The sequence below is a fragment of the Fringilla coelebs genome, assembly GCF_963513975.1.
Source record: "Fringilla coelebs genome assembly, chromosome: 6".
Lineage (NCBI taxonomy): Eukaryota > Metazoa > Chordata > Aves > Passeriformes > Fringillidae > Fringilla > Fringilla coelebs.
Window position 1 is genome coordinate 26,787,787 of NC_140034.1, and position 136,535 is coordinate 26,924,321.

The window sequence follows — 136,535 nt, forward strand, 5'->3', positions numbered from 1 at the left end:
GAACTGCATATTCTGAATTACCTGTCAAATAAGCCAGAAACAGGCTTTAAATTAAAACACATAAATAGCAAAATCACAATTTACTGAATGCTGGTACACATCAGCAATGTGTAGCAACGCATCAAGGGAAACCTTAATTCTCATTCAAGATTTTGTAATCCACCTCAAGAACCTATGCCCCAGATTTTGCATGGAGTGCCTTAATTAAACAGCTATATATACCTGGGTTTCTATTCCACTGTTGACTTTGTCAGAAGGAAAGGGTAGGGCATATGTCTTGATGCCAACTCTATCCTGTTTCCCTAAATGGAAAGGGATATTAATAAGGATCTTATTGAGTTTATTGTATTGAATCCATCAACTGAAAGTTGTATTGCAAACATGAAAGTTATACACAGTCTTCCTTGCCTAAACTCATTAAACATCTATTTCTACCTAAATTGTTAGGTAGGAAATATTTTCCATCCTGTCACCAAGGTCATCTGAGCCTCTGTTCCCACAGAAAGAGAGACTAAGAGTGGGAGCTGCTGCTCTGGTGCAAAACTGCACCTCATGTGAAGTACAAAAAGTGGTAATGCTCCCAGAGCTGCACAACCCAAAGACACTAGTCAGAGCCATACATCAGTTTCAGTCTGGAGCCCCTCATTTGTACCAAATCATTATGTAGAGAAGTTACACCATGAGCACATTCACACTTGTTACTACAGCCTGAAGGGGATCTGGGTCACTGTTTTCCTATCTGCATCTCAGTCTCAAGAGAGGCATGAGATTAAAGGCTGAAGCTCGGTCTCCTAAGTGGATCTGCCTTGCTTCATTTTTTAGAAGATTAATAAATTAGTAACTAGGAGCACATTTTTCTTCTTTCCCAATTAAATGAATGCATCTAGTGCTAATATCCAATAATCAGTCTATTCAGAAATAGCTTCACAAATTATTTTTTAAAAATGCCAAGAACACAAAGACAGTAGTAACTCTACAACTGGAAAAACCACCTATATTCTACATCCATATGGTAGAATAAAATCTTTCCATCCAGCATAAACCTTATTTAGTCAAAAGGTATTGTGTCAGAAAGCAGGGCAATATCCTCATTCCCAACACACTGAAAGATTCCAGCAAGGATTTGAGTAAAGGAACATTTCTGTCAGCCACTAGTGAGCTGAGCTCCTCAGGTGGGGAAACAAACTCCAGGTGTTTTGGTCTAGCTCTGGACCAAATGCTATGTTATTAGAATACTCCAGGGCAAAAAATAGTGTGATGTTAGTGTACTTGTTTTTCTTCAGTCTCATGCTTTCAGCCACCCAAGAAGTATATTGTTAACACAATAAGAAAATGCCCTAGAAGGTCTTCAGCTTATTAAAATAACATTTATATGAAAAGAAATTGGCTTGAGATTTTTCTCCTTGTGTTCTAAAATACAAGCTATATGCAATACAAAGCTCACTCACTTCTAATAACAAAACTTCAGCTTTCCCAGATCAAGTTGTAAATCTTGCCTCCAAATTTTCTGTCTACTCCATCTTTTAGTATAAAAGGCAGCACCAGAAGTCACTGTCTTGGTTTTTGCCTCTGTTACATCCATATCTGTTGAGTCACTGTATACTTCATTGTGTGTTCCTTTCCACATTTTCTGAACTGATTTCTCACGTTTCTTCTCTGCTTAGACAGGTCTTAATCGCAGCTGAGACTTGATCATTTGATGTCTTGAAAACCACAAAATCCTTCTCTCTGAACCCCAAAGATCAGTTTTGTCCTTCTCCATTCAGGGCATCGACAATAAATTCATTTTTCTGGCTCATTTTATAGTAAACTTTAAATCCCTAAGCATTAAATGAAACATAATTAATTCTATTTTTACTTCAAACACTCTGGAAAACTCTGCATAGTTTCATCTTCCTGTTCCTACAGAACTGACTACTTTTTGCTCTGCCAGTAACTTTCCACCTATCCATTCAACTTGCCATAGACTGGCTGCAGGTTCTTGCATAGGAAGTGTTTGGTGACCCACAGGAAATGTTCTGGCTGGGCTGTCTCACAGGAAATGTTCTGGGTTTTACCAGGATTTTCTTCAAAGTGGTGAAGCTGCCAGGAGTTTGAGAAGAAAAGGCTGAAGCTGTGCCGGGGAACAAGGGCTGAACAGGACAACACAAATCAACTTATTACAAAGCTCAGCCACAGAGCAAATTTATCCATCCTCTCAGATGGCCAGTCAGCCAATGGATATGTATTTAAAACAAATTGAGGGACTGAAGTCTAAATGAAACAGGCTTGAAATCTGAAAACCTGGGTGCAGAGCGACTACTACCACTTGGGCAGTCCCCTTTCCCAGGGCCAGGTGTGCTGGCAGTGCTCAGCAGCAACACTTGATCCTACCACAGCACTGTGGCCCTGACAGAACAAAAACACCAAGAGGCAAAATTGTCTCCATGACCCATTAAATGCAAAGGTCCCCCCAGACACAAGAAATGCCAGGGAAATGTCCAGCCATCCAGGTGTTTTTCGAAAGTCAAACTAAATCCAGATTAGTTGATCCTTCTGCATGAGCCTAAATTAGTTTTCTGATTCAAAAGGAGAGTGTGTTTTCAAAACAATTCTCCCAATCATGCACATTTATTGTACTTGCATTCAACCACTGAGCAGTCTCCCAGGACACGGACAGAATTCCTTTCTCATTACTCTAAACCAGAAGATGAACTCCATGAGTGCACCCAGTGCACTCCACTGCTAAGAGGTATTTAATCCTGGGAACTAGACATGGTTTAGTCAGCAGTGACCCCTGCAATGTTTCCAGTGCAGACCTCATGTCTCCAGAGCCTGCTGTTTTGTTCCAAAGCTCTTCTCTCACTCAGTAGGCAGGGCTTGTTTGGGGCAGCAAGGTTTTGTCACCAGGCTGAGCCTCTGGGGTCCCTGCCATGCACCTTCCCTGCAGGAACAGCTGGCTATGAACCAGGATTGCAGTGCAGTCTCTGCTGCATGAGAGCAACTGCAGAGCCTCAAAATCTGACTTCTCCCTGAAGACAGTGCAGCTGCATTCACACTACACAGCATCTGGCCTAAGTCCTTGTAGAACTCTACATCATTGCCTCTTCCCCTCACACTCCTACAGCAAAACCACATCTTTTCCCCTCCCTCTCCTCTTCCAGGCTCTCTTTATGCCACAGCCATCTCACCACATCTGTTCTTTGCCTTCATCCTCCCCTAACAAATTACCTGTATCACTCAACTCCATGTGCTTGGTCTTCAGAATCTCACAAGGTCACAATTCACATATGTTGGTAGAACTTGCCAGAGGTTGCTGGTCACAGCCTCTGGCAGCTGCATCCTCACTCGAGTGCTTGTGCCTTGGCATATCGGGGTGAGGCTGCCTCGTGCCTCCATGGTCCCTACAGCCCCCCAGACAGGCCCTTGCCTGCCAGGAACAGGCATCTGTGCTTTGGGTGATAGACAGAAAAGAGTTCTTACTATTGCAAGGCTGGATTCCACAGTTTTCCATCAAAGAGTCATAAAATGCAGCTGCCGTGATTCAGTGGTTCACTTTCCACCGAAAAAATAAAGATAAATATTAGTCCTGCCTTCCTAGTCCCTTAACTTTCAGCAGTGCAGTTCCACACCTTCCCTCACACTAATGAAACTTGTCAGATAATTTCATCAGCCCATTTAACTCACTAGTTCAGCAGAAAATGATCCAATTTTTGCTAGGTTTGTATCCTGCCAAATTAGTAAAATTCATTGACTGACTGAGGCTGAACAGTTGAGTCTGTGGCACTCCCACCTTTAGGAAAAATATGCTGATAGATGGTTCCGCCTCTCCCTCCAAACTGCATATTTCTCTGGCATATTTTCTCTGGGCTTGGTGAGGCAGGGTTCATACCTCAGCCAGTGCCTGATGCAGGATCAGGGCTGGCGATGACATTTTCTTCAGTGCAGTTACATAACACTTGGATGTATTGGACCTTTTGTGTGCTTGTCCCCCCATCACCTGAAGGGCTTCTACCTCCTATTCACCAAATATCATCAGAGCATATATTTCCCTGTCCTCTGGGTCCTTCTTTTCATACTGTGCTTATATAAGATTTGCCTTTTTCATGGGCTTTGTGAAACACTTGTCTACCCTCACTATGAAAAATTGTTCTTCACAAACAGAGATACATTTGTTCACCTCAGAGACACCATCTCATTTTCCATGCAAGGTAGGTCAGCTTTATTTAGCATGTTGTTCCTCCATCCTGCTTTATTCTCATTCAGTGGACAGCCACAGGCTAGCATTCATTGTGTGAATTCAAGGGGCAGAATGATTAAATTTAATTGTGAAGCTTTCTATAAACTTCTTCCTGGGTACCTGAAAGCTTCACAAAACCAAACTCCTTCAGGCTCACAAAATCTCTGTAATGGAAGAGGTTTTAATCCTGTTTTCAGGAAGATAAACAAAGGTACACAAAGAGTGAAAATAAAAGTATGACAAATATTGTGTTTCTGACCTTAGGTTTGACTTTTCAAGATCACATGTTTTCCTAGAGCATGTTTTTATCTGAAGCCCAGCTGCTGTTGATTTCAGTTTCGTCTGTGAGCAGTTGGCAAGCCAGTTCCTGGGGTTTCAAGTCAGGATCAAGAAAACAAATACCAACATGGCAAAAATTTAGCCTAAGTAAACTGGTGAGCATTCTACAGAAGCTTTGCAGTAGAAGCAGAAACACAGGCAAGGACCCTCCTGAACTTGATGACCTAATTTATGAGGTTTTTTTAAACTTTTCTGTACTTGCTGCGTGCTTGCAACTTCTGCTGCAGAGGAATGATGGGTACTGCAGAAATCTTCTCCTGTCCTTTTTTGCTTTCACTTATTTATCACAGATCCTTCCCATGCAGGCATTGGGATGGGAGGAAATAGCAGATGAACAATAGAATTACAGACCATATCAGAAAGCATTCACACAAAAGGACTGGTTAAAGGTTAATTTTAGTGGTTTCTATCTTAGCCAAGACAAGCAGCCAGATTCCTTACAGGGACCTATAAAACAGGGTTTTTTGAACAATACATGTAATTTTTTGTGTTTTATCCTACATGAGGTAAATCTAGATCCATATCTCTAATTTACCCAAAAATTAAAGGTCCCTAATAAAATGTTATGTACAATATAGTTTTGATGCAGGTACATGCATAGGAGCTACAAACCAAGGCCAAAGAGCAGACCCAGCAGACACAGTCTGGCCATCAAGCAAAGCTAAATTTTGATGCTGTGAAATAGGCAGAGGACTGATTTACAGTATAAGCGGCTTTTCTTTAGTAGTCTTTGGATTATCAATATATAATAAATCAGAATACATTTTCATATGAAGAATATTAGGTGATAATATATAGAACTACTGGCTGCCAGCAAGGGAAACAATTCATCATTTTTATAGTGTGTGGTTAGTTAATACATAACTGGCTATCTCAATTCCTTGAAAGTCATAAATCTATGCAGATTTTGTGCTTCTCCTTAAAATTTTCAGTTCTGAATGTGCATTTACCACACAATTATAAGCTTCTGATGAAAAACAAAATTTGGGTCTTACATGACTCCTGGAAATTTTCATTAAATAAATTGGTTTACTTTCTGGTTTCAGTTGCTTCATTCTCTGCACAAATTAATCATCTAGTTAGTAAGAATGTACACTTCATTATATCCAGATATAAAATAATAGAAATCAATTATATATGTGGTTTTTTTAGTAGGAATACTTGAAATTCAAACAAAACCAAAAATAAAAAAGATGGCCCAGCTTCAAATTCTCTGCATCAGCCTCTTCATGATAAAGATCTGAAACATAAAAGTGACATTAATGTTCTAAAAAAAAAGTGACATTTTACATGTAGACTGTTCCTCCAAAGGCCAGAATTCACTTTAACAAAGAAAAACAAATGCTTTCAAACAGCCAGCAAAATTATCACATGCTTTAAACCCTATGGAGTGCTTTTGCCTTATGACTTTAGGGCACATCCCTGCTTCCTGTCCATAGACATAGCTACATATTTAATCCACTTAGTCATCATTTAATGACTCAGTTACTGCCACCTTTTGGCATCTGACCTTGGTAGCTTTAGACTGATACTAAAGCTATTTTTTGTTGGCTGTCACTTTGCCTGCACAGCTCTCTCCATTCCTCTGCTTTCTCACAAGTGTTAATTATTTGGTTCACTTTCAGTTTCTTCCTAACAAAACACTACCACACCAATCTCTTGTTATTTCTATCTCCAAACTAGTTTAAGGCACAAAACTTCCTCGTCCTTAAAAAGCCCCCAGAACAGATAGCTCACTAGCATTCATTTGTTTGGCAAAGCTTCTCGTAAGCTCTGAAGAACTTTTTCACAATTTCATAGAAACATCTTTTAGGACTCCATTATTCTTTTTCTATGCACTGTGCAGGTTTTAAGGCAGAGGTGTCAAGGTACCAGCAGCTCTTCAAGCTGATCAGTACTAGAAGTGAAGTTGAAAAAAGACACATTTTCATTAGGCAAACTTCACAATCTGGAAAATTAGTCTTTCCTTATAAAAATAAGAAAAGAATTTTAAAGATACACACGAGCTAAAAAAAAAAGCTTTCAAAAAAAACCCCTGAGCTGAAAGAGAAGAAAATGGAGCTGGTACTTAAGAGGAGAGAAGGATGCTGTGTAGAAGCAATACAGTGATTCTCTCCAATAAGAAAGAGAAAAGTGGATAAATATGATATATGGGACAAGAGGATATAGTTAGTGGCATGCAGTAAAAACACAGCATGAAATTAATATAACTTCAGAGTAGCACATGACACCTATTTCAAAAAGTCACGATCAAGAGTTTTTCTGTAACTTATAAAAACTCTGTCCTTACAGGAGAAACAATCCACCATAACTGAATCAATTTCAGGAAGGTCCTATATAGACAGCTTCTTTAAAAGAAGCTGGATGAGGAATCTAAGACCTAAATATTGCAGGCAGGCCTAGAGACTGGCTACTTAAAAACATCACTTTGTAGGTGCAGTAAAAGCACATCATCAGTCAAAAATACTATCCATGTGGATTTCCAAAAGGTACTCAACAAAGTGGATCACCATAGGCTCTCAAGAATAATAAACAGCCAGGAAACAAAAAGGAATTTTTAGATTAAATATGTGAAGGAGAGGGTAGAAGAAAAGGGTTTGTAGAGTAGAGGGACATCACCAGGGGATTTCTGACAGTAGGTGAGGTGGGGTGTTGTGCTGGTAATTCAAATTCCGTCTGGTAGGGACAAGGGCCGCCTCTAAAAAGGCACACAAAGAAGTTACACAAGTGGCAGTGCATTAAAATGGCAGCTAAATTTCAGTAGACAAAGTACCACTGTGAAAGAACATACATAGGGAAAATTATCCTAATTTGCAAATATAGTGGTAGGTGCTAAGGTGTTCATTGTGAGTCAGGAATGAGATCTTGTGGACTTCGTAAATTATTCAATGCAAACCTGAGCTCAGTGCTGTAGAAATAAAAGAAATAATCAAAAAATTAAAATAAAAATTTAAAATAAATTAAATTAAATTAAATTAAATTAAATTAAATTAAATTAAATTAAATATAAAAACACCAACCAAACCAAATTAAATACTTTACTTCTTTCTGAGAGAATAGCACCAGCAAGTGCTCACCCTAGTCTAATAAGGATATTGAAGCCAAAGTCAATGTCTCCTCTACTGGATGGGAGCCCACAATCCATCTGTCTCTCCTCCTTGGCATGGAAATTCTGGTCACTTTTCTCCTTTGCTCCACAAGCAGGAAGAACACATGTGATTCATAATTTGGTTCTACTTGAAAGTGCACAAATACTCTAGCAGCCACCCTGTTTTACCTGCTGAGGAAATAGCTTTGTTGGCAGTGCACTGAAGATCCTTTGCTGGCTCCCAGCAGCTAGAAATGACTGTCACATTCTTCAGTAAAATTAAACCTTGAATGTGTTTTATGATGTCTGTTCAGAAACTCTCCTTATTAGAGAGGTTATTTTAAAATATATGTCAATCATATTAGTGCAGTTGGGAATAAAAGAATAATTTGTTTCAATGTCTGTCACCTATCTTTTCCTAAATACTAATTGCTTACTGGTATTATTAAAATTACAAGAATATTTGACTTCTCAGATATTTGGTGAAATTTTCAGAAGTCTACGTTTCACAAGGTGCTCTTTGAAATCTCTACTCAAATCAGTAGCGGAACTACCAAAATGTTTGCCTCTTCAACTCTTGTAACTTTTGTATCCTGAAGATGTATACAGACACAGAAAAGATGGCAAAGGGAACAAAGATTATGTGTTTCCCTACCTGAAGGCAGTTGTTTGGTGCCCTAAGATTTGAATGTGTTCATTAATATTGCCAAGAGCTAATTTCAGCATCCATAAAGCAGCATAATTTAATGAGCAATCCTCGAATAAGCTAAACTTTCCCATAAAATTTGGTTGCTCTGGAACACAGAGGGTTATGTACTTATTGTAAAGTGCATGAGAGAAAAATTATTGTAAAATGGAAAGAGAAATCCATAGGTCCCATCTCCTAGGGCAATTCATGGCAACACTAAGCTTTCGATCTTTCAAAGATGTATTTTTAAGATATATTTTTGTAAGATACAAAAATAACAGAACACTATCTAGAGGCCATTTCAGAAATGCTGAAAGAGAAGAGAGAGTTATTCCAGGAATCCTCCTGTAAATGTTATGTCAGAATTTTGAAAGAGATATCCCAGAAGTAGCTTTGGGTACACTGCTGATGCTATTTCCCAGCTAATTAAGGATATATGCTCTCTCCCAGCGAGATGAGTGACATGGTATGTTTCACCAGGTCTTGCCAGGAAAATGAAAATTCATGCCCATTTCAATACATCATCTTCTCTTCCTGGAAGTATGCTTAGTCACCATGCAAATTTGCACAAAAGCAGCAGATAAGCACACTGAGTCTGCAGAAGGTTCTGGTGTAGTGTGGGTTTCCACTCCATCTATTTTTTCCATAGCTGCTCATCTCTGAAAGTAGCACCACTAATATTCCTCTCTGGCTTTTTGCCCTCCTTTGTCTTCTTTTATAAAGAGACCAAATTGTAAATTTAAAAAATTTTAAAAAAAAGAAAGAAAGAAAAGAAAATCCATAAGAGCAGGTGTGCTTGAGTAATCATACTGCAAGGCAAGAACAGACATGCATATTACTGTGAAAGATGAGAGCTGAATTCTTCCTTTACACTGGGTAATAGCCCTCCAAGATTTTGCAGCCCATGGCTGCAGAGGATGGATCAATCATAGAAATGATAGTTGCAAAGAACTTCTCGAGGGGTTTGGTCCAACTCATGGCTAGGATAATGTTGGGCTGTTGCCAGCACCAGATCAGGTCAGTCAGAGTTTTCCTGCCAAGTCTTGAAACCATCCAAGGATGAAGCTCTCCCAGACTCTGCATAACCTGCTCCAGTGCTACTCCACCCTCCCAGTGAAGAAGCTGGTTTGTTTGGGGTTTGTTTTGTCTACATGGGAGTAGAAAGAACAGAAATGACACAACACAATAAAAGAAAAACCCACACTACATATGCTGCATATCCTGATGGTGGTGTCATAGTCTGTCTCTGACTTGATGGGAATGAGGAAACAGCAGTGAGGAATAGATGGAGCAGTGTGGTAGCTAATAGTGGGAGAAAGGAGTGGAACTTCCTTTCTGTCCTTCTTGCTGCAAAGCTGCCCCTGTGAAAACAAAACAGAATCTTCTCCTTTTGTTACACAGTTATATAGCCCCCTGTTACTCTTGAAAGCAGCCTGCCTCAAAAAGATAGGGTTAAAACAGTAGATGACATAGAAAGCATCCCAGTTTTGGACCCTCTGAGCTCAAATGGGTGATGCAGAGTTTTGACTAAAATGCCTCAAGAAACTGAACTCAGATTTAGGCTACAGTGGTTTAGCAGTTGTGGTTTAGGGTGAAATCAAGAGTTGTCACGGGCTGAGGACCAGAAGGAGGTGGGGTTTACCAGCATAAATCTTTTGAAGTATTTGAATGCAATGGGGAAACATGTATGTCTAAATGCCCTGTTATTTCAAATATTTGTTCACTGCTTTTGTTTTCTTTTCTAGGTTTGAAACCAGTGTGACAATCAAGTCACTCTAGGTGCTGCTGCCTGAGCCTTGGCCGCAGGAATGTCAGCCTGATTCACGCTGCCTCCAGCCCTCTGAGCGTTTCCCGCTTCAGAGAGACCAAGCAGCCACCTTCTGACAGTTTCAATGGGAGGTGTCAGCCTGTTTCCAGGGCTTTCAAAAGAAATTCCATCATTTCATGAATCATATCATTGTGTGGGACCTCTGAGATGATAAGATTCTGAACATCATCTCTCAACACCATTTGGCTCAAAGACAGGGAAGCATATGTGCATTCTTTTCTGCACAGATTTTGCAGGGGAAGTAAGGAAAATCCTGGTGGCTGTAAGACTTTTCTTAGCTTCATTTGCAAAAGGGTTGATGCTACTAGCAGGGGATAATATGGAGCTGGCTGGCCACAGATTGCACATCTCAGCACAGCTTAGCTCTGCTTTCAGCTTCCGCACAGAAGAGTGAAAGAGAGTCACCATGGGGTGTGAAACCTACTAGAGCTTACTAAGGGCAAGAGATTGAAAGAGTTGCAATAAATCCATCTCAGTTCAATTGTATTTTCTTCCTTGTGTTGAATTTTTTTTTTAATTTTTTTGAATTTTTTCCACTTGTTAGCAAATGGCATGAACCTGTGGGACTGCCTGAGTGAAGATTTTAGCCTGCACAGGATGGCTCACCTATAGCTTACCATGACACCCCAGGACATGACATTGAGATGAAATTGATCTGCAACAAAAAACTCAAGTTGTCAAACCCTACACTGCAGGCTGACTTGACTTTTTAGAATCCTAAATGGTGCTGAACATTCTTTATACCTGAGCTTTTATTTTGGAATAGAAGTTAAAACTTGTCAGAGATCCTGCCAAAATTGTGACCCGTAGTTCAGCTACCACTTTATCTGACTCACCAGAATAGCATTTCTGAGTTGCACTATGAAACAGCTTTTATATATGTAAGTGCATATGATATAAACATACATATACATATACATATATATACACACACTATATGTGAATGTATTTGTCTCAAAAGGTTTTATTCAGTAACCACTACTTCATTTAATTCAGTCACTGCCCTCTAGGCTCAATCACACTCTGGTATTTGACCTCTTCACATATGGGGAAAACAATAAATCCCAAGCTCACAGTATGTTCGCTCAAGGAAGAATTTCTTGCCCTCTGAAATAAAAAATAAAAGAGCAAAGGTGATTGAGGAGCAATTTTTTTACCTTGTCTAGATTGTTCTGCATAAGGTGTGTATTAAAATTCTCAGAGTTTCCAGATCATATGTCATAAGAGAGCAATAAATTACTTTAGTTGGCTCGAGTGTGGATTTCAAATAAATGGAATCCTTTATTTGTAGGTTTACATTTGAAGTAGAATTTATTTTTCACATTAAAAGACCACGTGTTCTAATTAATTCTTTAAATTAAAAGATAGCAATGTAAAAACTTTTTAGCAGGAGGAGTAAACAGAAAATAATTTAATAACTCACCTTTTGTGAATTTGATAAGTATTTTTTAAGAATTCAGCTGGCCTCTGCACAGTACTGAATTAAGACTCAACTTTGTTGACTCAGAAGATGCCTAGAGCACATTTTCTTCAGTGATAACCTGTATTTATTAACACAGACAAAACAAAATTTCTCTTCTGGTGACACAGACACTGAGGAAAAGGTTGCTACCTCTGTTGAGGCAGTTTCCTTCTTTGTAAAATTATCTTTGCTTGAGGCACTTGGGCAGGGACTGCTCAGAATTTTCACTATAGATCCAAGGAGGTAAAAAAAGGTCATTTTTTTTCTTTCTTAAGCACAGATAACTACCTCAGTATCATTGTCTACACAGTACTAACCTGAGCCTCAGCATTTGGATTTATGCTTCAAAGGAAGAAGCACTCCAGGAGCTGATAGAAGTTCCTACAGGTCAGACAGCCATAACACAAAGCCAGTCCCTCTGGGGAAGGGAATTCCCTTCTTCTCCAGGTTTTACATCTGCTTCCCTCATACATACAGCCCCCCACAAATCTCTTTGCAATCAAGCTTTCAAGGGCTCGGCTAACATAGAGAGAGCATCCGGGTTCTTACCTCGGAAGTGATCCTCCACAGCACAATGGAATAATTATGATTAATTAACAGACACAGTAACTGGGGCCCTGTCATGTTGGGATACTCATTCTCAGCAACAAAAGAAGTCTGGGTGATTTCTGCTGACTGAGAGCCAAGACTGCTAGCACTACCCTGAGAGCTACTTAGAGCACAACAAATCTGCCTCCCCTCTTCTATAAGATGCAGGATGAGGTGACACAGAGAGATCCTACCCCTGCCTATATTCTGCTTTGGCCTACGTTGAGTCAAAGGTACAGTAAGGTACAGCTTGGCAACCAACTATATATCTGTTCTCTGATATGCTTATGTTCACAACCTGTATTTAAATACTTTGATAAAATTCAAGAAAAAGCTAGGGGCTGTGTTCTTTGCTACATCTGGCAGTGAAAAGTAAGAGGAAAGCCAAGTGAACTGAGAAAAGAACTGCCAAACTGAAAATGTGCTGCCTAAAGGCATTCCACAAAATGTTGGTCACTTGCTACAGATCCTGGAGGAAATTACAGTAGATTTCTGCTATCCAGAGCAAGGATGAGTCAGGACTTTGGCATAGTGGAACTGGGAAAGATACCTTTGTAGGGACTGGAATTATACAGCTAGTCAAAACCAAGATATAGATATTTCTACCACCAACATCTATACTGTATCATTTGTTCTTACCAGGGGAAAAAGAATTTTTAAAAAAGATAAACTAATGCATGAGCTCTTTCTCTGCAGAGCTGTAGAAGCAAGGAAGGTAAGCCAGTAAAATATAAATTTCTATTGTCCTCTATGAAAAATGCAATGAATTTGCATTTTCCTCCTGTTGAAAAATATAATTAAATAATAATGAAAATAGAAATAATAACAAAAATAATTTAGAAACTGTAATAATTGGTAATCATAAAAACATATAAATGCCATTAAGTTGATCATTTTTTTGTTTTGATCCATAGAAGTATTCATATGGAAGACTATGAATGCTTACAGAATTTAATTGGAAGAAATCTCAGTTTATTCAGGAGTTTTGATGCACACTGTCTTCATGATCTTGGGAGGCTTCAGAGGCATATGTATTCTTGAGCAGATCATGAATCCTACTCTGGCCAATAGCCCCTTCTTTTCCCATAAGTTAAAGTATTCACAATTATCTCTCTGCAGCACCAATCACCCATTCCACACGATGCAGAACAGCGAGTGATGTGCTCATGGCACTTTTGTCTTTGTGTATCTCTACTGCCCCACCCTTTGTCTTGATCAGACCAGAATATGTCTGGGTGATCAGACCAGAATATGTCTGGGTGATCAGATCAGAATATGTCTTCCCCAGAACCATCATAGAAGGGCTTTGGTTGGAAGGGGTCTCAAGGATGATCTTGTTCCATCCCCCCAGCACACACCACCTGCCAGACCAGGCTGATCAGGGGTGTAGAGGACCTAGCACAAAAGGAACCCTAATTTGGTTGGCATATATCATTCTAATAGTAGCTGGTAAAAATCTTCTGTTTGAACAGTTCACCTCTGTAAAATACTCTAAAATCAGAGGGGCTTTTTATCTAGTTTAAAGCATTCACATAATCATTGACCGTGCAAAATGGAAGTGGAGTGAACAAAATTAATAGCTTATATTTCTTTGAAGTCCTAAAACATGGAAGATGCAAAGCTGGATTTTCTGTCCTTTACACAGCAGAGAAGGCAGAGAAGAAGGAAATTTGACAGTCAATCAAGAAGTTGCCCTTTGTGACTGACTGTGAAATGCCAGGAATCTTTAAAGAAGGTTTTACTTCCTGGTTCATTGATGCAATGCACAGACCTGCAACAGTTTGAACTTTCTACTCCCAATCTGTAGTGCAGAGATTTTTTATATATGCAATAGAGGGTTAAATATAGTCACTTAACAAATTCTGACACGTCTGGGTGAAACTAATCGTGCTTCCAGGTAAGATTCATCTTTTAATAACTTGGCTACCCTTGACAAAAAGTTCTGCATTTGGCAACAGCATAATTTCAGTGTCTATATCCAGGCTGGATGCTGGGGGCTCAGCCAGGAATTAGAAGATGGAAATGATTAACGTCTGGAGCTCACTTACATTCACCATAGCCGCTGAACAGAGGCTGGTGCATCTCTTAGGCTAATTACATGGGCTATGACTGAATTAAAGAATAGCCCTGGCAACCCTTGTGAAATAAGCTATGAAGTTGCAGTGAACCTATATTGCTCAAAATGGGTGAGCTGGGGAGGCCAGAAGGAGTGGTGTTGTGAAGGTATGGGTAGGAAACACAGAAAACTAAGCACAGAAAACATGTGGCAATGGTTTAGTATAGCTTCAAGCAGTCTAGGTTTTAACAGTCTGGGGTGATCTCAGCACTTTTTTTTTAAATTAATTTAAAACATTTTCGGAGAAAGCGATGATTTCTGTTCTGCTACAGTGGCTCCTAGACCCATTTATGAAAAATGTGGATTTTAAAATTCATGTCTTCTTTTCTATTTCACCTCAACAGTTTAGTGATTCTTCCCCACAAGGTGGCAGAAAGACCACACAGTTGACCAATAATGGTTAGAACCAACCTCTGCCTTGTCACAGAATTACCACCTTAAAAGTCCTACCACCCAAGCAAAATAAATCCTTAAAGAATTAATTCTGTGTTAAATGAAACAGTGCAACCTATCCATCTGATATAACGAGGGTTTAAGGAAGAAGATCACAAAGAGGAGAGATTTAACTGCTTAGTCATCATGACCTTCTCAAACATTATTATGCAAATGGAGGCTTTTGCACAAGTGCCAGCTAGCGATACCTCGGCCATCTGAATGGAAATGGATATGAAAGCAATTTGGATAAGAAAGAGAATCAGATTTTCATACAAACGAACCCAGCCTGGAGGGCAATAACCTCCTGTTGGATGAGTTTTCAAGAAATAAAGATTTATCAGAAGAAACTCGAGATCAGGCTTTAAGACATAACTTTCCAGGTGGTTAGTGAGGGCACCTGGCATGTGGAGAACGGCCCAGGCTCAGACCGCGCAGGGCTGTGCATCTGCCGTGGAATGGGGCAGCAATGGGCTCTGAGCACAGGGCTCTCCAGGAGGGTCACCAGGAGAGGTGGGGGCAGGCTGGGCAAAGGCTGGTCAGGAGATCCTTCCAGCAGGATCCAGGGAGGGGCAGGAGGATGAAGGATGTGGGATGATGGGAGCGGGCTCTGCAGCCTGGGGCGGTCCATGAGCCGCGGAGCCCTGGTGTGCCCAGCGGGGATGGACAGCCCAGAGCTGAGCCTGGAGCCCTGCTGGCTGCCTGGCCAGGGCCCTGCCGTGTGCCACAGGCCCCCTCCTCACAAAAAGGGCATGAGGGACTGCTCCAAACCACTGATTGCATCTGTGCTCCTCTCCTGGATTTGCCTAAGGTGGCTGATCACAGTGAGGCACAGAGGAAGCAGCTCTTGCCCAACGCTGAATTTTTCAACCTCTCTCCTTACAGTATCTCCCTTGGTATCCACCTGACATCATTTCTTTTTTTTTACAGCAGACAAAAAGATATGCTACATGCATATTAGAAGCCTTCTCTACCTCTGTACCAGATCCTCCAGTTTTTCCAACACTTCCAATCAATAAATTGCAATTTCCCTCTTGAGGATCAGCGTTAGGAATAATCCCCACAAGCTCTGGAAAGGGCTCCAGCCCTGGCATACCATATGAGTAACTAGCCTTTTAAGAGGCTTAAAAACCAACAATTTAGGAAATATCTTTCAGTAGAATTGACTGTTGTAGTTATTTCAGAATAAAATAAGAAGGAAAAGATAACCTGAAGTCAGGGCAAAAGCCAGTTAAAGTGAACAGAAGCATTAAACCAAGAATACAGCAGCAATGGCAGTAAACAGTCATGTGCCCAAAAGGCTGGCCATGACCATGTCTCAACAACAAACATCCTCTTCAACTTGTAAAAATGTTCATGTTTTAGTAGGAAAAAAAAAATTCAAAGTCTGTTCAAGCCAGAAAATCAAATTAAGAAAGCATTTAAAAATCAGCTTAAAGTGATTAGAATTTTTGTGAAGTGTAGAAAAAGGGATTTTTAAATCATTTTTGCTTGTCAGGAAGAAAGCACATCATTTGACTGAGAACGTTGCCCACACACAAACAGAACAGCGACAGGAAGGCAGGCTGTGCTGTGTGACAGCTTCCATGCCCACCCCAGTGCCACACAGACTGCACCCTAGCAGGGTCACCCCTCCCTCCTGCTCCAGGCCTACAGGTCAGCAAAAAAGGTTTGTACGAATTTAATTTGCCATTTTTGTGCTTTTCCTTCCCTCCTACAACGAGGCGGGCCAGACCAAAGTTAGGAAAATTAATTCACTGAAATACATTAACATGTTTGGGGTGCCACAGGCAAACTTTGTTGTACCTTTTACTGAATTTTGGGTTTTCAGTTTAAAGCAGCCATATTCTCCAAGGTAATTTAGTGGAGTTTAAGAATAGCTTCTGTTTATACCAGTGGGACTGTGCCTCCACAGAGACATTGCCCTAAATCGAAATGAAGCCGGTGCATGTAACAAGATTCTCCTCACAAAGAAAAAAACACATTTCTAGTGCTTCTATTTCATGTATGAGAAAGATCATGACTGAAGCTGGAAAAAAGATTCTCTTACAGCTGAAATTCAGGAGACAGGGATCTGTCACCACGAGGGTTCACAGATCCCCACGTAGCCTCGGGTGAGCTGCATCCCTACTCTCACCTGAGAAGTAATGGAGATGTGTGTCACATTTTCTTCAACTGGGCCTCTGATCTTCTTGAATTGTCTTCTTTTTAGGACAGGAACAGATGCTGATGTTTTGTTTTTATTTAATAGAAGACTGATAAGGTAAACATCAATAGAATGCCTGGCACTACATTAAAACTCTTGCATTAAACTGCTTATGGCACCACAGAGAAGAGACAATGGCAGCTCCTTCACTGGTGTTGCCTGAGGGGGCTTCTTGTCTTGCCTTGATCTCTGGGAAAGTTTGTATCTGAGCCACAAAGGAAGTGTATCAGAGTAGGCCAAATGTACTTTTCCCATGAAGATGTAATCTTCAGCATACGCTGGATTGGTATTTTCAGGTCAAGCCAAGCGGGGTCGGTTCTGGTCTCCCCGGACCATACTGCAAATTCTCCCTTAGATAAGCATCCCCATGCTCGACCAGGTGCATGATTATTCTGCCTGGCAGCCTTTAGGCTTTCCCACTGCCAGAACATGGGACATGCAGAAATTAAGGGAATGAAGCAGCTCACTGTCTCTTCTGTCTTTTTCCTGAGATCCTGCAGTCTTCCTAAGCTGGCTGGTTTCAGTGCTGAGTACCTGAGTTACTCATTAAGAACAGTCTGCTCCTCACCCAGAAGAATGAGCCAGAGGAAACCCCACAAAAGGTTCCCAGTTTTCAACCAGGGCGGGGTTGGCCATATAGAGAAAAATCTACTTTGCAAAGCTGTTTGTTGTAGTCAATGGGTATGGGGTATGACCAAATTGCTTAGGTAACATAAAGATAAGTTACTGGAGCACCACACACGAGGAAGGCACTATGTTGCCAAGTTAAAACACCACGGGTCTCATACAGCCATAGCTGCTTTGCCCACTCTCTGCAAAACTGAGAGTGGGCAAAAGGTTTCATGCACTTTGTATCTCTAACCTAGCAGCAATGATTTAGCATCACACCTAGATAAATAGTGTGAAGTCCTAAAAACAATGTAGTCAAAAACCTCTCTAGCAGCTGTTTGTTTTCATGGCATGTTCACAGATGATTTATCCCAGGTTAACCTGTTTAATTAACTAAATGTGGCATAAACAGCACAGTTATGTCTTTCTTATTCCAGGAAGCCTTATCTGAAGTGCAACCAGGTTTGCAATTCTTTAAAAGAAAGTCAGAACCGTGTCACAAAATGTAACAAATTTGATTGATCTTCTAAAAATATGAAAGCATTTATAACACCGCATATTCATTTGCTGCGAATATTAAATGAAAAAGGAAGAATTTAGCACAACCAAGAATTTAGCAGATTCTATAAAAATCACACAAGAAGAAAATTTGCTCAATGTCAAGTCCTTAGTCAGTTAAGCTCTAATTGCACTGTAGTTTAAGATGGAAATGACTTACAGAGCTCATCAAATTTATGTGACTGCAAGGGCTGTCAGAGAAGATGTATCAGATAGTAAGCCGAGGATATATTTGTTCTTAGTAAAAAGGCCAAGCAAAAATCTATCTTCTTCCTACATCCATCAGCTGAGGCGAGAACACATAACTGGTTTAGAAGATAAGCCAATAACTAATTCAGTCATGTGGAAAGAGCTGCCATGAAATCCCTCCCACCACCCACAACATTTTTCCACCCACATTGTTTGTGCTGCTGCACAATCCCCACCTAAACTTTTAGAAACTGAAATTCATCTCTTGGCAATCCTAATGCTTTGTTATTTCAAGCCACGATTCTTTGCTTTGTTGGTGGCATGATATGGTAATGACAATGAAATCTCTACAAGCCTAATTCAAGACCTTGGGATGTCCACAGCAGCAGTCACTTGAAAGGGAATCTATCCTTATTAGGGGAGAGAGGATTTTCAATCAATAGCTGTCAGCCGTACATTTTCTTAAACATGCTGTCAATGGGATTTCTCTCCTTCCTTATATCAGCCAAAAGCTTTTCATACTCACAAATGTGAGAGCCATTTAGTCACTCCATGCATCTGTTTGGATTTTAGTTTCTTCGGCGAGAATGCCAACAAGAAGGCCAGCCTTGACTGTGATTTCTGTGTTTTATCTGTATACACATCCAGCAGAAACTGTATTGAGACCATAAACTCATTTCCCATTCTGTAGGTCACTGAGCAGCTGCTGGTAATGATTTTTGCTCACTAATGACCTAGGTTATATTTGAATCAGTGCCCTAGAGGTGAAAAACTCTGTATTCCATTACTGATTCCCTGAGTCATAAAATCCCTTGATAATTTTTTCCTAGCTGGCTTTTGCAGTATTGTTATTTATTATCTTATAAAAATTCCGTGTTCATCAAGTGTCAGGAAAATGCAAAATAAAAAAGCTGTACGTATAATAGATGAAGTATTTGCATTAAATGACCCTCAAAATGGGGCAATACAATGGAATCAACACCATATAACAGTCAAATGGGTTGGAAGTAAGAGGCTTGTGACCCACTGAAAGGAAATACTCTGTCAGGAGAATAGAATTGTATAACCAAATATATGAGTAATACTTTATTTCTGGCATAGTGAAAAAAGCTGTAGTAAATGAATTATAGCCTTGGCTTTTAACTCCATTCTTAGGTAATACTCCAACATATATCACTTGCATATTTAAGTTAACATGGCCACTTCCTTGTGGGTCCCTTCCAACTCAGCACACCCTGTGATTCTGTAATGTCTTCTAGTAAGATATTATACACATCATTTGCCACATTATGACCTCCCATGTGTTGCATACACAAGTCTCCTGATGCCAGCGTAGGATTAATGAAGAGAAACACCCAAGCTCCTAGGAGAAAAAAAAATTACTGTGAATCTTAAAAACCACAGATTTGTGTAGGAAATGTAGCAAGCTGTTAAAGAGACAGAGATAAGTGCTTTAGTATCTCGGTGTACCAGTGCTCCTTACATATTAGACTCTTCCTACCTGCCGTGCTTAGTTTCAAAATTCACCCCTACCACAGGGAAAAAAAAAAAAGGTCTGTTTGCTTTTTCATGGCTGCACCACATGGCTTTCACTTTCATCAACACACAGCAAAAGTGTCACAGGGGAATCATTCCCTTGGCTGCCTTAGCGCTGCTGATCTTTGACCTCGAAGGGAAATGGATTCCAGGCACGCTTCTGCCTGACAAGTGAACCATGTAAAATCTTGATGAGGTGTGTGTTTTGTTTTGTTTTGTTTGATTAACAAGCCCTAAAAATCGAGGGAAAGCTTTGTCTAACCAAAAAAAAAAAAAAAAAAAAAAAAAAAAAAAAAAAAGCCCACTTTATTTATCCGCGCTTTTCTTTCGTAAAGGTACTGACCTAGAACAGTAAACGCTGCCGTCTGCGTAGGTATCAGAGTACATCAGAGCACATTGGTACATCAGAGGGGCATTTCAGACAGACACAAAGGGCACCAGCTAAGCTAGGCGTGCAGACCTTGGGCAGAGGGGGAAGCTTAGAGCCATGACGTCATAAATCTCAGCAACTCTGCAATGCACCGAGCACGCACACGCAGCATAATGATTCTGCTCCCTGGAGGAAAAAGCTTAGGAGCAGGAGGAAAGAAAAGATTATTTTTAGCTAAGGGAACCCTTTGTCTCACAGCATTAAAAATCCTTGAGTTGGCTTCTCACAATAGCAGCCTTGTGCTGCGCTCTAGTTTTAACTCGTGGAGTGCTACAAAATGTAACAATTACAGGGAAATGTGCCGCCTTCTAAGCTTCCTATTGGCTTTTACTTTATGCCCTTTTGTCTCTGATTAAAATTTTGCATATATAAAGGCTTCAGATTTTAGCCAGGAAATTCAAAGCTCTTGTTCTTATTTATTACCAAGTTACATTTTTCCATAAGTAAAACAGACCTAAGTAATAGGAGCAAAAAGCAACTTTCATTAGAGTGGTGAGTTTTAAGTGTAATACCTAAAGTTAAACTGAAGGTGCATTCCCATTTGAACATTTTATCTTGTGAGACACAGATGTCCCTTTTCCTCTAATGCCAAAGAAATTTGATTCTACATCCATTAATAATCCCAGATGTCAGCCACAGACAACATTTTCATCAATCATTGCATTAAAGCACTGACCAAAAGATACACCTATAAAAGAAGAAAACACACTTTTCACTACCTTAATGTCTTTAATGTGTTTTCAAGACTTTAAGCCATTTTGCTGAAGGCTACTTTTAGTAACATGAAGAGACAACTGCATATACATCTCAGCTGCAAAAAATTCGATTTTTTTTTTTTTCCAACAAAGAAAAAAGAAATCTTACAACCTCTTTTAGCTGCATCTTAGATACTCCCAAGTACCATGCTACGTGTTGTGGTACACCTGGCTATTTGTTAGAGCTACCTTTGACCTGGCCTCCAGTCTATGTGGAATTGCTGTGACTGCCTGCTTTGCTCCATGGGGCAGGGGTGGCCTGGCATAGCTCTGTTAAATGGTGTAACAGGGGTATGTCTATATCACACTAATCAAACCTGAGGTGAGCTACCCACACGGCCTCTGAAAACATTAATTCAAGTACCAGCAACAAGACAGACAGTGCAGTATTAGTCTGACTAATAAGCAGGGATAATTAGTCTGTATAGAAGCTTGTACTAATGAATTTCAATGAAAATGGGCTAAATCTAATTACCCAACATTTTTTCTGGTTAAGAGCACATAGACAAAGTGTTACTATGAATTTTCTGGTCTGCAGTAACTGTCCACTCATTTAACCTTTCAGTGTAACTCACACCATGCTCATTCCACAGCCATACCCCTCGAGAACAGGCCTCCTGACTGCTGGTTTGAAAAGTTGTGCTGAAGAGAGAAGAAGGAAAAGGTAAAACTACCACAGGTGATCCTTTACATTGGAACACCTGGAAAATAGAAAAAAACCCACATGCCAATACCATCACATCACAACTGTTCTCCACTACTGACTTCTGCTTAGGGCAACCTTTTGAAAATATTGGTATGGGGTAATGGAGACAGCAATCATTTTAGCTCTGGCAGGGAAAGAGGAGAGAAGTATTGCCCATCTTTCCTTTATCAGAAATCCCACACTTTGCCATCCCACACCATTGGGCAACTCCTGGAAATCCCATGTCTTCAGTGAATGAGAAACACAGGTCATGACAGATTCATCATTTACCTGCCACACAAAAATTACAGCACTGCAGGACTTGACTCTTCGACAGCAGCGAGTCTGCTCCATGAAATCCAGCCTCTGTCCCCATTTCTACAGGTATTGTTGTTCCAGATAAACAAATCAAACTGTTCACAGCTGGTGATGTTTTTTTAAGACTATTAGAACTTGGCTCATTGCTTCAAATGCAGAAGAAATTGAAATAAGGCATAACCATTCAAAGACTTACCTTTCAGAAAATTGCTTCAGAACATGCAAAGCTGCCATTTTTATATGGAAGTTTGTCCACTGGAATTTCAGGAAACAAGAAGATCCTTCTACACAGTATGCCTATCCTCTCCATCACTAAGCAACCTGTATATAAGGATTCCTAACCTTATTAATAATTGCTAGTTATCACAGTAATTAGGAGTTTGAAGTGTTATAAATAGTTGCCAAATGTGTCCTAATTTCCTAGCACGTACAGTAGATAAGGCATAGTGCTTACTGATATCTGATGCTATAGAAGTGCTAATTTTACTGGCATCTACAGACACCATAAGCAAATAAATACATTACAGAAAAAAATGTCCTAACTCCAATGTTACAGTCTCACCCTTCACGGGAAAAGCATATGAAATCTGTTAATAACTTGAACTTTAGCTGTGTCTTAATAAGACACAGACTTAATTCTTTTAGTAAGCGAGGCAGCAAATTCAAATGTTTCTAAAAATAGATATTACAATCCATTGTGACCAAACACTCTTCTGGCATCCAGTTCAAAAAACAGTACTAATGAAGCATGATAATCCTTGATGGTACAGGATGTTTAAGCATCTAATTAATATTAGCAGGCAAAGACTAATCTACAGTTGTAAAGAAAGTCATAATAAGGTGGTCTGAGAGGGACGAATCAAGCAACACTAGCTTGAAAACAAATCCTACCTTGATTGTCAAAATTTGGGCATTAATTAATAAGTGCATTTAGACAGGTTGTAGACTGGAATTAGTTACTAGGGGGGAAGTACTATTAATCAACATTTTTCCAAAACCAAAAATTTCTTAATTGCTCAGTTATGTCAAAATTTTAGAGTTTCTAACAAGGAAACTGCAATGATGAATAATATGGATTAATAGAAGGCTCAAGGATTAATGAATCTAGGACTTTTTTAAATATAAATATTTGTATAATTCATGGGGGGTGAGGGGTGGAATTTGCATTAAAACACTTATTTTGAAGAGTCTTTGGCCCTTAGATTGGCACAGCTGATGGGAAGACCTGAGATCCTTGGGAAAGGATCTTTAGCTATGAAGAGTCATCTACTCAGATAGATGGCACATTCAGTGAAAGGACCATGTTTAACTGTACTAAATAAATAAGTGTTGTCAGGGTAAAAAAAGAATCATATTAACAAAAAGATCCTGAGAATTTAAAATAAATGGATGCATTATTGAGAATCACAAAACAGGTTACCCTATGTAAAGCAGAAACAGAGTAGTGAATGAAGTTGAGCCATTTTAATGTTCTCCAGAAGAGTATGAATAGATAAATGTGTTGATAGCATTCTTTATTAATGGCATGCTAAGGTAAAAAAGAGAGAGGAAAGAGAGACTGCAGTGTGGGTCCAGAGGTGAATAGATAGTACTGAAATTCATTCATAGAAATAATCACCAGTCATTGCCTCATAATTGACAAATACTATTTTAAAGCCCTGTGGTAACACTGCTAAAGACCTGTTTATTTCTGAGTGAGACTGTGGGTTTTATAGACTTTATAACCAAATAATCACTTTCTTTTAATAGGACCAAAGACAAGAGGAACTGATCTTGTATTGAAGAAATTTCATTTTATTCAATACCCTAAATGTAAGTATAGAAATGCACACCTACATTTTTATATATAAGTACATAATTCAATAAATACTAACGCTTGACATTTTCTGTTTCTGTAGGACCCACATGGGACATACTTAGCTGAACCTATTGGACAAGCAATTTTATGGACTTTAAAATAAAGGTGACACTTGGAATTTCTTTGCATCAGATAAGCATGTTTCCCATATATTGTATATGAGTCAAGGAAAGAAAAATCCTTAATGGGATTAACATACCAGACCCAGCTACATAAACAGCAACAATTGCTAGGCTGAAAGAGAGGCCTGGGAAAAATGAAAGCCAAGTTGTCAGTCTCCCATGTCTTGTCTGTACAGCTCAGAGAGCAAAATTGATGGGATCCTGGCCAGTACTTAATCTGAAGGCAAACATGAATTTGCATGGACCTTCACACTGAGGTGTTTTTTTGGAAAGTGCATCCCAGCAAGATTTTTCAAGGGCTGCATTTTCCTTCTGTGTCCTGCTCTACTTCTGCTTTAGGTCCTGAATTCAGTTTGTTTTTTAGCCACCCTACTACACTGTCTTTCTGTATATGTGTTCATTATAAGGCTTACACTTCTATCACACAATAAGATATAGGGTTTTTTTCCTGAACTTCTGTCAGTTCATTAAACGACATTTGTAATTCATTAAACATTATTACAAGCTACACTAGGAACTCTTTCCGTTGTCTGATACAACTGTGTTTCTCTTTAGATTTTTCTCTTTAAAAAGAAAAAAGGAGACTTTTTCTCATCTTTTCCTGATTTTCTCTTTCAGACAGCTGAAGGCTGTCTAGCACACGTGTGCTATGGACAGTCTGCTTTAAAGGACCTGGGAAGCTGGAGTTCTGATCAAAGAGGACATAATTTCTTTGTCTGATATGAATAATCCCGTGTTTAAATTTTGAGAACTCTGGTCATGAACATCCAATTCAGCACTGGGTCTAGGAAAGCAGACAAATAAACAAGGACTAGTTAAATCCAATTTACTGAAATGATCTCTTGGTATTTGGCAGGAAAAATGAAGGGTGTCCACCTGGAACCCAGTATGGATTTGCAATTATTGGAGTTGATTCTCAGATGACTTCCAGTGCATGACAAATGATGACTTCCCCAATTGCTATGGGGAAGAAGGAAAATCTTCTCATGCAAGTGAAATTGCACTTTTTATGGATTTCTAAGGATTTCACAAACAATCTCCAAGGCCAATGACAAACAGGTAAGGAGAGTGAATAATCTCTGTGATACCAGATGTTAAATGACTTTCACCATTAAAAACCCCTGTTATCCCTTCCCTTATGACAAACCATTTCCTCTCTGACTTTTCATTATCCTAACCACATAAATGCTAAAGCGACCAGCTGGAATTAATGAGCACTTTAATTGACCATGTAAAATTACTACAAGTTTTTAAACATAAACTAATGCTGTATTCTGTATTGAAAAGATATTCAGCTATTGCATCTCTTTGAACAAATTTAGTAGAGAAGAAAAAAGATAAGAAAAAAACTGAGAAAATGGTGCCTGAAAATGAAGTGAAATTTAGGGAAAGAGCACTATACCTCTGAAAACCATACAAAGGGGATAACAGAATCATACACATACAGAAAAGAATACTGGTTTTTTACCAGGGGTGAGTAGTAGCATTCCCTCAACTTCTGCTTCTTTTTCAGTTGTTAGTGCTCTGAAGTAATATTTGTACTCACAGCTGCTAGATAAGTAGTACTGATATTTCAGGTGTCTGCTGAGAGCTTGTGATATAACAAGTTGTAAAACACACTATGGGAACACAGGAAATATTAATCCCCATGTTTCAGGATAACCACTTCCAGGGCTCAAGAAGGTCAAGATGACATTTCCTGCACAGTATATAATTGCTCCCCAATTAGTACAAAGATTTTTGCCTAAAAAGCCCTTGTAAAGCCAGAATAGACAAAGCAGTGATAAGATACTCTGTTGCAATAAAAATATTTTAGTTTTTCATTTTGAAAATTAGAACCATCAGACTTCTAAGAAATTTGGTTTTAGTTTTCTTTTTAAATTACGTGAAAAGGATTTTTTTTAAAGTATTTTTACTATAACTGATTGGTTTGGGTAAGAATCTGAAGCAGTCTTTTCTGGTAAAGTAAAAATTAACCCAAATATTTAAAATATTTTCAGAAAAAAAGGTTAAGGCAGGCAAATATTGTTGCTGACTCAGTAAGTAAGTTGAAAAAAATGTCATCTGGGAAAAAATATTTTTACTAGAAAAGAAAACCGGAACGAGAGTGTTGGAGATAATTCTGAAAGAACACAAATTTACAAAATGTTGCAAATTTTCACCAAGGAAAAGATGAAATTAAATCCTCATAGCTGACCAAAATAAAAAACCCCAAGTAAACCATGGTGTCAAAAAGATGTAAAAAAACCCGAAAGATGCAAAAAATATGTAAAGCTCTTCATCATTATTATTATTATTATGGAGGAGGAGATAAAAAAGAAGTAAATGAGCACCTGCATATTCAAGAGAGAAGAACAGGATATTTCAGTTTGTTTTCTATTTCCTTGAAATATTAGGTGTCTTTCATTTAAACACCACAAACCTCAGTGTAGCAGTAACTGTCTCACAAGGTGAGGCTCAGAGGCTCCATCCATTAGCATTGCTTAACTTGGGAAACTCAGCTGCAACATCCTGTGCTGAAATGCAGAGCTCTCATCTGCATTCTGATCTAATGAACAGACACAGTATGGAGGGTGCTCAGAATAAAAATTCAGAGGAGGGTGAGACTGTCTTAAAGCTGTGTTTTCCAGAGAGCTGGTGACAAAAGGCTGGCAAATCATGGAAGGTAAGAGAGCTTTCAAGAAGAAAGGTTCTTTTATGGATCGATCACAGCAGTTTCTTCTGGCAAACATTAAGGCTCATGTGCTTTGTTCGTGTATTTTTCAGTGTTAAACTTTCTCAGATATTTCAATAGCAGCATCACATGCGGTTGAATTCGATCACCACAAATCAGATTTGTGATCAGGAAAGGCAGTCACCCATATGAGCTGCTCATTCTGCCAGTACCATCTTTTTCAGTACCATGGCAGCAGATGCTGTGAGCTACATTCCCCCATTACTCTCCCCAAGCAACTTTTCTACAAAAAGTCTTGTTGACTTCAATGCATAAGTGAATTTTATTCTCACTGGCAGGAGATCTGATTGCAGTCTTAATCATAGGCTTTTCCCTAGCTTCTATCCCCTTTCATTACCCATCAACCAATGATCTTTTTCTGAGAGCACTTACTATTGTTGGGAATAGTAGTCAATACTTACATTTGGAAGAGGTGCTTGTGAGCACCTGTGCTGGTCTGCAGAACAGATACTGTCAGAGAGGAAGGAAAGAAATGTGGTGAAAAATGAGCAGTTTCTCTAACAGTTGTCTCCTTTTGGAAAAAAATCTCTTCACAGCCTTGTTCCAGCTGTGCAACCTATCTTGCAAATAAAGCATCAATTGGATGTTAGATTGATTGTTTTGAGCTAATTAAATTTTTTCCAGGAAAGAGAGAAATGTCAGAGCATTTAGCCTGCTGCATGTTTTTCTAAAATATGGTGCCAAGTGCATGTGTGTGTATATATATGTAAAAAAAAAAAGGAGGATTCAACATGCTCCTGTGTTCCTCTACAACTCGCTTAATTCATTTTCCCGTATTGAATATTTTTAACGTGAGATTCTAAGATTCATGACTTTGCATTTCAATTGTAAATGGATGAAAAGATGCGTTAACAAAAAACACAAGAGTACCCCTAGAATTTGTCATAATGAAAGTTTTATAGCTGAAGAAAAAGGTAGGGGACAAATGAGGTCAATTCCCTTCCGAACGAAATGCTCCCACATCACCCCACACACTAGCAGCAAAGCAGATAACCTATATGCAAAGCTACAGCTCAGTTACATGAAGGTTTCTGTCTCCTCTTGCTATAAAAGGCAAATGGAAGAAAAATTGTAGTTAGATGGCAAGTGAGTTTTGAGAGTGAAGAAATAACTCGCAAGCAAACTCTTCTTTTTCTTTAAAATATTAGAAACATTTTTTAAAACATCAGAACCCATTTTTTCCTCTAAATTTTAGTCGTCTGCTGAAGCATTTGCCTACTACAAGTCAAAAACACAGCAGTAAGTAGGCTCTGGCTCAGGATTCAACCTCTGACAAAGAAAATTGTACATAAAATGTACAGACTGATTTAAACAACCCACTCAGGAACCTAAGCCTGACTGCAGGCCATAATTTTGCAAACAAAAACCTTTTTCATGGGCAGGGATTACTCTTCCTAGAACAGGTGGGGTGAAAGCTATATTTTCCCTCTTAGTTTTTTGAGCTCACTCCTGTTCCCATCCATAGTCCAAAAAAATGGATCCACGGAGTGCCAAGGGCTTTACCCAGTGGGATGAGTCCATGGGTGGCTGCTCTGCACCAAAGGGTTTTGGCTGTGTGAGCCTTCCAAGACTGCCGTCTTTGTGAGCGGCTTGCTCTTCTACACCCTCTCCAGCCACACAGCTCAGGGCAAGGGGAGAGAGAAAAGCAAAACTCCAGGAAGGAGCCTGAGAGAAGCTGCAATTAAAATAGGCCTGGCCAAATGCCAGCCCTGAATGCCTCTAGATACAATGGGTCCTAAACCTAAATTAGGCCAACTGCCAGGCTTGGGGATGCATGCACAACCATAATCTCCCAAGAGCAGACAGACAGCAAAGTTCAATTAAGTGTTCTCAGTTCACCAGTCAGTCAGAGAAATCCTTAGGCATGGCAACACTTGCCAAACGTTTTTCGTGTACAACATGAATAAAAAAAAAAATTAAAAATTTATTCAATTCCTATCACTTCGGATAAAAAGAGGGAGAAAATTTGAGATCTAGGAAGAGAAATACTAAAATGCACATATGGGCAGAGCTAGGAAATAAGATTTTAAAGCTATTTTTTGACAAGGCCACATGCCTACACATGAATGACACTGATTTACCTTTCATTAACATGCACAATGCAAAAATGTTGGTGAAGAGGGAACAAATTAAATAAGAAAGCCACATGGCAATATAGTTTGGCTACAATTTATGTTTGTTGCATTCTCAGCTTGTACAAGACAGACTTGCAATAATCCCCTCTTTGACACTAGCACCGTGATCCAAGTTATTCTCTTCATTAGGCTCAGTTATTGGCCATCTGTCTGCGCAAAAAAACATAGTCTGAATATCGTTTCTTCCTCACAATGTGGAAACAATAATGAAATGCATTACAGGAAAAGCAAGCTGGAATTAGGATACTTCCCAGTTCAAATGAGAGAGAGCTGGAACCCCTACTAAGGCTACTGGACTCCAAGTCCTGCCACTGCCATATCCCAGGAGCCAACTGCAGGGACTGCCAGTGAGGAAAAAGCATTAAATCAGTGCCAGCACTACTTTGGGTCCAACGAGAAGAGAGTTTTAGTTATTAATAATGCCGCTGTAAAGAAAACAAACCCTGCAAACACGCATGCTTTGAAAACCCAGAGCAGCCCAGGGAAAGCAGCCCTGAGAGTGAGCTCAGTGCTCACAGCCTTCTGCAGCACTGGGCTCTGCTCTCCTTCACATTAAACACAGCCAAGAGGCTGCCTCCAGTTTTGAGTATCGGGATCTAGCATCTTCCATCCATCCATCCATCCATCCATCCATCCATCCATCCATCCATCCATCCATCCATCCATCCATCCATCCATCCATCCATCCATCCATCCTCTCCTCCTTTCCACAGCACAGAACAAAGCAGGGATGGGTTGAGAGAGATGGTTGTGGCTTACCTGGAGCCTGCTGTCTGGGAAGTGCCCTGCAAAGGGTGCCTGGCTGCAGCCAGGGGCACGCAGAGGCAGGGCTGCTGGGGCAGGGGACAGTCAGGGACAGTCCTGCTGGGTACCTTGAGGTGGCTCTGCAGCCCAGGAAGGGAGAAGGAGCGCAGCAGGTCAGCGAGGCAGCAGCTCTGTTGGTCTGGGCCAAAAGGACAAACCAAGGAGCTGAGAGCAGACACACACCCAGCCTGCTCGCTGCTCAGCCATGGACCAGCAGGGCTGCACAGGCTGGTCAGCAGCAAGGACACAGGACAGAGTGTGAGCCTTCTCACCAGGAGATACAGGATACTGTGGGCAGAAATCTAGGGAACATCTGGATAAATTTCATTCCCCTGCAAATTCTGAAGACAGGGATATAATACTTGGAACGCAGCTCCCGGTAGTTAAACTGAAAAGTCTGGCCTAACTAGCCAAGATTTGCAGCAATGAAATTAGGTATGCCCTGTTACTTACCTTCATCAGTCTGAATCACCAAGTGTATTTTTGCCTTTCTTTGGTATGCATGTTTATGCAGATATCCTATAAATAAACCTGAGGATATTGAACCTCACCATCTAATAGATGAAAAATTAATTCTTATGCAACAGCTGAAAAAATAATTTTATCTTACTGATCACCAACACTTTTAGGAAATCAGAGACACCAAAAGAAAGAAGTATGCAATGATTTCTGTGTAGCTTTTCTCCCAAAGATATAACCACAATAACTATTGTTCAGTTGGGTTTTTTTCTATGATTGACAGAAGTGAAGAAAGTCCCCCAGAGGAGTATATAAATAATTTAAATAGCACATACAGTGGCTGCCAGTACCCAGCCAAATTCACCTTGGCTGTAATTCTGCTTGGTGCTCACATTCCATCTCCAAAGCAGATAAACCAAATGTGTAATAGAGAATTAAGAAAGATTAAAAAATACCAGTAACCCTCTCTAGTACCAGTTATAATCTATCTTGATATAGATTTAAAATCTAAGCTGCATTTTCAGAAAGGTAATAAGGAAATTATGTATTGAACTGCTCTGGGATCTTGGGATGGAAAACACTACATATATTCTAAATCTTTGCTAACTACCACAAGTTGCATACCATTGCTTTGAACACAATCAATCCAAAGCTAGTGTAAAAGGTTCTCTAGGAGTGTTTTAAATCAGGGCATCAAGCCAGAGAATATTAAAGTATATAAGCTGCCTTCCTGTCCCTAGAGGTTTTAATACAAGGAAGGCTTGAACTCCTGTTAGCCTTGTTACATGAATTATGATGTAGTAACTCTTCATCTGAGCACAACCAGTCCATTGTAAACCTAAGGAAAAGGGATACTACCCTCCAGTCAAAACTAAGCATTGTTTGCTCTGATTTTTTTTTCTTGCAAACAAAAATTAAGTTAAAATATTCACTTCAACACTACAAAAAATTTTAAGACCTTAGTTTGTGTGATGTTTGCAAGACCACATGAAAATGGCTTGTTTTGTTTGGTTTTTATCTCATTAGGGAGTGAATGTGTTCTTTTTCTTGAAAATATTCTAGAGAATGAAATGTGCGCACAAATTAATTTGGAAGTTGAAATAAATTTCATTACTTTAAGGAAAATCTGTGATCTCTATTTTTGTATTTCAACATCTTACCAGCTACAATTTGTAATAAACCCATGCTGAGGGAGAGGAGAATATATACAGTTTTGCCTAGCAAAGTTAAAGCACATAGGACAAGCATCATTAAACACTTCAAAATCTTTGTCAGAGGTAAAAATGTTCTCTCTGAGAGGAAAACCAAAAGAGAAAATGAAAAATTACCCTTATTTAAATTCCTAATATGGGATTTTACCTTTTATGTCTGTTAGAGCTCCTTCCTAATCCACAGCTATAGAGACATTTGAAACAGCAGCTCTCAAGAACTAAATGTTTTGTGGTTTCTTCTACATACAGAATCATTGACTTAACAACCAAATTGCTTGTGATATTAAGAAATAATTGCATGATTTCTTAGCACTATCTTAGGTGTCAAGAAACCTTCTTTCCCCACATAAAAACACTGCAGCTCATCCTGCACTGCTGTGGGTTTAGGAAGTCAGACATGTAAGCATCATTACTGAACTGGAATTAACTGCACTACACCAATTACCATGGCAGTCCACAACCACGTTATCTGTGGAAGGAGCTGCCCTTCAGAAAGTTCCAAAGCACACATCTGCCTCTGAACCAGCCACTGCTAATGGTGATGTTTGCCAAGGCTCCTTGGGGAGAGCAGTGTTCCTCCCACTCTGGTACATCCACACCACTCCATTGCCATCACCCTGCTGATCCTGCACTGAGATCCTACCTAGGTCTCAATTGTTGCGTTGCTATTCGTGTCATGGGCACTGCCTCAGGAGGTGTTCTGTCTGCTCTATCCATGCTCAAGCTCTTCGAGTGTGTTCTGGGTGGTTAAAATTCAAAAAAGGATCACAAGTGACATTCACTTTCTAAGAGTGTGGGGACACGAAGCATGGGCCTGGTACGTGCAGATGGCAAAAGCTTATGTTTTTAACCATAAAAAAAGTTATGTACAAAACACTATAAAAAGTTAAATCTAGCATGGATAAAAATCACCAGGGATGTCAGTGTGGATTTTAACCCAGCAAACTCCTCAGAATTGGCTCCTTTTGAAAACCTTATAAAACAAATATTAGATGAAACAGAAGCGATTTTACAGAATTCATAGAACTTGCTTTACAAGAATAAAGAACATGTACTATTTATCTGCATGTGTAAGTAATTAAAATTCAAAGCATTAACATGAATAGTAAGAATAACAAAGGCTTTAATGAATCCCTGTGGAACAGAGGCCAAGCTAGTTTGTTTGGCTAAAATCTTTCATAAATATAACTGCAGTGGAATTGTGCACACAAGAACAATAAAGCAGAGTAACTGCCTGAAAAAGAAAACCAAGTAAAGGTGAACAAAGGAAAAAAGCATGAATAAATGTAACTCCAGTGTAGCAAATATAAATGAGAATTAGAGACAACTCTATCAGGATGTAGTGAGGAAGACAGCTAAACAAGCATTGCTGTCTCTCAGCCACTGCCTTTATCTCCCACTTCATGCTTGTTTCACATCACAAAATCAAGACAAAAGCAACAAAATTTTATTGAAAATAAATAAAAGTGACTTTTGAAAAAATAACAGATGCATACCACAGCATCATACTGAAACATACACAAAGACAAACCACTTTCACCAGACGATGACTGAACAGTCAAAAGTGGACTCTGCAGCCCACTTCTGATTCTGTAAATGGACCTGAGTTGGCTTGTTAGACAAGAATGTGCATCAAGGCATGCTGTCCTCCCCAAGAGGAACATCTTTTAACAACCTCATAAGTCTTTTGAGTTTTCCAAATATGCTCCAAGGACACCAAAGAAGCCAGTCACTCCAATCCTTGTTTTAACTGAAGGATTTGATTAACCATCCAGAACACATTACCTTGGGACACATGACAAGGTTACATCTCACTAACTCCATTGCTTGGATTTTCAAACTGTTTGTGAACAACTCCCAGAGGGCTGTATTACAGTACAGCTTTAAAGCACACAGAAATGAGAGAGAGTTCTCTGTAAAATGTTACATTTTAATATAAAATGTAGCCCCTGAATCATAACCAACTTGGACTTGGACAGAATAGGTCAGAAAACCTGGAGAAGATAAAGTGAAAGTCGTTCCAGTGTACACCTTCCCTGCTTAATTTCAGAGGCTTTAGAATATCCTTTATTAATCTGGCTGGATCCACAGCTGGCTTTCCCAGCATTTAGCTTTCAGCACTTGGAGTCTAGTACAACATGTAGCTTTTAACTGGGACTTAGACTTCTCTTATGATGTGATGAAAGGCACGATAAGTAAAAAGCAGACATACAAAAATGCTGCAGCACATGTCACAGCTGAGGAAACCACAGAGACTACGCAGAGTATCATCACACAATCTCAGAAAGTTTCAACCCATACACAAGAACACGTTACTACTTCAAAAGGCTTCAGGCATCTGCCCACAGATTATCATATCACTTCAGAAGTCTGCAGGCATCCACCCTTCTTGTTCTTCAGCCCAGCCTTTCATACCCTGCTGTTGATGCATGGCACCTGTGTGCCTCTGTTCCCTTTGGGGTTGGTCAGTGCCCCTGGGCACTCCCTGGCTCATTGCTGTCAGTGCTGCTCACCTGCTGCTCACAGCTGTGCCCACTGGGGATCAGGCTGGCCCAGCCCCACTCCCAATCACCACAAACTGTGTGCCTACACAAAAAAAAAAAAACAGTTCTGGAAGCAAAAAAAGGAGCAAACTGCGGGGGGGTTCTGTCTGTGTGCAAATCACGGTCTTGAGCCTGCTTCTGAAATTCAGTGTCTCCAACAGCCACTGCTCATAAAACAAAACCCGGAGACCAAGTGGTGTTTCTTTAGTTTCATCCTATCATTAAATGTCATTTGGGACATGGAAGAGTTGCATCTAAATCCATTCTCCACTTGACACATTTTGAATTTTTTTTCCTATGCAGGCTGCTTTAATTGCTTTTTAAAAACTGAGTTTGAATCTTTGCCACAATTAACATTTATGTACATAACATTCAGTAAAGTATGAACAGAAACGAAAAAAAAAGTGGTATAAGTGTTATTTTTACTTATTGGGAGTCAAAATATTAAACAAAATGTCCTAAACGTGTATGTGTAGACATGAAGTCACAGTAACAATGTCTGCACCAACAAAACCCAATAATATTAATTTCAGTTATCTCTAGTGAAATGCACTGATGCAACACTGAAGTCTTCTAAATGGCAATAATGTGCTTAGACACATCAGTTTATGATTCTCTCTATGAACAGGATTTTTGCAATATTTACTTTTGTCAGCATCAGCTTGTCTGTGAGCACTTGAATTGCAGCAGGTTTCTACAGTATAAGAGTCTGAAGAATAATATAAAATGGCTTCCTGATTCAAGAGCTTAGCCTCTAGCACACACAGCCTTTATTCTGGCTATAATACAATTCACATCTGGTTAAAAGAGATGTAATGCATAGAGAGAGTCTGTCTGTCATGCAGGCCTAATGCATTAAGTCTTTATTTTTCCTGTTTGCTGAACTCTAAGGTTCAGTGGAATATGAATAGAGGTCTCACAGACCTTTTCTTTTTTAGCTGAGAGGTCAAACCGACTTCATGAAATACAGAAATAAACCCCCACCCCTTTTTTTTAAACTAATCCACAGTAAGGATTATTATTCTTATGCATTCTGTCAAACAAGGATAGTTTTTACAGTAAGGTCATTACTTAACAGAGAAATTGGAGTGATTTGCCTCAGTTGCTTTCCTGACAAAATAAAGTAACAGTAGCAACAGCAAGATGACATTTGTTTTCACAAAGATAATTATGTAAAGTGTCAGTAGTGAGTATCTCACAGTGGCAGAGAAAGAGAAAAGCTGCTTTCTTAAGAGAACAGACTTGGAAAACTACACGCATAATAAGGACATCTCAAAGTAACAGCCAACACAAAACCAATATAAATGCCATGAGCTCTGTTTTACATCCTAACCACTACACGTTTATTTTCAGACCATGAACAGGCTCTAACAAAAACTTTTTTAAACTACAAGGAAGAGTAATTAATTTAGAAACGTGAAAATACTTATTTATCTGTGCATATTGGTCAAATTCTTAGTAGAGAACAGTAAAGTTCTCATGAACTGAGGGAAGAGATTGAGGAAGGTTTCGATATTGGCAGAAAAAAGATTTTTAGCCAGGAAAACTGCAAGCAAACCCATCTGTGAGAAAAGAACACCAAAATACAGTGATAAAATATGAGTTCAGTGCAGGCATGTGATCACAGGCAAACTGGGACAAAGCAAAGAAAGGAGCAGAGGTGTTGGAACTCTGCAGGGGTCACTTCTCCCGGGCACGCTCAGGCTTTGCTCACAGGGCTGGCAGCGTGCCAGCTCCCAGATGTTAACCTGGAGATCTGAGCCATGACATAAAACCTCTGAGGGAAAGCATCCTGACCTCCTCCCTACACAACACAAGAACTCGGGGCTGTGTACCTCCTGGCCTTCAGCTATAATGAACTTGTCTGCTGTCTTAATGCACAGCTCTCTGCTGGGCCATTGATTCAAACAGGTCCTGTCCCCTGGCAAATATTTTGGGGCTGGAGGCTGCAGCCAATACAAACCATCATCATAACAGAGTGACAGCCAAGTGGCAGAGAAAGAAGGAATTCCTGTGGTGTTGCTCAACACCTTCTGTGAGCACAAGGTCTGCAAGGGTTCTGCTTGATTTGCTGTCTGAGTTGCTGATCAGCATGGCTGAGCAGAATCTCTTAGGAGAGAAAGGAAGAAGCCCTTCAGACTGAAAACATGAGCATCACTCCTACATTTAATTCAGCCTGAGAATACCTGAAACAGTGAATGCTTTCAATGATGAACATCAAGCTGTGCAAATTGAGTTGTGTATGACTGAGAGAAGAAACTTGAAAACTGGCCACAGTATTTTAATCAAATAGGAAAATAAGTAGGTTTTTTTAGAATGGTTCAAGCAGGTCTGATTTTTCAAAATTATTAATTTTAAAAGAAGCAACTTACACAGATCAAACAAGTTGGTATTCATTTTTAAATAAACTAAAACTTAACACTTCATTACTGAAAGCTTGCGTAGAGAAATATTTCACAAATCCTATTGTGTTCCTGAAAGCATTATGGTATTTCACGGAGAACAGACACATTTTGGAATTTGTTTTTGATCTGCCCAGTTCTATGCTTTTTTTGCCTGCTTCATTGTTAAAAGAAACTCCTTCACTGAGCTCTGAAGTTCAGCTGAAGGCAATTTACTTGTGATCCATTCACCAGGTCCATGGCCGGAGACCACATGGCACCTTATCCTGCCTTCATGGGGAGCACACCAACTCATGCCAACCATAAAATCTCACTGCTAGGCCCAAGCAGTGGGCTGCTGCTCAGAATAAAACCTCTTGTGGGCTAAATGAGCAATACTAAACTGAGCTAGCAAGCCTTCAGATCCCTCTGACCACTGAAATGATGATGGAAGCTTATCTAAACCACATTCACAGCCAAGCCTTTCCTAGCAAAAAGAATTCTCATGTCCCTGGTAAAGATAAGGTATTTTTGTGCCTATTCAAAGCAGCACAATGAAAAACACACTTGAGTTCACCAGGGATCTTCTACTCCAAATTTCCATAACCAAACTTCTCCTTCTACACCATCTTCCATAACACGAGCAGTCCCCAGTAGAGCCTCTCAGTTCCCAGACACACATTAAAGCTGTTCCAGTTGTGGGACATGATTTGGGCACGGCGGTCTGGAGACACCAGAGGCAGCACAGCGCAGATGGTCAGGCTTCCAGGGGGGTTTGCCAGCCCTGGTTCCTCGGGCTCTCCCCACCGTTTGTCTTCTGTCTGGAGGCCACAGGGGCAGCACTATATTTGGGAGGTGTTCCTTCTGTTCCCAGTGGTTAATGCCCTTCTGTGGGTAAAGCACCCTCACTCTGAAATGCTTTTTGCTCTTGGTAGTGCTGTGATTTTTGTGATTTTAGTTAATTGTTATTTCTGCTCCTTCATTGGCAGAAGGGGCACAGGGAGAAAGGGAGCAGTTTTAGTGGGGCTGAATTTTCCAGCTGGCTTTTAAACCATCACAATGTACTAGTGCTTTCTGAATGGCTTTGGAATCAATTGTTCCTATGGTTATCCCACACTTTTGATAATAAAACCTTTGCATTGAAACCACAAATTATTGCAGAACAATATACAGTAAATGTACTGTATATTGTTCAGATCTGGTGTGCATAGCTGAGTATAAATATATCATGAAGAACATTAGAGAAATGCATTTCCTAATAGGTTATTTTTCCTAAAGCAATCCTTTCATGTTATTACCTTTTACAGGTGTACAGTAAGTTGTTTGTCATTTAACAAACTGCTGCTTCAAGACTTTGGAATGCACTACCAGCACTGAAGGGAGTGATATTGATATCACATTCCAAAACCAGCAAAACTTGATTAATGCCCTCTATTGCAATGAGGAATCATACTGCAGTGCTAGAGATTTACTTTCCTATGAATGTAAAGAAAGTGAGAAGAATGAGAGGGATGTGTGTTTAAAAGGCCAGATCACGGACCTTCAGACAGTGGTATTTATTCCACAAATTTAAGTTTGTGGATTTGGGGGTGGGGGAACTGTTGCTTTTATCTAGCCCTGGAACTGATGAAGGGAGCCATAAACTTAATAGTCAATAAACCTTATGGAAACATAACATTGAGTCTTAAATTAACATGTACTAAATGAGATATGTATTACAGGATTCAGTGCTAAATATATTTGCATTGTTTGTAAAACACTGCATGTATCTTTGCAGACAAAGCTAAGAACACTGCAAGAAACTTTTTCAATTTTAGAACCAGGAGTTATAAAATGTTGATTAGGTACTCTGATAAATGGGAGGCATTTAAACATTTTGGATATATTGAAGTCATTCAGCTGTGAAGACATCCAACTTACGTCACCCTACTATATTTCTCTCCTGAATGTTAGAAACATCCAATAAAGAACAAACATTAATTCTTGAATCCTCATTGAACAAAGCCATTTCTAAGCAAGGCAGCCATGATAATGACATTTGCATTAAGTATACACTCCTTAGAAGGCACATCTATTCTCATCACTCAATTCAGTAACCATTTTTTAAGGGTGCCTTTGCTCTCACCCTGTGTCTTTTGTGTTTTTTCTATCATCCTTAATGACAGAATTAGATCACAGAGCTGTCGCATGATTTACTAGCTAGCATTGCAGGAGCAATTAATAAGAAAGTCACCTGCCTCTCCACTTCTTCAAAAGGCAGAAAGCCTCATCCCACATCTCCCTGTCACTCACGTGCCTACTGAGTGAGGAGGTGCCTGTAACACTGTAGTTCACACCATTTGAGCTTCTTGAGTGGACAGAAACACCCACAAAACTATGCAATAGGGGAACAAACCAGCCTCTCAGAATGAATGGTACTATTTTAAGATGACACACTGGTAATACAATCAGGGCACATAATACATAAGCCACGGGGTTAATCAGCCTTGTGGTTTACAAGACACAGAAGGTATTAAACAGGTGTCATTTGTACTCATAGAGTGGTCAGGACTGCGCCCAGTTTGGACCACCAATATACTTAAAGAAAGGCAAAAAAAATACATTTTTAAACAAAACTACAAAAAAAGCTTAAGAGATTGTGTTACTTGGACAAAGTTAAGGGAGTCACAAAAAGCAGTGAGAGACAAATGGGCCATAAAAGTCTTCTGGCATGTAAAGATCACCATAAAGGTGACAGTAATAAATATCCACCATGTCCACTTGCAATAGAACTACAAGAATTCCGTATATCTTGCAGTAAAGAAGATTTAGCTTGGCTACCTGCAGAATCTTTCTTCCCATAAGGCTACTGAATCACTAAAATAAGACACAGAGAAAACCGTGGAATCTATTTCACAGGTTTAGAAGAAAAACATGGGTGAATTTCCAAACATAAGAATGATTACAACCTACATTTGTATATTCAATGACAACACTTATTTTATGAAATCTCTGGTGTATCAATTGTTTCATTTCAACACTAGTATTAATTTAAAAATCTAATGAGTGTATTGTATTAATACTGATTAATAGTGATTAATGAGCATGATGTATTGATTAAACAAGACAACTTAAATATATAGAAATAGTCAAAAAAATCCACTTGCATAGTGTAGAGCTAGACCTGTTACATTAACGCAAGCAACCATTCCTCCATACAGCTTATTTTTTGCTCTTTATTATTCTTTGCTCTTTGCTACTTGTTTCAGTTGGAGAAGTAGGGAGGGACAGAGAATTTTTAGCAGTAAGCTTGCTAAAAATGCCATTTGCAGTTCTTCCAATAAACCAAAGGGTGAGATCAGATCCCTAGATTTGAGAAGACCACCATACTCGTGTCAATGCATTTTTACACACATCTTTATAACAACTATTTTTTAGAGTCAAAAGGGAAATTCAACTATTTCCTCAGTAAGTGCACATGAAGATGTCATGAACATATGTGAACTTCTTTCTGCAATTTACACAATTCATTATCTCCTACATCAATTAAAATCAGAAGGATGAGGGAAAGTTTGCAGTTGAGGAATGGAAATGTGTTCCTTTAAGCCTCTTGAGGAAAAGGGCAAAGACTCACATTGCCAATGTGAAACAAGAGGATAGTTTACTAAATTTTATTTTTAAAATCAGAGGGAGAGAACTTTTCCTCTACAATATTTAAGGAGAACAGCCATTTACTAAAGGTTTCAAGGACCCAAATGCCAATCTTTGAGACTGTGCCCTGCCTAGAAACAAAATCCTCAGCTACCCTGAGAGCGCCTGTAGGAACAATGCAGCTGGATCTCTTCCACAGACAGAGAACAAGATCAAATTCCCAATGCAGAAACTCCCAGATTTTTCTGAAATTCGTTCACCTTTATTTTCTTCTCTGTTTCCTAAATACCAAGTATGCTGATAAAGCATGGATGCTGTTCAGGAAACAGAGAGACTAAAAATGCATGCACTTACAGCAAATTTGAGTTTCCAAGACAAGCTGGAAAACTCAACATATTGTGCTATACATAGCTGAATCTGAGACATTTGGGGACACAGTTCCTAGATTAATGAGCAAACAGCAGTGTCAGGGAGCCCTTTTCATAACCCTCGGTGCACACATGCACTTATGTGAGACTTCCACTGATCACGTCGGAGCCGTCTGCCGAGGACTTCACAAATAAACAAAAACTTTCATTCCTTCTTCACTAACTGAACCCACACCAAAGCAGAAGTGCAACATTGCCATCCCCACTTCGCCTCTACTTCCCCTTTCAGGTGAAGACCATCATTTTAAGAATAGCACATGACTTGCTCTACCTTTACCAGATTAACCAAAGACTTTTCTGACAACACTCACTAAACCTTTTAATCTGAACTAATACTGCCATTGTGTTAGTATGGTTTTGGGCATGTGTAGGCATAATCTCTTTTTAAAAAAGGAACTGGGTACAGTCAGAAATGAAAATATAATGAATGCAGGAATACAGGTCTGCTAAATATTTTTGAGAGACAGGTTAGAGAATACACATCTGGCATTTATATTCAGCCAGATTATGTCCTAAAACTATAAAACAGACTATGATAGTCATTCTTGCAGTCAAATTTTCAGTAAGGAAAAAATAAAGACATGTTTTCATCTGCTCTACTTAAACTTCTCTCTCTGAAAGTTACAGAATCTGTACTCTCTCTGAAAGTTCACAGAATGGTTCTCTTTCCTTTGTACATGGGTGCTCCAGATACTGCAGTTGCACGATTGCCAGCTGCAGTTGAAAGCAAACTTCTGCCAATCCAGGCAAAAAAAGGTCACCCTAGTTGTTCTTTAACAATAAAGAATGTCAGCTGTCTCATTTTGATATTCTCAGGAAGAAATCTGGATTTTTTTCACTCACCATTAGAATAATGAATAATCCAGGGCCTCCTGTATGCAGCTACTTCAACACAGAAACTGCTACATGTAACTATAGTTTTAAAACGGCATTAATAACCCTGCAAACAAAACACACTTAAAGCATTAAAAAAGAATCAAGTTGCTAGTAAGAAAATTATGAGGTCACTAGAAAAACTAATCACAGATGATTGCCTTAAATTTGAATACTTCACTGGTATTTCCAGAGGTTACTTTAGCTAATTCTAATCCTTTCTTTTAATAGTAAAATCCAACACCTCTCATAAAAAAAATAGGAAAAAGTTGTTTTCAATTCAATTTTTTTTTTCAAAAAAAGGAAAAGCAGCCAAGAAAAAAAACAGAAACTGCTGAGATTGTGGTTTTGGCCAACAATCTGTATTCCTGAGAATTCTGTCAAGGTGGTAAACTCCCTTAACCTACATGAAACCTTTTAAAGCTCTTGGGTTTTACATTGAAAGGGAAAAGGCTGATGCAAACTGACTGCCTTCAGCATCTCCTCATCAAGCACACAGCTAGATGTTACCTAAGAGCACTGCAGCGCTGGGAATGGAATGTGTCAGGACATGTCCTCATGTTATAAACACAGACAGAAGCCACTGAAAACCCTAGAACGGAAAGAACACCCACCATAAACATTTCCTTCCGGCCAGTTTAAAACTCAGCTCTTCAAATCCCCACTCTGTCTTGGTTTCCTTCTGATGAGCTAAGCTATTTGCTCGTCCTATTTGCTCATATTTAGCACACTTCCTAGCAGTCCTTCACTTCAGCTGGACATGCAACATGTCTGCAAGAAGGCAATTGCTTACTTTTTTTTTTGCTAGACAAGTCTGAATATAGAGATATTTATCATCCATATGAATTCAGGAATGTACTTTTTATTATTATTCACTGCAAGAATAGCTGTAGGTTTCCTTAAAGAGTACATCAGAAGGAAGAAGACTTAGAAGTTTTAAGCTACTCTTTTCTATACATTTCAGAAGAAATTCTGCCATCCTAGGGCTCTGGGCACGTGTCCCATAAATTAATGCACAAAAACAAATAACTGCCTGTAGATATTCACTTTGGCACACTCATCCCCACCAACTTTAAGGAAAAGAACAAGGTTTGTATCAAGTCCAGAAGTTAACAAACAAATTCTTACAGTACAAAGGAAGAGAGCCAAGATCTAAAGCCAAGTACTCCCAAATGATAAAGCCCTGCAGCCTGCAGGAGAGCCCTTTCTTCATACTGACAGAACTCTAGCTGAACAGCTCTGCTATTTTGGGGACAAGAAGGAGGTGTATAGGAGAGAAAGAAAATAAAGAAAAATGTAGGGTGGGAAAGGACAGCATTTCAGGTAATCAGACTCAATACATTTACAGATCAGTACCTAAAAGCCACATTTATTACAGAAAATGTTTTAAGTAAAATAATGGATATGGGGCAGCAGTCAAAATCCAAAGGGAGGTAAGAGATCCTTCCCTTCACGAAAAGCACATAGGCTTGGAGAAAAACAGAAGCATCCAGTTCCTCCCAATACTCTGTATACAGATATACATCTACGACAGGACATAGATGTCTGCATTTCCTTTTAGTCTGTTTGATGACAAATTTTTTTGCTTATTTCCCAACAGGGTCAGAGCTCAGCTTTGACAATCACATTGCATGCACACCAGCTTACTCCCCTCCTGAATAACAGAAAACAAAAACAAAACAAAGCAAACAAAAAAAAAAAAATAAATTAAAAAAAAAAAAAAAAAAAAAAAAAAAAAAAAAAAAACCCCAAAAAACAAAGCATTAAGTTTCCTTCAAAGAGGAACTATAGCCATGACTGAGAATTTGATCTACAATTCACTTACTCTGCCACAGACAGTCTTCCAAATGATTCCAGCAGGATTCACATCTTCAATGCCTTCACTGAATGACCTGGACGTTTACCTCATGGTGTCACTATCATGCTACAAAAACACACCTCTGACAGATACAGTTCAGTCCTCTGATTTTTCTTAGAAACATCTTTCTTTGAATAGAAGAAAGAAATCAAAATAATACTTGATAGTACCGTGCACAATCCCAAGGAGAATAGAGCTTGATTTCTACTTCCTCAAAAGTATTTCAGGTCAGAGAATCATTGTATCTCTCTAAAGAACACTTTGACCTGCAGATCCTGGTGATAATACCACTCAAAACTATTTTAAAGTAAAAACTGACAAAACTGTCAGGGCAGCATGCTTCAGGAGCAGGGATGCTGATGAACAATTTCAGGCTTGCATGTGTTCCCACTGCTTTGCTGTACCAAGTTCAGTTGAAGGCCACATGCTAATCCATGGCTCTGTGGGGTCAAAACTCCACACTGGACATAGAGAACTTTGTGCCCCAAACTCTGTAAGACTAACACTCATCCTAGAGGATAGAGTATATAGGAAAGTTTTCCATCACCTCCTCCCTTTTACTCAATCAGTAGAAGGCTTAAAAGCACCCTACACACAAACTTCTAGCACACAAAGGAAGCACAGCTGAGATGAGCATCTTCACCTCATTAATGTACTGAGAGCTCATATTTATCCTTCACCATTTTTAAATGGTCTCCTTGCTGGTCTTTCCAGCACTCTTTTATAAAAAGCAGGTTAGGATATGGAAAGGGATCACCCTGACATACCTGCTAGCAATCAGAAATCTCCAGACAGTGCATCCCCAAAACTGCAGCACATACAAAAAAGTACAGACAAAAGGAGACAAAAAGAGCATTGTCAGATTTTTATAAACCTTAGGTGGGACCTGGTCTGTTTTATAGGAGACAAGTAGTATGATCACGTTATTAATTTTATGTTTTGAGTTTAAGTCAAAAAGAAGAGTAAAGAAAGTAGTTTTCTGTGAAAAGAAACTTTCCAACTCATAACAGTGACATAAAGGACAAAAATCAGGCTTATTGTGACCATATAATAGTCACAAAGATAATAGAATTACAAAATTAAACTCGTGTTAGAGCTAGACAAGTCACCAATACAATACCAAAATTAAATAAACTGTTGACATTCATTTTTCAAAACTCTACATCTGAGTTGAAACCAATACTTACCTGTAGCAGGCTGACCACCTTTACTGTTAAAACCCCTGCATCAACATCCACTTCTTTACTAAGTCATAAAACATGCATATATACATACATATTTCAATAACCAACCATAGACATTTCATTCCCCATATTTATTTTATTTACTACACTCTAAGTTTAGTAATTTCATCTAAATATTTTCAGCTGTTCCAAGTTGTTTTGGGTTTTTTTTGAGATTTCTTGATCTCTTCCTCATTCCCAACTTGCACAGGATCCATGGTGACCAAAGGCTGTTACTGCAAAAACTCAAGTCACACTGTCAAGTACTGAGAGTGGAGCCTTCAAGGAGAGACCATAACACCTGCACTTGGATAGTGCAACCTGGGTTTTTTCTACATGCTTCATTAATTGATTGCACTCAGTGTCAGTTAATTCAAAACTTATTACTCCATGTTTTCTACTTTAGTAAAACACTGCAAAAGCAATTCAGGAGCTCCTGACAATTCTCACCAGTGGAAAAGCTGAGAACTCCAGGAATTGATGAGAACAGCCACTTTGCCCTCCCTTCACTTCTTGAGTTGTGAAGCAGAAAGATCTGCAAGAACAGATAGATTGTGGTACCATAATTTTGGGGAAAATATAACCAACAGCTACACTGCAGAAATTGGTCAGTCACATAAGCAGCCAGAGGTACTCTGCAAGTCATCACATCTAACCCTGAAGCACTGACATGCAGCTGTTAGCTAGACTCACTACAGCATTTCCTTTCCACCCTTTCTCAAACTCAAACAGCACAACAGTCTTTTGTTATCACACTGTGAAACTGAAAAAACCCCACAGCTGCTGCACTGCAGGCATTCAGTGAAACAATTTCAATGAAAAAATTTCATTTTCTATTTTCTAAATCACACCAAACAAAAATCAGTAATGGTCAAGTTATTACTAATCAAGTAAACTAAACTCTGTTCTGCAATATAAAAGTACTAAGTTGTCTGCTGGACATCAACGACACTTAGTTCAGCAACAAAATGTCAGCTCTAAACACACATGCATTCTATTCTATAAGGAAGATAAGAAACATATGGGAAACAGCCATAAGATGCACTTAGGAAAGAAATCATCAATAAGGAAAGGCAGGAAGTGTTCAGTTCACTAATGATGACAGATTAACTTCATCCCTTTCTGATTCCATGGAAACCATGAATTAGTTGAAGGACTGAATCTGACACAAGTGACCACTGATGTTACATTTTGGTTCTCTGGGACAGCTACTCATCAGAAACTGGAGTATTTCAGTCAGATTCAGTAGAGCTGTTTTTTGATAAAGCAATCGAAATAACTGAGATTTACACATTGAGGAAATTACATGTAAGATGAATCCCATTTGAGATTAAAGTGCTCCAGTATGTGAATGTGTTACTATATATATGTATATGTATGTATCGGTATATAATAAAACCTGAACCGTGTTCAGATTTGAAGACATCAGGAAGGTTTTGCAGTTATTTCTGTACCAGCCATATGACTCGAGATGTTCTGAAAAAACTAAGTAAGCACAGACACTGCAAACATGAGAAGTAAAAGCAGTGCTACTATCAAAGCTGTGCTCATCCCATATTGTTAGCAGAATTATGACCAATAATGTACCACTCTGATGACTTAAAGCTGACCTTAAAAGCCCACAGTTTTTACCTCAGGTTTAAAAATCCCACAGGAAAATTAAATTTAAGAGACCCAATAGAGACAGCCTCCCACCCAGAAAAACTTAAACACACACTGCACTCTTACTTTAGCAAGATTTTGTGCTAAATTTCATTTCTGTGCTGTGAAAGATAGGGTGCTTTTGCCTTTAAAAATTTAGTAGGCAACTAAACTGAACATTATACACAGTAAGCATCTTAGTATTTTATTTGTTGCATCTTTTATACAGAATAAGCTTCACTGATACTTAATTCACTGCAGTATTCTCCTGATGTAGCAATAAATGATTACATTATAAACAAAGAACAAAATTTTTACTTGAAATTTTTTTTAAATGTGTGCAATTTTTGCAGTTGACAAACAGCATCACAATTACTGAAATAAAATGAAAGAAGCACAAAAACTATGGCCTGTTTTTTTAATCTCCAATTGATAGTTTTTTTATGCTTATAATAAATATGAGAAGCTAAACTCCAGCAACTAAACATACCTATAAATTCCTAGCAACCAGGATTCAAATAAAAGAGAAAACATATAACAACAACAAAGATTCTTTTCACTTAAGTTGACATCTGCGATCTATTTACACTATATGAGATCAAATTCCACAAGATCGTGAAGGGTAAGGATTTTTGAAACAATCTGTTAAGCATTACTTAAAATGGCACTTTTGTAACTCAGGTCAGGGATTTTAGAATTGGTAAAACAGTGAAAGACAATACACTGCAGTATGTCTATACCATTGCAACATTAAAAAAAAGGAACTACTCCATAAAGTGTCACTGAGATGGCTCAATCAAAGTAATATACATTTGTATCTTTATCAAGATAGATATTATGGTAAAAATGTTCACATTAAAAAATATAGTTATTATTATTTGGATTTTCATTAAAACTAGAAGGGTCTACATGAGCCAAAGTATGAGGAATTTGGATATAATAACATGCTTCCTCATTTTATAGCACTAATAAAAATAATAATAGAGAAAGCTCTATTAAAAATCTTTAATAACCACAGTTTAATTTCCTAGTATGTTTTTAAAACTTTACTATGTGGGTGTATGTGCATGCATGTCTGCATAAACACACAAGCAGATAAAAAAACTCCAAGTGTATATATTACACATACACACATGTCCACAGTCCTGCATACAACAGTTCCATAATGCAAACAATATGCAGGGACACATCCATGTGACAAGCAGGTGCCACATGCCATGCTTTCTTATTCCTCTGTGTTTATCCAGTAAATATAATAACCCTTTCATATTTGGCTGAATGGAAGTGTTATGATTCTTAAACATAATGGTGATTTAGCCATTTAGCCACAACATTATACATAAAGAAATGGTACTGCAAATACCACTGATCAAAAGTTCAACATGAAAGTTCATAACGAAATGGAATGTAAATTATTCTAAAAATTAGTATCCAAAGATTAGTTAAATATTATGGCAAAAAACTTGGAATTTATAGAAAGTTTAAAATGCAATTCACATTACAAAGACTGGAGATACTTTATAGATGAAATTTTTAAATATGGATATGACTGGCATTTATTCTTAAGCTTACTTCTATTAGAAATAGACTTGTTTCCTGTACAGGTGATGCTCTGTCTATGCCATATACAGTAGAAAAATAAATTCTTTAGCAACCTAGAAATAGTTTATAAAACTCTTGAAGTTTCATCTTCTTTGCTAAACATGCCAAGATTAGCCTGAAAACTATAAATAAAAGCTATATAGACAACAGGTAAAGTAGAACAAGTTAGGAATACTACAATTTACAGGACAGACTTTATTGTACTATTAGTTCCTGTGTGCTTTGCAGTAGGAATAGGGTTGACTTTTCTTTTTTGTTTATGTTTTCTTAAAAAAGATAATTACTTGCAAGAATATAACACGATATCAAGATAATTTATAATATACATGTACTTCAAACAGCAGCCAGGTTCATGGTATTTTAGTAATCTAGAATGATAATCCAAGTCATTAGAAGTACAATACCTAGGACATAAGTGGGAAAGGCAATTTTTATTTTGGGAAAATGGAGCAAATCAATCTCTTAATAAAAGCCTTAATTCTCAAAATCATCTATTTACTATAATACATACAAGACGATCTTAAATCTTGTTATAAGTGAAGATTACAACAGTGACCATCATAAAGCTTTTTTTTAAACTACACAAAACATTCTAGCAGCTGAATGAGCCAAAACTTTCTTCTTGCAGACCTAAAACGGTACATTTTGAGCATGAAAGAAAAAAGCTGCTATGAAAAGTCTCACAGGTAGTGTTTATCTATGGTCTCCCCTTTGCTACAATTTGTAACCTTCTAATTTTTTTACCACTATCAAAATATTTAACCAAAAGATTTGTTTAAATTAAGCAGCATTCTTTTACAGCAAAATTTGTACCAATATAAAAGTAAAATAAATGAAAAAAAGATAATTTAAAAATACGGTGAAAAAAAAAAAAGTCATTTGAAATTTTAGTACAACATACCACAGGAAAAAAATATGAATACAATTTTATGTGATTTTATATATACACACTCCAAAGAGGTTAATTGTCAGTACCCAAAGTATTTATTGCCATGTATTAGCAATGCATTTTTGTATATCTTTAGAGGGTCACATAAAAATAGATTTAAAGAATAGATTAATTGAAGTCCTAGATTAAAACATTGTTTGGTTTAGAGAATTTTACTACAACAAAAGTCATGTTTATGTATGAAAAGTTATATAACCTTATATGAAAATGTCATGAACTATTTTCTAAACACTACATGTATTCCCAAGTGGGAAAAATTAAAATATCTAAAATATATTAGATTAAGTTTACAAGACCATCAATGATCTTTTAAACATGCAGCTGTTTACAGAATTAACAGTTTTACAAAATGTTTAGTTCGGTAATGGAACATAAAGAAATAAGTAGGCAACATCAAAATTTTTGTACAATATTTGAAACTCACTTTTACAACAAGCATGTCCTTGGTATTGTGCTGTAAGAAATAATAAGCAAGTTCACCCACCCTTAAACTGTCCACAGGTTTACTTATATGTAAAGATGGATGGTGAGGGATTGTAAAATTCTCAACAGTGCATTTTGCATTCTTCCATAAACCACCCTAAGCATAAAGTCACATAAGTAGCCAGGAGATTACAAAATAAACTATAGCTGGGCTTTAGTTGTTTACACAGAATGCTTGAATGTGAAGAAAATTGCCAAAAATAGCATGTTAAATAACAAAAACCAGCCATAAAGCAGGCTGTAAGCACTGAATGTTTCATAAATGTAATTTTTTTAAATCATTTAATTTCTATAGAAAAATTTTTATTCACAATATATTGTGACAAACCGTCACAGGAATGATATAGTGATTGCAATAAGGTATATCATGCAGCAGCAGCTTTGTACTTTATAGCTATTTTTGCCTTTAAAAATTAAACCTCTCCAGTCATGCTTATCACATAGTTTTTATCTGCAGCGTGTACAAATGAGGAACACAGTACGGGATATAACAAAAAGATGTCCAATCAGCTGGATGGGAATTATTTTTCATAAATATGAAGTACATTACTGTATCCTGAAACATGCATGTCTATAGCTTGTCTCTACTGTCCAGCGCCAGGCTGCCTGCAATCATCATCTCTATATAATGCCCAGAGGGTCTGCTGGTAACTGCGACTGTATCAGCTGAGGCTGCAGCGGGGGTGGCAGCTGCAGGGGTACCATGGGTTCCACCATCTGCACTGGGTTGGAAGGTGGTGGCTGACAAGCCACTGGGTTGGGTGCTTCTACAATCTCCCCATTGTAAAAGAAAAACTGACATTGTTGAATGAAGGTCTCTATAACTGATTGGTGGATTTTGGTGGTAGAAAGAAACTCTCTGTTTTCAAAATCAGGTCTCATCAAAGTAGGCCAGAAACAAATCGATAAGTTATCAGCAGTCATATAGTTGGTCTTATATTGCTGACTAACCCTGAAATGAGAATGATACACACAGAGTGAATTAAAACCAGTATGCAATCAACTAGAAATAGTCTTGAATATTTTATGCGATTATGCAGAGGAAAATTTAGAAACCATGTCATTTCCAGATTTGGACAGTTAACTAATATAAATCTGATTAAGCTTTTAATCAAGAGAGAAATTCAACATTCCACTAGCATTTTGAACAGATAATAATAAACAAACTAAAACAGGCTCTTCGCTTATTATCTAAATTCACTATTGCAATACTATTACCAAATAAAAACAAAAAACCTCCAAAGGACAACAAACCATCCTGTCATCATCTACAAGTAAATACGTACTCAGAAAAACAAAATGCTTTCCACAGCAATAGCCTAGAAAGGGCCAGGGTATTTTGTTTTCTAAAATATTCTGCATTCTAAACTCACATCACAATTTTATCTAGCAGTACTTACTGAGAGATACATCAAAAATTATGTGTTAATACATCTGGCAAACACATAAGATAAGCATTCAGCTGGGAACATGCATTTCATATATTACAGTAGATATCATGAAGGTAGCAGAGCTACAACTGTCATGTAGAAATAGGCATAAAATAAAACTTCAGAAATTTGTCAGTTAGAATTTTGATGATTAACAAGAGCAGCCCACAAGAATTTCTGACAGCTGGCTGTAGTCCATAGCTGAAGAGCTGTGAAAGTCATAGTAAACACTAGAATTAACACTATAAGAAAATATTTCCACTCATTTACAATGCATGTATAATGGTACAGATAAAGTATAAAAAATAGTGTGAAGGTATACAAATACTGCCTCTCAATCTGTTTTGAGTAAGTTTGGTCCAAAGGACATTTGGATACTATTTCTGAGTGGCAGTAAAATTCATAATCTCTTTGCTAAAAAAAATTACATTTTAAATTCATTTACAGATCAAAGAATAAATGTAAGCTTCATTTTGCTAAGCATTATTATTAACATGCTGTATCATCACAATCATCAGAGTAAATAAAGGAAGTAATGGGAACATATGACTAGATGTGAGAAAAAAAATAAAGGCATTGCACCTTTTCCCCAATAACGGTCACAACAAGATTAAACAAAAATGAACAATCAACTGCATCCCCTCCTGTGCTTCAACTTTACCTTTTTACTTTCTAAGAGTAAACAAAACTCTACCAAACCTGTATGTTGGTCTCCTACCAAACTTTCTCTAACTACTTTAGAATGTTCTTGTAAGCGCTCAGCATGTGCTCATTTACCTTCTATGTCCACTCAAAATTAAACAGGACGTGTGTCTCTTGATTCTGCCCACTTCCTCCACTGCCAAGTCTCAGGAACTTCAGACTGTAAACCTACTCTGATCAGACTTTAAAAGCTGTACACGTGTTTTCCCAGACTTCAGAAGCATATTATGCCATATAAATCCTTATGTATGAAGGGTTTTGTTACCAAAGAACGTGTATAAAACACAATTAGTAACAAAAAGCCCAATGTCAATACAACACTATCTTGTTTTAAAAGCTCACTTCTGCTTAGTTAACTAACCACAATTACCTGAAAAATTCATCTCACTGTTGCCATTTATTAAATTCTGATTATTACTGGTCTCATACTATGTGGATAATACTTGTATTTTTTGTTTCAACAACCAGGTCTTGTGCTTGTGGACAAACCAAAATAATATAAATCACCAATCATTACTAACTATACAACAATAGCACATATTTTACTGTAATTATGTTGGATGTAAAAACAAAGCATCTAAAACATTAGCTTGTGATGAGAGCTCTTTCATAGTGTAGAAGACTGCTTTACCTCATCAAATGAACAATTCATTTGGCAAACAACATTTCCATTTTAATTATATACCAGCAGTATTTTACCACAAATTAGTCCCTTAAAAATAAATACAGACTATCAAGAATTTAGCTACAAGTTGCCTTTAAAATTCTGTACACAGCTGTATCCACCTCCTCTATATATGCAATTGCTTACATCCAAGCAGATTTCTTGCTGAATGGAATGGAACTACCTGACACTGCAAATGAGACAAAAAACGACAGCCTTTCTTTAAGAAAAGATTATTTTGTTACCAGCAACCAGCAATGTAAATCACGCATCATTAATAGAGAGGACCAGACCAGAAAGTTCAATGTACATTACTTATGTTCTCCAGTAAATTCCATTATTAATATGTTTCATTTGTTTGTAGATATTAGAACCTACTCAGGAATTTTTAAAATTATGTTTAGTTCTTTTACTTGCAGCAGTCCAGGTACTTGATATTGTACATTAAGCTATGTGTGCTATGCCAATAGGTGACCAGTTCTGACAGTTCCAAGACTGCCACTCTTCCACAAAAATTTCTATCAGGTTGATTAAGAATTAACTTTTTAGGTAAGTAATAACTGTGTCAAGTCTGAGATGTTTAGCTTTACTTTAGATACTTGCAAGCACATCTTGAAGTTCTCTAATATGGGCATTTGTTCATTGATATGGTTTTATCTATTTTAGATAAAACCTATTTTTATCTATTAAATTTGTATTGGACAAGACTACAATGGAAAATTTGATCCATCTCCCTGACAAGGAAAATGGAAAACTTTATAAAGCAAGCTGAACATGTGACAGAGAGAAGTGTAAAAGTAGGCACCTAAATTCCAAAATCTTACACGTCCTCTGAAAAACGCAAATAGAGAGTACCTACATTCTCCCTGTTGACAAACTAGGAAACTTAAAGGTTCTTATTTCTATCCCTGTGCTACAAGCTCTGTTACAAATACCTGCAGAAATACAAAGACACAACAGTAGTCTAGAACAATTAAATGTCATGAAAAGCTTATATATGTGTTTATACACCAAATTGTCTGGCTGAAAAGTAACACTGCACAGAGAGACAAGAAGTCCTGATGGACAACAAAGTGAGCAGGAGTCAGCCAGGTGACCCTATGGCAAGGGCAGCCAACAGCACCCTAGGAGTGCTGCCAGCAGTTCTAGGGAGCTGATCTTTCCCCTCTACTCAGCACTCCAAAGGCCACATCTGGAGTCTGGGATCCAGCTCTGGACTCTCCAGCACAACAGACATATGAACACACTGGAGTGAGCCCAATGAAGGGACATTAGGAAGAAGATTATTAAGGGATCAAAGATCCTTCAGAAGAGGAAAAGCTGAGAATGTTTAGCCTGGAAAAGCTCAGGGTAAGTCTTATCACTGGTTGTAAAGAAGATGAATTGAGACTCTTCTGAGTGGTGCTTAGTGACAGGAAAAAAGGCAACAGGCACTAACAACCACAGGAAATTCTCATAGCATAAGAAAACACTTTTTATTGTTTGGATGACTGAGCACTGAAACAGGCTGTTCTGAGAGACTGGAGACTCGCTTCTTGGAGATACTGAAAACCTAACTGGACACTATCTTGGGCAATCTGTTGCAATTGACTCCGTCAAAGCAAGGGGGTTGAACAAAACAATCTCCAAAGATCCCTTATAACTTCAATAATACAGTTTATCTCATTCTGTGGATTTCAGAGAATAATTTCATTTTAGCTGAATAAGAAGCATGAGTAAGCTGCTCTTTTTCATGACAATATTGTACAAGTAAAGTATGATGTGATACTATTTTAGTAAATATGAAAGTAACTCTGAAATACAAAAACATTAAATTTTGTGCAAGACGCAAAATTTAAGAAGGAAGTGTAACCAATTTACTGTTACTTACAGCTTTGTTCTACACTTAACTATTCAGCACAGGGTTTGGGCTCTATATTTTAGATTTTGATTGAAGCTGGCCCTGTTTTGGCAGGAGGGGGAAAGGGGCAGAGGGGGAAGAGGGTGTTTAGGCCAAATGACTCAAATTCCTTAAAACCTAGATTAGGTTATAATTTTAATAGCTATTGCTTCCTGGGGGGGGGAGGATCTGTAACAGTTATAATTAGGTGCATAGTTATTATTAGGTGAAGTTACTCTTTCAAGCTTTTATTACGTACAGCATTCTTATAACTTTATAGTAGCAATGATGTCAGATAAATATATGCCAAAAATATGTGACAAAAAAAACCAATAAGGCTTTATTAATCAACTGTAAGTCCTGTAACTTCCATTTCAATTCTAGTAGAATAGATAATTCATTGTTAAAAACACAATCTTTATTGCAACTTTTATAACTTGAAAAAAATTGAAAAATACTAAACCTGTTTAGATGTGTTATTATGTATCTGAAGACATCATAGTTCACTGGGTGGAATTTCTTCACAATCTCTTTTAACTCGTGTAGCCGTTCTGTCTTATCCATGATTTCTATAGAAATAAGTGACATTTTCTGACACATCTAGAAAGACATACTGAATAAAGTGTTGCTCTTTTTCCTAGTATATTGGTATAGGTAACCCACAGAGAAATAGCAAGTGAGAAAATATTTAATAAAATTCCTATTTCCATAGAGTAACTTCTTTATTATAGAGTTTTTCCTGGTTATTCTAAGCACACTAAGTACACCCACTGCAAGTTTAACAAGGCACAAAAATATTTTTCTGAATTGAAGCAGAATTATTTATCTCTGTTCAGGAAATAATTACTTGACTCACTGCTGGCTTGTATAATACCAATGTGACAGGGTTATTTCTTGTTAGAATTCCCTCCGCTTGTAAAATGTTGTGACAGAAGGACATTCACATGAGCTTAGAATATTCTTAAACCTCACAGTTATTCAAATAATAAAAAAATTACCAATAGGGCTGGTGCAGCTATTTTAAAAATGCCACCTAAAGAAGAACAGGGATTCTTCACCGGCCCAAAGGACATTATTCATGCTTCAACAGGAAATAACCAACATGCAGGAAAGAAATACGAAATAAAGCAACAATTTTACTTTAAAAAAACCAGCAAGTAATGCTGTGGATCCATACATTCTGCAGAATGTGTATGCTTCTAATCAATGATGATTCATATCATAAGAAGGAATCTAAGTTCCCCTCTATTACTTGACCGCAGTACTATACCCTAATACCATAGAAAAAATGTTAAATACAGTACAGTATATCCCAAATATAAATTCAGAGCAGTAGTAATGGCATTTTTAAACAGTAATTACACTTATATTCTAAGTTATTTTATGTTTTGACTGGAATTTACAACAGTATAACACTGGAAGTGCTATACTTTTAAGAAAAAAATAAAGCCACTACATTAAACAAGTAATATGCCTAAAAAGCACAGCAGAAATACCAAAAATAGCTATTTATAGATATCATCAGAAAATACAAAATTTCTAATGGGCTATATATTAATCAAGCCCAGGCCCAATCCTCAGGCTTACACCAGTGATTCCATGTTTTGAACAAAAAATACTGTGGAATACTGTACGTCACAGTCGTATTCTTAAAAAAGTGTGGTGGTTGTTCTGTGGAACAGCTCGCTGCCAATACGAGACACTCGTTTCAAAGACAGGAATACTATGAAATGTCTGAAAAATGTTTGTAAGGCAAAGGCAAACAAAACTAAGCATCTTACCAGAGTTCCAAAAGAATTTGAAAAAAAATTTAAGTGAATTAGAGAATTACCAAAATATCGCATAGATGTGTCTGATTTTTAAAGTCTACTTTGAATGTAAGAACTCATTAATTCAAGGGGTTTTTCCCATTAACAGCTGCAAAGCTGCTCCAAGAGCTTTCATCATTTTTATCACTTAACAAGAAATGGAAAAAAGTAGATCACTCCTAATTTTCTAGGAAAAGGAGAAATAAGATATAAACTTATTTTGAAAAATAAGTGTATTACATTCACCTCATCATATACAGCTCTTATAATTTTAAAGAATATTAAAAAATATGTGTGTCTAAGGAATTTTAAAAAATATTCAGTGCAACAGTCCTTTCAACATACAATGAAGTAAAAATCGCAATAAGGGCAATGGAAATAGCACAGTTAAATCAAGTAAAGGTTGTTAATTACTTACTTGATGTTTCTAACAACTCTTGATGCAAAGAGTAAGGAACTAAAGGATCTGGCAGATCTGCAAAAAAAGCTTTGAGAGCCCCAGCCACAGCATTCACTGTTACTCCCATTGATTCTAGACTGATATTATGATCTGCAAAACAAAATTTAAAAAATAGCAGTGTAAGTAAAACCTACTGTTATTGTTCCTTATAATACTTTATGAAGACAAGAATTTATTCAAAACATTAAAAACTAAAATTTCGCTAAATGATTATTAAATAAGGAAGGACAAGGTGAACCTATTGACAAGCTGCTATCACACCAACCTACAAAAAACAAATATAAGACAATCTGACAGTATTACAAAACAGGAGAAGATCAGAAAAATAAAGTTGTCTAATTCTCTATGAAGACTTGAATGATTTTGTATTTGTCATTAACTGGCTTCCTATTAATCAATTTTGCCCAGTAAGGATTTATAAATTCTATTTCCCAAAATGCTGCTAAACAGCAAAGCATAAGGAAATAGCACATTTATTTTCTTTAACACTTAGGAGATATTTTACAATTTTTCACAGACTCAACTTCATGATTAATGTTCAAGAATTTTTAATATATATTTTCACTTTAAAATATAAACACATCGAAGTGAACAGTCTAAACTACCAATCACGTTTCACTATATTCTATAATGACAAAGGGTCTATTAAAAATTATTCAGATTTAATATAATGTGCGTTATTCAAGAGAGCTTTCACTAAAGAATTACTGTTTGTGGGGCATAGGAAGCAGAAGTGAATGCCTTAAGGCCTAGTGCTGATGAACTGTTAACACAAGGAGCAGCTAAGACTGCACTTAAACTCTTCCAGACCTTCAAATACCACCTAGATAGTATTTTAACAGTATCTAAGCCAGCTGCAACAAGATTCCCCTCCTATCCTTGGAGCTTCACTGGTAATAACCTGGACTATACCAATACAACCCACCAGGCCATTAAGGACACAGTGCTATGAAATTTGGTTTGAAAGTGCAATCCTTTTATATCGCACTGTGATAAATCCAGGGAGAATTCATGTTCTGTTTTAGCTTTAAATAATAAAATCTCTGATTACCTTGATCAAACTGTTTTTGAATGTTGTCTTGATCTGTTTTATTCCCACTAACACGGTACAGGCCTTCAGTACATAATCCTTAGAAGAGAAGAAAAATAAATATTAAAAGGCAAGTTTCTATATTATAAAGCAAAGCAGAACCACTTGTAACTACTAATTCAGAAATCGAAACTAGGAATACATTTCTTAAGTACCTAAAAAGTTAACACATTAACCATTACAGCAATATAGGAATACCAAAGCACAGTCAGTTGTCTATTGAGTCCATCATTCCATTTAACATCAATCATAGGAAATTACATTGTAGGATAACAAGACTCTGATGCAGATATTTGTTGAATATTGTAGCCAAAATTATTCTCTTACTGATCTCTATTAGACTGTACCATTTTTTAAACAATCGAAAACCTAAATTCTGTGGTACCCACAACATTTCTGTTTTTAAAAACTGTCTTCACAGTTTGGGCTTAACAATTTATTATGGCAAGCGACAACACACTAAAAATACTCTGCAAGGTGAAAAAAAAACAGACATTTGTAACTGAATCCTGATCTTTGAATTTCATGGTGTAACACACTCCTGTCTATGACAAGAACTTCATCTTCCTACATGATTTCCCTTTTACCATTTATATTTTATAAACTTTGAATACATTTCTCCTCACTTCTTATATAACGTAAATTATCCCATCATTTACAAGTCTTTCTTTAAGGGGGGGGGGGGAAGGAGAAAGGTGTTAGGAAGTAGAGGTTCCCCAAGCTTCTCATTATTACTTTGCTTTACCACATGTTACAGAGTCATTGTAATTCCATCAGCCTTTCAAGGTAAACATTGAACAGTCCACCTTAATTACGCGCGCACACACACTGTCCACTCCAGTGATTATGCTTCCTACCACATCGCTATCTTTTTTTCCCCAACAGCTACTCACAGAATGAAAGGGTCCATCCTGATAATCACACCATTACCAAAGATATTTTTGGTTTTTAATTTGGAACCTATTAAGCAATATAAACAATTTATACTCCCTTAATTCTTCAAGTTACTTTTATGGGTGCAAAATTATCTATATACTAGATCTCTGTAACACTGCATGGGTTTATTTAAAATTCACAGGTTTCACAGCTTTATGATATCTCGTGGCCTTTTGCCATTGTAGGCCAATAACTGAATGCATTTTAGATCATCACATCAATACTTAACTGTTCTGTCACACTACAATCCACCAAATGTGTCTTTTAAGTTACCAGGAAACATTAGGAATACTATGATAATGTTCAAAGTACAAAAAATCACTTGACTGGTTCATACAGCTGGGATATTTTTAAGAATTTCACATGACTCTTCTAACTCATTACTTCCTTTTTAATATCTCAACAACTCAACATGTCTCTTCACTGGCTGCTTCAAGGCTTATTTAGTAAGCATTTCTTCCATAAATTTTCATGTCCGCCATTTAGCTTTCCAATTCCATAGCGAAGGTTTTCCTCTTGTAAATATACACCTGAACAGTCTTTTCAAAAAACCTGAGCCTTGTGCACTGATATCCTTGAACACCACTAAAAGGTAAAATTTGGTGGCACAGAACAAAAAGTAGTTTCAATGATTCAGTGACTTCCGCATCTTGAAAGGAGTTTCAAACCTGCCTTCAAAAAAAAATCCCAAATCTGTTACATGTGATCACAGCCAGAAACACTTTACATTCCTCTTGCAGAAGCTGTAAATAAATACAAAAGACCACTGGTAGATAAGAACAAGCTATGATCAAGATTCTCTTTGTCTAGTATGACAGAATTCTCTGTTGGAGACCCTACAGCTCCAGGATAGTCTTTGTTTTATCCAACTACTATTCAATATCTTTCTGCACAAAGGAAACTGCATGTGCTGCAATAACATTTCTGAGAAGTCTAACTCAGTCACTGTTTAGTAGAAGTGTATAAATCTCAAATACTTGAACTGGCTGCTCTGGAGACATATGTTGTAGTGTGCTATCTACACTACAGTTCTAAGAAACAAAGAAAGACAACTTACAGTATTTTCAGGTTAAACAAGTAGATGCCTACTGAATTAAGGCATCTTCCAAAAATAATGAAGTGATGCAATTCTGGATTAAGCTAACTGAATTTGTCTTCTGAATTCCTCAAGGAAAATTTTTTCTTGCTTGTTGATGTTCTAGAAAGTCCAGCTTCATGAAATGGCTGGTCAATTGTCATTACACTTTCTCTAAGGCACAGACGGAGACAAGATGAATCTGTTTGTGTGTATACACAAAGCTGGAAGTCTGAAAGTATTCTTTAATTAAAGCTCCAATTCTCTGTTGCTTTCTATTATGCAACCAGGTCTCTCAAATGCTTCTTACATCTAGATCTTCCATCAAGTATTAGACATTCTACTTCACTAGTTTTAGCTTTTAAACTCCTTGCATATCTATAATATGTATCTATAATAAAAGAGGGAGAGAGAGCCTTCAACATTTCTTTTTTCTGACAGCTTTTTAAAATTTTGGTTCCTTCATCTGCATCCTCTGAGTTTACAGAACTTTCTTCTATGTTCTTACTCTGCTTGTGTTCTGGTCCAGTTGTCATTTTCAACGCATGCTTACCAAACACAATTGCTGCTGCAATATTATATATCAGATTAATATGATTTATTTGCTTCTCTGTCCTGCTAGTTTTACAACACCACTAGGTGTAAATAACTAGATCCTCCTTATGTGACATCACAATAGCCTATATTTATTTCAAGACAGTGCACTTCCCCTTTGCCAAGGCTACTCTTTTCTCAAAGTATCTCCTACTGCCAAATAAATTCTCTTGCTCCTTCTTTTGTGCTGCCACTTGTGACCAGGGCTCCATCCCATCTAACTGGAACTTCACTACATGGGGTTCAAAGCATTTCAGAGAAAATGAGCAAGGTGGATCTGTACCTATATACATTATCAGTCTGCAGGACACTTTGATCTTTAGGCTCCAACATATTTCCACAACTCTTGGTTTCTCCATGGAACATACTAACTTCAGCACAGGGGAAAACCAAAGTCTACTGGGTACAATATCCATTCTCCATACCATATACTACACCATGCAATATATGCTTGAGGAAAGTAGAAAGGGCAGGAGAGAAAAAAAACAAAACCTACCAGCATGGTATATCCTCCCAACTTTCTGCAGATGGTGGCTTACGTAGGCTTTTACATAAGGTGTTGTAAGAGCCATCTGGGGATTTATCCTTCACTAATTCGCTCAAACCCCTTCAAGTAATTTACTTGTAGTCTTTACATCACGGTGAATGCAGTTTTGTCATTCCAGAATGTACATTATGAAAATACAGAGTTTATGCCCAGTAGCTAAAGTTTGCATAATTTTTTCTCTCAACAAGAAGTAGTAACTTCTCTGCATTTTCCCAGCACTAGTTTTGTAAATTTATGTAACTTCTCTTCCTGAGAAATGTTCTAAGCTAATCAATTTGGTGCATCTTTATCCAAGACTTACTATTACTCCCATATGTATTACCTTTTCCAATTCTTTCCTTTTCTGAGAAACGCTGAACCAAACTGCAGCCAGTACTGAAACTGTGTGTATAGCATTGCATTATGTAATAGCATGATTTTTCTTTCTCCAGAACATTTACTCTCTTTTTTTTTTTTGCTTGCTTGATAGCAAGTACAGTTTTTAAGTTTTCAGAGAGCTGTCTATGATGATTTCAAAACCTCTTCCCAAGTGACAACAGCTATACTAACATTTAGACTGCTGAAAAGTCATAGAGTATCTGCTAGCAACATCCACAGCCAGATTCCTATCATGTTCTGTCTGTGTTTCTGAATACATGCCACAATCACAGCAAGTCCCTCTCTTCCAGTTCAATTCCTTCCTCTACAGTGGCCAATGGAGGTTCTCAGGACTCATTCTCCACTAAAATAGCTGAGAATATCATTTCCACATTTACCTTTGTAAATTTGGTGATCTGTGTATTTCTCTCATTTTATTCTATGGATTGATCTGGTGTACCTCTTTTCAACTCCTATGTTACAACACAAGACTAAAGGAACTGCCAATTCACTGATCCAAACCAGTAATTTCTATGTACACCTAGAATGTATATAATTACTGAGCAAAGAAGCCAAACTAAGTAAGAATCTCACACTAACTTTACTTACATAAAACACATTTAATGTGTCCTCATCAACACTGACATTTAAAGTCCCATGACATTCAATTCACACACTGAAAGCCAGAACCAAAAATAAGTGTTTTACTGCTTCTTGTAATAAAATCATTTCTAGCATATTGAAATGTTCAATAAACAATAAGCAGTAGAAGGAAATAAGAGGTAATTTTACAAAGATCCTTATAATAGGAAGCTTTCCAAAGCTGAATTAACATTACTATAATTTACACCAACTAATTATTAAACAAGGTCTCAATCATTTTATGAAGTGTCACTCAAGCCCATATTTTATGGCCTGCCCATTTCAAAAAAAGAACACAAGACTACAATTAATATGATACTATTAAAATGCCTAGGAGAAGTTGGGTGCATACTTTGCTTCATTAAAAATGGGTGACAACTGAAGCATGCAGATTTCCAGGCATATATAGCTGTTTGGTCACTTTAGGTCTGGAGAATGCTGAGGGAAGAAGTGGAGCAGCATAACTATCCTACATACCCTGGCACCTTGGTCCTACCCGAGTTGTTTAGGAATTCTTTATATTATTCCCATGATGTTTCCTTTGAAGAGATACCTCATTAGCAATACAACTCAAATGCACAACATGTGTTTTATGAGTATTTCAAAACATATTTGTTTACAGTTTTCAGTGAGTCTCTCACACTACCAAATTAATGCACGCGCTCTTCCCTTGTCTGGTAGTCAGTCTTGCATTAGGAGAAATGACTGATGCCTGTTTTACCCTCTTGAGTTTGTTTCCTCTCTGTTGATTAATTCCAAAGTTACAAACACAGACTGGTGCAAGTCTCTCAACTACTGAAACCTATTCTATGCCAATTTTGAAATGATCACAGAAGGAATTCTCAGGAGATCATCTAGCGCAACCTTCCACTCAAATAACAGCCAACACTGAAATCAGATTTCGGTGCTTATCTAAACTTACCTTTAATATCTCCAATTTACCCCACAATCTCTCCGGATAACCTGAACCAGTGTTTTAATAACCTTCGGAGCAAAAGTATTCCCTTTCTTTCTAATCAGAACCTCCTATGTTAATGACATGGTACTCCAGTTCTTTAGCCTGGCTGCACCTTATCAGTAATCTCATAGTTACAGGAAGCCTCCCCTGGGTACCTCCTCAGCCTCTTTCTCTTCAAGCTGAATAAACCCACACGTTAGAAACTCCAGCCTCTGACCCTCTTTTGCTAGACTTAAGTCTGTCAACGCCTTTCTTGCAGTATTTCAGATGACATCCAACAAGTGTAGAGCAAAAATTAGTAACCACTTCTGCTGCTGTAATGCCTGCCCCCTCTACTTGGAAAATCCAATACAGAAGGCATGATGAGCCTATTCTCTGCCACAATCACAAGACCCTTTTCATTAGCACTGATACGGACCCAGTCAAGAGCTCAGCATGTACTACTGTAGGGGTTTAGTCTTTGCAATTCTAGTTGCATGGCCTGGCTTTGTTCTCACTGAACTCCTTCAGGTTCCTACTATCCCATTCCTCCAGCCTGCCTACGCTCCCTCCAGCAGAAGCCGTGGTCTTAAATAGATTAACCACACCACCCACTCCAGAATCACTCACCAACTTGATGAGGGTACAAAATGTGTTGTAGAGCTATTTAAACCAGAATCACATGTAACACAGTCGTGCCCTGGGTGCATTTTTTGCTAAACATAAAGCTTCATGGGCAGTTGAGTCAACTTAACTGAACAATATGACCAAAAACTATGGTCTCACTCCCCACCTCACCAATCACTGGTTCTGTCCTTCCCATGCTCCTGCTCCCTGCCTTGCACTTGTTTTGGCATGTATTTCTGACTCTTTTCTTAGCAGCTGTAAAACTACACAGCAACGACTTTTACCATTTTTGCTGATACAGCTTTTCAGAACAGTGAATTCCGCTGATTCAGAGACATCTGACAAGTGCTCAAAATGAAAAGTGACAGAAACTCATACACCAGGCCAAGGGGGTGTTCGGTTCTGTTCTCTCTGTCCAACAGGTTCCTAAAATCCTCCAGCTCTCCCAAGCCCCTCAAATAAAAGGGGAGGTAATCAATCTTGAATTTCTTGATTTTCCAGCCACTAGGAATATATTTCAATGATGTACGTGACTTTTTTACCACAACAAGCACTGCTGACTCATTTTCTTTGCCTATTTCTACCAAACCTCACTCTCTGCAGACAAACTTTGGCTTATCTATACTGTCAGTGTAGAACTCTAGCCTCACAGGTTATTCAGCATAAAAGACCATGGTGTAAGCTAGGTTTGAAGGAAATTTGAAGAAGGCAATATTCTTTTACTTGAATGACCTCCAAAACTGTAAATTTTCCTGCATTACAAAAATGGTCTCAATATCAAAAGCAGTAATTGTTTTATGTATACCGAGTTCACAATTTTTAATTTCTCTTACAGCCCTCCATGTGAGGACCATGTGAGATAGCAACATTTAGCTCTGTCAAATTCCTTTCTCCATCTTTATTCTATTCCTCATCTCACAACTGAGTAACTAAATTATTAAAATACAAATTATTATAATAAGCACCTCTTTCTTAAATTATTTAATGCACAATTAACACTCTATTAATGTTATCAGTTTTCTGTGAAGTATGGAATCTAAAATTTATAATCTGGTCAATGAAGTACATGGATAGCAATATTCTATAAAAATTTAAAACATTTGAAAGCTCAGAGGAAAAAAAATTTAAATACTGATATTAAAGTTGAATACTATCGAGAACTATATGTACTCAATGGCAGAACTGCTAGTATTTGTAATGTTAATTTGATGTCTTCTTCCTTGGTAAAACAGAATTAAATGTAATCTATGTCAAACTTCTCACCAATGCATGAACAAATACAAAAAGTAAACCCAAAATACAAAAAATTACTAAAATAATAGAAAAATCCTGATATGCTAATAGTATCAGTTAGCATAAGTCATCTTGCCTGAATTATTTTAAGTTTGGGAAAACTTAAAAAATCAACAACAGCAGGGTTTCATTAGTGCACAAACAGTCCATGGAATAGTTCATCACTAAATCTGAGGTGTGTGTAACAGCATAAAAACATTACCAACAAAACACTCAAAGTTGGCATAAATATGTGCACTTTTCACACTTAAAATTGGACACTCAAATATTTTTCCATTATACTGCAATACAAAATTCAAACCATATCGACATTTTGTTGAAGACATGAAATTGCCCTTCAGAAATCTGCTCCTCTCTATCAGAGTACTGAATATCTACCTTATTCTCTCCATGACAATTCTTAGAGAAACACAGAAGTCATGCAATTCATACAGCATACTTCAGAAAGTATCTCAATTCTGCTACCAGTATTTCAAAAAAAAGGTAATGGTCTACATTGTATTTTCTTATTTAAAAATAGCAGGTAATCTTTTTCTCTAGCATTTCTTAGAATAGCACCATTACTTCTATGCAAAAACAGCCACTACAATTTTTTTAGAAATCAAAACTCCAGTTTCCCTGCTAAATACATTTCCATAAACCTAGTTTACAAAAAACCAATACATTTTAAAAATTCATTTCAAATGATGCAACAAAATGAAGTTCTCTTCAGTCCACCAGGAGAAAGCAAAAAGCAGACCAGAACACCAATATCATCAAAATACTCTTTTGGAAGCCCATAACCAAAAATAGCTACCAATGACAGTCAACTGAAATAGTTGCCCTCATGGGCTAGTTACAAACCAATTTGCAAACAATGTGACAGAGGTAAAAGCACACAAATATCATACATGTCACTAGTGACATGAAAGTGCTCATAGTCTGTAAAAGGTTACAGATAAGACCACAATATCTTCACCAAAAATCAGGTTTTTTGAAAACATTATAAATTTATACCAAAATGTTTAGTTGAAAACTTGGTTATTCATCACTGGCAAGTTATTAAGCTGAAAGGAAAAAAAAATCTTTTGATCACCTTGTTCAGTGAACCAAGAGCTTTGACAACCAACCAAAATATTACTCATCCTGCTACAATTACAATGAATTCAAAAATTAAAGGCTTGGATATAATCGTGGACAATGTAGAAACACAGAAGCAAAGCTTGTTTACAATATTTAGCAAATCTTTCCTCCTTTCTCATCCAGAAGTGACAGTAGTACAAAATTTAAGACATTCTCACATGGTATTGTGATTTGTTTTAATCAATAGATTCCAACAAAACCAAGTATTATGTGTTATTACTGCTTTGTACTCTCGGTATACCAGTGACAGTGCAGGTGGCTGTGAAATGGAGGTTCTAACACATATTTACAGACTACCAGTTTCACATCTACTCAGGTATTAATTAACCTGAGTTAATTGACCCCCAGTTTCTGCTTCCAATACCATCAAAAAGATTACAAGGGGATTCTTGTAATCTTTTTGATGGTCTGTTTCAAGAACTAATTGGTCAGCTCCATAAAGCTAAACCTAGAATAAAGCTTTTTGTTGAAAAATACTAAAGAGGAACAGAGAGATGATAACCTTCACCTACAGGCACAGACTTAGAATCCCTTCAGATCACCCTTTACCTTGACAGGAACAATATGGCTTCTTCAGAAAAAAAAAATCAGATCTGTTGATTTATAAAAGGCTAGAAATTTAAGCTCCTGAATTTACTTCATTTTTTCAAAACTGTCCCTCTTCTACTGACACACACTTTTTTTTTTTTTTTGTGAGGATGTTTCCAGAACATTATGGTAAAACAAAAATCTGATGGTGTTTTCTGCATGTGCTCAATTCTTTAAAGTTTATGGTGGAGCAAGAATCTTCAAAGACACTAAGGTACTATTGTCTCATCTAAGCATCTGAAAAAAAGAAAGCTGTTTTTCACACTGAGTACTTTCTAGCCTCAGTCAAAATTTAGATAAGGGGGTACAAAGCATTGCCTTGTATAATTTCATGAAACAGAAACAGAAAACATTAAAAATTAAGATTAGCCCTTCAAGTCAAGATTAATCACAAATTCAGCCACAATCCAAATTACATAGGAAGGAGCTGAACCCCATGAAAAGTACCTGAAGAGAAAACACTAAACAATTATATTCTCTGTAAGAGAAATAGATAGATTAGATGAGTTGGAAAAGACTGCACTTCTTGATTAAGAAGACAATGATAATAAACACTGGTATTCAGGGCAGTTCAGACTCACAGCGGACTCACTCGCTATGAGACAGACAAGTACTGAACGACTCCCCGGGGCCAAGCAGCTTTATCACACAGGAATGGTACCATTCTGAACTCCAGCCTGTGGCCAATAGATGCTGACTTGCCTTGCGCAGAACGATAATCTCCAACACCGTATTTGTAGAATTTTCTCAGACAGTCCCAAAGTCAATGATGTGACTGTATCTCAGTACACTATTTGAAGGCAATGCAAGTGAACATTCTTTTCTCTCAAAGGCAACAAATACATTCTATGAGAACCCTGCTTGAAACTCAAATACTTACAGCGTATTAATTAAATATAAAAATAATACACACCAGAAATAAAACTCCCACAGCCAAGTATGGAAGCTGAAAACAACACCAAAGCCACTTACATAGAATCCAGAGTAGGAGAAAGAAAACTGTAATACAGATCAAAAGCAGAGGCTTTGTTCTAAGTGCTTAACAAAACCAGGAAGACAACTAGTGGCATCACAGTCACAAACTATACAGATGGCATAATGTTTGTCCAGCTCACATTCATGGCCAGAATTAAAACTCGCCAGGTGTACGGTAGCATTCCGGGATGTACTAACATATACACGGCTAACAGAAAAGTTGTGCCTTCTGAGGAGACCCCACATTTTGAACACATAGAAGCTTCACCCAACATCTTATTTTCCCAAGACAGGTCATGAGAAGAGAACAGACGTACAAAACGTTTTGGCTGGTTGCATGGTTTGATGATTATGAGTCAAAAAGGCAACAAATAATGTTCCCACACTATAATAGTTCTCTCTCTCACCCCACAAGCTGGTGAAAATGCTTTGGGAGAAATTCCTTTTTTTTTTTTTTGAAAGTTTACCACAAAGACGACAATACTTTTTTAAGCAAATAAAACTTCTAGAACTGGGCTTACAAATTGATTGATTGAAAGTATTCTAAAAAAGTGGAACATGCTCAAATTATTTCTAGATTTTACAAACTCTTGAAATTGAATACCAGTCAGTATCTGTTTTACATAGCTATGCATAGTAGCTGTACGTAGCCACTTTTAAAGAACATCAGTGACAGTGACTCACCTATAAATTATGCTAGTTTGTTTTGGGTTGGGGCTTTTTTTGCTACAGAAAACAGCAAAAACAACATATATACATCTTAAACTGCCTATGCCACTCTATTAATCCTTGCTCTTCTTCCTCCTTTCCCATTTTTAATTGGGTGAGGTGGAAAAAGCAAAAGTAAGGGGGCAGAAAATACAGCTCTTACCTTTAATCCATAGAAAGTAAAGGTTAAAGACAGATCTGTACTAATATCTCTGACTCCAAAGAGATCAGTGCCTGAGGTTTCACCTAATTTCTTTATTGCAATAATGCAATATGTAAGCCTTCAAAACCAGCTATGAGGCTTATCACCTGTGGTAGTTATTTTGGAAACACTACTCTTACAGATGGCAACAAAACTGAATTTTACTATAAGAAAGAAAACCCTTTCGATTTTTTTCTTGCTAAAACTGCTACTCTCATCTTACAGCCAAAATTGTATTAGAAAATAAACAAATTTGGAAAAAAAAATATTGTTTACTTTGCACTAAACATTATTCCCATTGCAGACACACATCAAAAGATGGTCCTGCACATGCTTCAGACACTGTCGCTTACTTCAAACACAGCAGTATCGCATTTATAAAACTTAGAGCAAGCAGGATCTACACACTAGCTGAAAACTAATGTTCACAATGCTTAAAAACAGAAAAAAATCCCCCCAAAACCCCAAATAAAACCCAACCACAGATCACTCCCAAACCTCAAAACAAATCCCCACTCCTAACAGTAGTCTTCTGTTTGAGCAGCAAAATCATCCTACTTGCCTCATGGTCACACACAAATGGGTTGAAAGCAGGGACAAACACACAACCAGAAAGCCAGGGAGAAAGGAGAGAGATAAAACCGTCCTGTGAAATTTAACTCTAGTGTAAACACATATATATGTTAATATTTTACATTAAACAGGGAAATTACATCTTCAATAGATGAACATTTTTCATGGAGTATTACACAGTATTTAGAAAATAAGTGTTTCTGTCCCTGCAACAAGTTAAAATGCAAAACTAGGTTTACCTTCAAAATCAAGAAAGCAAGCAGACTTATCATACCAAGTCAGAAGCCATTTCAAGTACCTGTTTTCTACAACTGGAAAAGGTGGATTTCAGAGCTTTTAAATACATGAAATAAAACAGTGGCAACAGTGTGACATGTAAGACTGGACTGCCATGGGGTTAAACGTCATGTGGCACTAGAAATTGATGTAAAGTTTTATTAATTACAGGGAACACATTAAACCTCAGACATTTGTCAAAAGGTGATTAAGTAGTTGTATAAATAAAGTCAAGAAACCATCACATTTTATGCATAAAATTTAGAAAACACATTCTCCTTTTTAACTGTGCCTGGCCCACAATTATTTATTTCTAGGATAAAATTCTAAAAGTACTTTAAAACAGACAATGAGAGGTATTACTCATTATGCAAAATGGGAAAGTCTTCCCTCTAACAGTCCTCCTATCTTACCTGTATCTTCAATGAATTGCACACATTTTTCAACAAACAGAGGTATGGGTTTCTCAGGTGTAACCAAATCCTGTAGGGGCATCCCAAAGTAATTACTTTCCCAGTTTCTACGGATTGGAGGATTGAATGTCTTAGTTTTCTTTTTCGGCTACAACAAAACAGAGTTATTTAAGTAATATTCAAGCAACATTTTAACCAACTCATATTTCAATCATTCAGTAAACACAACCATATCATACATCTATTAGACATTAAAATTCCTCTACAGTAAACTGAATGAATAAGAATCAAACGTACTTTTAAAATTACCAAGTACTTCACTATAAAGTAATTACACATTAGCTAAAAAGCACTAAACTTCTCTAAGTTTTGATCCTTTCTGCATTACATTAGGAACAGGATTAACCAATATATCAGTAACCAAAAGTATTACAGGAAGAGAAGTAAAGACACCACTTTAGTTTAGAGTTCTGTGACTTGTTTAGAGTCTTTCAGCACTGCTAATACCAACCACATCTGAACCACACCTCTTTATAAATTGTCAGGATAGAACTCCGGTGTCATATCACCAAAACAAAGCTGGTGTCTTCCCCATATACTTAAAGATACTAAATAATCTTTAGATTGCAACTATACAAGAAACATGATGATGGAAAATGACTAACAAGCAATAAAGTCTTGAAGTTAAAGTTGCAGGCACTCATACTAAGCAGGAATGCTTTGTTACAGGCGCAGGATTTTAGCCAAAAGGAGGTTTGCACACAATCAAATCTAAGATGGTGAGTTTGATATGGAATTTTCCTGGTTTTATTTTTTTTGCCACTGAGAAGGACTTTTATCGGTGGAACTGATAAATCAGCCTTGGATGATTACAAGAATTGTATTGTATCAGATAACATAATTCATCTCTGAATACTGATGAAAATATAAATGACATCAAAAATATTTATTTAGGTAGCATCCAGTTCAGATGAGCAACTGCTGAAAGGGCCAAGCTGAAGCTAAACTATGCATAAAACTCAGTGAAAACATCTTTGTCAAATGATAATGAAAGATCATTTTAGATACATGTATTAAGGCAGTAAAGAAAGGAAAAAATTCAATTTTTTTTCCCCAAGGTGTTCAGTACACATCTCCACCGTCACAGAAAAAATGAAGTAAGATATAGTCAAGACTGTATATTTAAGATCAACAAGACAGAAAAAGGCTCTGTGTGTCTCTTGGAAAGCAGTCAGGTAAATGGAATAAGCTTGGACTTTACAGAAATTTTATGAAAATTACAAATATTATCTGTATAGAATACCTGGAAATAGTATGAAATATCAGACACAGCTACAAAATTAAAGAATGTTCTTTTCTAATAGTTGTCCTGCTTTTAAAAGACAGGTTGCAAGGTAATGTCATATCATATTTGGTATTATGCACACAGAAATGTAAAGGGTTTCTCAGATGAACTCTTTACCTGAAAGCAGTTTAATTTGGAAAGTGAGAATTTTTTTCTACAGAACTTAATGAAACAAAGAATAAAAGAATAAAGAGAAAAAGGAAAGAGAAAACCCCAACCCCAAAGTCCTTTGCAAACTGGTCGAAAGGCAGAGTAGAAGAGATGACCACTGCAAAACTATTCCATAAACATGAAACTACAATTACACAAGGCAGTTACAACAGGAAGTTTATCGGCTATTTCTCATTATGTATCATTATGTATTTCCTATCTCTCCTGTCCAATATTTATTAAAATACCTCTCTCATTATTTTCCTTTCTTTTAGCATGTGTAAGTGCATAAACTCTCCACTGACAGCATAAATCAAATCCTCTCACAAATAACACTGTCTACATGATCTTTACAAAAAATACTTCTGTAAATCTAAACTAAAATTTTAAGGCTTTAAGAAAAACCAACATGTCATTTCCTGATTTTAGACTTCAATACTTTCCTGAAGTCTAGATTACTTAAGTGAAGAACTTGTTCTGAACCAAAAAGGTGTTCTGTGCTTAAGACCTGATTTTGCCAAAAGACGAACTGACTTCAGGGAAAAAAATATGGGTCTTATTGCTAACAAAAGTAAGTCTCGGTGAAAGCTTTTCTTTAATCCCTGCTCCCCAGTCTGAGAAAACAGCATTTTTTCTGATCCATCAGACATGGAACAGAACTTTTAGATTTGCTAGTCAAGACAATGACTACCATAATTTTTTCTGTATAAAATTAACTTTTAAAAGATCTCTAATGAAACAATAAACAGAAACCGTTAAACATTAAATTACTCATTTAGTTAAACAGCACCTGAGTAAGTGAACCATTTTAAAATTCCTAGATTTTGGCAGAGAGATTATGATTTTGTCCCAGGTATTTTTAGTTCAATCAATCAATCATTCTCCCCAATGCAGAAGTCACATAATACTGCATGCAGCAAGTACCAATCTAGGCACAGCCAAAACCAATTTTGTACACTTCTCCTACATAATCATAAAAATGAACTAATAGGCACCAAATTAAAGAAGACAACAATCAGCACAAAAGTTTTGTTACTTAAGCCTAGCAAAAAGCTCATTGTTCACATACCACTGTTTTCATATTAGTAATTAAAACACAAGCCCAAGACCATAAAGTTGAAATCCTTAGTTTTCCTAGAGATCTGTGGGGCTTTGTATAATTGATTGCTGCACTTACACTGAGCTTTCAGCATGGGTTTCATCACTTGCTTCTTGCCAAAGACAACTGCTCTTCATACCATAATAGAGGTTAACGCCAAACCTCCAACTGATCCTTATGTATTTTGGCAGGAAAGCATTTTAACTCTGAGAATTCCAAACTTGCCTTGCATTGCATTTACTTTCAATATTGCTTTATTTTGCAATACCTCAATCACCAAAATACATGCTGCAAAAATTAGCTGAAGGCCTCTTAACGTAAGACCAGGTAAACACAAAAACATTTACTCTAGCATAGTACAGTACCCAAGTCTCGATTTCAAAACCAAAAATATTATTATAAAGAACATTAACTTTAAAAATACAGATATAATGAATATTCAAGCTAAACTCTCTTGACTATAGGTACTAGGGAACCAGCTAAGCAACATTCATCATCTAGAGAGAAACTAGGCTAAGACTTCGGCCAGACTTCAGTCCTGAGAGTACCACACACTTAAATACAACCTCTTAAAATTAATCTAGAAAACTAAAAACTGCCAAAATCCTTTATGGATGGGCTGCTTACTTTAGCAAGCCTTCTGTTCAACTCAGGCTTTTTTTTCTCTCATTACCATCCCACCAGAGCAACCATTAATTATTTATTTATTAAAGAAGAAATTCAGCCACTTCTCTACCTCCAAAAGACTTTACTACTACTTTTGATGCAAAGAAAATTTTCTGCCTGCTTCATCTGCAGTCAGCCCTAGGGTCATGGAGGGCAAAGTCAGTATTTTCAGGACTAGTAAAATACTTCATAAAACCATGCACCGTGAACAGCATTCATTTTACAGATTTAATAAAAGTATTTGTAATCTCTAATTCATAGCTAGCCCTCCAGAAACTGTATGATATATGAATAATGCAGACCATGGTCCCTAACATGTTCTTCCTTCCCTTCATGCCTTCTGCCATTTTTAGAATTCCGGTTTGTTACACTGTTTTAAACTACAAAGGCTCAAGAAGGCATATGGCTCTAAATATGCATAATAAAGAGTGGTAAATTTGAACAGACAAAACCTGAAAGTACAGATTCTGATATTTCCTATAACTATCAGGAGAAAAAAAAAATTCACTGCACATTCCAGTGTAAAGTAGACAGTATTTTACTAAATTAACCAGTGAATTTACACAGGAACAGCTGAATAAAAAATATAAGTTGATCTCCCATTGCTCACATGTTTACCATAGTCTTACTAAAACTGAGATCAATGCACAAGGAGTGCTATGGTTCCTCACGCTATTTCCATAATAGTTTTAACATAAAATTTCTTTCTGCCATAATTTCAAAATTGTATGAAAGTTTAAGCATAGAAAAATAGATGACAAATGCACTGCTTCATGTTTTAAAAAGCCAGCATAAAATATGTGAGAATTCATCAAGATGCTAGTGGATTATTCCTGCTAAAATATTGGGGAAAGTTTTCAGATCCATTTAAAGTAAAAAGTATCTTACAATCATCTTGGTATAAACAAAAATGGAAAGAAGTAATTCACAAACTTCTTTGGAAGCAAGCAGTGTTGTCTGCAAAAAACAGGGTTACAAGGCAGAATGTTTTAAAACACTGTTTCTCAGATTTAATTTAGCAATATGGAAACTCCATTGACATGCAAAAAAAAAAAAATCAGACCTTGAAAAATCAAAGGTTATTGGCCAAAGAATCTAAATAGTGAAACTTTTAAAGATTTCAACAATGTCAGGCCAAAGAATTATCACTATACAGATTATTTAATATATTGTTTACAAGATCTCTCTAGTTAGGATTTGTTTTCAAAAGTACTTAAAAAATTCAAGATAAAGCTCTGCCTTACCCATTGCAAAAATTCATTCAGGATATTTGCTGTTCTTGATATGTTGTGGAGAATAAAAACCTAAACAATTATACTCTCTCTAGAAGAGGTGAAAAAAATACAGCATAAATCCGACACTGAATATATCTCAAAGTGTTCACAAAGATAAGAGCTCTAAAGTAGGTGGGTAAAGTTTTAATACTCATCAATTCCATTGTAAAACAAATAATAAGGTTATTAATTGTCACCATATGGAATAGCTACAGGTTTCCATATCAGGCAGGCTTCCTGCTGAAGACGGAATTACTAAATTACGACAAAGGTCAAAAATAACTAGCTATTATTTCATGGTAATAATAACAATAATAATAATTCTTCCATATTAACTTACAAATAGTTTTTTAAAATATTTACATTGGGTTTGTTTACACAGTGAGACAATGGAAAGCTGAGGACTACTGTGGTTTGGGCTTTATATTAATGCATAAAAGGCATCAGTTGCAGCTTTAAGGCTATTGAAGCGGTTCATCTTATCTAAGATACTAGAAGGCTTTCTTCAGCAAGATCCTTTTCCTCTAGGAATCCTCATGTCCTTTCCTGACCTGAAATTGTCTGCAGTTTGGTTTTTTTTTTTTATTTCCAAACTCATTAAGTTAAACTGAAAACAAAAATAATTTATAATACAGCTGGCAAGCCTGCTGCTTTTCATGTGTACCAACACCAATAATGTTTACACTAGACCTTAACATTAAAAGTTCTAATTGAGACAAGCATCTAATTGTAATTCCCACTTGCAGTTTTTCATAAAGACACGAAGATGAATGAGAACACATCTCAGCTGGAAAAGACTAACTTGGCAAAGGAGAAACAGCTGAGGCAAAGCTGCATTTTAACATCTCAAGGTGTGCTTAATTTCTCTTAAATTTGTGAACACCATGAAGGAAATAAATAATCAAATACAGAAAGCATGCCAATATAGGGGAGAATTCACCCTGCAAAATGCACTTTTTTGCTATTTTGTTTAACAGCAGAAAGGACAAGGTGCTTTTTTCCTAGAACTTTACAGCAGAAGTTCTGTACACGAAGTAAAAAAGGCCACTACAGTTTAACAAATATTAGCACACAACATGCACTTCAAATACTGAACAACATGCACTTGAAATATTTCAAGCTCAGTGTGCACACAACTACACATGAACCTGGCTAACAAGCCCTGTGATTCAAGCCAGTCTGCCTGCTTTCTTTTCCTCCTCCTTATTTGCTCTTCATATTTATCCCCACCAGAAAAAGTTCAACGGTTCACTTGTTAACAGCACATGCAAGGTCTTATCACAAATCTTCTCAGAACATTTAGACATGTGCTAATAAAATAAAATAGGAAAAAGCTGGGTGTATCACAAATTACATTATACTGATTCAGCTTTTTCCACTTTTTCTTTTCTAGAGATAAAGATTGAACCACCATCTGTTGGTTTTACACCAATCTAGACTTCAGTAAGGCACCTGGTGATGGCATATAGGAAACTACAGCCACAACTGGAGGAACAGAGAAAAGATGATATTCAGCAACAAAAAGGACAAAGTTGTAGAGTAATGGAAAAATCCTGCACTGGAACGCACAATTATTAAAACTTATGTGGTGTAATGTGCCTTTATAGCATGTGCTGTAATGTACAGGTACTTTAATGTGTGCATGCACAATAAACCACCCGTACTGTACAGTATGCAGTCATTACTTGGAAATTATCAAGGACATGAGCAGGCCAAAGGTACCTAAAGCAACAGCAACTGCAGCTAAGCACAGGTTGGGTGCAATCACACAATTGTGTTGGGTAGTAATTTCTAGCAGATATCAGCAAACACTAGGATTACATGAGGCACTGTTATGACATTCCTTGCAATACTATGCACAGTTTCAGTCATCCTCATTCAAAACCAGGTTCAGAAGAAAATTCCAATTTTTAAAATCTTCTAAAACTCAGGCCAAGTAGCCATTTTCCCTTCACCAGTTCAGAGGTGACTGGCCAGAAAAAGAAACACTTTGGGAGAAAGGATACAACAAGGAAGGGTAAAAATTAGGAGTTGCAATATTCCTCACCAATTCAGAGGAAATAGAAGCTCTGGAGTTTTTCAGAGTAGTAAGAATGAGGAGATAAGTCTTCAGAGGAATTATTTCTGTGATAATTGAAAGAAGACCTCAAGGATGATGCACTTCCAGTTCTGACTACCAGTATACTGAAACAACATCTAAGAACACCAGCACAGTGTTATGGACAAAAATAATGGCCAAATAATTCAGACCAAAGCACACTTGCTTAACTGGTCTGAGTTTTAAATTTTTTCTTTTGGCAATAAGAAACCTTATGCGACCTTGCAAGTAATGTTACCTGCTTGCCACAGGTTTGTCATTGCTATACTCTCCACAGTAAAACCTTTTAATTTGTGCTTCCAAATAGCAACAAGTAGCACAATTCTGAGTATTTACTTCTGCCTTTAATAACATATGCCCTCAATAGATTTTTAAATTTTGATACATATGTGTTAGCCAGACTACAGCACTTCATTTTCCTACTCTGCTGTTTGTCAAATCTTGCTTCCTCCTTCCGACTCAACCAACTCTTGCCTTTTTCCCTTCCGTTTTTTCACCTGTACCCTACAATCACTTTACATCCATTCTCTACCTCCCTATCTCTGTCCTGGTGCCCTTTTTTTTTTTTAATGTGATTTTATCCTGAGTTGGGACACTGGACCTGAAAGGATCAGGACAGAATGAACATCCTTCAGCACAGTCATGTCTCTCCTGACACACCCTACAAGAAATCCAGAAACACCACATCTCAAACCAACAAAAATGCAAGGAGTATCAAGAATGTTACATGCTACTTGGCCTTAAAAAAACCCCAAAAAACAACAATCTTGGAAAAAGAATATTAGGGGTTCAGACTTTAAAATTCAAGTTTTTCCAAACAAATTCATTTTGTTCATAAGATTTCTGTACTTCAGAATCACTCCAATTAAATCAAGAATAGTTACACATGTATCCTATTTTCCCTTTATGCAGAGCTGAAAAATTCAGAAAAAGTATCAGAAAGAGATTTAAGAAATAGCCAGAAAGAAGTACAAAAGTTCTATTTACTTCTTTCCCATTCAAGGGGTCACAATTCTCAAAAAAACCCCAGCAAGCAGTCTGTAAATAGTGGTGCACTAACACCTCTTGCACGGACCAAAGAACATTTGACAAGGACAATATAATTTGAATAATTTTTGCATTTCTGTAATGAAAGACTACTAGGTGCTCGTCCAACACAACACAGGAAAACATGCAGAAAAAGTTCCAAAACTAAAAATCTGCATCTCTTCTGAAATAAAATTAACTGTTGAAAAACCGAAAGAAACAGATAATGAACTAGAATGACTCACTTGAACTGGAACTACTCTCACTTCAACTTCATTCAAGTCAACACACAAGAGAAGTCACTACTTATCAAAAGCACTGAGCACTCAAGATACTTTGAAAACTTGCAAACATTTGAGCTATGAAGTCAAATTTGTTTTCTCAATGACAATAATGTCCACAATTATTAAAAGTTTTTACTAATTTAATAGTAGCAGCTTTGCTACTTGTGAGTAAAATACAGCACCCTCCCTCAGAAAAACACACTCCCATAACCAACAAATCACCAAGGAACCAAAACTTTAAACAATTCTACTCTTCAAGAAACTTATCCACTACAAAAATTAAAACAGCCTGATACTTCCAACTCAGGCTTCTTCTCAACGGGCCAAACCCAGAAGCGGAGGCTTTGTTAGAGACATAAGGGGATTTCCCGACACAATTTTAGGAAGAGAAGACCCCCACTATAGTAATCTACTCAGTTTAACACAACTATATTCAACTCAGAGTAACTTGCTCTCAAACTCAACACAGCTGCGACTGCAGGAAGATTATGCAACTACATTTTTATTTCTATGTAGAAAGATTATTTAAAGCAAAAGGAGTCCAGAAGCTGGACTCAATGATCATTATGGGGTCCTTTCAACTCTGGATAGTATCAATGATTCTATGAAAAGTATATAAATTATCGGGTTTTTTTAAAATCTAAGTTTCTCCAAAAGAATAACTTGAAAGTATTTTTAACCATATGATTTTATACCCACAAGACATCATTATCCATGCATATGAGTAAGCCTTGAGAAAATTTAGTGGCCTTTAAATAAGTCATGTGTAATTCAAATCACAGCTGCATACCAGCAAGAATTTTATCTATTAGTTAAATTTAACTATGCTCTACTTTAACAAAACTTATTTCTGCTATTCAAGTACCATCAGATTTAGGCTAAAAAAGTGACATTTTTAAAATGCTACAAAAGATAATATTACAAAGGTCAGATTATTTTGAGACAAGAAAGAAAACATCTAACTGATCAGGAACACTCCTGATTTCATGCCAAAACTATACCTAAACTACCTGCTGGCCTAAAATGAAAATCTAAACTATAAAGAATGTTTATCTAGAATCCACCACACCACAAAGCCAGTCAAAAAATAAGTAACCCTCAGGCATGAAAATTAAACATTTTTCAAGTAAACTGCAACATTATTATTTTCCCTTTATTTCTCTGTTTTGTTACCTTTATTCTGTTTTTATAGAGAACCATAAAGGTAGTACAAATTTCAACTTGATTACCTGTTTGCCCACACTAGGCAAATGCAGCAGTCAGTAGAACTACTATATATGGTTTTCTTTTTATGCACTTGCTCTAAAGTTCCAGCTAGACAACTAAGAATTGAAAAGAAATCACTCCTTTCATTCACCAGCCCTAAACCACATTCCAACAGCAAAAATTGAAACAACTGAAAGAACCAGTTCTACTCAAGAACTCACAAAGCAGCTTTTTCCTTAAAAAAACCACATCACCTTACTCAAGTGGAAGGAAGCCTCCACATATAAGTAGAGATGAAAATAACTGACATTTATTGAATAGCTGACTATATTGATAGACAAACTATATCATTCACTAAGGTTTGCTAGTTTCAAGCAACTTAATAGGAACTTAATAGGACAAAAAAAATCAAATAAATATAGTTTGAAAATTTTAAAGCACCTGTTTCAAAAAAGGGTGAAATCTTGGATATTTTGTCTCTTCCCACCCATTTTACAATGCACCAGAAGTTGTAAATATAATTTAAATTAATTGACTTACCTTCTTATCTTCTTTTACTTTGTGGGGTTTCTTTTTCATTTTTTTCTCATCCAATTCTTGGTCCGATGTAATAGCAGGATTATCTATGCCACCCTTCCATGTTTCAACAGGTGAAAGAAGTGGGTCTTCTTCACTTCCACGATGCCTTCCTTTTCTTTTACCTTTAGAGGTGGTAAAAGCCTCATCATCGCTTGCATCCGAATGTGTTCTCCTATAGTAAGACTTGGCTTTGCTGAACAGTGTCTTAGACTTGTACTTGTATTTTGAAGGCCTTCTTTCCCCATGACTTTTGGATACTCTATCAGAAAACCCATTTTCTTCGTCACCTTGGGTATTTATAACAATTGAGTTTCGAACTTTAATAATACGATTCTGACTATCCTCTGGAACCGCGTAGATGTCATCTGCAAAGCCTTTATGTTTGTAAATGGTGTCAATAGGTTCAGCATAGTTGTCAGATTGGTCTGTATCTTCTGGTGGTGCTGCAGGCACTCGAGAAGGCTGTTTCCTGGGGTTTTTGCCAATACCTGCCTCAATTGTTTTCAGGAGGTTAGGATCCAGTTTTTTCACATTGGTTCTTGGAACGAGCGGTTTCGGTTTTATCGGAGGAGGCACTTTATGGTTGCGTTCATGGTCATGACAATTGATTGGTGTACTGTGAATAGGATACTCATTTCCTTCCAAATCTAGTCGGTACTTTGAACGATCGCTAGGTGCTGGAAGTAACCTTACATCATCACCAATTGGACTGTAAGGCGGTGGTCCTTCAGCATCATCCTCTGAATCTGGGTAATTATAGTCAAGGGACCCTCCTCTCGGAGATCTTGGAAAAACATCTTCACTTGTATGTGTTGATTCCCTTGTGCTGTCTGACATGTAGGAACTTTCAATCATGTTTTTCTTCTCTAATACATCACTGAAGAACAATGTGAAAACCTCAGTTTGACGATGATACTGAGATAATGAATATAAAGCTGTAAACTTAGCTGTAATTTCTGTTGCTATGTGTTCTCCTTCAGTCATGAGCTCCTTGATTGCTTCATTCTCGAAGAAGTCTGCCTGGCTATCAGTAACAGCCACCAACTGGACTGGAATTGTATCCTGAACTTCAGAAAGAAATGCCCGAAGCATTCCCATGGATGCCTTTCGCTTTGCGGAATAGACCAGTATATATCCATGAACAAGTTCATCTTTCCTTACACCAATGGAAGAATGATATGATAATATAGTTATCTGTATTCGACGTCTCTTTTCACCTATTATTTTATCAAGCATTAAAGAATTATTCTGGCCAGCCTGAGCAGCACTGCAGGAGTGAGAATCGAGGAAAGGTGAAAGAATAAGATCCACACTGAACGGATCGCCACACATGGCACACATGACAATCCTTAAGTCAGCCTCTGACAGATCTTTAATGGTGGGAACTGGACTTACAACATCAAAATTGTGTTTAACTGCTTCCAGTACTCCCCTCAGAGCTTGTTTTATTTGGGCCTCATTAAACTTGCGTGGGTAGGTACCAGCAGGCACATCTACAAAAGGACACTGTAACTTGTTAGCCAATTGCTGTCCCTGATGTCTCAGAATAGGTAGATTCTTGCTAACACTGTCCCTCTGGTTAGCCAATATTAATGTAAATGAAAGATTAGCCATATACCTGTCTCTCCTTATCTGAGATGCTTCAGCCCTTATTTTTGCAATGCACTCCCCAATAAAAGTCAGTGATTCAATAGAGTTAAACACACAGAAACAACCATGTGGTTTGAAGGCTGAGGTCCACAACTGAGTCAACAAGTACGGGGATTTGGCATCAACTGGCCTAAGATCTAGTTCATATATTTTTCCATCTAATGCATATTCATCATCAGTGGATTGTGTCCGAATTTCATTTGCCAATTCTTGTGCAAGGCCATCTTTGCCCAAAATGAAAAGATTGATTTTATCAATGTTGGCACTATCATGGTATAAATTCGAGCGTCCGTGGTCTTGTTGCAGAAGACTGTTGGCAAGCAACTCTTCTACTTTTATGTCCATGCAGTTTTGGCCACTGAGACAAGTTTCTTTAGTTGGGTGATAAACAAATCCTATATGTTTGAGCAGAAGAGATTCTCTATCAGGTGCAAGTTTCTGTAAAGCTTTGTACCTAGGTTCTTCACTCAGAACTGCATGAATTTCACTCATTTTATCTGTACTTGGTGTTGCATTAAGATCTAGATCGTAAAATAACTCTGAATGTTCAAAAAGCATTTCCTGAAACTCCTCTTTGGCTTTTTCAACAATCTCCCTCTGATGCCTAGCATACACTTCCTTACTATCTGCATCAGTTATGTATTTGAATGCTTCGTCCTCCACCACAAAACATATAACTTCTTCCCATGGCTGTCCGGGTGAAATGAATTGGATTTTCTCAAGAGTCTTTTTGAATTTCTCTTTCATTTCAACCCTCCTCTTTTCCGATATAAGATGCTGCACATGGTTTTGATAAACTTTTTCTGCCTCTAGGGTATTGAGAAGGTCAAATGGAATCCTTCTGTCATTCACTTTATCTATGTGGTCAGTTTCATCCCAGGGTGTCTTTTCAAGCACTACAAAACAGGACTGGAAGTCAGGCCTTTTCTCCATTACCTTCAAGGCTTCTGACCAGCTCAAAAGTTCAATCTCATCAAGATTTGATAGAAGAGTATTAAGAGCTCTTGGCAATGCATTAATGTATTCTTCTTTTCTCTTTCTAATATGTTCCTGTTTAAGTTGCTCTATGTGTTTTGAAAATGTATTTTTGGCCTTTTTTGTTCCTTCCAAATTTATGTACTCCTCATAATCAGGGTGGTTTTTCAGTTTGTTGCTAACAGTTTTCCAAGTTGCATGATAGTCTCTCACAGTTTGGACAAGTTTTTCAAACTTATCTGTTGCCGTAACAACTAACTGTCTTTGAGTTTTATAGGCATCCAGATAGGGGATTATTTTAGGTTTACCACGAGTTTTATCCATCATTTGTACCAGTGCAGTAAAACATGTTTCAACATTGACATTGAATCTTGCTGATGTTTCCACAACCACAAGGTTCTTCTTATTTGAAGCAAAGGCCTGAACCTCTCGCAGATAATGATCCACACATTCATCACATTTTGTTGCCGCTATTATTATGGGTTTTTTAGATTTTGAGAGCTGGATATAAAGATTATTCACAAATTTAAGTTGATCATCGAACTTCCTATTGCATCCTTGGCTTACGTCAATGCACAATAAAAACCCATCTATGTTTAATTTCCCTTCAGGCATTTGTTTTTGCTCAAAGTCTTGCTCCAAGCCTAGCTGATCTGTGCAAATGTACATTAGTTTTTCTGCGGACTGCAGTTTGGAGGCAGCTGCACGTTTTATATACGGTTGCAAATTTGTACTCCGATGAGGCAAGAAAGTCTGATCATCAATGAACTCAGTCTGCTCAATTACGTGAATTCTGCACTCAATTCCATCCTCACCACTTTGTGTTACGTCACCCCAGTACAAAAAGTGATCATTGTTAACAACTCTTCCTCCAAAGTCAATTGTGCTAAGCACAGAGGTATGCTCAGGATAATATTCATCTGCTTTTGAACGAACGAATCTATTGCACAAACATGACTTTCCGACTCCACAATTACCTTTATCCTTTTCAGTTCCAGACAGTCCAACAACACTAACAGCATAAGATGGGGGGCGTGGCTCTTTGTTTTTTGCCATCATAACTTTCCTCTCATCCTTTCGCAATTATCAAGGTAACTGTATGTGGTTTTCATTCTGGAAAAGGTTCCTACAAATTTGAATTGTATATCCAGGGTTCCAGAAATCGCCTTCAGTTGTTCCTGCTTCAGCTTGTGATTAAGAGAACCTCAGATAACCTGGACAAGGAGCATCATCTTCCTAAAAAATACAGAGAAAAAAAACAAGATTGAAGGTGTTTCTTTGTAATATTCATGAGGGACAAGAGATTTTAAGAAGCACTTGTGCTTGATGACCCTGATTTTTTGTGTATATGAAAATTCTACAACTACTTTGAATGAGATCATTAATTCATAATTCAGTAATACTAATGCTATTTATACTACAGATTTTAAAATAAACAGATTTTAGGCACAGTTTAGTAGTAGTTTGTCAGCTGTTTTGATAGCTGAGCAGCATACTTCTAAAAAAAAGAAAACACACACCCAAACCCCCAAACTACTGTTCTCCTCCTTAGCTTACAAATACTGGGCACTAAAAAGCAAAAATACAACATAACTCTAAACCCAACCCAATATTCAAAGACTTCTATTCACACTCAAATTTTCACTAGCTATCATGCTCATCTGTAAGAATAACATAACTTTTGTGGGCATTTGTAGGTTTGAGCTTAGGTTGCAGTAAAGGAAATTTCAAAACAAGTAGCTGTAAAAGCAGGCAGCTGGCCACATGCCTCAGCTGCTACCTATATCCAGACCTAGACTACTTGATTTGTATATTAACAGCAAACTGCTTTTAAGGAAATGTTTCAAACACGAATTCTATAGAAAAACACAAATATCATACAAATACTAAGAGTAGGACTTATGTATAGATTTTAAGACTACAATGTTGTTTCATTCATTCTGTCTCTATGAAAAAAACTTCTATTAACTGGAAACAAAAACTACTATATCTACATTCAGAGTTTCACAAAATTACTAGAAGGTTCCAGTGGCTTTATTGAAGCTGTCATCAAGCATAACAATCACCACTAACTCTCAGTTATTATCAGAAGACTTTCCTTGCAACCATACTGCAAGTGGAAATGCATTTGCTGGTTTTGAATCCATTACATTATGAGGAAGACAGAAAAAATTGAATACCCAAATGACTGGTCCCAGCAGATGGTGACGAGTAGCATGAAATCTACTTGGGGCCAGTAACCAGCAGTGCACTCTGCAGGCCAGTACTGGGTCCAATACAGTTCAGTATCTTCATTAATAACTTGGATGATGAGGAAGAATGTATCTTCAGCAAGTTTGCTGATGAAAAAATTAGGAGGAATGATACAGTCCTGCCTGCAGGGAGGAATAAGCCCATGTACCAGGACATGCTGGAGCTAGCTGCCTGAAGGGCATCTGTCCAGAGGGGGGACCTGAGGATCCCAGAGGACATGAACACCACCCAGAGGTGTGCACCTGCGGCAAACAAGGCTAAGAGCACCCTGGGCAGCATTAGACAAAGTAGTGCCAGCAGGTTAACCTTCCCCTTTTTGTAGCACTGTGTCCAGTTCCACAGTAGAGTAGAGATACAGAACTACTGGAGAATACAGCAAGGGGCTAAAGCACCACAGCAGCTCTCATTTAAGAAAAGGCTAGGACTGTTCAACCTGGCAAAGAGAAGACTCAGGGAAGATCTCATCAATGTGTACCAATATTTGGAGGAAAGATGAAAAGAAGGCAGGCCCAGACTCTTTTCAGTGGTGCCCAGGAACACGACAAGAGGCAATGGGCAAAGACTAAAATACAGAAGATGACATATGAACATCAGGAAACATTTTTTTTTATTGTGAGGTTGACTGAGCACTGGCCTGGTTTGCCCAGGGAAGTTATAAAGGCTCCTGCACTTAAGGTATTCAAAAGACACCTGGACACAGATCTTGGCAACCTGCCCTACGTGACCCTGCTCGAGCACGGAGGCTGGACAAGACGACATTCAGAGGTCTCTTCCAACCTACACTTTTCTATCCTCTCTGCAAATATTTTTATAAAAACACTTCTCATTTTCTTGGTAAATAGACAACTATCACACGGCACTACAAAAGAAAACCAGATACCATTGTACTTAACATATTTGCTTTTACATTTGTAGAGTACAAAGTAACAACACAAATGTACTTAAATAAACCTATAAATAGTCCTTATCAGAAGGAAAGTATAACAAGCGTCAATACTGAAATTTTAGTGTTATGTACTTTGTCCTGCTTAGCAACAATTAAATAACCAAAATGTAAAATACAAACTACATACATAAAACCAGCTGTTCATTATGGAAATCACAGAAAAGAAAAGTACTTTTTTCAGGAAGAAAGTATCAACTTCATTACAAAATGAAGAGGAACACCTTATTCTTATACTCAAGAGCTTTTATATTGCAAAAACTGAAACTTTTATGCCAGATTTTAAAATTCTTTTTCAGTTAAATCAGATTGCTCAAAGACTCATTCAGAAAGACAAGTCGTATTTTAAATTTTGCTTCTCACTGTTTCCACTGTGTTTATTATATTCTTAAAACACAGAATTTGGACCTAACAGAAAATAGCTCCAGGAATAAAAATACTTAGCAAAAATAACATCCTTTATAAGCAGTATTTATATTACTACAAATAAACCCAGTGTTTTCTTTCTAAAGCAAAGCTTATCATAGTAGCATCATTCAAACTGCTAGAATGAGAAATTCAGTCAGCACTTCCACTATAAAATGTTTTCTGTTTGCCACAGCACAATACAGATTTCATGTGGACTAAACTAGAACACAAAAATCTTCATCCACATGATTACTTCATTTCATCAGGAAGACACTGTCAATTTGCAATTAGTTTATAAGAAACAATCAATACTTTCAGATACTCTACATCCTCAGAAGCAAAAGTTGTTCCTCCTCCATCTACAAAAGGTTTTGTTAAATCGATACATTTTTAAGCAAGTAAGTACAAAGAGTGAAGGGGGACACTGACAGGGAGAACAAACACATCAGTCTCTCATTAAAGTTCTGACACGAAATATTTTAACCATAGCAGAAGCTGAATCACTAAAGACTTGAGTTTGGTTTTGGCTTTTTTTTTTTCAAATACAGTTCCTACTTTGCACTGATTGTACAAAGTCACAGAACAAAATCTATGTTAATTAAGTAATAAAACTGGTAAAAATCTGACATTATAATGGCTTCACATTTAATATGTAATCATCATTAAACTGTTCTCCAAATGGAAGATTTTCCATTTCACTATACCACTAATGTAAATTTACTTTATCGTTTTGCACTGTTTTAAAGCATGCACACTGGAAGTTCATTGTAAATTCATTCCATTATCTTAGTTCAATCTGCCTAATTCAATTATAACAAATTGTAAACACTACAATTCATCTAACCCTCCCCCCCACCTTTGTTACAGATTCAAAGGAGGGGTTCTTTGATCTCTCCAACTAATTTCAATCTTAGGATTGAAAATAATACAAAGGATCTGACATCACTGCAGGAAGAATCTCTGACCATCTACAGATTCACTGTAGGACCTTGTCTTTACAGACTTGTAGATTTCCAAGCATAGTTATAAAGAAAATAAGGTAGCAGTTGGTATTTACTTACCCACCTTTAAACACATTATAAAGGCCTGAAGCCCAAACTTACCCTTAGGAAAAAGAGGTGCAAAGCAAGATGACTCTCCTGCTGCGATCTTCCTGCAGTAATGTCACACATTTAAACAGTGCCCTTCAGTAAGTCCTTCCCTGAGGGATCTGAAAACAAAAAATAAGAACCATTAAAAGTTTCAAGTTTATGAAGAAAGAAGCAACAATCAGAGAAGGTTTAACACTTCACCTATGCATGAGTATTGTTTTCCTTATTTTAAGCACATTAACAAAACTCAAGCTGGTCTTTGTCTAAATTTGGAGGGTTTAAATCCTGTAAGCACACCTATTAATATTTGAGAGAGAGCAGAGTTCATAAGTGATTGTAATTTGAATTTCAACTTGATACTTTAACAATACCTAGGTTGCAGAAGCCTGTTATGAAAAAAAATAATGTATTTTCTCAGATAATATATAAAATATGAGCTATAAAAATCACTAATCACTTGTAGAATAATTTGGAATTCTAAAGTATTTAGAACATAGGTTTGCAAGACAAAGTTGGTATAGTCATAAGTACAAAATATATTAAACAAATATATGTCTATGTATATATATTCTATTAACAGGAAAAAAGTAAAGTCTACCTCAAAACCCTTTTACCTGTAGTACACCAGTTCTAAATTAAAAGGACTCACAAACTGTGGCAAATTATCAATTGAAAGTATAATTGTATTTGAAGATTTTGAATTCACAACTAGGGTACAAATTATTAATATAACCCTTTTAAGTGCTGATCTCACTGCAGGGATACTACTGTAAAGTAATCAATAACAGAACTCTCCTCCATTGTTCTTCCCTTTGCATCCACATAAAACCCAGGCCGGTGATCCACACACTATGATGCAGAATAGGAAAGGAACTTAAGGCACTGGCACTGGAATATTATATAAGCCATTTTCAAACAAGGAAAGGTGTCATTGTTAAGCAAGATGCAGCACCATGCTGTATATGTGCTAAATACTACATCAAAACAACAGAACTATTTCTTGTTTTGCCGTTTACAATTATATTCTAAATAATTTCACTTTGCTTTGGGAATAATATTCACTTTGCTCTAGTAAATTTTCTTTTGGACAAAAAAGGTTTGGTAAAACTCATAAACAATATACCAATACAACAGTAACTAATCTGGTGGTACCAAACAACACCAAAATCAATAGGCAGCAGTCTATCAGTCCTGCATTAAGCCTGGCTGAGCTTCAGTGCTAAATTCTATCACTTGATAGAGAAGATGGGCAGTTAAGTCCTGTTCCCTGCCCTCACCTCCAAGCTGTGGCACTCCTCTACATCCACAGCTAGCTGAGCAGAGCAGATACTTCCTCATGAGGAAATACACAATGGAACTCTGAAGAACTCAGAGTATGTGGAAGAGCAGACAGAGTGAGAGAAAAGTGTCTCCACTTGCAAGAATGCATCTGAGGCTTGAGGGACACTGCCACAAGAGAAAGCTGAAACACAGGCCCCCACAACATCAGTGAGAAACATTAAGACACCAGAGAAAGGCCTATTTACACATATGTGTTTCCCAAAGTCTTCCAAGCTGAACTCTAAACCCTAGAATAGAATGCCATATTATTAGCAAGTAATAAATACTTGAAGAATTAATCATCTATCAGTATTAAGTAACTGTGGCTGCACAGGAACTTGTAGATGAGTCCACAGTCGAGAAAATCACATACAGATAAATACCCTTGAGTATTTCTCAATACCCTCCAAAATTGGTTTCTGAACCTACAAATGTTTTAGACCTAACATGGCTGAAGCAAAAATGTTGTCTGAAAGAGTCCACAGAATTACTTATGACCATCAACTATTTAAGCAGTCTGCCAACAGGGAAAATAAAGAGTGTTTTCCACAAGTCCTTCACTCACTCTGCAGTGTTGCCTAGACACAACAGGTTATGGATCAGGTTAGTTTCAATCAGCATACTCTTGCAACTGTATTTGTAAACTACCTGGCCAAGCAAAAAGAAGCACATGTGAATAAAAGGCCCATCACAGCCTAGTCAGCTTTACAAGGTATACTAATACAACAAAAGAAACTTACTGTAACCTCTACAGCAGATCACCAAGTAAATTCAAACACATTAGGTGTCACTGAAATGGTCTGGAGGATAAGTTTCAAAGTGTTGTGCACTCAAAATACATGGATCATGACTCCAAGAGAGTTACAGCTCCAGATTCAAGTTACTACAGACACCAAGTTTTTATAACAAGTTATTCCTCCCTTCATACTTTTTGAGAACCAAAACCTGGCACTGGAAAACATTTACTACAATACCTAACATCTGAGATTATCGGCACATCAGTAACTATAGCTCTACACAAAACAGAGTAAAAATTCCACTTTTTTCCCTTCTAACTACCAGTTAGGGAAAAAAAAAATGTTGATGTACCCTAATGTAACATTGTCATTTCTCATTCAGTATTTACCAAGAGTTATCTTTTTCACTCAAGCAAGCAAAAGAAATCTTCTCTTCAGGTGAAAATCCTTTTTAGAAATGAAACCAAAGTATACCACTGTCACCTTATCAACAGATTCAAACCACTTAAATCTCTTGAGGTGCTAACACGATGTGTCCTGTCCACTTCACAAACACACCAATATTCTTGCCTTCACAAGTGCTGGTAATCTTAAATAACCATACTTGAAATCTTACTTATAAATAATGGTAAACACAGCAATTACCCAAGTATCAGCCAACATGAGAAAAAACATTATTCTGATTGCTTATCAGAAATTAAGCTCAACTAAGCAACAGCAAGACAGTAAGGAACAACAGTGATCCTCTGGCTGAAAAGAAATTCAGTTGAAGTGGTATGCTGATTAATCGTGCTAGGGAAATGAAGGATGAGAATGGATGACTCCAACTGCTGTTCATTTCAGATTTGGTTAGTATGACAGCCAACTATAATCCCTAAAGGAGTTCTGTAGCCTAGATCATTCTCTCCATACAAAAGCAAAGTAATCAGTGTATTAAAAATAAAAAAATAGAGAAACCTCAACTGGCAAACTTCATATTATAAAGCAATGAAAAACTATGTTTAAAAACAGAAGTTCAAAGCTCTTACTTCCTACTAAGCTCAATAAATGTCTTTTATTAATAATACACTGAAGGCTGTCTATGTATTATTCAAAATTAAATCAGAGCCTAAATATTATTTCTGAACTCAAAACATCATGTTTTACGTGGGATCTAGCAGTCCCAGGGCATCTATTATCATTATTGCTCTCCACAAAAAAAAAACCAAACTGACAAGAGAAAAAAACAAACCAACCTACATAAATTAAATCAAGGTACAATAAAAAGGTAAAGTGTAAAGGTTTAAATTACCAGCACAGCAGTATTCTGAACTCAGGCCTCTCAAGTTACTTATTTTCAGATTTTTGACCATCTGAAATCATTCAATATAGTTTCAAAGCTTGTATTTTACCAGGGAAGGAAAGTGCAAGATTACAGAAGAAATAAATTCTTAATTCTTTTTGCACAGGATAAGCTCCAAGCAAAAACATGCAAAGTGGTCAGAGAAGTTTCTCAGGGCAAGTCTCCCAATCAGGCTTATTTGTCGAGATACTCAGGAAAAACACCAAAGAACTAATAGAGAAATTTTGCAAAGGGGATCCATAAAAAAACTTATAAAAATAGAAGAAAGAAAAGGAAGCAGACAAAGAAGGAGGGAATCAAAGTAAGGACAGAAAAAGGGCTAAAATTCATTTCCTGGGAGAAAAAAAACCAAGAAAAATTTACATCCTGGTATGGGCAACTACAACTAATTTTACTGATCCACAGATCTGGATTGTTTCATACTATTTTGCTTCATGAGCAATTGCAGTATAGAACCCAGGACTCAACACAATAAAGCTTAGTTTGTTTTTTGACCTTGTACAAGCTGTATGTGTCATTTCTACCTGTGTAAAACACTGGTTAACCCCTTTTTGAAATTACTAAATGAGAAAGGGAAACAGCATATATAAGCAGCAAACAATATTCTGCATAAAAATTAGCCAACTTAAATAAATAAATGCCAAAATGCAACTATATATACTTTTCCAAAAATTGTGCATGCAGGTATTGGTTTTGCTTTTTTAAATGCAAACATTCCTCTGTCATGTTTTAATGTCAACTGATACAGAACTGCAAAAATGCGTGGGAATTTTAACTCAAAGCCAAAGAAACAACTCTTATTTACCACAAAATGTAATGTGCAGAACTAGCCACAGATTAATTATTTTGCTTTCCAAGAGATGTACTAGAAAAACACAGTTAACACGCAAATTAAAAATAACTTCACAATTGTTTCAGATTTTCTTATTAGGAATTACAAATTCGTTTTTCTTTAAGTATTTCACCAAATCTGTAAATACAAGGAAGTAATGATATGGTTCAAATAATAATCTATAAAATGCAATACTCTTCCAGCTCACTTACACTGACCTTTAGGCTAAAAATTCTCTGAGTAAAAAAAGAAAAAAAGAACCAACCAAACAAAGAGTGATTAAAGAGCGATTAAGTATTTTGTGCGCCCATTAGGAGAGACGTAACACAGATCCAGGGGAGGAGAAAGCCCCGGGAGCGCTAATCCGGAACTCCCAGGGTGAGCAGGACCCCCCAACCGCGCTGCGCTCGCCGCGAGGGCGGGGGGCGCGGGCACGGCGCGGACAAAGCCCCCTGGCGGCAGCGCCTCCCCGGCCGCGGGACGCAGGCCCCTCTGGAAAGCATTCCTGCCTTATCACCGAGCAGGAATGCACCACGGGCTCGCTCGCACGGCTACGTCATGGCCACAAACGAGGCTGTTTTCAGTTCGCCCGACGCAGCCGTGCCAGCAGTACTCCGCGATGGGGGTTTGCCTTCCAAAGTGCCACTCTGTCGGAGAAGGTCGCGGCGCGTCACCCCCCAAAAAGACCTTCTGCACAGAATCCTAAGGACACACCGCGGAGCAGTGATGAGGAGTGCTTTGGGAAGTTTCACACGAAATATTCCTGAAGGATGCCAGTACATGGGATTTATCTTGGGTCAAGAAAGTACTTTTGGGAGCCTTAAGATAGAAGGATGCTGACGCTAACATTCTTTATTAAACTTAATGGAATTATTTTTGCACTATCTACTCAAATAACAAGTCCCAACAGGGAAACTTACACAGAAAAATCTATTATTATGATCAGTGCTTTTCTTTTCTATGAAGTCTGCACACGGAAAAAACACCTACAGCTTTAGGAAAGCACATAGCTTGAAAAACATGTGGAGCATTTGGTTCTGTTAGTGCTAAATATAGCATTTTAAAACAATTTAGTCTGAGCCCAAAGTACTTAATTGGATTATGTTACACATGCAACACCTTAGCTAAAGTAAAGTCCAATACCAGGGAGAGGCAGGCATTTGGTTGCAATTATTTGCAATTTTACAACAGTGGCAGCTGCTTTAGATAGGGATACTTCAGGGGGAAAATGCTATTTCAACTCAGTATGTTCCACACCTACAAGCAACTTATGCTGAAACAAGTTAGTGATAAGGTAACAAATGCTTAAACTATTTCCCGTACTTTAGGTACTACAGACTTTTAAAAAACCCTTTACAATTGCATCATACTTTTTGAGCTCCAGTAACAAGAGTTTTAGTACAGTACTATAAATAGAATTTTAAGAATTTTAGCACTTCTTAAAAATAATTGTCAAAGCAGCACAACAAATGAAAGTAAACCCTTACAAAAATGCACCTGGATGAATATTTGTAATGCCCTTGCTTCAGATATGCACTATAAATAAGTATCAGAAGGCAGTTAACTCTGGTCACTGATGTCACTGCTGAAAACAACTGTCATGCGGAAGACTCTTCAGAAGGTAGGACAGCACAACTGACAAAAATGCCACCTATTAACTCCTCATTCTTTATCAATTAAGTATACAAGCATCAGTGCTGCAACTGGCTTCAATGCACAGGTTTAAAATGGACGTCCAATTGACCAGCTAATGCTGTTCTCTCTCTGCTGCTTTTACTCTGCAGTGTAGAGTTTTCAAATTTCTGTCAAGAATCTTTATTAAGGAAAAAAAAAAAAAACCCACCGGTTTATCTGCATGACACTAAACTAAAGAATACACACATACCCCCACAGGCCTATTTTGGTCTAGATTAAAATCGTTCCCCTCCTACTTATTAAGGAAATATTCCACACTGATATCAAAAGCGATACTGGAGAGAGCAAAAGAGAGGGGTACCCAGGGGTGGGGTGTATTGTGGGGAGAAGGTGACAAGTATGTCTTCCTTTTATAACTATACAGCCCTGCTTCTTTTTTTTAATTAAAGCAGTGTTTCATACTCCTTATGTCCTATAGCAACAACACCATGGCATTACATCTGTATGTCTCTGGTGATTCCCTTGGGTGGAGAGAGTCTAAAGGTTATGCTGGTTGAAGGGATTCAAAACGCTTGAAAGCTGCAACACTGCAACTGGCTACCCTATTCCAAAGCCTTAAAATCCACCTGGTGGAAAAACAGAAATGCACACACATCATTAGGAGAGTGAAGTTTTCTGAAATTTAATATCGAGCAATATTTGAAGGTGAAAGGAAGGAGGAGGGGAATGGACAACTGTTCAAATTTAGTAGAGGAAGAACAGAGAAAGCGTGAATGAGTATTAAGGGGTAATGAAGAGGAAAATAAGTACAGAGAAAGGAGAAAAGAGGGAAAAGGCAGTGGGAAGGGAAGAAGGGAGGAAGATAAAGGACTAAGCAGAAGAAGGGAATGAGGAAGGAAGAAGAGAGGAGCAGGGAAGCTCCCCTTCCTGCCTTCCTCCCTCCCTAGAGAGCCGTGACCAGCTGGCAGCCTCGTACAGCAGGCTCAGACCCTCCCATTGCTCAGGCCTTCATCACCTGTCTGGGACCAGGCACCCCGTTCCCTGCCCTTCCCGCCTGCCCTCCGCGGCGCGGCGGGGCCGAGGGGGCCGGGCGGGGGGCGCGGGGCCGGTGCCCGCTCCCCACGCGGCCCCAGCCCTGCGAACTGGTTACAGCCAGCGGCCGCCGCGCCGGCTCGCCGGGCTGCAGCCGCCTCCTCCCCCCGCTCCCCTTCCGCCTGCCGGGCCGGCCGCCCCGCTTCAGGCCGGGCCGGCTCCCACGGGACCGCATTCCTCCCCTCACCTCGCGCCGTCGGGATCCGGCTCCTCGGCGGCGGCGGGAGCGGCAGCATTCCCGGGACGCTCTCTCCACGCCGGCGCCCCCGGCGGCTTCTCCTCCCCGCGGGGCTCTCTCCGCTCTCCGGCCCGCAGCTCCCGAGCGCTCCCGGCCGCCGCAGCCCCGTCCCGCCTCTCCGCTCTCTCCCCGGCGCTCAGTAATGGCGGCCGCCGAGCCTCCCCGGCTCTCGCTTGGCTGACGGAGTCTCTCTCTCCCCCTAACTTTACCTCAGCAGCTTCCCTCCCCTCCCCCCTCCCTCCCGCCGCCGCGGCTCAGCGCGCGCCCGCCCGGCCAGCTGCGCGTGCGCGGGAAAGAGCCTCTTCCTGCTGTCGCTGGATTCCCTGGGAAGCCTGGGAGGGCGCGCGCGGCCGGCACCCAGCTGCGCGCGCACGCGCGCCGCCCCGCCTCCCACCTCCTCCCTGGCCCGTGCGGGGGCGCGCGCAGCGCGCGCCCGCTCGTGCCCCGGTGGCCGCGCTGGTGTCGCGGGGAGCCGGGAGTCTGGGGGACCGCGGTTCGAGTCCCGCCGCGGGCAGCCGCGCAGGCCGGGACGGCGCCGCGCCCCGGCGTGAGAGGGGCTGCGGGGTGTGCAGGCGGCCACGGCTCGATCGCGGGCCGCCGGCTCTGACGGGTGGCGGCCAGCCTGAGCTGCGGCCTACACTAAGCCTACAGCCAGCATCGATGCCTCCAAGGAAGGGAATTGGCTGTTGACCAGGATGGAAGGAATTACGAAATGCCAAAATGCTGGTTTGGTCAGCTCTGTGCCCCCAGCTCCTCTCCTGCCCGGCTGCCTATAACTTTTCACAACATTTCCCAGGTTTAGCCAGTGTAACACAGCGCTTATTTCGTTTGTTAACCATTAAAAAGAGCACTGCAGTGGGGCTGCTTGTGGGACGCCCACCTTTGTAGGACAGTGTGTAGGACATTCCATCACCGGCCACACCAGGCCCTGGACACCTTGGGAATCCCTCTAGGATATTCCATCGCAGGCACACCAGGCACTGGACACCTTGGGAATCCCTCTAGGATATTTCATCACAGGCCACACCAGGCATTGGACACCTTGGGGATCCCTCTAGGATATTCCATCACAGGCCACACCAGGCACTGGACACCTTGGGGATCCCTCTAGGACATCCCTTCTCAGGGCACACCAGGCACTGGACACCTTGGGGATCCCTCTAGGACGTTCCATCTCAGGCACACCAGGCACTGGACACCTTGGGGATCCCTCTGGGACATCCCTTCTCAGGGCACACCAGGCACTGGACACCTTGGGAATCCCTCTAGGACGTTCCATCTCAGGCACATCAAGCACTGGACACCTTGGGGATCCCTCTGAGACATTCCATCGCAGGCACACCAGGCACTGGACACCCTGGCAGTCAGGTGAAGCCGCCCAAGGCAGCACAGGCACTCAGAGGGGTCCCCACATGGCTTGCCGGAGGTGAAATCCCCCTCCCACTCTCAGAGCCCTCCAGGGCTGCACATAAACCCCAGCCCCACAGGGATGGGGCTGAGGAGCTTTGTGCTCCTGCCTCTGGAGCTGGGTTTCCTCAGGCAGCAGCAGGTGAGGCATGGCACACATAAAAAAGCTAGTAAGTAGGTGCCAATCTGTTCTATCCACCGCAGGGAGCAGGGCATCTGTGGTCATCATACACATACACCTTATCTCTGTGCACACAGAAATGCATATTCTGTGCATCATTTATTACTAAAGATCATTTATATGTCTGCATACAAAGGAATGAATTAATATTTTAGTAGCAACCTCATTCTTGGCACCGTCCAAGTTTTGACTGTTATATTTGTAATCATAATATTTAATAACAATATGGTTCATTCTGTGCAATTTTACATACTGTATGCACATCTTAAGGTTTTTCATCTGAAAATTAGGAAATTAAAAGATTTACAATGTCAGATCCTTTCTAAAGATTCATTGCCTGTAAACTTGAATTTTTGAGAAAATTCTAACTAGCTAAACCATTTTGTGTTAAATATGACTGAACAGCCTAGTATGGACACCACATTGTACAAGAATATTTGTACAAATACTCACCTTAGGTAGGCCCACATTAAAGAAATGTAAAATTATTTGACGTAATCGCAGCATTTGCTCAAGAGTTTTTGCAGCCACATGCTAGTATAAAAAATAAAGGACAGAAAAGCAAGCTAAACAAGCACAAAACCAGAACTTAATTTTAATTTGAATTACCTGATTTTGAGTTGTTTGAGGGGGGAGGTTGTTGAAAATAGATACCTTAGAGTGTTAAAGTCCCATCTCACTTTACCAGAATCAAAAGCTTATATTCATACAAAAAAAAAAAAAAAACCCACAAAACTTTTGAGGTTTCTTAGCTTAACATAAATTTAAAGGAAATCTGTATCCTTCTGAAACTCTGCTTAGGTATTAATTCCCATACACAGTTAGTATTAGAGAATTTTAGTAAAGCTCCATCATGTAGGAGATCTCTCATGTAGGAATTGATTGTAGAAATTACTTTGATCCTGATTTTAGTTTAAAAGAAAGCTCAGCAAGGTGAATAGGCCTGGGAATAGCCACAAGTTTTTCCCAGCAAGCTCAACCCTGAAGTGTGCAAGGCCAGCGAGGAGTGCCTCTGCAGGGTCATTGGCTGCAGGGAGTGCGGAGGGACCCTCTTCACAAGGATGCACAGCAGCCACCCACACAAAAGGTAACAGGCACCAGTGATTTCCTGTGATGTTACCCTGGTAAGACACACCACCAGCTCCAAAAGCACTCCTTGTGGGAAGAAAAAAAACAGATTTTCAGGCAGAATTAGATCAGCTAATTCTTCTTCCTCTGATCCTAAATAGTCCTCCAAAAATTAATATAACACAGGAAGACTGTGAAGCCAGAAATTGATTTTCATATAGATTTCTTCACATCAGATCACCATCATCAGAGGAAACTGCTGTGCAGAAACTCACTTTGCTTGTGGCCTTCCAGGAAGCATACAAAAGTTCTGTCAGGCTGCACTAGTCATCTTGCTATGGTATTGCAGAGCTTATTAAACCCCTTGATTTTGCATAAAGCTACAAAAAAATCTATGATTATGTCCAATGAACCAACAAGCAGGGTTCTAAGCAGATTAGTGGCACAGTGTTTTTCCTAGACTCTATGAAATTTATAATTTTGCAGTTTAATGTAAACCATTGGGTAGAGATGCACCCATAGATCATGTCAGATGCATATCAAAAAGACATGCAAAGCTTATAAAATTTCAAAAGGAAAGTGGTGAGAAAATTGCAAATTCATGAGAAAACAGGTTGTTTTATGCCCTTATGAGAGCATAATATTTAGATTTCTAGGGCTACTTAAAGATATTATATCACTAATGAAGTAGTAAGATAAATTAAAGCAACTCCATCAAGGTATTTTAATATAAAATTTTATTTAAATTGTTCAGAAATATTTGTGAATATTTGTCAGAAGAAATCTTTCAAAAAGCCCTTTCAATGACTGAGTAGAATACAGGGAGCACAGTAACTCAGAGAAGGCATAAAAATAAACTATAATAATGAAAGACTATTAATAATTTAGGTAGGTTAGTGTTTTGTAAATTATACAGAAAGGCAGTTCAAAGAAACATTTTAGTAAACCTTCAGAAACTCAGAAGAAAGTCATTAATGATTTGCAACATTTGTTATTTATAATGACTATTGCTGCTCGAGCCTTTTCCTGTAGCAGATTTCCCCTTAGAAATATCCTCATACTTCAAGGACTGATTATAAACACAAATAAAGTAAGCACTTGTTATATCTCTAGTAGCCTGCACATCAATTTCCTCTGATTCTGGTGATCTGAAGCCAGATGGGAGGCAAATGCATATCTCCTCATGCTTCTGGAGCTGGTGGATTTCAAACCACAAATCAGATGAGCAATGCACATACTTCTCATGGGTACAGCATTTTCTTAATTGCCCTCACTCCTCCATCACTGCTTTCATTGCAGCACTTGGAAGTGCAAAACAAGCAATCTTACCAGTGTACTGAACCAAAAATCAATGTGCTGTTGGTGGTTGCAGAACATGAAATCTGCACATATTATTTTACTACAAGCTGCTTTTCAGACCTCTTCCCCAGCATCCCTCATTAAACAGGAGAACTGCCAGGTCTGTCTCACTTCAAGGGAAAGGCACTGTTTTGCATAAAGTTTAAGAATCAGTGTTACAGCACCTTCTTTGGGAGAAAATCTTCACACACTTTGAAATTGTTCTGCTGTCTCTGCTCATGTTAATTCATTGTGCTCCATGTAAAAACATTTGTATAAAGGAAGAGAGGGCAAAATAGAAGCATAAATACTTACACCATCCTATCAAATTATTAAGGGGAGCCTGTTTGGTCTCTAATAGGAATCATTTAGATAAATGCATTTACTTACTAAGAGACCCACATCTCTGCATAATTCCATGGCATCGAGGGGAAAGCTAACTAGCATTACTAGTTTTCTGATCAGTACACCTGACAAAACAAAGAGCAGGTAGAAAACTCACCTTTTTTTACCTTTCTCCATCTCCATCCTTGTTCTGGTTTGGCGGTTCGGGTTTTGGGATTGTGTTTTCTTAAATAAATAGTTTATTCATTTGTAAAATTAAATACTACATTGATCACCATTTTTTATTAATTTGGATCATTTACCATTTCAAAATAAACATCAAGAGCATGATCAGGGATTGCAATGTACCTGGCTTATGCAAAATCAAGCATTCACATAATTCACACATTCAGTGTTTGTGCTATGAAGGCCTGCTTTTTTCTAAGCCTTGCTATGTTCCATTCTGTTGGTATGAACCCCATGACTTCCAGGAACTGGAAAATCCCAGATGAGTGCATAAGGATCTAACAGAGCATAAGAGGGAGATTGAGAAAAAATATGAAATCCATAATTCTTCTTTTAAAAATTAACTGGAAAAGAAGATTAGCCAGATACCTTTCATGTATTCATTAGTTCAGGAAAATAAAGGAAAAAAAGAAAACTAAAACTTAGGTAGTTTTAAACATGAGTAGGTTTAGCACTTATTTATATATATGTACACTAATGAAACCTAAACACTGAGGAGTGATTGCCTAGCTCAACATAGAGAACATAGAGAAGGAAATAGAGGATTGTTTCAGGTTGTTATTTTGCTTATAATGAGCCCCTTTTCCCTCCTGTCCCAAGCCCCTGGCTGCTCTAGCCCAGCCTTGCAGAAGCCTTGGCCCCAGCAGAGCACCAAGCACCCGCAGCACCCTGCAGCCTTTGCTGGAGCCCCCCAGGCAGCCTGGCCAGCATCCTGTGCACCCCACCCAGGGTACTGCTCTGGGGCTGGGTACCAGCTCCCATGGACTTACTGAAGACACCTCATTTCAGTACAGGCATCAGTGTGGTGAAGGGAAAGGGTAGATTTGTATGAACAGCACCTCTTCTGTGGCTTGCTTGCTTGTTGAAATCAGTGAGTTGAAGCACTGGGAGCTGCTGAGAAGAGATTACACTTATCACAGGTGAACCGGGAGAGGGCTGTGAGAAGAAGATACCAGAAAATACTCGTGGGGTCAAGGTCATAAAGAAGGCTTGCTTTTGCTATCACCGTGTCTCCCTGTGTGCTTTCAGACAGCTCAGGCTTCCCTGTTTAGAGGCACGTTGGTTATAGGAGTACAGGGAGGAGAGAGATTTGAGAGTGAGAAGGTTTTCTTGATTGCTTTCTGCTAAGTAATTAGTATTGATATGTTTTTGTTTCAGATGCCTCAGGGATAATAGAGCTTTAGGAAATGGGTGGATTTCAGTTGCCTGTTTGCTTTACAGCTATAATTGAGAATTTCTTTTTCTAAAAAGGGGGGAAAAAAAAGGTGCTAAATGTGCCTCGGGAGAGGTGATGGAAAATATTATGACACTAGTCAAGATGATTGCAAACACGGTGAGGCTGAAATGTGTTCAGCTGACCTAACTAAGCATGAATAATACATTGCTTCTTTTGACTACAATATTTCTGGTCAAATTCTGAACATAACAAGGTGATTCAATAACCAAGTTATTGTACTATCAGATAGTAACAGTTTAGATGTTATGAGAAAAATTTGCTAAAACATTTCTAAAGAAACAGTACTAAGCATTGTGTTTTAAAGCAGTCTTTCTTACAGGGCAAGCACCTTTCCTTCTAATGTTGTCAGAGACTGTAGTTTTTTAATATCATAAGAAGAGAAGATTCCTCTAAATTGCAAACATCAGAGGAGATTTAAAGGCAACAAATGCCAAGGGAAGGAGCGGGAAGACATTCATTTTAGCAACAGATTACAGTTACAAAGTGATCCCACCATTAGTCATACTGATTTCTACTATTGCAATTATCCATGTTAAGGTATTTTACTTATATATAAATAATAATTATTTTTTATTATTATTATTATTATTATTATTTATAATTATTTGTAAATAAATAATTATTTACTTCTATAGAAATTATCTTAAATAGCTAATCTAATGCACAGGAAGAATATTCCCAACTACCAAGCTTGCGATAGTTCCAAGACAAATTACTATATATTACTGTCTGTGCTTGTGTCTTCCCTTCCCACATGTAAAGAGAGAGCTAGGAAAAAAGTGTGCTGGAAAGAGCAGCTGAATTTGCCTCAAAGATTGGAGAGACAGAATCCTGGGCAAAGGCAAACAAATACCTCTTCTGGAAATTACTGTTTGTGCATATGTGTTTGAGTTTTTTCACCAAAGTTTTATGTGGCTCTTCTATTTTTTTTTTCTGTGTGAACAACACAGAACAGCCATTATTTTACTAATAGGTGCTAATTGTCTTCAATAGATACAGGGCTACATTCTTTTGCCTAGTGTTATGAATCCTATATTCAGTCAGGTGAGACACATTAGGAGAGTTCAGACTGAGCTCATAGTAAGTTAATAAAACAGTAAACATTTACTTCTGAAACTTGGATTCTAAGCTATGACTCTGAAATAGGTTTTATATGCCTATGACAAATACTTTACATGCTACATTAAAAGACATATCCATGAAAATACTCATTCAAGCAAACATGTCTTAAAAGGTGTTGCCAAATAAAAGCCCGAGTTATTATCCACCTACAATAAACAGGAAAAAGATCTTTTGTTGTCATTGTAAGATGAGTTAATGGATTCATATGAGTACATTTAAATGCAAATCAAAATTTATTCATGTAATAGAATTTTTGACATTATGGTGTACACATCTCTTTTATTAAGGTAATTTCTGCCCAAATTTTGAAGAAAAATACTGCAAAACCTTTGGATTTAAATCCTTGGTGTGAAGAATGAGCTTTGGAGCTTGACAACAGTGAAGAAATACAACTATGGAATATATCCTCTAGAAACCTATTGTTCCTGCACATGTGTTCTGTTTTTTCACCAAAAGTGTACGTGGCTCTTTAGCCTGCGTGAAGAATGCAGAACAGCCATGTCTTCATAATAGATGATAATTGCCTTGAATAGATATGCAGTTCTCTCCTTTTGCCCTTCTCTGGTGTCAATTCAGGATAACAGACCTATTCTTCCCATTCTCCATCTGTAGATTTTACACACTGCAGTCAAGACAACTACTCTACAGAGTAGGAACAACTTAAGTGCATATTCATTTATGGGAACCAATAAACAACAACATAGACATTCTTCTCATCTGGTGTCTGAAAAGCATGAAAGGGGTTCTCTCATATGTAAAATCCTAAAATACTTATCAGTTACAAAAGTTACATCTTTATCTAGCTAACATGACAGTCAGTGCTTCCACTGTAAGCTTTTTTTCCTGTGTTCCTGCCTTTGCAGTGTGCCCACCCTCACAAGCACCACATCAAATGGTCCAGCAACTGGCTGAAAGCCTCTGCTAGGAAGGTTTTGTTGCTGAACAGCTGCTCTCCTCCTTTAGTGTATTCATGAACCTGCCAACTTCTTCCTTGTCTGACAGCGAATCTGTTGTGCAAATGAAAGGGGTGTGGCCCTCCCCTCTATCTCTGAACACGTGAATAAGAGAAAATACAGCATTTACTAAACATTAGGTATCACTATTGCCATTCTGTTTTCACATAATCTAATCCTTCTTGACCAAGTTTCATCCTAAGAAGACTGAAAGGAAAACAATCATATCAAGTGATGGATGTATTTGTGAACTATATACCTTATTACATCAAACAGCTAATATGGCACCACATTACTTTTGCAATTAGGAGAATTTTTCCTTTTAGTAAAACAGAAAATGAAACACATTTCAATCATTCTGGGTGCTATGGGGTACATCAAGCATTTAAACTGTATTCATAATTGTAATATAGACTTCCCTATGTAAATAATTTAAATTAGATAAGCTACGACGATTATATATTTTAAAAAGCAAAATATTTTTTAAAAATCAGTTACTCTTCAACAGTCACATGTCTGAAATTTTGTACACTATAGGTATAAAGAAAAGTAAATATGTTCCTTGAATTCCTGCTCACAAAAGTGATCTCTTCTCCTAGGATGCTCCTTGAGCTTCTATTTTGCCTGGCAAACAAATCACATTTTTTAACAAAAAGAGTAAAATTATGCAGGAAGTGGTTTACAGGATGAAAAATTTTAATAAATATTATTTGCTCATAAAGTATATGGAAGGAATTTCAGAATTGCTAAATGTAATTTAATACAGTCCAGAAGTGAAGCGATTAATATTTTATAGAAATGTCTGTATTTCGAGACACATTAATCACACAGATTGCATTCAGAAAACTGACTGGTTGGTTTTGCTCTTTGCTTTAAAAAAGAACATTTATTCTCACTTTTCTAGAAGTATCATTTTAGCTTTGTCTGAAAAATAAAAATAACAGTTTATTTCTATTTCAAGTGAAATGCGCTACCTGAAGGACTTAAAGAGTTCATGGGACAGCTAATGGTTGCTTTGTTTCAAAAGCTTGCCAGCAGCAGGGCAGGCCATTTTTGCTGAGAAATACCCTACAGGAATCCATTAGTGTCCTTAGTCTCAACTGGGTTCAACTATGTCTGCTGTTTAGTCAGTGGGATGCTTGCCAATCTCCACTAGGATCCAAATTTCTCCCATGATGCACATATATGATTCATTAATATAATAAGATGCAAGCAGTGTGTGGCAAATAATCCCCAGCAGAGCTGAGCCAAACCTACATCTAGAACACAGATAGAAGAAGAGCTCTTTCCCAGGTTTCCCCACCTTACATTGGGGTGTGCAATCCATTATGGCCTACGACAGAAAAAACAACTCTTTTTCCACTGTCAAAAACCCTTTCTTCACTAGGAGAAGTAACTAGATTCTCTGGCATTTGCACCTTTGTACATCACACAAATTGCTGAATCTGCCTCGGGCTTTTAAAATTCCTTCCAAGAGTGCAGAAGTTACAGTTTCTGCTCATGGAATTGAAGCATGTATTAGCTTTGCCATTAAATTGCTTGTGGAATCGACAAATTGCTTAGGGCCAGATTCAGAAAATATGAGTACATATACAAATCAGGACACAAACACATGCAGAAAACCCCTTCCACCCCACTGTTGTCAGATCACTCTGTGATCTGTATTGGCCAGGGAATTTCCTCAGGAGTAAGGAATCCTGGCCCTTTATTCCAGTGCTGTAAACTATTTCAGTCCTTTTATTTTTCTCTAGCAACTGTCTATCATAGGATGGATAGGAAGACCAGTGTTTCAGCATCCTCCAGTCCAGCTGTGTTCCAACTACAGTGTCAGGCTTTTTACTCTCTTAGTAATCACATGAATCTTTCCTTCCATTCTGCTCAGTGGCACAGCTTCATTGGAAACATTTTCCTCCTTTCAATGGTTTGGTCTTTCCATGGTAATAAAAGAAGTTTGAATTTTCACCATCTGAAGAGAAAAGGTGAAGACCACATATCTGCTTCTCTGTTCTCCTAGGTGACTTTCCACAGCACTCAGCTCTTTGAACTAAGAGGCATAGCCATCTCCAAGGTGGCTTCCCAAACTTCCTTTGGCATCTTCACATCGCTTTCCATTCACCAGATGCTGCTGTGAATAGCAAAGCTCCCTGAATTGCTAAAGGGAGCCTAAGCATCTAGCCTGGTTTTCTATCCCATTCTTAGCACCAGGTGCCTTAAACTTACAAGCTGTACACCTAATTTATAGATACTTCTGCCTTTTCCTATAACTTCTTCATTTTTACAGCTTAGATTCCCAGCTCGGATCCACAAATAAATTGTAATGCAATCTCTCAGGTTATTGTTAGGCTTCATAATTCCAGATCTGTAAAAGGCCTAGAAACCATCAAAAAAATGCATACTACTCTTGCTATCATTGTTTTTCCTTAAGATAATGGGTCTGAATATCCCTAAGTGTTATCTTTCTACATGTTGGTTAGTCTTTTGAGCCAAGCTCAATGTGTGAAGTTTGAATATATGTTGCATATATTTCAGTGACTACAGCTTCTCCCCATGTGATGGGTAAGAGAAAATTACATTAACAGAAATAACATCATTATTTTTCTAAACTTTTCTTTTTCTGATGTGCACTTCAATTCCAGGTAGACACATGATTTAGTAGGTAGATAAAGTGGCTTCATTAAGATATGCCATATGTAAAAAATGTTTTAAGTTTCTATTTGTACATGAAGTCTATATTAAATAATACATAGAGACCCCTAAAATACTTTCTGGTTCCATTTTTTAACCAAGGAAGATGCCTACCTTGTGATGTGATCTAATCTCAATTTGGTAGCTGTGAACTACAGATTGCATTATGAATTTATTTAACAATTTGAAATGGACTATCTGAACAAAGAAAAGCTAGTAATTTACTTGCTCTAAAATAATTTGCAGTAGTTTGGATGTAATTTTCAAAAAATTGAAGACATACTTTTTAGCAGGGTCTGTTCTGACAGGACAAGAGGTAATGATTTTAAAGCAAAAGAGGATAGATTCAGAGTAGATACAAGGAAGAAATATTTACTATGAGGATGGTAAAACACTGGAACAGGGTGCCCAGAGTTGTTTTGGACGTCTCATCCCTGGAAACCTTCAAGTTCAGGTTGAATGGACTCCAAGCAACCTAGTCTAGTTAAAAATGTCCCTGCTTATTTTGTGGATTTGGACCAGATAAGTCTGAAAGGACCTTCAAAGGTAATATATACAAATAACCAACCCAAATTATTATATGATTCTATGAAATTTAGAAATGCTTGTCTTGGGGTGTCTTGTGCAGGGCTAAGAGTTGGACTTGATAATTATTGTGTGTCCCTTCCAACTCATCATATTCTGTGATTCTGTGAAGTGTTTGCTATATGTTCCCCTGTGTCAGGCAAGGTTTCTCCTTGGTTCTTCTTAGTTGTCAAAAATACCATAGTTATCTTCTTAATTCTTCTTTTAAAAATGCATTTTTAATAAATCTTCAAGAAGAATGTAAATCTGTGGTGTGTTTTGAAACACGGTAATCTTAGGGCATTTCATTAATGTATATACTGCTCTTACAGGCTTTTACATTTTAACCTAAATATCTGCAGTTTAATTCACTTCAGACTATTTGTTTATTTCTATGCTGTGATTTAACTGGGCATTCTCCATTTCTTCTCATTCAAATTCCTTGACTCTTCATACTACAAATAGAGCTTTACCTTGATACGGATATCCAGTCATTTTATTTCTTTGAAACACAAGCTTTTTAACTTTCTTCCCTACTTTCTAATTAAAATTCTCCAATACATACTCCCTGAGGCTGAAGAATTAGGTCCAGGCCTGGCATTAAAAAGTGTAAGCCCAGATCTAGACACAGCCAGCCTGGGAATTGCTGCAAAAACTAGCACTTCCTCAGGACTCAAATGGTGCAACATTCTGATCAGTAAGCCATTCCAATAGTGGCACAAGTAACATTGTAAATTATTCAGAGATAAGACAAAGCATTAATTTAAAAGAATATTTCCTGTTGCTGGGATTTTAAAGCAAGGTAGTTCAGCTGTTCAAGAACTCTTGCTTCTCCCCACAATAAAGATTGTTAAGTGAGTTGATGTCACTTTTGATATACCCTGAAAATAGTAAAGTTGTGGGGGTTTTTTTCTATATGGTGCATTTTGGAAATAAATTAATGGACAGGTGACAGAAATACAATTTTGAAGAACTGCTTGACTGTGAAGGTGTCCTCAGCTCATCCCCATACACTGAGGGTCCTGTGACTGCTTGCTGCTCTTGCTCTTGAGTATGTTGGCAGAGTCAGCAGAAGTGGTACTAGGGAAAGCCAGCACAAAGTAATGTAAAGAAACCTGCTTTTGCTGTTAATTAAACTTCCATTTTCCTGAAAATAGAAACAGTAGTTGCACTGATCACAACATAGACCAAAACCCTCTGATTGTCAAATCCAGGTCATAGGACCAGAACTATTAAATTCATGGATCACTCCATCTATTACAAATGAGCAATGACTTAAAGCTACGTGTTAAGTATCTAAACAGTACCATCAGACATCAGCTTGCAAATGACCACAAGACCTCCTTGTCATTGCATTTTTTCTATTTGGGCAAAATTATAATTTCATTTTAACAGATCAGACATTACTGTGGATGAGTAAAGTAAAGCTATGTTCCAAAGTTCTCCAAACAAGTTTTAAAGATTTTTCAACAAATATTTGTTCTAAAATGCTAATAAAAATCAGATTTCTAGTGGGATTGCGGGAGTCTTTCAAGAATCTATGCTGAACAAAGAAAACTTACCTTTATCAAGAATAAACATATCACAAAAGGAATTTTTTATTCTTGTTTTTTATCACCTCCAAAAATTATAAAAGCCTTTAAAATCACATTCTGATACTGTCACTTCTAGCAGGTTTTACCCAGTATTTGACATTGACATAGTTTTCACAACTTTATTTTCAAAAATAGAAATAGTGAATGTCTCAAAAAAGAAGAAAAAAAAAAAAACTGGCTCAAGCATAACCTGCCAAAGACGGCAGCACAGAAGTACACAGAAAAGAGCAAAACACTTAACTGGAACTTTATTTGAACTCTAAGTAGGACAATGTCCCTTTATTTGTCAAAACTGGGGTTAGCATGGGAACTTACTATCTCCTCATAATCTGCCAGGTAAACACTAAGAAACATTTTCTACTGTCTCCAAATTCCTAGAAGAATGTGTATATTCCTTTTGTATGAGGACTTTTCAACCATGATGTAGAAATGTGACCTTTTTTGCTCCTACTTATGGCTTTTGTCCAAGAATTGTTAAAGCCTCCTATCAGTACAAAATGCTCAGTTGCTGCTTTAGAGAGCCTTTCACCTGGGATTCAGGCAAGTGGGTATTTTTAAGTTCAAAGATTTTTTTTGTGCAGCCCCTTGGCCTGGCAGTAGGGCTCTGTCCACGAGCTACTGTCACAGCAATATTTGTCATGTTGAATTCTTCAGTCTACTAAGGCTGGATTGAAGGGGATCTCAAGGTGCACAATTGACACAGCTAGGGAGACTTTATGACCTTGTTCCAGGCACTCCCTGGAAGGCAGCAACCAATGGCTTCCCCTTCTTCCAGAAGCTATCTGAGGTCAAACAAGCCGCTGCACCAGCCAGAACTCTGGTTCCACAGAAGCAGAAAAACTACAGATCTTACAACTGATCGTGGAGTGAATGACACTCCTGGTTTACTCCTCCATCCCCAAAGTAATCTTGACAAGTCCCCGTGGTGGGGATAGCAAAGAGAGGTACAAAGTTGCCTTTGGGGCACCTCAGGATTCCTTCATGCCAAAGGTACCCTTAACAGCACATTTACAAATGTACTGGAGATCCTTTATGTCATTTTAACATGCACTGGGAATCTGTCAGAAAGATGTGGGGATTGCATCTGAAAGGTCAACAGACCTAAACCATTCTTCTTTTTTAATCAGGACTTCCTTACCTGGCAAGAGGTGACTGAGAGAAAGGATCAAGGTTCATGGCAAATAATGTCTGAATACAAGTTTCAGTGCACTGGGTGTAAGGTAATCTTTGTACAGGCAGGAACTACCCTCAATTATCCACTCTAGCTGACCCTGCTTTAAGCAGGACATTGTTCCAGACAAGGTCTAGACATCCCTTCCAAACTGCACGGTTCTCCAATTTTACAAAGACTCATCAGTATAATAACATTGCTAGCACATCTGAACTCATGTTTGTGATGAAAGTACTAGAAAATCTATATACCTGTTCAGAATTTCCAAAGGCTTTGGAAATGCATTGCGAGCTTGGACAAAAGTCTGAAAAGCTTTCTTGCCCTGTATGTTTTACTTCTCCATCAGAATAAGAGCTGTCTTGTTTATGCTATTTGTTTGCACTGGAGAAGACCTGTATAGTAAAGGATGCCTTAATCTAGTAATTAAGAGAATTCACAAGTAATCAAGAGAATAATAATTACAGGTTGCTGATGTTTTTATTTTAGTAATCAATACATTTGATGCGGTGTCTGTGCTATGAAAGGAGCTGAAACCAAATAATACTGTTCTCTGGTCTTAAAAAGTCAATGAATCTGGCCAATACAATTCAATGTCAAAAGATTCTCAGCAATCAGCCATAAGTGCTGAATCAGTTGTTGCAGGAGACTAGAGCAAGTGTTTCTCTGTTGGTTTTTATATCCAAAGTTCACACTGTCAGAATCGGATCTTTCATTTCCAGAAAATAATGAAAATGGAACACGGTGCAGATAGATAGGCAATCACCCAGAAGAATAAAAGGTTCATTTTGTGACTAAGCATTAAAATAGTGGCAATAAATATTTACAACAGACTAGTCCTGTAAAGACTTGACAGTCCATGCCAGCTGGAGACTTTGCTTCACAGCAGAGTTATGGAATTTCACACTCTACTTCAATTTATTCATGCAAAAATGACTAACATTACCATTGCACCACAGGACTTCATTGTATTTTACAGCAGATATTTATATTCATTTAGCTTTCTTCATTATTGTGACAGTGTAATGTATACTTTTGAATATATTAATCACAGCTGTAATGGGACATAAAGGAAAGAGAATATGTTCCTGTAATAATGTATTGGAAGTTTAATTTCAATTTAATATGCTCTAAAATCAGACAAATTATAGATATAAAGCATTTAATTAAACTGCTTACTCTGGCTATACCCATTCTATCTCTTTTAACGGCACACAGATGCACATATCATTTGCCAGATTCAGTCCAGTGTCCTGGCCTTGGCAAAGCCCAAAATGGTGTCCATCTCATGCTTTGGAAGGAGCAGCAGGAACTACCCCACAGGTCTTTGCAGTCTACAAACACAAGCTTTTATACTCTGCAGTAAACTCTGCTGCTGCAGACATTCTTGTGTTAAGAGTAAGGATAACTTTTCTTTTGTGTTAAAAGGAGGAAAATTTGGTAGAGAATAAACCCCCTTGCATTCCAGCTGGTCCTCAGATGTCTCAGATGTCAGAGTGGCTGGGCATCACTGGGCTGTGCTCATGTTCAATAAGAAGTACCAGGACTATGGATTCACAAATAATGTAGTGCACTCTAAGCCAGGTCGTGCCCAAAGGAATCTCACTGCCAGACTAGAAGTCCAGTCACATTCAATATCTCTCACGTCCAGGTGCAAAATAGTGTAGTTTATTGAGCAAGAGAAATGCAGGTTCTTACTGTATTGCTGCTGATATACTCTCTGCAGAAGCTCACATGAATACATGAAATATAAATGATAAAGCCAGTGACAAATATATTAAATTGCAAGATGACTATATAGCACTGCAAGTTTGACCACAAACATGAGCTTGCCTTCTGAATTTCCTGCAGAAGCACTCAGTATAGCTAAGTATGCAGGTCCCAGCCAATGAGCATAGGCATCCCTGTGGGAAAGGAGGTAGCTTCAGCCCATCAACTGTCCCAGGACACAAAGGTGGAGCCCCCTCTCTTCCTCTGCCCCACTGAAGCTATATTTATATTGTTGTCTTTGAGGAAGGAGAAAATGTAAAGCTGCAATTGGTGCCATTTCATGTTTAGGTGGAATTTTAGTGACTTTAGTCACGCATAAAAAGCATGTGTAAGTTTTTACTTCATTAGCATATGCAGGATATGAAAAGTAACATGGTTTTGAATTATTGAAGCAAAATTCAGCACTTGGTAATTCTTTGCTGCCATTACCTGCATATTTTTAAACAGAGTATGACTGCAACACCTCCATGCTGACCCACCCTTTCTTTCCTGCCTCTTTCACAGTGGTACACCAAGCTCCTTCAGTGTTCCTGCCCCTAAAATGTGCAGAGAGTTTGTCCCTGGCAGACTGTACCCAACACAGGCACTCCTTTTTGCCAAACTTTGTTATTTGGTATTTTTCCGACAGATATCTCCTGTGATCACCCCAGTGTGCTTTATATTATCTAGATCTCTTTTTTTGCTGTCCCTCAGGCTCTATCCTGAAACTGAGGGGCAGTGAACCCACATTAGGGCCATCCCCCACCTCCATCAGATGTCTAGGCAAAGGGGAGGGGTCCAGCATGTCCTACCTGATCCATACTTATGCACAGGAGAAGAGCAGACCTGCCTCTCTCTGTGTACCAGGCTTTAGGTATAGTCCAAAGTAGTCTCACCTCTGCAGAGGGCCAGGTGATAGCATGAACCATAGAGCACTCCAGCCTTGCCATGGCCAGGAGCCTTTGTTAGCTACTGCTGTGCCTGTGCAAGGGTTAAACTTCCTCTCTGCAGAAAAGCTGAGGAACATGCTTTCACATTTTACCACTTAAAAAGGTACACCTCCAGCCAAGTTAGCAGGCCAGTATAGGATGCACAGGGTGCCTCAGTGTTTTCTCACTTGCAAGTGGCTCCATTGCCATGAACAGCTATACTAATCAAGTTCACCTTCTCCTTTCCAGGTATTCTGCTCCTTTTCACCCCATATAATGTCTCCTTTCATGACAGCAGAGAGACTTTCCTGATTTCAGGTTACCTGCCTGCCCTGCCGATAGTACAATTCTTGAACTATGGACCATATGGCCCTAACTACTCAGTCATGGTCCACACACTGAGTTACCAACAACACTGCCTTCCCAAACTTCCTTATTCTCAGAGGACACACATTTTTGTATTAATGCAGTGCTTTAACAAGGATTTGGCAGCACGAGGAGACAAGTGGATGGGACACTTATCTAAGCCTGGCACATAACCCTGCTGTTGTGCCTTTGCCTGAGATTCCTTCCATAGAAAGAATGTAGAAGTTTGTCCTGCTGTCCTGATGAGTGGCAGGAAAACCCTTCTTGCTTCCCAGAGTCATTAGACGTTGCACAGAGCCATACCTTGTTTAACTATAAAGCTGTCAATGCAGAGAAGTGACCAGAATGCGCCAAAAATCATGAGTAGACAATCCTCAGGGGGAGCAATACTGACTTGTGCCTCAACAAGTCCACAAGTTGAGCCAAGGCCAGAAGGGGGAGGTGCCTGAGAGATTGTCTGCTTAGGGTGGGGAGGGCTGATCAGAACCAGATCACACCATGTTACCATAACAGAGCTCTGCCAGGTAATTGTTTACCAATCTGAATGGTGTGTTTGCTTTCAGCAGTTACGTAGAACCACTTGGACATGCTGCCATGGCAGCTAATCCAGGCTGGTACAGAAAGGGGAAGGAAGGTTGTGTGTACAGGTCACTTGCAGATGCCCAGGGAGGTCTATGTCCCTTGAGAAAGAAATGCCTTCTAGCCCTTTCTTCATAAACTAACTGGACACAGGACTCGAAGGTATGCTAATTTTGCTGATGAAATGAAGTTTGGAGGAGCTGTTGATATCCTCAAAGGCTGGGGGTCTCTGCAGTGAGATCTGAACAAATGAGAGGGCTGGACAATCTCCAGCTATATGGAATTTAACAAGGGGAAGTGGGTTCTGCACCTGGGATGGGGCAATCCTGGATGTACAGACAGACTGGGAAATGAGAGGCTGGAGAGGAGCTCAACAGAAATGGATCTGGAGGATCCTGGCTGATGGCAAATTGAATCTGAGCCCAGCAGTGCCCTGGCAGCCAGGAGAGCCAACCCTGTCCTGGGGGCATCAGGCACAGCAACACCAGCCAGGCAAGGGAGGGCACTGTCCTGCTCTGCTCTGCACTAGGCAGTGACAACATTCACCTTGAATATTGTGTCCAGTTTTGGGTGCCACAGCGTAAGAAGGACATTAGATAGGATAGAATAAAGAGGATATTAGAGAGCCTCTAAATGAGGGCTACAAAGATGGTGAAGAGTTTAGAGAGGGAGCATCACAGAGGTAATTTGAAAAAAAATGAAAAAAACATTGCTGCTAAAAATGTAGCATGATTTTTGCATGTTTGAAATAAAAGTCTGACAACAAACTTCAGGTCAGACTTGCCTGTCTCTTGCTGTGTGCCTGATGACACCTGTTCAAACTGGCTTTAGGTTATGGATGTCAGCTGGACAGTAGGAAGAGAGCACATCTGAGGCTGAGAAAGGACAGATTATTTTGCTTTTCTGCTCTCATTCCTCATCATGGGAATGATTCGTGTTTGCCAGAAAGAACTGTCAAAGGTAATGAAATGCTAGCTCGAAGTGATATAACACAGGAACCTATAGCAGTATATTGTTCAATTACAATTGGAACCAGAAAGACCTTCAGAATAACTGTATTTTGTTTGAAGAAAGCCATGTTAATTTCTTGTCTACATGATAGGCAGACCGGTAGCAGAGTTCCTCTGCTGATGCTATATACACAAGATATCAAAAACACAACACCAAGAAATTATGGTATTATGTGAAACCAATCCATATAAATATTTTATATTGTATATATCCTCCCTGGGATGAGTAAAAAGGATATGTGGTATGTCTAATGCACTGCTGAATTGAATATTCTTTTCTATTTATTCACTAGCAGACAGGTAGTGCATACTGAATTTATAAACTGAATTTTGCTTCTCAGGCTTTTGAGCTCATAATATGTGTGTAAGATATGTCCACTGTAAAGATACTGGAAAAAAACTTGTGACATGTCTTACAAATATGACTTTGAAGTTAAGAAAAGTGTGGAACAAAACTGTATCTTTTTCAAGTTCATCATTATTAAATTTCACCAAAGTTTTTTTTAAAAAGAATATGAATCATTTTCTGGACATTCCAAAAAACTGGTATGGCTCAGCTGTATGACATTCCAGTCAGTACCAGTTATGGTTGGGGGGTGGGGGGGCTGGTTCTTCAGGTACTGTTATAATCAGTAACATATTTATAACAGCACAAGTAGTACTTTTTGTAGGCTAGCTCTAAATAGCTGGCAATTGACACAGTAAACTCTTGAGGATGATCTTGAAATTTCCTTGAAGTTGGCTCTATCAGAGAGAAAAAAAAATGACAGAAAGAGAAGGTTCAGAGAGGGGCTAGAGATCAGAAACTAAACAAAAGATGAGCGATGGTTGGTGCAGGAATCCTCCAGAAAAGTTAAAAGCTGGATTCACTGACCTGCTCCTCTGCTTGATTCCTACCTTTTCTCTGAAAAGCCCCTGAGTTTTCCCATGTTTTCTATTGCAAAGACAGAACCCCCCCTTGCTTCTGCTTACAGACTCTTCCTTAGTTATGTTGTTCTGATTGCACTTGCAGTACTTTTGTTGTGATAGAAGATGGCATGAAAATGAAATGCAAAGGAGATGCCAACCCTTTGGACAGGGCATTGTAGATTCAGGATATTAATTTTCTTCCTTCTAAAGAAAGCATTTTGTTTTTCAGATGCAGCATTAGATTCTTCTCTACTGAAATAAACTCTCACAAATTAAAGTATTAAAGTAACATCAAACTTAGAGCCACACTATCTGCACAGGGCAGTTTTTTCTCTACCACAGGCTTGACTTTATCATTATGTTCACTGTTGGGTTTTAATCTCTGGTCAGATTAGAAAGTTTGATACAAAGTATTTTTGATTTAATGGATTTCTGTGACATTATAAAAAAAATTTGCTCTAAGTGTTGATTGTGAAACTCATAGATATTTCCCTTGGGGAATTTTCAGTACCCTTCCAAATAATCCATAAATAGGATGTTCTTAATAAACACGACAGTTTATTCTCTTCTAGGGATTTCATTCTAAGCTCTTCATTCAAGATGTTTCCAGAAGAGGAAGAAAGCTTTTAAGGCATCTACTCCCCCAGCACAACATTTGTTATGACTAATATGCCTCTCATGCTCTGAATGATAAAGAAGCAACTGTGCAGTGATTTGCTCTTTTCTTCTAAAAATATTTACTGTATTATATTTCTAGTCACCTCTGTCTTTTGGTAATACACAAACTAATGACAATGGTAGCCAACTACCCCCACTGACTTCCATCAGATATTTTTCTAGTGATGATAAAAATTATGCATATTTCCAGTTATCTAATTTAACAGACATTCTTACTCTCTTTACTATATAACCACAACACTTCTTTTATTCATATAAACACTTTTTAAATTGTCATTTTTATTAGATTCTGATGCCCTCCCCCATAAAGTAGGGTGTATTTACATTCCAAAATATATGTAAATTTACATGCAGAACATACATAGAACAATACATATCCCAGGGACTTCAGAGGATTGTATTCAAATAAACTTTTCTTCATTGCAGGGGAAAAAAAAAACCAATAAAATCATTAAAAGGTCCTTCAGGCAGATAAGTGTATTCCAATTACATTAATATATATGTATTTGCATTGCTTTACACAAATACATCTGTTTACACAGGATTAAGTTCCTCAGTTAAAGAAAGCTCTGCGAAAGATGGTATGTATCTCTTCAGTCCTATTTTACACATTTTCTTTACAGAAAGAAAACACAAACGAGTGCAGTTTGTTTGTGTCACCACACTGCAGACAGGACAGGTGCCCAGGGCTTGGATCTCTGGTGAGAAGGACATCCCCACCAGGGGCTGTGTGACAGCACCACGCTCTGCCACCTGTGCTGGCCAGCCCCTGGTGGTGTGGTGCTGCAGCTGGGTGATCTGGCCTCACCAGAATGCCTGCAGATTCTGGCATTCAGACCGTGACAATATTGTCACACAGGCTGAAGCCAAAGCTCCCTTACTGCTCCCATCCTGGCTCGCCAGGAGGGACGGCTGGAGAAGACGCCAGACTCAAAACCAGCGCAACACAGACCTGCTGCTGCAGGCACAAGCACGAAGGAGCAGTGGGCTTTGGCTCAGACATAGCTAATATCAAAAGTAAAGAACAGCTACTGAGACTACTGTCACACCTTTTCTGGTGGTCTGTCCCTCAGGACTGACATTCAGCCTGCTAGCTCGGTGGCTGCAGCGTGAGCTGGGCCAGCTTTAGCAGGTATCTGACTCAGCTGAAGAAAGACCTAAGCACAAAACAAAACTGGCAAACCAGCGAATTGTACTGTCACTTTTCAGCCTAGATTTCATATGAAGGATGGAGTGGAAACATTTGGGGCAGGGAGACAAAACAAGGCTCTCGCTTGTAGCACCTGCCTGTAGGTGAATCACCTGGTGTGTAACAGGCAGCAGCACCGTGCTCTGGAGGGGGACGTGAGCAAACTGCACACAGCAGGTTTTCAAAGCACACTTCTACTAAACCTTATCCCCCCAAAAACAAAATCCTCTAAGTTCAAAAAATGACCAGAAGTGAAATGGTAGAAATTTAGAAAAGCTATCAGGTTAAAAAATAGCAGAAATGTATTTACACAGCAACAAAAGCAGAATCAAAATAATTCAACAGAGGCTTTTATTAAATAAATGAAGTGTATTTAAAGCCAAATTCTCACCCTTGGACAAAGCTGAATTAGACCTAATAAATAATCTAGTAAACAGCATCTTCCAAGTATGCTGAAATTTTCACAATCTGTTCCAACCTAGAGAGTGAACCAGTGAATTTGTATAATGATATATATTTATTTACACAAATCACATTTTTGCTTCATTCTAATGTCTATGAATCAATTTTAAAAGGATTACCAAAAATAGCAATAAATGGCACGTATGAGTACAACATGGCATCACCTACACATGGCACTCACAGTGCTCCTGTCTCAGGGTCCTTGATTACATAGGTAAGCTTTCAATTCCCAATATACACTTTTGGGTCACATGTACCCCACCATATTACTCAAAATTTTGATGAAACACCTCAGTTTAGCAATAAAAGTCTGGTCACAGCCCTGGAGAAGTAAGCAAAGTTCAATTTTATAAACACACCTGGTAGAAGGTTGTTCTCTAGCTACTTTTTTTCCTACTCTTTGGTTATTCAGAATATTTCTCGTAGAAGCAAAGAGTTGTTACAGAAAGGAGCTTATAATAATTCAGAAGCTTTCAAAAAAGGAGGAAGTGCCTTTCTTCTAAAACTGACAAATTTGGCTCTTGCAACCTTTTAGCGTTTGATATTATCTTTCAGAGCAGTGTTTGTTCTGGGGAAAATATTCCATGAACACTGAATATTTTAAGATACTTCTAAAACAAAATAAAAATTAGTAACTGTAGAAATTTGATGCAAGCTCCAGAGCCACAGGAAAACAAACAAAAACATTACTTCAATTCATGTTTACATCCTTTCAGTGGCAGGATAAAGAAACTCTCTCAAACATTTGTGGTTTGCCTTTTAGTTCCAAAACAAAGAAATCTTTAGATCCCAAAAATTATGTCCCTTCAAAGATGTCCTTGTAATTTTTAACTACAGTGGCTGCCCACTATGATTGTCAACAACATAGTGCCCAAGTCACTAGAGCCAGGAGAGCACTCCTGGCAGAAGGTCCTTGACTCATCTCCCACAGAAAGTCAGGGGTGGCCTTCACCCGGATGAGTTCCCCTGTAGATGACTTTGGGACCATTCCATCAATTTTAGCTGGGCAGATCTCCCAAGGATTTCCAGTGGGCAGTGTTTCATCTGCATAAGCAGGCCCAGGATCTGGATACCAATATAATCCAGTGGAGAGTGACCAGTCATCCATTCACAAGTTCCCAGTGTGTCTTTCATTATGATGTCTAGTCAGCAAGTCCAAGATCAATAAAGATCAATTTGCTTGCCATTCAGTTTTACCACTGTCATCCTATGAAATATTCCATGTGAAATAATCCGGTTCCACTAACCAAACACATCTTGAAGCGAAATTGTGTATAGTAAAAGCTTTGCTGACATAAAGGACCAATTTATAGGCACAGATAAAGTTTTAGTTAGTCACCAGAGCATGCAGCAAGGGTTTATGAGTTTGGGGAAGATTTGATCCCAGGAGAAGTGTATGAGGGCTCTAGTGTGCTTTTGGGAATTACAATCCCAAACTTCAGCTTCATTCTGCAGGGCCAGATGATGTGGGTGGAAATGATACTGTGATTCAGAACTGTATAATGAGGCTTGGGGTCTGTAAGAAAGCATTGCAGAGTCTTTCTGGGACAGCCTTGTGTCGTCCTGCTTTGGGGTTAGGCTGCCAAAGAGCTCGCTGCAGGCGTCCATACGTGTCCAAATGAGCCACCATTGATACAGTGATGGATGCCAGTGCTTTGGTACTTCCAGCCCTCATCTTGCCACCTCCCTTTTGTCCCCTACTCTGTTTGAGCCACGAGCTTTGCATTTTTGTCTTCATGAATGCAGTAAACATATAAAAGATTGCAAGTAGTCTGAAAGCTCTTTAAGGCTCATTAAGGTAAGGAATACCCAGCTTATTGGTGCAGACTATATTCTTAAATGAGTTTCATTCCTAAAAAGAGTGACTATGCATACTCATATTTGCTGTGTGCATCAAAATTTAAAAATCAATAATATTTGTGAGTAATTCCTTGAGGATTAGAACCTTTGAAAAACAGAACGGAGGTGGGGGACTATCATAAGCACAGATGGAACTTCCCTTTTGACTGTGAGTAAAGGCTCTAAGGACAAATTTTGGAGCCCCCTGAGAGCTGTGGCACCTCCTGTCCTGTGAAACCCCCACCACTGAGAAATTGCATATATTTTGTAGTGTTAGGTGTGCAGTAGCACAGGAAACAAAAATCACTATGGTTTTTCAAAATGCCTGTATGCCTGCTTCCCAGTAAAATAACAGTAGCAGACATGCAAATGCTTTAAAAACTATAATAGTACACTCCACAGTAAACTATTTAAAGCTTAAGTACCTGCAAAATCTGTGCCTTCCTGCCCAATAATTCTTAGAAAACCTTTTAGCTACAGAGATGGATTTGATTCTATGTTGTGGCTGTCAGAGCAGAGCTCATATTCCAGCCATATTGCAGTAAATTTTCCCTAGTGTTAGTCTTCATACTGACACTTTGATAAACTAGAACTCCAGCTCTGATGAGAAGCAGTGTGATAGTAATCTCTGGCAAACATTCACAAATGAAAAAGAGAAGTAGGAACACTGGTGTACTGTATTGCTTGCCAGCATTAGACAGAGCTCCTGCTAGAGACAGCTGGGCAGCTCATCGTACTTCTCTCTCCTTTGCCCTCTCGTTCTCCCCTGTCTGCTCCTCATTCAGTTTTAATTTTGGGAATTAGAAATTTAATGAGATGCAACCCATAATTTAGCATAGTGTTAAAACAGGAAGTCTGACATCAATGGTATATCTCCTCTTTTGGCCGAAATCAGGAGTATAAAGCTGGGAAATCAGACTCTATATTCACAATGAACCAGAAACACTGAGCATGATCAAATCAAACCATACATGTTCAAGTTAATCTTACCAGTGATTCACTTGATTTATTGATTTTATTTATCTCTTATAATGGCTCTTCTTGTCAAATCACCTTCTCTAATTACATAGGATTTTTATTGAACCTATAGAACTGAGGACTGGATCTAAAGTTATTTCTTTGGTTGACTGTTGGTTATATTTTTTATTAAAAAAAATCTTTAGCTGTCCTTTCCCCAATGTGTGATGCAATCAAGCTTCTCAGGTTGCTTGTAGCCCTTAGTATGGTGTTAATTATGGCAGGTGACAGTGGTGACAGACCCGCTCCCAAGAATCTTCCCATCTCTAGTGATGCACACAGTTGAGGTACTGTGTCAATGACTGCTCCAAAAAGAAAAAACAAAAAGAAAAAAAAAACACAAAAAAGGGGGGGAAAAAAGAGAAAAAAAGAACAGAGGATTGTCTGGATAACTGTCTGAATAACTGTACATTTTGTGTGCTTGTTTCTTCTACTGCACCTCGTAAAAGATGAGAATAAAACCCATGTACAGATGATATAAGAACCAGTGTTCGTGGGACATAAGGCTTTTATTCTGAGTTTAGACTAATTTACATATTTATCTGTTCATTAAATTAATTTCTAACTGATAGAAGCAACACATCAAAACCATGAAAAATGTCTACAGAGTAAAACTTTATGAAAACATCTGAAATTGATTCAGAGTTGAATTTCCAGCTCGCCAATGTTTAAAAAATGTTTAAACATATTGAAGATGCACCTATTACTGAGCTTTTAACTGTCTACATCTGCTGAGCATTTTTAAGTACCCCACTAGGGTCCAGATTTCCAAAAGGATCACAATTGTACCATTTCTAACAACAGGAAAGCCCTGCAAAGAAGATATGTTAGTCTGCACATGTGTGCATTCTTAGATGAAGGAATTCTGGAACGATGCAAGTCTTTTAAAGTGTGTAAAGAAACAAATCTTGAGCTACAACTGAAAGATTCACCATAGCTAACTTCACTTAGCTTGATACTTATATCTAAGTAACTTTTAACCATTCATCACTAGAGCAATGAATGCCATATGTTTCATACTTACCTCCAGTTTCCAAAAAATATAGTATCTAAATAACTTAAATCTCTTCTGTCATTCTTACATAATCTTGCTCCATATCTTCCTTGATAGGAAAAAACAAAGGCCTATATTAATACAACTCAGAAGGAATAAGACATCAAGATCTAAGATGCATGTGTCTTAAATTTATTGCAAAATAATTACATTCCCCTGTTGAATCCTCAGTTGGGAGTAAAAGCAGCGTTCCCACCTCCTGTGTCTCCAGGTTTCAGAAGGAATTCTGAAGATGCCAATGGAGGAAAACAGAAAGAAAAAGAAAAGGAGAGTCTTTGCTCCAAGCCTACTCTTGTTCAGCTATTCCATCTCTTGTCGGAGCTGGATTCTGATTTTAGCAGCTGTTCAATTAGGACAAGGTAAGTTCACAATCACTTCACTGAAGGGTGTGGGGAGTTCCTCTGGATGGAGAATCAGACACACAGTGTGTCTCCTTGCCAGCTGAAGAGAAGGGAAATAAACATTTGCCTGGCACTAAGAGGGAGAAATGGGAATGCGCCTGTGGAAGTGTCTTTTTGTTAGTGCAGCAACTCCTTGACTTTCTGCCTCCCTCTGAAACTGAGACAGAGAGACACAAGATAGAAAATAGAGTAGAAAGGAAAACCATGAAAGTGTCCCTTGTTTTGTCTTTAATTGACTAGTGAAGTCCATTTTCTAATTTTCATTATCCATGTATTTCACTAATACAGGCTAGTTAAGAATTTGAAGAATAAATGTACAAAATTATTAAATTTAATTGCTCACCAGCTTTCATCAACATTTTAAATGCATAATTATTATTATTTCTGAATAAATGTAGACAGGACTACATTTTTTTCTTATTTTAATGTTCTCTTTGTAAAAAGTGAACAAGAATGCTTTTATTATTTTTAAAAAATTATTTTAAAATTTTACAATATAAAAAGTATCAAAATTTATGTCTACATCTGTGCTATGAGAGCATCTTTAATTGTTAAAGTAGAAACAAAATCTTCACTTACTCATTCAGAAGCACAAGGGTTTCTAGCACTGAGAAACAGATTATTAACAATTACCAGCTTACAAGAATAAAGCATAACAAAAATATTTATATTGTTTTTATGGCTGGGAAAGTCCTCTTAGCAGTCCACACATTGTAAGTTTAATAATTTGCAATCTAAACTTAAACTACTTCTTCATTTCTCTTTACATTCCAATAGGTAGATCTGAGGACAGTGCAATAAACTTTTCATATTCTGAGCCTGCTCCAAGGAAGAACTCCACCTGACACCGCACCAGCTCCATGGAGGCTGCATGCTGGAGCAGCATCTTGCTGCAGTGCATGCAGCTCATCAGAAGTCCCCACCTCCCAGCCCTGCTAATACGTTAGCCTGGCAGAGACAGGAACAATGCTGGGAATTCCAGCACCTCTTTGGTGGTACCCTAAGCCTTCTCTGGGTAGGTGAGCACCCCTGGACAGACCACACCGTCTGACCCGCCGAGCCAACGCCGCGCAGAGAGCGGCCCTGCGCTGTGCACGGGCTGTCAGAGGTGGCCAAAACCTATCCCCACTAAGTGCACCTGCTGCAAGAGCAGTGTGGAGTCTGTGTCTTGTGATGGGAAGGAGCACCTTCCTGCAGGGAAATCAGGCAGAGGTCACTGGGAGCTGGAGCCTGAGCAGGGTGAGGGAGAAGGGCTCCAACAGGAGCCATCGGGCGAATGATGGACGTGCGTATGCGCCTCTTTGGTCACTGTGCCCTCTTCCAAAACACCCATCCAGTGCATCGCTTTTCTGTAGATTTTAAAAAGAGATTATTTTATTTCCAAGCTCTCCCTTGACCTGTTGACTTTCTGCAGTATTTTAAATGCAGAAATGTGGGAGTAGGGAATGAGCTGGATTTTCCCTTCCAAAGTAGCCAGGATCAAAAGGCCTTGCTGCACCAGGCAAATTAAATAGGTATGCAGTTCTCACTAATATCTTATTAACAGCCATTGTATTTTTGAAATGTAAAAGAATCAGACTAGTGAAACATACTTTCTATCCTTTTCAAAAGTTTACTTAATCCTGCTTAAATTTAATTAATCTTGTTTAAATGCTGACGTAAAAGCCACAAAAGGAGCCCCTAAATGCATTTTATATCGTAGCAATTATTTGGAGCAAAATTAGAATAATCCTTATTCCTTTTATCATCATGATAGCAATTCATTATTGCTTTGCTCAAAAGGATTTTAATACAACATATAGAAAGGGCCCTTCACTTCTACTAAAATCATATTTACTAAATCCTCCAGTTACTTTCTCAATTTTATTTAATAGGTCGCATTTTTTTCCTCCCTGTTTCGGAGTCCCATTTGCACACGTACTGTACATTGACATAAAACAGGAAAATAACAACTGACAGGCACTGTAGGATTGCAGTAATTATTTTAAAATAAGGCTGATTTGTTCTACTTCTTCTTTCCCTGAGGCCAATAACTGGAGGCTAGTTATACTGAAATTCAACAAGCCAGAGGAAAAACACCTGTTGCATATGATTATTCGCTATTAAGATACAATGAATAATTCAACATGGATATTTTAAAAAGTAGCATCCTTATCATCCTTCTCTGTTCTTAAGAAAGTGTCCCTAGAGGAAGAGAGAGGGGTCAGGTTAACCCAGAATACTGGCTGTGTCCTATCGGATATATTAGTCCACCCACTTTCTTATGCTTACCAAACACACAATTGGGCTTTTCCTGATCACTGAGACAGCAGTGATGCAGCTTCATTAGAATCATAGAATGGTTTGGGTTGGAAGAGACCTTTAAAGGTCATCAAGACCCACCCCTCTGTAAAGAGCAGACAGGTCTGCAGCTAGCTCAGGTTGCTCAGAACCCCACCCAAGCTGACCTTGAATGCTCCCCAGGATACCATTCTGCTGATTTTCTGCATTGTATTATTACCTACATAAGTGAGCTGAAAACACCCAGCTGAGCATGGTGATGGATTTGTGCAGTGATCATTCCAAATAAGCAATTCCAAAGCTAAGGCAGAGTAATTAGGTTGAATTTTATTGTTATATGATTAGTGTTTCATCTGAAATAATTTCCCATTTCACGAACGTCAACAGGTGAGTTCCTGTTGGGTGCAGTGGAATCTGGATTGATATTATTTAGCAGGTCAGTGATTCAGCATGTCTTACAATAATTCCTGTATTGTTAAAATTTCATTAAAAACCAATATAGGTCTTGTGCATTGACACCCCTTTGGGATTGACAAAGCTCAAAAGATTTTAAAGAACTCTAATATGCCATCTGACTAATAAAAAATTATGAGCATGCACCTTAAAAAGTATATCAAGACTGCTTAGCAGGTTGCAGCACTGGGCTTGTATGAAATAAGAGGAAATTGCATACCAGTACAAATAAATGTTTCTTACCAGTAAATGTACACATTTATTTCTTCTCAAACAGCATATGAGGCAAGTTGCATGTTTTCAGCCTCAAGGGAATATACAGAAAGAGAGAAACAGAAGCTCTAGCCATTATTAGCAGCAACCATAATAATAATTGTTTTACATCCTGTGATTCCTGGAGCACAAGCTAAGCCATCCAGACTCTATCCTCATACAATTTTACCAAGCATCCTCCTGAAATTCAAACTCGGCTGCTGTAAATATAAATCACCAGAACTTCCATTTCTAAAAGCTCATTCACTCAGAAGATGACTTACATGGACAAGTTATAATATTCTTTCTATAGCTCTACACATTTACTGGAAAGACAATCAATAGTACTCATGATTCACAAGGGGAAATAACGCTTCTGTTTAGATCCTGCCTACTGGCAGGTCAGGCAATGAACTCAGTAACATTTTCAATGATTTTTAATATCCTTTCACAAACCAATCATTAAAGTCATAGCCTCAGAGGATGGTCTAATCCTGATTAGACCTGTACAAAAATGCTTGTATTCCAGGGAAACAGACACAGTGTAGCACTGGAGTGCTAGTTTTTCCAATGGTTTCTATGTTTCTAGTTTCTAGTACTTATAAAAAATACTGTAAGGAACTAATGTATTTCTGCAAATCAACATTTCTTCTCAATATGGTACAAAAACTCTCCTCCTTTACAGCTGGGTAGAAAAGATGTTATAAAAATTCTCCCTGTGGAACAGTAAGGAAGCTCCTCTCCCCACACCTTCTTTAGTCTCTTTCTACAAAATGCTCACAACTACTTAGTTTGCAGGCTGTGTCACAGCACTCCTAAAGCAAAGTAGCAGGCTTTGCAATCGTAAGTAACTTTAAACCAGCTACAGATAGCATCTCTGAAAATTGAGAGTTCTACTTTTTTTTAGATTTAGGACTTTAAAAGTTTTCACACATTTCAATTGGGCTGGTGAGAAAGATTGTAGATGGTCTCTATTTTAATTTTCACAGCTTTCTCTAAGACGTTTTGAGCAATATTTTATGTTCATAAACATTGTTAGCATGGTTCTTCTAGCAACTACAGTTTTCATGTTACCAGCCTTCTCTGCACCTGAGAAATCTGTATCAGGTCAGAGTAAAGTCAAGTTGAATGAATTTTACCTCGGTCAGGAGTAAAAGGTATTCCTAAGATAGATATTGGATTTACATCATCATGTTAAAAGTCCTTAATTTTCATAGATTATTCCAATCTTTTTCTGGATTAGACACCACCTTCAGTTCTACAGCTGAACTTGCATAATTGCACCAATTCCTCTGGTTTGTTTTAAAACCTTACTTCATCAGGATCCCCTTTATACTAAGGCACATATTCACTAAGCGTTTCCCATTTTCTGTTCCCATATCATTTATGAAATTGTGGCCATCTATCATCTCCCAGAAGTTGTTCTACTCTAGCTTCACTAGAAGATATGCAAAATACATGGTTTTATGGTCCTGTTCAGCTCTTCTTTTCTAATTCTTCTGTATTCATTTAGAGATGAAATCACCAAACCTGAAGCAATAATCTCAGGGTACCTCAGTGCCCCAGGCTAGAAGAAATGGCATGAGCTTCTTCTTATGCCTTACAAGAAGACAATGGCTACCACACATTTATTTTTAGAGGGGTCAGTAATATTAAATGCATTCCAGAAATACCTGCACCCTCAATCCCTTGGGAAGGAAAGTGTCTACAGTCCAGTTTGTGATTTCGATTACATCTGATCACGGAGCAGAGAGACTTTGGAGCTTGACCAAAAACAGCCGCCAAAACCTGGAAAGCTTTAGCTTGAAAGATAAGAATTCTGGTATCTTCAAGATCAGCTGGCAAGTCAAGCAAAGGTTTTAAGCACTAAAATGTTGTATATGGGCATCTGAATTCCACCTCAAGTGCCTAGAAGTCCTTTCTTGCGTCTGGCTCCAAATTTCTTTAATTATATGAAGGGGAAGGAAGAAAATCAAAACTTCAGGTGCAAATGTGTCTGGAAATAGAGTTAATCCATCACATTCACATTTTGTCATGCTGAAACAATATAAGAAACCTTCTCTTACTTTGAAGAAATCCCAGCTGTGATATTTTAGCTCTACTTTGCAGGCTTTTATCACAGTTTTAATGAAGTACAGTTGGTTTTGAAGTAAAAGTCTGTCGGTTTTCATTAAAAGAATTAGATTCTTGCCTTGCACCGCCTGATCAGCTTTAAAATAGGACTTAGTTCTCATTATCCTCTGAACAATATATTTTACGGAAATTAATTGTAGTGATACATTTTAACCTGATGTCACGACAGGCTCATTATCAAGAGCAGTATGCTAGCAGGCAAAGATGGATTATCTAAAAAACAGGCTCATGGGAAGGAAGTTTAAAAGATTAGGCTGTCTCCTGGGTAAAGGGTCTTTTCACCAAAGTCAAGAGCCTTTGGAAATGCTCTGCATTCACTTTTTAGTAGAAAAGACACCTTTCAGTTCTACAGAAGGGGCTGTAAATACCCCAAGTGTAACTTCTTAGACCATTATTTGTCAGTAGGAGGTAAGCAAACATCTAAACAGAAGGCAACCCAGAAGGTAAGTGCCTGCCTTCTGTGGCCCCAGCACTCTAGAAAGCACCATGCTCTCAGAGTGGGAAGAGGTCAATATTTCCTTTGAAAATTTCCCATTTTGAGGAGATACGTGGAACACATTAGGAGAAGATAAAGAGAAAATAATTATAGTTTGCTGCCCCTGGTTAGAGCTCCACCACCTCCAGATGTCTGCCTTCTGAATTCCTAACATTCATTTTGCACCAAACCCCATCCTGCTACATTTGGCAATTGTGTTGTTGGCTATTGCATCCTGCTTCTTGCCTTTGGCACTTTGCGGCAGAGCTCTTACATGGGACTTCTCCTGCAATGGAGATGATCCCCAGGGATTCTGACCCCATCCCTCAAGCAGGAGAATGCCTGCCCACCCTGTGCCCATCTGCCAAAGCAGTAAGAGTGCCAGTGGAAGACTTGAGAAGGTTCCTTGGAGAGAAAGGCTGCACTCCCCACTGCCATCGGTGTCTGTGCACTGACACAAGTTGTGCACAGGTCCACCACCCTCAGCCAACCTTCACCTGACAACTCATAACCAGATTGAAGCTGTGAATGGGGTTACTCATGGCTGGTGAGGGAAAAATTGATACCTCACAATACTGTGCAGCCAGCCCGGCAGTCTCCACTAGCAGTGCCTCTCTAGAGGGAAATAGGGAGATACTTTAATAAGAAAATGTGGTATTTGCTTTAAACAATCTTAACTGAGGAAGAATTACTGATGCAGCCTAGTGGCTTGAGTAAATTGGAAATGAAACAGTCTTGAGAAAAATCTGTCTCAGGCAGTTTTTCAGAGAGGGAAAAGAGCATGTCAATATTTTTGCAATCTCTCCAGCGCTGTGAATCACTAGGAACCAGAAGACTGTTTTTATAAAGATGAAACTGCATGGAAATCTAATATTTAAACCTTAATAACACAGAGACTGTAAAATTAGAAAAAAAATAAATAAATAAAGCCTTGAAGGAGACAAAAAATAACCCAAGAAAGAATATTTAAAACTTTTTAAAGTATTGTTGAATATGTATAGTTTCCATAGGGAGAAGAAAATAAAAAAAAACAAACAAAAAAAAAACCAACAAATTTTAAAAGTAGGCCACAGGAGAAGACAGAGACTTTTCAGGAAGAATCTGGAGAATCCAAAATGTCTTACAAGAGAGAGACATGAAATGTCTTCTCTACACAAGATTTATATAACAGGGGAAACTCCCAGCAGGAGACCACCTCTATGATTAAAACCAGAAAAAACAGTATCAACAAATTCCACTAGTTGCCAAATGTTTTTCATTACTTCCGCAGTGGAGGCTTCTGCCTTGAACTACAAAAAATGCTTTGACAAATAGCTTCCAAAAACTCAGCTTGAGGAAGCTACAAAGTTGTTTCATTTATAAGCAGAGACTACAAATTACTGGCAGAAAATGTGGCTTCCCAGCTGCAAGACAAAACACCCCGAAATAGAGCACTCAATTAGGTGGGATTTTTGAAGGAGTGGTTGCTGCCTGGCAAAAATGAGGGAGCTGATTAACATAATATATCAGGCAAAGCAGGCTGAAGAGCCAGCTGCAGATTTTGTAGCAGAAAGAGGCAACAAATTTGAAAGGATCTCACTCTTTGAGATTATAAACCGTTGAAATATTTTATTGATGGTGGTGGTTAAACCTCTCTACAAGCTCAATGAACGCTAGTGACTTCTGTAGAAAATATTTTATCAGCAATCAAAGCAGAGATTTCTCAACTTTCTGTCTCCCATCTCTTTTTCTCTTTCTGTCTCCTTCTCTTTTCTTTCGCCTTTCCCTGTATACACATAAAATGGAAAAAGGAATAAAAATCTGGATATGTAGGTAAGTGCCCAAGCATGCATGTAAGTAGCTTGTATTAACTTTGAAGAACACTGCTCAAAAATAAACAGTTTTATGGAGATTTAGATTTTCTGAATGGATAATTTTCCATTGGAATTTGTAATCAAACCTGGATTTAAAATGAAAAGGCATTAGGATGAATCTTGAACGGTAATTTTTTGCTTATTTCAGAAAGAATAATAAAAAGAACTAAAATTCTCACAGGTATTGAAATAAAATTACAATGAACATAAATCCTTGTGTTGTACAGTTAATATACTCAGTTGCCTTTTAATATGATGAAGTTCATTTAAGCAGGGTAACTGGAGATCCACTATCTTTTCTAAAACTTAAACACAAACTTTTTGTGAATCTAGGCCAAAAAATATCTTGAATAGAGTGACAAAATGTGGAATATTTTTTCTATATGAATATGCAAGGAGAATTTCTATGTTTGTGCTTTGAATTTTCTCCAATTTTGCTTCCAGGCACCAATTTTCCACCCTTTCAGCACAAATTTTGAGAATGCAAAATATATAAAGAAATAGCACACCAAATTCCATAAATAAAGCATGACTTGCTCAATATACTAATTTTTAAATCAGATTTTCATTGAAGGGATGTCTGTGGAGAGGGCACAGGAACAAGAATGTGGTTTATTCTGTGACCTTGAGGGAATTCTCCCTGGCTTTCTTTGCTACACTTCAACTCTGAAATACTTAAGAGCACATCCCTGAAACGCCTCTTTGCTACAACTCAGTAACAATTACTCCTCACTTGCCTGCAGATGCTGCTACAGCCAGTATCTCTGCCAGATACACAGAGAAGGGTTGCAAAGACTTGTTGCCAGTTAGGAGGATACAAAAGGAAATTTGCTCATTAGGGTCAGGGTTGATGATACACAAAGATAAAGGTAGGATTCCAAACTGCAGATGAAAGTCCATCAAAGAAATTGCCATCTATTGTTTTCTTTTGGATCTGGAACAAGTGATGTAACTTCCACCACAGGAGAAATGAAGATATTTAAGAGCAAACATATCCAATTATTCAGGCGGTGTAAAAAGCAGCAGCCAAAACAGAGACTACTGCTGAGGAACAAGTAACAAAATGAGATCTAGTCAAAACCACTTTTCCTCTGACCAAGAATTATTTAGAGGAAATTCTGTGTACATAAAGAGAAAATTGTGGCTTTAGAAGGAGACAAATTGTAAGTGACATTAGCTTTCCAAGCAAAAAAGGTTGAGGGAAATGCCATTTATAATTCAGAGGCTTGCTATTCCCCAGTACAATAACCAATTGATATTTTTACCAAATAACTGTTAAAGCAACTGGACAGAATTTTATTTTAAGCTTGGTTTTGTTATTGGTGAAGACATTCATAAAAGAATTTGGTCACAGGAACTGAATTGAATAGTGTGAAGCTGATGCCATTTAAATGGAATGGAAGAACAAACAAGAAGCATGGGCTGTAACTCAGTAAACTGGGGCATAAGCAGAGGTTTAAGTAATAAACTGGGGCATTAGCAGAGGTTGAAATAAAGCATCCTGGAGCTCAGGGCAGGGTGCAAAACCTACCTAAGAAATTGAGTGAGTTAGTCTAAGCAAAACTAGCTGCTGCAGTTAGAGCAGTGCAAGAGAAACCTAAATCAAAGCTGCACGGATGTTTACACTGCACTATTGTTACTGCAAGAGGTGCAATACTCATAATAGTGAAAGCTCAGAAGGACAAACTGTAAGGAAGTGAGGGGACTAGGGAAGTCAGCCAGGCAAAACAGCTCACCTCTATCTTCAGGAAGGTGGGAGTGTCATTAAGTCAAAGGTGCCAATCTTATCTGGAATTTATACACTAAAGCAGAGGTTTGTAGGAAAAGTCTCAAAAACATTACTGAAGATTAGGAAATTACAAAAAAAACCCCAAACCAACAGTCAGCCAAGAAACAAATATTTTGCTGGTCAGGAGGTGTAAGAATAAAGTAAAGATATTCAATATTCAAAGGAAATTAAAACTGCCCTCTAGTCATAAAACTGAAAAACAGGGGAAGAGAAAATTAAGCTTAATATACATGAAGGAAGAGTTATTAAAGGACACATGCATACTAGGACATGCTTGTGACACTAAAGGACACTAAAATTAAGCAAGTACAGGTCAGAAAAAGGGTATGGAACTTGTCTTGGAAGTCAATGTCCACATCTGAAGGGCTCAGTCATCTCTTTAACTGAATTTCAAAAGGAGGGACACAGAAAATTCCAGATGAGATACCAAATATTAGGAATAAATTTATTCAGTTCAATGCTACTGATTACCTAGAAAATCATGTATGTGATAGGTGTAAGTGAAGTAGCAGGGAAGGAGAAAAAGGAGTGGTTGGGGCCATGGCAGCCCATTAGACTGATCCAAACAAAATGCAAATCTGTAGAAACAGTTTTGCAGGGGAAAAAAGTAAGACCTGAAGGTGAAATGAAAATGGAATAGAATATAACATGAGCTTGATCAATGGTTAAATACTAACAAAATCTTACCTTCCTTTTCCAAGGCAGCCAGCTCTAGCCAAAGGTAGTGCAGTACATCTCTGCTGATTAGAGGTCAGTAAAGCATTTGATTCAAAAAAATCAAATGAGAAATGGCTAGTGGTACTAGAGAAAATGGTTTTTTTTAATGAAACTAGTACTCTTGACAATAATGTGCAGAAATGTCATGTATGCCATAGTTATTACCCTGGCAAGAACTAAGGAAAGACTGAGAGTTTCTTTTTTCTGCCCAACAATAATAAGAATTTCATTGATATTGTTTAATGTTTTCAATATGCTTACCAATCCTGGAGCAATTTTTTGTCCATTAGATGAGAAAGACACTGAGAAAATGGAAGATCAGCTCATAATTCATGGCAAAGTAGAAAATTATTTTGAAGGCAATGCTGAGCCTGAATTTTCACCATCTTGCCACCTGAATTCCCTGACAGAGGACAGTTGTCTTTAGTGAGGCAGTATTTGTTGCTGTTTGCATACTTGTATATGACCACATAAGACACAAGAGGAGGAATCAGACTATTGTGCCAATTATAACAGAGGTATTGTTTATTTGGCTTCTCCTTCCTCTTCCCATTGTTAGCAGAATGCTATTGAGGAAGTTAGAATTTACTGCCAGTTGCTCCAGCTGTTTATTTTCTGTCAAACACTTTAGGGGAAATACTTAGCCTTTGTCAACACACTTGTTTGATGCTCTACCCAGATGTACATGATGGCACAGCCTGGCAGAGGTGGCTCACACTGCCCAGGATTTCTCCAGCTGAGGAAGCTGGCTCTTTGCCCTGCCTTTAGCTCACCTGGGGCTACCAGTCCATGAGAGGAGCTAAGGGTAACTCGAGCTGCCATCCATACTTGGCAGAACACAGACCTGTCTCTCACTGAGCTCCCTTTCTAAATGTCATTTATTTTTTTACCATTTTGGAGGACTAATGAAGTGAACTATGAGAAAACCCTTCTAGCAACTGGCAAAATATCTCGCTCATCCTTGCATATGTCTCTGTTTGACTTAACTTTTGTGTGAGAGCCACACATGATGACCAATCCACCAGTCTGGGCACCTTAACAGATTACCAGCCAGAGGACTTGATGTGCACCCAGCTGCCATGGGGCAGCATACCCCTTCCACAGAGCATTATGACATCATATGACTCACTGGCACTGTTAATATGGAAAATCAGCTAGGACTTTTTTCCTAAGAGAGAAAAAAACAGCCATTCTGCAAAGAAAATAACACATAAATGCTTTGCTAGGTTTTACTTACAGAGCTTAGCCTTTGTTGTACTGTGGCTCTCACCAAGTGCATACCTTTACAGTTACACATAAGCTACAACAGCATTCACAAGGGGGCTGTGCACACTGATGTTGAGGTAATGCAGCCATTGCTGGAATGAATAAACCAAGTAAGTAAAAGAAATTGCAGATACTAACAAAAATGTCTTTCTCCCCCCCCCAACAAAGAAAATGAGAACATAAAATAGTACTGGGATAACCTGGAAGCAGAACATCTGTAATATAGGGAAATCCTCCTGAAAGCCAGCTTCCCATGCCAGCTAACCCTAAATTCAGAAATAAACCCCCAAAAGCAGGGGAATTTAAATTAAAGCCAGTGTGAGATAGAAAGCCTCTGGGATATATTGTCAAAGTGACTCATGAGGTTTAAAGTCAATAGAAGTTGACGAGTGAGACCGAAATTCAGTGTAGTACTTTAAAAATATACCCTAAGGTACTAAGCAAAGAAATCAAGAGCTAATCCCTGCATACAAATACCATGCTGCAAACATTACTTCTGCTTTTTTAAAGAAAAGGTCACAAGGATTAGATTTTTCTGCCTGTCCTGGAGGGCAGAAAATATTTGGAAAGAAGCCTGCCCTGCAGAGAGAGGCAGCCCAAATCTAATGGTTTAAGTGAAGTTTTGGTGGTGTCCAGCTTTCCTTTTATTCCTCTTCACTTCAGGTTATGACAACCATTACCACTGATATGGTTATCTGTAAAGCTCATGCACACCTGCTGTGTGTGCACTTTCAAACTCTCAATCCATGTACAAATCTAAGATGGCTTTTCTTCTCACTTCTCCCTTCCCTTTTTATCTTAAAGTCGGGGGATGTAATAAAATACTCTGTGGCTGAAATCTTTCTGAAATCCGGATACTTGATTGTTAAACATATGCAAAAATTATTTTGTTTACAATTTATTTCTTTTAAGTATTTAGTTTTTGGATTGTGGTAAAATCAGAGAACCAAATGAAATTTCAAGTAATAAAAACCCCAGAATGCATGCAAGTATCGAACAAAACCAATTGAATTGTTTGTTCTTCTGAGTCATGCTGCAGTTGGGAATGAGGCAGAGACAGAAAGATGACCTTTCTATTTACTGAACTCAGTGCTGCTGGTGCTTAATGGAATTTGTATCCTTTTAGTAAACATTTTACTTTAGTATCATTTTCTATGCTTAATTTCTCACACTTTTCATTTCACATGGACAGCAAAAATGGGACACTTCCTTGTGGACACTTCACCTGCCTCAGCTGAAGTTTCTCATGTGGGCTGGGAGGAGGCTGATTTTGGCACAGGGATGGCTTTCTGGGCTGTGCTCAGCCCAGGCTGAGATCCCTGTGTGATAGCTGAGCCCAGCCCTGAACAATGGCTGGCTGCCTCTGCTGGGTGGGACACACAAGTGGGCTCCCTCTTCCCTGCTGAGAGATCCTGACTTGTTTCTCTCCAAGAATGTACTGTGTGTTTATAGAGCAATTGTTGCAGTGGATAAATAAATAACCACATGCTGCAGAGACTTTTGGGCAGCAGCAGCATAAATGGTCACTTCCTCTGTTACTTCCTATGAGCATGGCCATGTTATCCTCATCATAAGGACTACAGGCACTAATAAACTATACTGCTATTCCAAAAAAGCAAGAAAACTTCATTCATCTCCCTAAAAATTCGTGTCTTTAAACTTTGCCTAGTTATTTTAGCCACAAATTATTGCTTAAGAAATTATTCCAGCATGAGGAATCTCTAGGAGGCTGCTGCAGTGACAGTCTGGTTTTGAAAAGCAACATTTGAAGGACAAAGCCAACCAAAATTACAGCAGGACAGCGCTCCTCTATCGGCAACACTTCCATCTCTCTACCTGCAAAGGCACTTCTTGAACTGGCCAGGCACTGAGATTTTCCAAAGGAGTATTTCTAGAAAATATTTCTAGCAGTGCTTTAGGATAAGGTTTTCCCATAAAGGAAAACTTTCAGTCATTGTCTTTATCCAAATTCCACTCAGATGAGCTGCAGATGAAGATATTAAGACAAAGTCCTTGATTTAGGCTTATAAAACTGTGGCATTAAAGTCACAAAGGAGCTTCTCTGACATCTACACTGGCATAAAAGCCATTAGGAGTGGCAGATCAGTGAAGAGTAACAGAGTATGCAGCTCTGCCCCAGCTCCTGTTGGACGTACTGGTGTATGAACACCCAGCCTCTCAGCTCTGTCCTGCCCCGGGGTCCCTGGCACAGGTGCTCCCTCCACGGAGGGAATGGCTCCTGCCCAACACTGTGAACACAGTCCATCCACTTGGTCCCTCTGGAGAGCCACTGAGAGCTGGAGTGGGCACTCGTGCAGCATGGAGCGCTGTCCCCAGAGCCGTGAGGAGCAGCCATGGGAATAGGCACGTGCCAGGCGGGGCAGAACCGTGCAGCTCAGCTCCCAGGGGATGGGCTGAGTGAGGACTGGCAGGTGGCAAGTGACACCAAGCAGGAGTTGCTAGAGTTAATGGAGTCCAAGCAGGCTTTAACAAACAAGGTCTCTTAAGACCATTTTCATGCATGGCTCTCTTAGGGGAGTTTGTTTTGCCCATGAGCGATGCCAAGCGTTGCACAGGAAATTCTATGTAATGCCTCCAAAAACAGGTAAGTTGAAACATTTTTCTACTACTGATCCAATTCACAAAATATCCATTCTCCCAGAAATAAAAAGTGTCTGTAAATTGATTTCAACATATGCATTGCTCCTATTTCAGCCTCGTTGGAGCTGATCTGCTCTCCCTGACAAGCCCCGTGTGGAGTCTCACTGGATCACGTGCAGCAAACACAGTGAGGGGAATTACCTGGACAGTAAAAGCTCTGCCCAGGCTGACAGAACAATGCCAGGGAGTTCAGGCCTGGATGTGAACCCTGCAAGGCTCACAGAGCCAGGGTCCCAGACACACTGTTAGACTGGAGGGCAGAGGCTGCTCCCTGTTCAAAGCAAAGCCTAGTCTTTAACATCTAGAAACTCTTTTTTTGTTGCATCACTGATTAAATGGTGATTGCTGCAGACATGAACTTACAGGAAACCTGGAACTGACACAGTGAATATTGTTGTCTGGAATTAATGGTGAGATTCCTGATAGAAAGAAAAAAAAATCTTTTTTAATCCACTTTCTAATCCATTATTTCATTTCAAGGACTTTATCTTTGTACTTCATTGCCTATTATTAGTGACTCTTTTTCTTTATGCCCCATTCAAAATGAAAAAATGTTTACACTGATTAAATTCTGCCAGCAAAAAGTTTGCATGCAGGGAGTACTTGAGGCCAGCTTTCACTTACCACTTCAGCAGAGCTGTTTCTGCTACATTCAGGTAGATGTTCAGCCATTCCATACTACCATTATGAACACTGTAATCATAAATATATATGTCTACATACACAGACCTAACTTTTGTTTTACATGTAAAATGACTGAACGGAATTTTGTTTTTAAACAGCAATGTAAGCTTTCATTTGCAGTGAGGCCTTCTACCACACCTGATAACATCTGAAAGGGAAAGAAAAGGAAACTTATAGAGCAATCTGCAATACCTGAAAAGCTACAATAGATAACTCTAGAGCTATATATATTTATATGCTCATATAATGTATATGTATTAGAATATATAAATATATTAGAATAAATCAGTTTATGAATGCTAAATGGTCTCCAAGTTTTTACTTAGATATGCATGATTACGATTAGAATCTTTAAATAACATTTATGACAATTAACTGCCTAATTATATAAATTGATGTCTCTCTTTTCTCATCTATAAGTGAATAGCAGCTTTGTTTTCAGCTATCTTACGCTTGAATTACACGTTTCAAAGGTAGTTTTGTATGCCTTTGTATTTATTTACTTAATGCATTTAAGAGTAGACTACAGTTCTTCCCCTGCATTTGAAATGCAAATACTTTAGGGGCAGCCAAATATTATTGTGATTTCGCGATTAAAAACTGACATCAATTTCCCCACAGACCATTCACCTCTAGGAAAAAAGTTCATACGGTCGGTTTTTTCTTCCCTGCACACTAATGCTCTTATTTTATCTGACATTCGCTAAAAATAAGCGTGAGTGAATGAAGGATTTAGGTCACCTAGTGACATTACCGGTGCTAGAAGAATATTCAAGAAAAAAAAAGTTGGTGCTGGCGCGCTCGGCAGAGCGGCAGGGCTGGGGCAGAGCAGCGTGCCCGGCCCCGCACGGCCCCGCACGGCCCCGGGGCTGGCACGGCCCGGCACCCCGGCAGCGCTCCGAGCCCCCGCAGCTCTCTGCCGCACTGCCCGGCTCCCTGCTGGGGACACGCACCCCCCTAGGGCTCCGGGCGCTGTCAGAGCTGTACAAAGCACCTTTGTGCTGGCCCGGGTGCTTTACCTGGCCGGGGAAGGAGCCCAGCCGCCAGCCGGCGCTGACAGCGGGAGCGCTGCGCTCGCTCCTGCCGCGTCGCTTCGCTCCCCAGGTGCTCAGCCAGCTCCGCTCTCCATTTTAGAGCTTCCTGCGGAGCCAGGAGCTGTGCAAAACTGCACATCTTTTTTTATTCAATAGACAAACCTAATATGGACAGTTTTATTTATTTGGGGAAGCAAAGACTTCATCATAAAGAACAACAAACTGCTAGCTATGACACTGAGTCCAGATGGGGGAATACTGATGAGTCTTGACCTTTGTATCTGTGATGACTGAGCAGTGTGTAAAGAAGAGGAGGCCTGCTCCCTGAGTGCAATGTATTCTTTGTAATAATCCCCGCCCCTTACTCATCTGGTCTTTTAGCATGACAACACACCATGTGTTTGAGAGAATCGCTGTTTGGTGTTCCCTGTTCTGCACCTCTGACTCCAAAAGCACAGCGTCCTTGCGTAAAGACCAAGATGCTCTCTGTGTAAAACTCACACAAGCTCTTCTGAGGTAGGGAACAATTTCAGGATCCAAATCTAGTTTCCTGTACCTACACCCCTGCCAGTGCTTTGGGGAAAACCCTGCCCCAGTTGTAATGTTTGCAATGCTTTTATAGACATCTCAGGATTTACACCACCACATTCATCAAATCTGCTGCACACTGAGTTTGTAGGTGTGGTGGTAAAGCAGCATGCACTAATATCTCACATTGCTAGAGCTGCCACGGCAGCCACAACCGGCCCAGCTCATATGAAGCATTATAGTCCCACAAAACAGAGTGACCCAGAAAAACTGCATGTCCAGAAATCTTTACATAGCCATTACACCAGATCTGAATTCAGCCCCGTGCCTGCTTGATAAATGATGAGCTTTACATCACAGTGTTTGATTCACTGGGATGAGAGTCATGTGCTGAAAAACTCTGTGAGCCAAGAATCTTCCAGCACAGTGAGGAAATGCATCAATAATGAGAGAGCAAGGACAGGCCACTTGTGGCAGCAACGTGGGACTTGTCAAACTGCAGTCAGATGCAGGTGCTTTTGCCATGGTATAGAAGGGGCAGGGATCATGTGTGCGCTGTTTCCTACTGGTTCAGCAGTGGGAGAGACCACATTTTCTCTAGGTATGGAAGAAAAATGACTCGTGAAAAACTGGGAAGGGCAGACATTCTGCAAGTTTTCTGGTTTTTACCTTCACACTGTAGAAATCCAAGAAGGAATTAAATTCACGCACCAAGGTGAAGAAGCCTCCTCATATCAGGGCTTTCCAGGACCCTTCATCTTGAAAGCAACAAATTTCACTGAATATACACCAACAGGTTTGGTTTTCCAGCACCCTTCTCAGGAATTTTACCAATGGAATGCAAAAGCAATCCCAGGGAGTGCCTCAAGGACAACTTAAACCCACCTAAGTCTTTCCCCCTTGTTCCTGTTTGTGTGTTCCTAGCCTTGACCAGCTTGACCAGAAAGCTGATCTAACCATGAACTAATGACTTTTCCTGTAGGATAGTTTTTCATCACTTCTCTGTAACAATTTGATCTGCAAGCACACCGGCACCAGGGCAGACACAGGGACAGAAGTGAAGACGGGGTCTCAGCAAGTTCAGTCCATGGCCCAAGATGTTCAGGATGGGCTTATTCAATCTCTTCAGTTTCCTAATACTTCGAAGGCAGAGTCCTAACCCATCTCAAAGACATTCTTCCCAGTTGTTGCAATACACAGTTCAGCAGATAGCTGATCA

General features: G+C 38.4%; 1 protein-coding gene across 1 annotated transcript; it reads right to left on the minus strand.

Moving 5' to 3' along the window:
* Window positions 1-46,138: 46,138 nt before the first annotated feature.
* Window positions 46,139-93,313, minus strand: ARHGAP5 (Rho GTPase activating protein 5). The gene is made up of 8 exons (XM_084208381.1): window positions 93,071-93,313; window positions 85,938-86,044; window positions 78,567-82,466; window positions 68,879-69,026; window positions 56,975-57,052; window positions 55,882-56,013; window positions 54,119-54,224; window positions 46,139-49,932 (listed from the first exon to the last, which is right to left on the minus strand). The coding sequence occupies exons 3-8, from the start codon at window positions 82,287-82,289 to the stop codon at window positions 49,602-49,604; spliced, it is 4,518 nt and encodes a 1,505-aa protein (XP_084064507.1). The 5' UTR covers window positions 82,290-82,466; window positions 85,938-86,044; window positions 93,071-93,313; the 3' UTR covers window positions 46,139-49,601.
* Between the last annotated feature and the right edge of the window lie 43,222 nt (window positions 93,314-136,535).

What these genes read in the sequence shown, in the direction of transcription:
- ARHGAP5 (XM_084208381.1), bottom strand. Translation starts at nt 82,289, where the DNA reads ATGATGGCAAAAAACAAAGAGCCACGCCCCCCATCTTATGCTGTTAGT. An exon ending in AGAGTTGTTAGAAACATCAA is followed by an intron (nt 54,225 to 55,881) that starts GTAAGTAATTAA and finishes TTATTTCTATAG; the next exon opens with AAATCATGGATAAGACAGAA. An exon ending in ATAATAACACATCTAAACAG is followed by an intron (nt 49,933 to 54,118) that starts GTTTAGTATTTT and finishes TTCTCATTTCAG; the next exon opens with GGTTAGTCAGCAATATAAGA.